Source organism: Labrus bergylta, chromosome 8 (assembly GCF_963930695.1).
Source record: "Labrus bergylta chromosome 8, fLabBer1.1, whole genome shotgun sequence".
NCBI classification, from domain to species: Eukaryota; Metazoa; Chordata; class Actinopteri; order Labriformes; family Labridae; genus Labrus; species Labrus bergylta.
The window spans coordinates 2,256,038-2,400,216 of NC_089202.1; the positions used below are offsets into that span (position 1 = coordinate 2,256,038).

The following is a 144,179-nucleotide window of genomic DNA, read 5'->3' on the forward strand; positions in this document are numbered from 1 at the left end:
TCCTGCAGTGAAAAGAAAAAACCTGGCCTGAGAGTGGTACAGAAGAAAACTCTCTGTGACTGGCATGTTAACATGCTAATGCTAATCTCTTTAAAATGCTTTTTTTACTATTTATCATCCAAGTGTTGAAGAGAAGCATGCAAAAATGTATACAGGTAAAATGTTTCAAAGATTTGAATAGTACAATATGTTAGTGTAATTCTTACAGGCTGGTGAAGCAGAGTAAGTTCAGTGATTGCCCTTGAAGGAACTTTAACATTAAAATAGCAGGTCTGTACTTCATTTCATGTCTATCTTTCCCTTTGGTGGAGTCTTCTCTGGCAAACACGCCAGCATTTCAATACTTTCTTTAATCACTGTAAATATCATTATAATAATAATGATATTTAGTCTTCAGTACAACTGAAGGTTCTCACACCACTAATACAGACTGATATGTGTGTGCGTGTGTGTGTGTGTGTGTGTGCGTGTGCGTGTGCGTGTGCGTGTGCATGCGCGTGCGCGTGCGTGTGCGCGTGCGTGTGCATGTGCATGTGCGTGCGTGCATGCGTGTGTGTGTTAATAACACAGGGTTCATTGCTTTTCCCCCAAATATTTGTCTTGGGTGTATGGCTGGTCAGTGGCTGGGTGTTGGGGTCGTGAGAGAGAGGGTGTGTGTGCAGTCAGCCTTTGAAAAGAAGATCAGAGAGAATTCTGGCCTAATTACCGGCGTGTTTACACCTACACATCTGGGCCTCACTGCCGCCGTCTGCTGAGGGACGGAGAACATGAGAGCACATAATGGGAGCAGGTCAATGCGGACAAATTCATTCAGGCAGCTAAGAAAAAAAAAGAAGAGGTTTAGTGACAGCTGATAAACATTGCGACAGAGAATTTATTTAAAAATAAGAGATTACTTTGAAAAGTGTAATGTTTCAATTTTGAGAAATATTCCAGCTATTTATCTCGGAAATGCCACAGATTTGTTTTGAAAACCTTTCATTCTTGGAGCGGAAGGTGCATGGTCCAAACACTGATTGAATCCATCCCAGTGCAGAGGAAATGTTTAGGAAGTGAGAATATTAACCCCATTTTGGTTCTATCATAACTATATTCTCTGTATGGGGCATGAGTCATAATCGGCGACGTCATAATCGCTGTTATTATGACAAACTTTTATTTACTGGTTTTCTGGTTTTGTTTAATGCACATCTGAAGACACATTTCATAAAACATAAATGAATGTGAAATAATTTCCCAAATGATGTTGCAGAAGAAATGGAGTCCTCTAATGTTTAGTCATGTTTAGTTAGTTAGAATCACAGACTGAAGTGAATATGTTGATGGTTTAATTCAAGTTTGACTTTTTAAGGGTTTCTCAGCAGGGAGCCAAGAAAAATGTCTGCGTCATTGTGTGCGGCGGCACACACACTTCCTGCACAGGCCTGCCTCCATGAAGGACACAAAACCACAAACAGCCATCAGTATTAAGACACAGCTTCCTCTTATCAACACCACCACAGGGAGATGAAAATAGTCTGTTCCCAAAATGCCTCTTACTATTATGCCTTAAATCAGCCATGTCAGGGGGAACAAACACTTGTGTTAATTACAAGCAGCAACAATATTCAACATTTCCGCTAGGATTCATTATTCTTTATGCACGGAAATGCCAAAAACATTTGCTTAAACTAAATCCTTACCAGACATTGTACCACAGCTATTCATAATGTGTGTAAAATACAGCTGCACAACAATCAATGCCGTCAGTGAAAGAAATAAACAATTATTTTTTTCAGCTTTTACAATAAGTGGCTTGTTTTACAGTATCTTAATTCTGACTGGAATGTCATATTGAAAAGATCGGCAGCGAGTCAGTGCCATGAAGACCTCGTCGGCTGCAGGCACCCATTGTTTCCTCCATTGTTCTCCCTGGTGACTTAAATAAAGAGAGTCTCCAAAGCCACACAGCTCTAAATATGTATTTCTGCTGGGCTAATTAGAGGCCGTCTGTCAGGCGGGCACTGAGCCCAGGACGAGGAACAGCTAAATATACCAAAACAAAAACAAACCTTCCAAACGGAAAATTATAAACATTTAGACAGAAAGTCATGGAAAAAATGCAAATACAACTGGAAGAGTGACTTTTTTGTGTGTTTGTTTGAAAGGAGGGGAACACAGCAATAACATGCGTCAGTATAGTTTGGTCACAAGCTTTGAAAATGCAACTGTGTGGCTGTCAGTAATTTTAGAGCTGGGGAGAAAGGTCACACAATCAATGCAAAAAAAGCAATTTAGCAAAATTCGACACAAAAGGAGTTATTCCTGGTACCTCACAGTTGCTACAGTTAGGTGGCTAGTTTCATATTTCAGCCACACTGTAACAATGTGACCCAGCTCCACTTTACATTTGATTTACAAATGTATTAGCATACACATTGAGCAAGCAATACTCAGCAACCTTAGCATTTTATTAACATCAGATTAGTGTTTCTGGTTATCGGATGAATTTCACCATTACATACTCCTCTTCTTTGTCTTTTCTTTCCCCCACCAGCTCCTGGGGGAAATATCTTACCTGTGAGCTGCTAGATGTTCCAATGGCTTGTTGACCTTTTTGCTCTTTGCAGCTAGCGTTAATTAATCCTGACAGTGAGTGACACAAAACAGTGAAATTGAGGATCCTAAATCCAAAAGAGTAACAGAGCAGGTTCGATTCTTTGACTCTTCAAGCCACATACTGAAGTGTCTTTGTGCACAACACTGATCCCAAACTGCTCTTAAATGTGTGCCTTTAGTGTGAGAGCGTGTCCATATTACATACGATCATGATGAGCATATTGGCATAGTATTTATGAATGTGTGTGTACATGCACAAAGAGGTAATCCCTGTGTGGTCGGAGCACTACGGCACTGTAAAAGGGCAGTCTATTATGAAAGACATGAGATCCCTCTGTAGAGCCGGGGGAAACTGCAGACATGTAGATGATAATTATCTGGAGGTTTGTTGCTATGAGCAACACCTTCATATAATACTTAGTCAATAATACATTCAATATAAAACAATTGATTAATGCAGCTTTAGCAGATTTGAGCAACTTACATGGCCTAAAGTAGGGAGGGGGTGAGTTTGAGAAACTGCACAGTGCAAAAGCTTGCATTGGCAATATTTACTTTCCTAGGTGATGGGTTGTTACTTTGGCCACATCATTGTCAGAAAATCAGGAAAAGCAAACAAGGTGACTGAAAATGTTTTCCATATTCAGGCATGTTGATCGGAGACTGATAGCATTGTCAAAGCAGATTTGTTTTCTTACAGAGATTGAGGATGAATAATTGTGAAGGACAGATCGTATTCTGCAATGACAGCGCACACACATATTTTTGATTGCAGACACCGCCAGTCGTTGAAGTGGCAGCCATAACTGTTGCTCAAGGTAGCGTATTTTGTATGTTGGAGTGCGCCAACAGCAGCTTTGACGGGCGAAGGAGGACTTTCTTAGCACAGATGCTAAATGTTGCTTAGCGCTGTGCTCATGGTAGATTTTTGGAATCTCTTTGTAAAAACTGTAATAAAGACTAAGGTCTAGACCTGCTTTTTTTGGAAAGTGTCTTGAGATAATATATGTTCCGAATTGGGCCCTGTACAAAATAAAGGTTGATGATTGATTACCCTTCTTTCTGACCCAATGAAACTAAAGAGATCATATTGCTATGTTTGAGATATTACATAAGAAAATGATGAGGCTAAGTGTGAAATTCCTTTCTGCTGGAGGTATCCCTGCAAACCAGTTCCAGATTGAAATTCATATGACAAGCTTCTGAAGAAAGTTGGCACAGTATGATAAAGACAAAATTTGAAGAGGCATACTAGAATTGGTCTGGAAGTCCTTAAATCTGATTCAACCAAAGGACAAACTAACAAATGCTTCAAGGGAAACTTTTTATATCAGGACAAAAATCAAGTTTGTTACGAAAATAACATGAAGATGACTTTGTAACAAAAAAAGCAGCTATTTTTGGATGTCCCTGCGAAACCCCAAATCCTCCATAAATCCTGGCACCACAGACGGCAAAGGCATGTGCATTTATACTAAAGTCTCCAGTTTTTCTCCTGCAGAATCTTGCTCCTCTCTGTGAGTTGTACCAGAGGGGTAATTACTCGTTAAGTCTTCCAGTGCAATCTTAGCTGTGACACGGGGCAGTCGATTTTCATCAATTTCACCGTCATTTCACCGGCTCCTTTCTCCCCTGCCTCTCTCCTGCTCAGAGAGAAGTGCTCTGACTCAGCCTCCAGGAAGGTGAAATGTTTTACTGTTCACACATTACCCCTTCGCTGACCTCAGATGACTCCGCTCTTCCCTCCCTGCAAAATAGCGTTCCTTGAGATCCTTCAGCACCGCCGCGCAACGGCACATCTGACACATCTGGGAACCAAGAGTGGATTAAGTGCTCTGTGTCTACAAGTGTTTCTGAAAATTGAGAGTGCGTCAAGGGCTGAAGAATGGAAGCCATGCCACAAGCCCCGACTGGCATGTTCAAACCATGGAAATATGTGATAACATAATTTTCATTTGCATAACAGCACATTTCTGAGCTTGAGGGGAAGAGTTTTGTTGACATCAAGCTGTGTTAGGGATTAGTGAAATTGACATTGCAAGCTACTGATTTCTCAACAATTATAACAAAATGTTTGTATTTTTAATATGTTTTTGTAGAGATGAGTGCTTGGTGTTGTTTAAATAACTTAGAGAGTGCAGTAGTAACACAAAGAAAGTTTAAATCCTAATGTCAAACATTCTCCTCTTTTAGACATGTTTGAACTGTTTAACTTTACAATAAGGAATTAATTTGTTTCTCAGAGGAAACTTTTTATCTTCTTCTCCTTATCTACTCTAAGAACAAAAATGATGCAGCTTGTTAATCTGCAAACATAAATCATGGAGATGTAAGTGAAGTCTAAACAGCACTTTGTAGAGCGATATACCAGTAGTTTACATTGGTCCTTTGCAGCGTGAGCTTTCCACAGATGCACATCAAAGTGTTGGATGAAGATGAAGCATATGGGATCCAGTTGGGATCCATTCTTCTATTTATCTTGAACTCTCCGCCGACCAGCTGCTGAGCATAGTCAGCACTTGATGACCACACATGGATGATAGTATACTTAATACTTGAAAAAAAAAGTACTTAAAACCTGGCAGAACTTTACTCACTGACACAACATTCATTTGTTAACCTATAACTCCAGACCCAAACTCCAGCCATGTGCATTAAAGTTCACACACAAAGGGACACTCCCACTCTATCATTTCACTGAGTTCAGATCATCAATCACCCGAGGGAGAAGCTGTGTAAACTTCTTCTCTATATGTTCTGGTTGACACATCATGCATCCAATAAAAATGTGGAAAAAACCAACAGGGAAGGTTTGAAGGAATGAAGGAAAAACTGATTAATACTGAATCGAATATAACGCCACACATAAGTAGTACTTGTTTCTTTAGGTTTGAAGGAATGTGCTCTGAATTTTAGTACCATGTTCCTAATGTAATATCAAACAAAGGCCATTCAAATGATTTTAAAGTTTTTAAATCACAGAAAGGTAGGCAGGGTTGGGCATTTTCTGCAGAAACACTTTTTAAGATTTTGATTGAAATGGTCTTTAGGTCCTGACAGAAATTATGAATTCATGATCTCATGAAATGGAACAAAGAAAATCCATCATCTGTAGCAGCTGTAAGCCTGTAAAAACTTCGACCAATGTCTGCCACGAGGTATCAATCTGATGAACCAATCAGACGCCTCCCTGTCTCCCTGCTCGTTCTCTACCCCTCTCTACGTCACACCAAGCGCGTCACCAATGACAAAGTTTATACTGCGAGTTTGTCCTTGGCTGTTGTGAGTAGTAAAATAGTCACCATGTATTATGATAAAGTTTAGTGTTTACTTACCGCTGAATGAGACATGAGACAACGTAGTTTCTACACAATGCAAACGATGATCTGAGGTGCAACGGCACTCGTGCATGTAAGTGAGGGGGCGTGGCTTTTGAGGGAGCACAGAGGGGAGGGGGTGGGTGTAGACAGAGCACTAAGGGAATGCTACTTTAAAAATCATCCTAGTTTTCTGCCTTTAAGAACAGATTTGTGCGTATGCACTGTTTGTGAATGATGCCCATTGTGAGTTGCCATGTTGAGGACAAAGAAACTTCAGTGTTTAGCCAGCTCTGCTCTTTCTTGATGACTTTTCTCTGCTCAGACTCAAGAGAACTGGAAGGCTTGTGTGTCAATGTTTCCATTATTTAATCAAATAAAAGCAATAGCACTGGGAAATTTAAAACACATTTCAACAAAAGATACTTTGCTTCAGAAATACTTTATACAAGAAGCAAACAGCACATACTTGGTTTCTTTGTGAGCACTGCCCTGAAAGCAACTTCTGGTAACTCATCAAACAGACCCAAAGATCCCAGCTTTTAACCATAACCAAAACTTTTTTCATTGCAATCAAAATTGAAAAAATCTCATCATTAACAAATATGTTCTCTTCTACAACAGAGTCTAAAAGAGTCAACTGTGAGCTGGAGCTTTACAAACATCATGTTTTCTTCACAGTCAGACTTACACAGCTGTTTACCATGAAGGGTGTAAACGTGTGAACCTAACATGCAGAGTGCCCACAATCAGAGCTGGAAATGATTTTGTGGCCACACAGACTAGCAGAGCTTACATCAGGTTAGACTGACCCACAATGTGTCAGTATAAACACCCCCTCAAACTGACAGTAAGGCTTGACCACAAGTGTTTTTATCTCTTCTGCCTTAGCAACCATTTGCTTTCCCCAACATCTCAAATTAAAACAGAGTATTGCATTAATATTTTTTTTAACAGATAAAGCTGATTATAAGCAAGAGAGAAACCTTAATTACAGTCTTACTTGTGTGTGTGAGGTGTGATGGTTTGAGAGCCAGACAGGTAGATTCACATGTGTTTTGTTTTTATACAACAGTCTTGAAGAGGCAGCGGACCAAAGCATGGAAACCCAAACAGTATACACAGTGCATTGGACTCTTTAATCTGATGGCATCAATGAACTAATGTACAGTGCATGCTTAATGATTCTGAGTGTATGTGTGTGTGGGTGTGTGTGTCCTGAGCGCTGACTGTTTGCAGGTAAATGTTTGATAGGGTAATGAAGCTTTGGATAAACGGAACAAAACAGATGGCGTTCTCCATCCGTCCTTTGCGTTTCTAGGCAAATATTGAAGCCTGTGTTTCAAGTTAAAAACACATTACATAAGAGCAATATGTCGGCAATACATTAAAGGTATGGCTCAGGTTTCAAAAGAAAGGCTTTGAATGTTTGGAGAGATTTTAACCCTGCCCCCTGGGGTAGGATTTGTGTGAGTAACCCAACTTAATCTTTTCTATAAAACACAATGTGAAGAATTGACCACAAAACAAGTTACTGAACTCTGAAGCCTCTTTCTTAGTCGAACAAAGGCTTAGTTTCATGTTTCCCCAGCATAAGGAATCAATAAACATTCTGTTTAGCATTAGCATATATTCACTCAGTGTTCCCTGAAGCTCTGAATGAAGTTTTCCCGTTCAGATCTGACCTAGATGTTGGGAAACCAGACATGCTGATCCCTACTCTGGCTTTCAAAAAACGCCCATCAAAGTGGCAGCGGGATTAAAAATGAAGCCTGTGCTGAAGTGTAATAAAGTGCAGTTAATCAACTGTCCACTTAAGAGAGACTCACACACACATCCATTCTCAAATGCCCATTTTGACAGTAGAATTAAACATGTTTACAGCCTAATAGTGCGCTCTTTATTGGCGCACACACAGCCTCAGCTCCACCTTTTTGCCTGTTAGGCTGAGCGTGTGTTAAGTTGAGGAGGACTTTTAACATGCCAATGTTGGGCTTCAGACCCCTCAGGAACCAATGGGTGAAGTCACTGAGACTATGTCCATGTTTTTTACGATGCACCTTCACAGTGGTATTTTAAATTCTTATGGTCATGTACAACTAGTGGAGGTGTAGACATGTTGTCCATCTTTATATATTCAGCCAATGAACCAGAGTCTCTACTCTCAAAATTCGTAATTGCTCGAGGTCAAATGTTAATTTAGAGTAAACAAACTATGCGGACGATGAGCAGAAAGAATTGATGATTTAGGTTGTGTAGAAATATCAGTTTTTTTTCTCACACTAGCTAACCCTCACTACTAACAGCTAGCCCACTGCAAGGGGATATTCACTGAACATGCGCTTACAACACATGAACCTATTCTGAACTGTCTTAAAAACTAACATGTTTTATAACCGGTTTCAGGGTTGGGAATCAGAGGGTCGCTGGTTCAAATCCCAGCACGGACCAAGTCCAGAAATTGGCCTGGTAGCTAGAGAGGTGCCAGTCCACTTCCTGAGCACTGCCGAGGTGCCCTTGAGCAAGGCACCTAACCCCCCCACCAGCTCAGGAGCGCTCGCTGTGGGCAGCCCCCTCACTCTGAGACCTCTCCATTAGTGTGTGTCCATAGGATCCTGTTTGTGCATGTGTGTGTATTTCAGCCTATGTTTGTGTAGCATGTTAACTAGACAGAGTGTAAAAACAAATTTCCCCTCGCGGGATCAATAAAGTATACATTATTATTACACACAAACTGATGAGTAATTTAGCAAGGTTAATTTAGCCATGAGCAACGACAAAGACTTTAACTACTCGGCTTATTGATTCTGTGTGGATGATAAGAACAGAATCAATAAGATGATCAAATAGGCTGGCTCTGTGATCGGCATTACCCCACACTCTTATCCAAAGTAACTTGAGGTTACTTTGGATAAGAGAATGAGGACCAACCTAAAAACTGTTTTGATCTTTGAAGTCAATCCTCTTCATGCTGTTTTTTTTTTTTTTTAAGATTTATTTTTGGGCTTTTTCTGCCTTTAATGGAGAGATAGGACAGTGGATAGAGCTGGAAATCAGCAAGAGAGAGAGAGAAGGGAATGAATTGCATGAAAGGAGCCACAGGTGGGATTTGAACCTGGGCCGCCCACTTGGAGGATCATAGCCTCCATACATGGGGCACTCACACTAACCACTGTGCCACCAGCACCCCTCTTCGCGCTGTTTTTAATGGACTCCGAAGCTCCTCCAATGAGTGACTAGCGTTGAGTGTTCATTGAACGGGTCAGGAGCTCCTTTGTTCCAGCAGCAGTCTGGAACAAAGGCAAATGTTTAATGAACATTTTTAGTTGTGGCTCTGACTCATGGCTGTACATGATGTCTCAATTGGTTTCATTTGTGTTTGTTGTTTATTTACTTGTTGTGTACTGTCGATGATGTTTGTTGTGTGTATGAATTGACCAGTTTGATAACGAGTTTGGGAATGAATAAAGTTTTCTAATCTAATCTAATCTAATGACACTTGTGCGACCAAAATGTCGTTTGAGGTCGAGGACTTTTCTCCTCCAGAGTCTCCTGTCGGCCATGACCACGGCGGGCCACCTGTAAGAAAGCTGACATTTTGATATGGTTATCTCTAATTTGCTGTTATGCCATCCTCGTCTTCTTATCAGTCAAAATGACCACGTATTTCAGGACAAGACCCCTCTCTAATGCTGAGCTGAAATGATCCGATGCCAATGATTTGTCATCATCATTTTCAACTTCAGCCAGGACACACTAACCCAGGGTTTGTATATTATAATTATCCAACAAATTCAAATATCAAATGGCAGTGAGATGAATTCAATGGTAGCAGTCCAATGATTTTTGTAATGACGCTGTAAAACATGCCCCGACAACCATTAAAATTCACAACAGGCCATATTACAGGATGAGCGGTTCTATAATCATCAGTAATTTCTGGTTGTTCACTTTGACATGCACCAGAGAATCCTCGCTCCCCCGCAGCCTCACGATGTGACCTGCCACCCTGGGTTTCTGCGTTTCATGTAAATATAGTGTGTAATGATACACTGTCAGAGCATAGATGCTATTATGGCCTTCCTACCAAGCAGAGGTCATCTTTGCCACCCCGCCCTAAAGAGGGGGCGCCTCACCGCCGTGGTTAAGGCCCTGCTTTCACCCAGACCAAAATGACAGACAGGATTTCATCTTAACATTTCGAGCTGGGTTTGTGGTAGAGAGCGCTGAGAATCCTATTGAAAACTTTACAAGGATTTAGCAGATACTCGATGATTAGTGGAATCATTTCAAATTTATTTTGACTAAATCTAGGCTCTTTTTTTCACTTGATCGCTGATTCTGGGTCCTACGTCCTGCAAAGCGACCAAACATTATGACAGTTCTTACACAAACAAGGTGAGCAGGAGTCAAACACACAATTATGCACGCAGACACGCGTACATTCCAGCATAGAAGACATTAACATATGTCTCCCTTTGAAAGTTCAGATCATTGTAGCCTGTGTATGCTCTGCAGAAAGGGGTCTGGTCGTTATTACAGTGATACACCGCAGTGCACTTCTATCAAAGCCATTCCAAATGCATTTATTTTGACATGCCACAACACACTGTGTGAAGTGGTTTTATTTAGACGCAGAGTGTATCACTTAGATACCTGAAAAACATCAACGGTGCAGTTTTCTTCTACAGCACAGAGAGGCTCTCCAAACACTTTCATATTTGTTTACAAAGTGACATATTGAAAGCATTTTATAGCTCACATTTTGATCTGTATACTTTTAAACATATTTTCTTTTTTTTAAACACCACAAAGACATCGAAAGAAGTACATATGGTTACTGTATCTGATTTTCCAAAAGACTATTACAATCAAAACTATGGACTCTTAGATGTCCGGTTAAAATTCAAGCCATCCTTTGAAGATGTTTTCTCTGTAGTGCAGTAATATACAAATAGAGCCCTGGGGAAAAGATCACTCCGTTTATTGATTTGTCACACTTTGAAGTCATTCTCTCCTTTCTCCTGAACTCCACACTGATGGCTCAAGTTCAGCACTCATCACACAAATGAAAAGCAAAGGCCTGGAGGCGTGGGGGCAATCTGCTCCAGCGGGTCTGCCTTATGCCTCCACTGTAAACGTTTCATTAGCAAGCTGATTATTCTTCCCCTACAGGCTGAAAACTGCATGAGGAGTGAATGACCATAAGGCAGCAATGCTGTACACAATGAGGCCCTGAAATACTGAGCTGTCTCCAAAGAACATACACAAAGAGCTGCAGGCTGGTTTGTGGATTGTCAACCAAACATATTGGAAATAACATGAACACATGAAGCAAATATACAGTTCTATACCATGACTTGTAAACATAAAAAGGACTTTTTTTATTCCATGACAGAGAGAAAAAAAACAGTGTCCACATGTTTGTGTGTTCCTGTACGGTTGAAAAAGTGCAAGAGACCAAAAGAACAACAAAGCAGCAGTTCTGTTTGGTTATATGTACTACGTCTTCACATATTCTTTAAATAAGATGAACAGGCACAAATAGAAAAACAGACTATAGACTGAAGTCTCCGTCAGTACCTGAAGGTTTGTGTCCACATAAAAGTCCAGGGGGAAAATGCTAAAGAGGTTAACTAGTTGTGACAAATAGCTCATAAGCTGATTAATTCAATATCATGAGGATACAAAGAGCACATTTTGAGCTATTTGAGGGGAAATCCAGCTGGAAATACCAATGATTGGTTCTAACATAGTACAGCTATATTCCATTCAGTCAACTTGGAATGTCTCCTGAAGCTTGGAAAAACGTTGCAGTCATGATTGTATAAAAAGAGAAATGCAGCTGCTCCACAGACAGTGAATAATTGAACACTGGATGGAAATCCCAGTGCCCCCAAGGATTTTCTGATTCACAGATTTAACAATCACATAAAACACATTTGGATGCAAGATACATTTGATGTGAATCAATCCTTCAAAATATACAATAGATCAAAAGACAACGTGTGATATGAGAAGGGTTCAAATCATAACCAACCATTCCCCTCAGCTTGTTTTTTTCTAAGCATCTTTAAGCTCATTGTTTTGTTTTTAATTTCCCCTAACTACAATTTTCTTAGTTCACTTTCACCATTACTATTTCCAGAAGAAGCAAGCCAATTTTTTGAAATAAAAGCCTCTGATTATGGGCGCCGGTAGCCTAATGGTTAGTGCGCGCCGCCCCATGTCAGAAGCTAGCTCTCCAAGTGGGCGTCCTGGGTTCGAATCTGATCATTAGCATCTTTCCCGCAATTCCTAAAATAAAAGCATAAAGAGCCACAAAAAAAAAAAAAAAAAAAGAAGCTATTAAAAAAGCCCCAAATGTTAGACAGAGAAAGTGAGAAACTATCCAGGAAATCTCTCTCTTATTGACACATCGTGTAATGGAGTGTGAAACTACAAATTAGTGTTTGTGTTGGTTTGAATCTGCTTAATGTGAAATATTGCAACAGCTTATATTACCTATTACAAAATGTTCAACCCTAACACCTGAAAACAATATTGATGTTTACTTGTTTAGTGCACAAAAGTGGTGAAAATGATAAAAACATTCTGGTCAAAGGGATTCTCATGATAAAATGAAATAAAATGACTGAATGTAAATAAAAAAAACAAGCTTTACAAAGCTTTTAGCCACTTAGCTCATTGTTTAATGCTTTTCTCAAACACTTGTTCAGAACACATATACTGTGGTTGGATTCAATTATATTTTTGGGTATATACCATTTTCATGTTTGTAGAAAGCGATGACGTATTTTGTTGGTGGCAGAAAGTTATTCTTGTGATGTCATTCTGATGAAAAACTTTTCATTTTACCACCTTGAATACAACGACTGTTCATTTATAATCAATCTCTCTAACTCTGTCACCATATTACACTTAAACCTGTGGAGGTTAGCATGTTTGACAAGTTCCCTTTTCATTTTCTCATATTTTTCTAGTGGAGGCATGTCCAGAACAGCCACTTCTGCAGTTTTATTAAGGCAACAGTAACCCTGTTGAAAAGGACACAGGATTCAAACAATAGTCGTGATTGCTTCTATGACTCTTCTCACAAAACAAGTGTGATTGTAAGAGATCGAAAATACAATGTTTTTCGAGGAGAGACAATTTTCTACCTATTAAAATGGAAAAACTCTCATTCAAGCACAAGCTTCCCACAGTGGACATGAAGTAAGATCTCTGGATGTTTGACTGGCAACATTTCTGTAAATGACTTCATGATAACCATGAAGGACAACTTGTTTATGTTTAGCTGCCAAAAGGATACCATGAAATTCTAACAGATCCAACGGAAAGCCAATCACCAAACCATGTGTTTTCACCAATTCTGATTACTTTATTTTCAATAAAAACCACAGATCCATTATATTATTACAATAAGGGTGAGTTTGTGTCAAACTAAATAAAGATTAGAGCAGAGCTGAACACATTCAAAGTAACAGCACAAAGAAGCAGACAGTCGCAAAATTCAACCTACTAATCCCCACAGAACCCCACTCCTATTAAAGAGAAAATAAATCATGTTATGTGAATGCATAAGTAGAGTTCTACCAAACAGAGTGAATCAACGCTGTTTTTGTCTTGCAAAAGAATGAGGTTCTCTGATCCAGAGGTTCTGTAACAGTCCATTCACGGGCAGACTTTGAGGGACATGGCTCTCATCTGGATGCTACTTCCTGATACGATGGTCAACAAAGTGTCTTTTCCTGGCTGCTTCCCACTGATTGGATGAATGTAGAGGAAAAGAAGAGTGTTTGGAGTTCACGGTGACCCGAAGTTGGCCCTGGAAGAGGAGAGAGGTTCAATAAGTAAAACTTGGTGATCCACAGCAGACGGCAGATGAGGAGGAAAAGTCGAGCTGCATGGAGAAAGTTAGAATTAAAGGGAGGTTTTTGGATTAGATTGAATACTTTGTCGATTCTACCTCTACGTCATTATTGAAAGAGCCAACACAATTCTAGATTACAAATTTGTTTTAAAAAATTCTCCATTACAAATTGGAAACCCCACCCAGCACCCTTCGGTGAGGTTTCAAGGGCACCTGAGTGATGTCCCCTACACAGAACAAACTGAGTCTAAATTCTACAGAAGACATTCTAGAGAGGTTTGTCAAACCAAACCTGATTCAGTAAGTGAATCTGTGTCCGTCAGGGCTATGAGACTCAGCAGTGGAGGACTCCAGAGCCCTCGAACCCTGAAAGGCACAGAGCAGACTAGGGCTGGGCGATATGGCCTAAAAATAAAATCACCAATTTTTTTTAAACCACACCTAATTTACGATTTTAATCAATTTTTTTCTCAAACGACCTACGAAACACAGAACAAGAAATTTATCAAATACCATTTGTTTTCATTTCAACAATACTTTACCAAACTTTTCTTTTAATAAAATGTGCCTCTTGTAAACAAAATGAAATATTGTATTTGCATGGCATGCACAATAGCCTATGTATTAATCAAACATTAGGTGCTTGTAAATAATGTCTTTCAAAGTGTTTTTACAAGTTTTTAGTGAAGAACACAAGCCTGTCCACTGCCTGTGGCATGTTACAATTGAGGTTGGCGGGGAATCATGGGAGTTCTCTCTGCTACTCTCTCTCTCTCCCGTTACAAAATTGACTTATTTCTCTGATAACTGTTGGAAATATTTGAGGTAATGTAAATACTCAACAAAGAAATATATAAATAAGTCCAATTTTAATTAATTTCAATATTGTAACGTAAATATTGTAATTAAATTCTTCATATTGTACGTTTAATGTCATATTTTAACATTTAATTCTCTGTGATTGTTAATGGTGTTTTAATGACTTTTAATGGGTTCAATGGGTCTTAAATGTTGAGAACTGGCAGAAACTATACGTGGACAGCCCGCCTAGCATTACATGCTAACACGACATCGCTAGATCACATGCTTCCTATGTTGCAAAAAAAAAAAAAAAAACTCTGTTTCTGATTGGCTAGTACTGTTGGTTATGTTGAGACCGAGAGCTGCGTGATTGGCATATCATTGATAAGTGAACTCCATTCCCTCAAACTTCATAAACTGCATGTACAACAAATTCCCATGCGTAAAAATGTTTTATTTGTATTTTTCCCAACAGCCTCACGCCGGCACAGTTCTGGAAAACTTTACGCCCTGTGTATATTGTTGCTGATGTATTATTTTCATTAGGTTGTTGTTCATTTTGAAAAATATGACAGCACCGTTACTAAAACAGGTTCTATAAAAAATGTTACTCTGGGGTCAGTAACGCATGTCAAATGAACCAAAGCCTAAACATCCTCCTCTAAATCAAGTGTCAAATGTTTGGAATGTATGTTCATCAATTCAAGTCATACAGAAACCAAAACAGAGTTTTCTGTGTAGTTTGAACTTTTTTACAATTTATTTCTTCAAACTCAGTTTTTAGCTTTATGACCAAATGTGTATTTTCTTCTTTTTAGAAGTTAAGCTGTTAACATGTTAGCTAGCAAATAAAACACAGTCTCACTTGGATAGTAGGAATACAGATCAGATATACATAATACAACATCTGAATGGGTCCCTGGAATGTGCAATGTCTGGATGATCATAAACGATATGTCTAGAACAAGATAAGTTAAACATTGTGTGGGGAAATAAAACACTGAATGCAATTACACCGTCTCTCCAAGGATGTATGGGTAATAATTTCTGATGGCACGTCATGGTTTCCTTGACTTCAAATAAACGTTACAGGAAAACATAGAGCAGATTATAGGGCAATTGTTGACAGGTCTTAATATACAATAAGTGTTTGAAAATGACATAATCTCTCTTGAACAAATGTACTTAAAGAGAGCTTTCAGATCTTTCCCACCTGAAGGAATTCAGTACTTCATCATCCTCTTGATCGCGTCAAAGCACTTCCACTTGTCCGGGATGTAGAAAGGCTCAAAGATGTGGGGGAAAGGGGTGTCGTAACCACAGACCCTACTGATGGGAGCCTCCAGGTTAAGGAAACACTCCTCCTGCAAGAGAAAAAAACTTCTCACTATGGGCTGAATACTGTCAGTCCTTAAACATCATTCAATAAGACAAGAGAAACAATTTAACATGTTCAGGCTGCAACAGCTCTTAACCTCAAGTGCCTGATTCTTTCAGTTAAACCTGACAGAAATATTCATAAAGGCTTCATAACAGCTGTTGGATGAAACCACAGTGTTCAGTCAAAACATAGGTTTCATTTATCTCTTTTCGATGCTGAGGCATATCCCAAGACAGAATATATGGCATTGATTTGAAAAACAAGTCAAATGGATATGTTGAATGTTGTCAAACCACTTGATGTCTAAATTTGATTCTAATTGCTGTATTAGATTTATATGATACAAGCTTAAACCATTCATTCAGGCTCCTCAGAGCAGGCAAGTGCAGGCAATTTGGCCAGAGTGCAAAACAAACCATGACTCGTGTCTCTATTTTGGCTCTTGACCTCTTCCCATGGAGACAAAACAGAATGAAGTTGGTCAAAACACTCCAAATGGGACAAACCCCCTGATGAGTTACTGGGACCAGGCACGCAGATTTGCAGGAAGAGACCTGAAGTACCCTCTTTCAGTCTAAACCGACCTGCAAGCAACTCAAGCAATCCAAACAAAAGCATACTACTCCACTTGGAGGAAGTGTCACAGCATCCTGTTTGTGTGTTTGAGGAAGCGCAGTGTGTCATTGGCAAAGACACAGAACAGATTGTCACCTGTTTTCACAGTCCCCTCCATGTTATCCCCAAGTACCAATCCGCCAACTATCTTCAGTGGAGCCATTTTTGAAGACTTTAAGACTTGTGTGTTGTGTTTCACACTAGTCATTTTCTTTTTAAATTATCAGGAGATGAAAGCAGCTTTTGATGCACTGTCTGCTTGAAGAACTGTTAGTAAGAGTTTTCCTGCTGACCGGTCTTGGTTTAAAAACTCAAAATTTTGCAGGGAGGGAAGCTGAGTCTAGAATGACGCAGTTTTAACGAGAGGATGGAATACTATTTAAAATCCTGTCAAGGCTGTTTCTAGGCACAGTAACACTCTGATCCGAATGCTTTCATGCTCTGGTCTTACATTAGCATTATAACATGCTCACAATGACAGTGTTGGCAGGTTACCATTCGCAAATGAGCTAAAACATTAAACTGTGGATCATGGGAAAGTCATTAGCTATCCTTATACAACATACAAGGCAGAGGTGGATAAATAAAATATATAATGATGTAAAACTGTCCAATAGCTTTGAGATGATTCATCTGGATCAATGGTTAACTGACAGATCAATAGATGCTGATGCCTCCAGAGCCATGTTGTGAGCATAAAAAATATGGATTTCTTTCTGAGATGAAGACTTATTAATATATTAGAATGTTAGATGGCTGAAGGGGCTGGTTGTGTCTTGTACTGTACATGTGGTTGCATTAGCTGGGGATCAAACCCCCAATCTCCCAGTTGAGGGATGACCAACTCTACCACTGAGCTGCCCAAATGACCAATAAAACAAACATGCAGAAATGTGTAACACAAAAAGTTACACGTACACATTTCCTGCAAAGGATCATTAATGGGGTAAAAGACAGATGGAAATACAAAGAATTTTTTTAAACGTTCCTTGTCCTTGATGAATATCCCTTCAGTGGAGCAGCAGCTTTAGTTGACAGGATGATACAAACTAAACAGTGTCCTTTTTTGCCAATGATTAACCTAATAAAATGTGGCTCATATCAATCATCAGATTTGGATTTGTCTGAACAAAAACCATGAAAGAGGGGCAAGTTAGGTGTCTCTAAATTTACTGCCATGAGAATGAAAAACAAAGAACAGGGACGAGCTCCACTTACTCTTTTGTACAGGGGTCGGTGCTGCTTGTACTGTTAGAAGCTAGACTTCTGCACTGTGGGATTTGCAGTCTGCTCCACCCAGCTAATGAATAGTGATTAGATCAAATGAATGTACGCTGAACTAAGACAACAAGATTTACAAACATCATTTTCCACTTCACTGCTCTGTTTCTGCCTTCTTTGTGAGACTGAGAAACGACCTCTGAGTGATCCAATGAAACAGGCTGTGGCAAATCCTGACAACATCCACTGTTCAAGCGGTGAGGCAAAAGCCTAATCTTTCCAATACTTTCTCTGTTCATGTGCTGACAGATGTTCATAGCCTTAGGCTTCACACAGTGCATTCAAAGTCGAGTTTTACATTGAAAAAGTATGCATGCAGGGGGGAAAAAAGTCAGCGGTTGTGGATTGCGTAAAGATCTTATCTTATTCAAGGCCTAGAATGAAGACTGTTTATCTTCTGCTTATCGGTTTCTTTGGGTCGAGATCTTCAGAAGTGGATATTAATTAAAAAACTGGTTCTGTACCCACAAGCTCACCAAAACAGTTAGAGTAAATCATGTTTAAAAGATACTTTAAATACATGCTGGCAGAGATTTCTCAAAGGTTACATGTGCTGTCACTCAGCCAAAGTTCATCTAATGATAACAGAAACTTTGGCATGCTGAAGCTGAACAGGAACATACCTGAACAGAGTGGGCCTTGAGCAAGGCTTGCTATGGATGTCATCCTCTTTGAATCAACAGGCAGGTTGGAGGCCCACACAATATTCAAATCATGAGGTTTGGTCTTGTTCCACACATTTGCTTACATGCAGGCTTGACTGCAAATTATTTTTACAGTATTAATTGAAAGCCGGATTTGCTGTGATGAAGTCATTGTCCAAGTGGTTTTTTTTTTAAACAGTGAATATTTCTGCATTTTAACTCTAACAGCTCATACTGATGAAACTGACAATGTGATCATCTGTGTCCATCCAAATTCCAAACCCAAGAGCTCTCACCAAACTACAGACAACCAGTCAGACAGTATGGAGGGAGTTTGCCCTTTTGTCTAGGTCACATCTGTAATCTCCTCTAAATACATTTACTGGAAGTGGGAGCAAAGTACAGTAGTCTGACTGACTGCCACCACAGCTGGACAGAGAATGGCCACACCACTCAGATTTCATTCAAATCAGTGTTTATCTTTTGAGAAGTGCATCATTATATGTAATAAACTTAAATGTCAGAATAAAAATATGTCAAAATGGCAGTAACAAATGCTTGAATCCTGCAGTGGCGCAGGATTTAAAAATACTTCAAAGTGGGAGTTGCAGTGATGATATTGTGACTACGCTCACCAAAATCAGAGTTTGTCAGAAACACCAACAGATTGGGGGTTATGGTAAGACTAGGGTAGGAAAGGGCCTATGTAAATCAGCCAGGCCTTAAAAGCAGCTTGAGTTGACGTGAAAAATGGCTTCAACTACTTAACATCATTCAGGAAGCATTAGAAACATATTAAAGAAAGGTTTAAGTGTAAACCTATGGTAAAGCATCTGTACTCGATTGCCTTGGAAAAGGTCAAGTAATACATATCTGCATCTAGAAAATACCTAGACCTATAAAAGAGCTCAACCGGACCAGCTCAGTGTACATTATCCAAAAATCTACCATTGTACAATAAAACATGCAGAGAGAATAATTTATATCTTATCAATTTTGAGACAAAACCTAAAATGGACCTACTTCAGCAGGAACGGTAAAGCCAGGTAAGGTGTCTCTTCAAACATCAAATCCAGACTCATATTTCTCATCTTTAATATGAAACATCCAGTCAGTCAAAAGACTTTAGTGAGGGAAGTTGACATTTAACTTTAATAATAGACTCACAGAGACTTTGCACAAAGATGAGTTTAGTTGACAAGTTAAGAAATATGTCTTAAGTTACAGAGCAACTAAGAGGAAAGAGCAGCAGTAGAGCACCATTAAATAATCTCCATATAAACACTTAGCCAACATGGTGGTATCTGTATCCAATTCCCCAGTCTTATAAAGACGCCCTCTTGTATAAACACTGTCCTTTGAAGCGAGTTTCATGGACCCCTTGGTGGACATGTGGAGGGACTACCATGACTTTTACAGTAATGTCTGATGCCCCGGGCCTCAGGCCTCATGCTTCTCATTCAGACTAGCCTGAAAGGCAACTTGTAGACTGGTTCTGATTCAAAGGGCAGAAACCATCTGAAGCCAACACCAACCGGCCAGGGTGGAGTCAGTAGTCTTTGAACTTTGTCCCAAATCAGAACCATGACTCAGGGTAATAGGTTGGATGTTGGGAATTAGACAGACATAATGGAAAGCACTACCAGTGGAACTAAAACCACGCAATCCAAGGGCCCCATGGATAAGAACCCTGAGTGATAAAGCTATATAACTCAGTTCAATATATCATTAGGAAGAGATAAACTGCAGCTAAAAACTACAATTAACACTTCAATGCAATCAAATCCTCCTGTAAAACACAGTGGTGATGATTAAAAAACAGTCCAGTTCATTTCTTTTCACAAGATGAGATGAGGAAGTGTGTACTTAATGGTTTCTGTCTGTTGGTGTTAGCAGGTTAAGGAAAGAAAGGGGATACACTATTTCACTCCCTGTATCCATGAGGTCCATGAAAGCATTGTATATAGCAACCTGTTATTCTGCCTGACTCCTATCTAGTAATCAACCGACACTATGCTACAGGACAGCCAATGCCATTAAATGAAATTATAAGGGCTGAAACCAAAGCCTGAAAGAAAACCTGCAAATGCCCACCAAACTCCTCTCAGTTGTATTTTTACACACAACAGAAAACTGAATCCATGAATTCATTTCAATCAATCAATTCAATCAATACATTTTTATTTGTATAGCGTCAACTCATAACAAGTGTTATCTTGAAACACTTTACAAAAAGCAGGTAAAATACCTTACTCTTTGTCTGTTGACTTTACAAAAGAGCAGGTAAAAAGACCTTACTCATTGTTATGTTACAAAGATTTGAATGCAAATGCCTGAGGTGGATAGGTCGTAGTTGAAATCAGTATCTTCAGAGATAATAGACCTGATAGGGAAAAAACATGATCAAGAAATCTGGCGACCTAAAGTTCATTTTACCATAATCCCAGTTTTATGTTGAGGCGGGAAGTTAAGATAATAAAAGAGCCCAAACCCCCCATGAGTATTGACTAATAACCTACGGTATTCATGAGAGAATGTTTTTTTTTTTTGATTCATCTTGGCCACTGCTGGCTTTGGTGTCTGCAGTTTTCCTGAATCAAGTCAGCTACATTCCTCACTATCCAAAATTCATTATGTTCATCCATATGCTTGATATCTTTGTATTTTTCAATGAATGGGGTTAGTTAATAATGATGGGCACTTTATTCTGCCATCAGTGTGTGAATGTGGTGTGAATTGGTGAATGTGACATGTAGTGTAAAAGTGCATTCAGTAGACAAGAGTCAAGAAAAGCACTATACAAGTCCAGGTCCATTTACCAAGTCCATCTACATGAGTTCAACTGTCAGCTTGGATTTCTGCTCTTTCTGTGCTTGTGTAGAAAATGACTTGTCAGAGCAGCAACCCAGAATCTGGGTGCACAGGATGATTTGGACGAGAAGGCGGCACACATTGGGATTTAATCCTTCAATTAATTTACTATCAACACTGATTGATAATCCATATAAACTGTGAGAAGAATTCCCTTTCAGGGGATCTGTAATATGTAACACAGCATTAAACAATGTTACTGTCTCATGTTGTTCAATCTGAGTCTTTGAACAAACAAAACGACTAACCAAACCAGCTTAAGGTTTTCTGTCCAACGAGTGAATCATACTGCTGAGCCTTGTGAAAAATGTAGATCAATGCAATCAGTGAACAGACCAACAACTTACATCACCCGTACACAATGTGAGAACATGGAAACATGAAAATTAAGGGGATGACTCATCAGCCATACAAGCTCTGACTGTCAGGGGGAGAGCAGTCAGGAGAACAGCTTACTGAAAGGAAATAAGGAGAGGATCCATTGATTTCACTGCTTTAGCTGAACAGTTCATGCAGATTAACAAAAACACAGCATAGGGTGGACACTGTTTCGTTTATAATCATAATACCTGCACATTTTGAGGAGGGTGGTACAAAGGGAAGATTTGTTTTGCTGAGTAATGCTCACTGTTTAGAGCCCAGCAGTGAGAAAACACTCAACATACCTAGAATTATCATATCACCATGCAAACATTGATGTAATAAGGGTGATGTGAGGGGGATGACTTTTCATTTACCCATGTCCCACCTAGTTAAGATTTCATCATGAGTTGTCTCTTGTATGTCTTGTTTTCATTGTTGAGGTCTTTTGAATTGCCAGCAGGAAGCAATATTTCATGAAGCATATATAGGAGGTTAGAGCTAACGTATCAACAATCTCAGATGAGTAACATGAACTTACTAAACACTCTGAAGCTGCTGCCTGCTGGGATCTTTCACTAACCTCTTTTTTCTGTAGTTTTCACTGTCAGCTTTGGGCACTGTTTTAAGGCCTATGCTTGTTGTTATTTTGGACATTTGCACCATGGTAGATACTGTTTACTTCGAAGTCACGCTGAAACAATCAGTGGAGCTTTTGATACAAATAGCACTGGAGTCTATAAGATATGTAAATATTGGAAATAATAAATTATTGTGCTTTAGTCAACGATACATCAGGTGTTGTCGGTGATCTCAATTCAAAAATAATTTAAAAAACAGACCCAGATTCAACAAAAATGTGTTTGTATTGTTTACATTATAAAAATTAATAAGTTGTACTTTTTAGATCCCCAACTTTAGAAAATCTATAATAAATAATTTATCATTGGTCTCTTGCTCATCTAGGGACCCCAAAGTGAGTGTCCTCAATCCAAACTATGAAACCATGGTGCCCATTTAAGATCAAGGTGGCTGCAAGGCACAAGAAAAACAGTTTTCATTCATGTTTTTTGTAACTGCTAATCTTATTCTTAGTCTTACCTCCAGTGCAGATTGGAGGAATATCAGATTCCAAGTTGGAGCAGATAGAAAAAGCTCCGGTGATGTTTGGGGGATGTGAAGAGGAAGTGTATTGTTTACATGGAGTCAGTAAAGAGGTTAGGGGCTACAGCTTCTCTCCCTATTTCTTACCAGCAAATAGAGTTACTTAATTTCTCTAACACTGGAATTTTACATTTCATCTTATGCTTCACCTTTACCACACATCTCCCTTGAACTCTTCTGCATCCTCATATGGAGGCATGCCTCTGGTTTTAAACTCACTGCTCTGGGGCATTCAGTGAAAGGCACTTCTAACTTTAATACCAAGTTGGTCTTTTATTGAGAAAGCCATTGCAACCTATTAGGTCCAATACCTTTGAAGATCTCCTTCTGCCCCTGAGAGCTACAGATCCCCATAAAAGGTAATTAAATAGAGTATGTTCCTTTACACTGAAAGCACACACTTACTTGTACTGAAGAGCTGATTTCAGCAGCAAAGCCTCCGGTTATTGGTGCCTCATGACTGATGAGCAGACGTCCAGTTTTCACTACAGACTGTAAAAATAGAAGAAAAAACACATTATTATTAAAAAGGGCTTTATTGATCCTCTTTAGAATGATTTCAAGCAAGCAATGATCCTTATTGACATGGTTGCAGTTATCAACAATATCAGATATTTACTGGATGCTATTTATTTGCAATGTGATGTTGGAGCAACCTGGCACCAGAATTTCCAACTGGAGTAATCAAGTTTTATCTTATCTTAAAACTTGTTGGCCAATTCATGCACATCAGATTTCATAATTATGGAAATATTAATGGGAAAGGTATAAAAGATTCCACCAAGAAGCAAAATGCTGTGGCTGAAGAAAGCTACCAAGCAGTGACTTTTGCTTGGACATAAAGGCGTGCAGAGCTAAGGCTGTAACAGCTGGAGGTGTCATGTTTAGGCTGTGCCAGGAGATGGGTGTTACCAAAGAAGTTTGGTTTAAAAACTGCCTGCTGTGGTTTTCTATGTCTGATACTATTCTCTGGCTGCATGTGTGTGTAGCTGTGTCCCTGTATAAAATGGATATGACACAATTGTATGAGCTGTAGAGGGCTGATTTAGACTGGTACACAGGGCCAATGGGACAATCATGGACATTAGAGGTCTGTGACTCCAGAGGCATTTGCATTTGGGTTTTCTGTAACCTGACATTACTGCAGAAGGATGCCTCTGCTCCACCCGTTATCTACCACAGCACTAAACCGATACTATACTATAATCTCATCCACTGGCCACAGGTCCAGACCAAAGCTATGTCTGTTCTTTGCAACTTCAGCAAAGCCCTCCTTTTCACTACAAAGTTGTTGCATTTCTGTTTTTCTTCTAAAAGTGGAATCCTGATGTGTTAATTTTCCACTCAAACATCAGCACTGAACTATAAAGTCTTAATTTAACTACCTGGGGGTAAATATTAGATACCTCTACCTCAAAATAACAAACCAAGTCGAACAGCCACCATCATTAAACCATAATTCAGCTAAAATTAAGATTGATATGTCCCCATGGCACAGTAAATCATGTCAGCCATTTTCCCTTCAAACAGGGCCACACAGTATCAAACAAAGGGACATTCTAAGGCTCCACGGTGATGCCAAACAGGCTAATGTTTACATTTCGATGTCCTGGGTTTGGCTGTGAAGTACTAAATAACTGTGGCAAACTGTACCACTATCACACACTAATATTGGGAGCTAACTGAATCTGCAATGTCACTCCTGGACACGAAAGCTCTCCTTCCACTCAGCAGTGCAGTACAGTACACTTTTATTGGCGTTTCAGCAGTCAAAACTTGGGAATAGTACCAAAATAACCAGTTCATACCGTCCTACTTCGTTGCTACCCTTCTGTTGGGTGTCAAGCTTATTGATAGGACCCTAAACGCTTGAGCTGGACACACTGCAGTCCATTGATTGTTCAAAATAATAGTCACTTCCAGTGCAACAGCGGTAATAAGGGACAAAAACAAAATGCACCATGTTTGATTATCTAATGGATGAGACTAATTTCAACGCTTTTTTTTTTTCTTTTTTTTTGGCCAATATCAGTATGTAGAAATGTCCCATGGATGACCTGGGAGGTGCAGACCTCTTCTTCTTTATTTACTGTGTCAAGTTAGTCTTCATTTAATTTTTTTGGCAGGCTACACCGTGTCGCTATGTAGCTGACATCCGGCCTCCCCGCGCTTACCAAGTAAGGATACAATTGGCTGTGGAACGCAAGCAAGATCAGAGTTTACCATACTTAACCATATCGAACTGTACTGTACCAAACCATACAGCTTACGGCTCAACTGAAGATCTACCAAAATGCATCTTCCTGGTGGGGCACACTTTAATATTTTGAGCTATCTAGCAGCTGAGATGCAAGATTAATGAATCTAACCTTGATATAGAAAATCTAAATTCAATGCTCATTTTACTTCACAGAGGATACATATCAAGCAATGCTAATCCTGTTGAGGGGAATGAGTTCAGAGTGAAAAAAATCACTGGTTATATGACACTTTGTTCAGGAATGTGGGAGATAATAGCAACACTGGAGGACAATAACAACAGTTGGCAATCTGCACAGTTAGGACGAATCAAATGAGGGGTTGAGAGGAGGGCGATGTCTTGATATGACATGTTGCTGTGAGGTTCGCCTTAGCGTGATGACTCATACAGGTGTGGTGCTGTCCAATCTTCTGCCCCGCCCTGATTCTGAACCCATTCCTCATCTTACACACATGCTCTACAAACTATGAATGTGTGAACATAACTTTGAATGAACATTGTGACACTAGCATCACCCTAATATCCCTGCTGCTCAGTTCCCAGAGGGGACACTCGTCATAGCACTCGCTGCGTCAGGAATGCATTACTCAGATACTTTTGACACAAAAGAATCCTGCCACTGTCTTACAATATCCTGGGATAGAATTTCAGACTCTGAGGCCATGGGAAGAATTCTGACCCATTTAATAGACTTGTCCCAAAACCCTGTAGAGTAAACATAAGTGACGGTCACTGGCTGCTATTAACTGGTTTAGAAAGCTATTCCAGAAGAATAGCTACATACCAGTGCATAAACTGACAAAGTGCTTAAAAGATGTCAAAATGCTGTGATGTTTGGGACAGCAAAGTGGCACCTCATGCACTGGTAAAGTAGGTTATGCAGTCCATTTGTGGAAAAGGGGAATGACAAAGTATATAAATGTTTTGTTAAACCATGACATTTTCTCACTGCACCACTACTTTGAACATATTGTTTGAACTTAGTAGGGTTCCTGCATGTTTAATACATCCCCTGACAATGCTGCACTTGCTAGACAGAATTATTATTATTTTTAAAGATGATGTTTCTGGCCCCCGCCCTTCATTTGATAAGACAGCTGAAAAAAAACAGACAGGAAATGTGGTGAGAGAGAGAGCAGCATCCACCAAATGGTGTCAGGATCAAGATAAAGCTGCAAGGGCTGTAGCCTCTGCACAGGGGGCGCTAGTCCTACCAACTGAGCCAAATCTGCACCATGCTAGACAGAAATTGTATGTCTAGTTCAAACAAAGTATGAATTGTTTAAAGTAGTTTATAGTCTCAAACAACATTTGACATTTGTCTGATTAGGATACAATTTGCTTCAATAATATTTGATATATGAGTATTCTTGATGTAAAGGTTTGCCTCTGTGAGAGAAGATAACTGAGGCAACACCGAAAACTGACTACAGAGTATATACAATGCCTTGTATAGAATAAATGCTTCATGCAAGAGTTCAAAAGTGGCTGATGAGTCTCCAGCCATGCTAGTGGCGTTGTGAAGCTGTACTAGGGAAAAGTGTCGTCGTGATCAAGTCAAACAAAAGAACTCCAAATCAGGGCTGATCGATATATCATAAAAGTCGCAATTGCGATGCGCACATTGCAATAGCCTTAACGCAGGACATGCAATATCAATAATGTGACCTGAAGCACGTCATGCTGCCATTTTTTGGTTGTTTGATGCAAACAAAAAACCGCCAGTTTCCTCGTTTGAACACGTTATCTACAATACAAGTCTGTCTGATATCACCTTTAGTGGAAACAGAACAGACCACTGTGCATGCATAGTCTGTGTTTCCCCCTGCATGGGAAATGTAGAAGTGAAGCTGCTGCCGTTACAGATACACTTTCATGACGCTCGAGGCAGATTTTAAATCCATAAAGTCCCCTATCAGGTATCGGCCTGTTAACACTGTGGCCACATATACGGATGTGCAACTGATTGTTGACTTTCAGCAGCTACACCTGCAAGCCCGTGAGGTTTAGTGAGTGACTGGCAGCCCAAGACGGTGAGCTTTTTGTGTAATCAGAAGTGACTATCACTTGGCTGGTCATGCAAACTAAACATAACTTTGAAGATCATTAGAAAGGGATGAGGACATACAAGCAACACTGAAGTAGAAACAAAGTTTATTTATAAAGTTTATGAAGAAGAAAAGTGCTGCTCCCATTTTCTTTCCACATGTCGTCTTTACATCTGTGTGTGTGTGTGTGTCAGAGTTACTGTCAGAGGGCTGGATCCAGTCTGTGATGCAAGTAGGACGCAGCATTGAATTGATGTACATAGAGACGTTTTTTTTCCCCGTTATATTTTTTCAATATTAATGGACTCAAGCTTGTAAAGTGCTTTTCTAGTCTTTTGACTATTCAGTTCTTTCACAGTCACACCTACCTCTTCACACACTGATAGCAGAGGCTGCTATGTAAAGAGACCATCAGAAGTAACTAACCCCATTCATACACTTGCACACACCAAGGACTCATCGGACATGTTGCTGCAGGAGCTGGTATTTTTATTCGACTGGAGCAAAAGGTTAAAGGTCAGTTGGATATCCATTACTCCATTGGCTTCAACGTAAGTATATTAAGCCCCATTTTCACCGAGCAGTTCAGTTCGGTAAGTCGCGCATTCTGTGGCGTTTCCACTATCAAAAGTCGGGAAAGGTCCCAAATTACCGTCCCGTACCGTCCTACTTTTTGCTCCCCTTTTGTTGGGGTGCCAAGTCTACTGATTCGACCCTAAAAGGTGGAGCTAAATACTGCAGTCCGTTGATTGGTCGAAAGGATCGTCACTTCCTGTGCGACAGCGGACGGCTGTATTTTTCCTCGTCTGAAACAAAGCTTCATTGTGTTTTGTAACAAATAACCACAAGCCGATGAGAAAGACCAGGACCTGCTGGATGTCCTCCATTGTTGCTCTTTGTTTACTGTGTCGCGTTCTTCTTCTTCGTCGAATTTATTAGCAGGGTATACTGTGTCACGCTGCTATGATGTCACGCTATTATGTAGCTGACGCGGCTATCGGCATCCGGCTTACACGCCGCCTACCAAAAAAGAGTACGGTAACTACAGCTGGCAGTTTTAACGCAAACAGGTTCAGGCTTTACCGAACCAAACCGTACCAAACTGTACTGATCCATACCGGACCGCTCGGTGGAAACGAGTTTCTATTGTCAGATTGTAACCCACATATCTGCATACTAAGACCATCAAATGACAGATTTTTCAACTCATCCACCATCCGAGGTGCAATGACGCAGTAAAAAAAAAAAAAAAGAAAAAGAAAAGTGCCCGCACAGAGTCGTTTTTACATCTCTGACTGTGACAGCGCTCAGAAGTCTACATAGCAATTGTGGCTGTACTCTCCAACCCAACAGCTTCCGGCTGCTGGATTGGTTTTCAGGAGACAGAACTGTTCACTCTCATGCGTGGTTTGACCGTTTTCTCTAAAGTCATCCAGTCAGTCTTAGTTGCCAGTGACAACTACCTTTAAAATTGGTACAATTAGGACATGGAGTGGAGGCAAAGCGGTTCCTTTAAGGACAGCAGTGGAGGACAGTCAATCTATGACACTGTAAGGAGATGACCAGTGAGATGTATCGAAGAAAGTAAATTAGAAGCCATTTGCAAGCTTAGAACAGTTAAAGATGTCATGAATCTTTCAGCACAACCTCTTAAACCCTGCCATAGCACTGAAACTGCTCTTTTAAGAATTTTTAACAATCTGACTTTAACTGTCGACTCTGGGGATTCTGCCATTTTAGTACTTTTAGACTTATCAGCTGCTTTTGACACCATAGACCACACAATTCTTTTATCACGTTTAGAAAACTGCGTAGGAATAAAAAACACAGCATTCAAGTGGTTTCAGTCATACCTGTCAGATAGGACCTTCTCTGTCCACCTAGGGGACTATTCGTCAGAGACAGCCCCACTTACGTGTGGTGTCCCACAAGGGTCTGTGTTAGGCCCAATCCTGTTCTCATTATATATGCTACTACCACTGGAATCAATTTTTGCAAAATACAATATATCTTTTCACTTTTTTGCTGACGATGTACAGGTCTACATGCCTTTGAAATGCAAGGGTTCACCGCAACCCTTACTCGACTGCCTTAAAGACATTGAAATCTGGATGACCCTAAACTTCCTCAAACTCAATCCCAGTAAGACAGAGGCCACTGTGTTTGGATAACCTGGTGCTGTAGAAACGTTTGGTCCTCTTGCTGTTAATATGAAAAAATCTGAAAAGAGTCTTGGTGTGCACTTTGATCATGTTTTTAAATTTGGCAAACAGATATCCACTGTTGTGAGATCTAGTTTTTACTAGTTTTCTCGCCTGGACTACTGCAACTCACTATATGTGGGCTTGGACCAGTCATACATCCAACGCCTGCAGCTTGTCCAAAATGTGGCTGCTCGCCTCCTAACAGGCACAAAAAAGAGGGACCACATAACCCCTGTGCTCCATTCTCTCCACTGGCTTCCTGTTCGCTACAGGATTGATTTTAAAATTTTACTTCTGGCTTTTAAATCATTAAATGGCTCAACACCTCATTACTTAAGTGAACTACTACATGTTCATGCTCCATCCAGAGCACTAAGGTCCTCCAACCAGCTGCTCCTGGATGTGCCCAAAACAAGGCTCAAAACTAGGGGCGATCAAGCCTTTTCTGTTGCAGCTCCGACACTTTGGAATAGATTACCATAATATAAGATCTGCTGCCAAAACTGAACAGTTCAAGTAATTTTTAAAAACCCATTTCTTTTCCTTGGCTTATACCTCTAGTTGAGTGTTTTACCCCAGCAGCAGTGTCTACTAGAACTTTTACTATTGTTTTGTGTTTTAATTTACTCTTAATTTTTGTTTTTACGTGTCTTTATGATGTTTTGGATGTAATGTATTTTGCCTAATTTACTGTACAGCACTTTGGTCCGCCTCGGCTGTTATAAATGTGCTATATAAATAAAGTTGACTTGACTTGACTTGACTTAAAGAAATACAAAGACATCCACCTGCAGGCCCGTCTTTCTCACACCGGGTCATCCCTGATGAGTTTATTACTAAGTGGCTGTGATTAAAACCTCCTCCTCTTATCAAAAGAAGAGCTATGAGAGGAGGTTGTCTGGAGCAAACAGCAGACACAACACCAACTTTAAGGAGGAAAGCGACAGAGGAACAGAGTTGACATTGCAAAAAGAGACATCAGTGGAAGTTAAGGATAGTGTGGACTTTGAGGCTAAACAAGCTCTGAATGTGTCTCAAGTTTTAAATAGATGTTGTGCTGCTACCAAGGCGGAACCAGGGTATAAACCTTCAAACAACATCTTTGGTGGTTAAGATGGTTAATGATTTACTGATGATATGAGTGAGAAAATGGAGAATATGGTTGGTTGATGTATAGTGAAAAGCCAGGGAAAAGGGAACTGTTTAGTATCGTCATAATATCTACTATTTAAATATTTCATCTTAGTTAAATATTGTCACACTTTTATTCGCAGATTCATTTGATGTTGTACTACATACTATTAGTGGATATTTGTTTAAAGTCAAGCATCACTTTTGAAAGTTTCCAAACAGTTAAGCATCTGAGAAAAGACTCTCCAAGAAAGTCAGGCTATAAATTAGTCAACTTCTCATTTACTGCCTAAATTTTCCCAGACAATAATTATATGACAAAACAAGAATACACCCCAGGGCTGTACTCCATTTAAGTGCCAGCTAGGACACTGTGGCATCACCTCAACGCCACCAGTTTCATTCCAGTGGAGGGTGGACACCTGCCAATGTAAATCTGAGAAGATAGGGTTGTAATTGCTCTGAGCTGCAGCACACTTCTAGATATATATTATGTTAGAAAACCAACTTGCAACTCAGAAAAAACGGACACTAAGTTTGCTAGAATGCACATGAGCATTTGATTGCACTATTTTCCTACATGGTGGAATACTGATCTGTATTTATCAAATCAGTTTGCTTCTGCATTAAAACGCTGCCCGAGCTCTGGCTCAGAGTGAAAACAAGGCTCCTGGTTGGTGGCTGCTGGTGGTAGTTGGGCTGGGCAACAGCTCTAGTGGCTGTAGCTTTACTACTCATTGTGCTGCAGGGCTGTCATTAGATGCCGGAGTCGTTCCACTGGCTGCAAGAGAAATGTCATGATTACTGCCATTCCCATACACACCCAAACCTAATGAGCAGCATGGAGCTCGTCCACCTGCATTCGTCCCATTCCTTCAAACTTTAATCTTTTTTTCCCCTCCATCAGGATTCCTTCCTTCCTGACTCCATCGTTACACCATCTTGTGGTTTGTACCTTACTTTTTCTCATCGCTTCTCTCTCCATCCATTCCATAAATCATCAATTTATCCTTCTCTGCTTTTACGAAGCCTGCGCTTTCAGTCCTTCAGTCCCCGCTATGCGGCCTCACCACTTCAGTGGCGAGCGGCCAATGACCTGGCATGGCCTCAGAGACTAAGGTCAGGGCTGTCACTCTCCCATGGCATATAAACTCAAGACAGACACGCACGCACGCACGCACGCACGCACAAACTGCCTTTCATACATTGACCTTGACTGCTCTTGGGGTATTTTGGAATCAAAGTCTCCAACAGCAAATGTATTAAAAACTAAATTAATTAGTTTAATTTCTAACTCTTTCTAAATAGACATTGTATACAACAGTGGATACCTGGTGCATCTGGTGCAGAATCACATAATATGACTTCAAGGTTATCCAAACACAAATCTTTCCACAAGATTTGCCGGCTAAATTTATTGAGAATTATTTTAAAATAGTTGATAAAAGTTGATAAATGATAAAAAACTAAATCTCTCATGCCTCTCCACGCCTCCCAAATATATAATGCCTCCTCTTCCCTCAGACATCCATCATAATGCGACAGGAAGAGAAAGTTTAGTTCTGTGCCGCCACCGAGACGTCGTCCTTGCCACTGGATCCGCTGGCTGTGCTCCCTTCTGTTGACCCTTTAATTGTGCGGCAACCACAGGGTCCTAACTCACGCACCACCATGTGATCTCCATGACAAATGAGAGTCGAGACGAGGCTCAACTACTCGCTGGGGCTTTTAAAGTGGTACTCTGCGATTAGCGGAGAGGGGTGAGTGCTCGGTGAACTGGAGGCCTTGTAAAATCCCAGCGCTGGGGGGGGGGGGGGGGGGGGGGGGGGGGGGGGGCAGGGTGAGAGGAAACACAAACACCCGCTCACTCGTTCTGTGCCATACAATCAAGTAAGAGAGAGAGACAGAGAGAGTAAGAGACATAGCGAGAGTAAGAGAGAGAGAGAGAGAGAGAAAGAGAGAGAGAGAGAGAGAGAGAGAGAGAGAGAGAGAGAGAGAGAGAGAGAGAGAGAGAGAGAGAGAGAGAGAGTAAGAGAGTAAGAGAGAGAGAGTAGAAAGTGTAGAACAGCCTTAGCGCTGGGCAGAGAGCCAAGCCATCCTCTGGAGCAGCCAGGATGCCAGAGGAGACCTCAGACAGAAATAACTCCAAACATCCCATAAAGACCCATTAAAACCAATTCATCTCAATTACTCCCTGACACACACACGCACTCACGCACGCACTCACGCACGCACGCACGCACGCACGCACGCACGCACGCACGCACGCACGCACGCACGCACGCACACAGCACCTTTCTGCCCTGCATTAACACAGTCATGCCGCCCGTACGACAGTGTGTACAAACAGACGCACACACTCTAACTTGATGACAGCTCTTTGTGAGCTTCCCACTGGCTGCTGCATGTGTGAGCGCACAGAGAGGTCGTAAAAATCAATGAATCACTTTTAATGGCTCCATAAAATGGTGTATAACATAACAAAGGGGTGGTTTCTACTTCTTGTAAGGAGGACTTTCGCTCAGCAGGATAACCTGTATAAAGTCAAATTATATAGAATTAAAAAGTTGGTCATCTGGAATCTTCGACTTATGGTAAAAAAAATGTTAAATGCACAAAGCGAGTCACTGACAAAGCACAACCCCAATCTTCTTTGACCTTGGGTCAGGACTAAGAACTGATTATGATTATGAAAGTAAAGCACATGGAGAATGTTTTGTGGGTGAACAGATTAGCACAAACATTTAGGACAAAGTAACAATAGTTACAAGTGACATCGACTCCCGTTACTATCGTACAGTTATTTTTTGTGTTATTGTGTATTTTCTTTATATATGAATAAAACAGCATGGAGAAAACTGTAGGTATATTGGCACATCGTACACAATACAATAAATGAGGGATCGTGTCATTGTGTCAACGTATCACCTTAAAGGTAATGTACTGAGACTGACATAAACATCAATAAATCCAGACTTATAACTTCATTCACAACATTACTGGAGCTGGGTTGAGTTAGGGCTGGGAAATATATCGAGTTTTTAAGATATATGGATATATTTTCAAACAAGATATAGAGTAAGACAATATCTTTAATATGGATATAGTTTATGTTGCATTAAAATAACGTTCTCGAGGTGCCAGGTCACCTTTTTCTCATCTCATTGATGATGACTGACTGTCTGTCCCTCTTAACCCTGCTCCTCCTCTCTCTCTCTCTTATTGTATTTAAGGAACATTTTTATTTTATTATATTACTTTTTAAATTCACAAACAGGTACTTTATTTCCCATGTGTTTTCACTGTTAATAAAATACATATCGATATATATCGAGTATCACCATTCAGCTAAACAATATTAGGATATGAGTTTTGGTCCATATCACCCAGCCCTAGGTTGAGTTAAATTATACCTAATTAAATTAAATGGGCAAAGAAGTCAGATTTATAGAGAACTAGGCAGAATGAACACAGACGGTCAATTCACTGATGTTTACAGCTGAGGACTAACAAAAACCATCGGCCACAATTTACTGTGATTTGGTGTCTGCTTTGGTGACGCTTAGTTCCGTGATTGGTTCTAAAGAAGGAGTCAGTTTCATATTATCGCTGCTGTGGGGTTTTTGGAAGTTCAAAGTTATTTTTATTAACTGTTTTTTGTTTTTTTTTAGTTTCTGGAGGTCTGTCAATTTTTTCTGGAAAGTAAGACTTCTTCAGAAAAGGGTTGCCCAGATACTGTAAGGTAAGTGTGTGTGTGTAAATGCAGTTTTTTGTATTTCTTTTCTTTTTCAAACTGTTTTTTTTAAAGAATATAAAAAAATCTATAAGTGAATTTTCTTTGATTAAGAGAAATTTGAAATTTGATAGCAGTACACGCTGAGAGAACCTGAGGAAGCTACAGACGAAGTGCGTTGTTCCGTCACAATAAAGCGACTGTAAAGTCAGTTTATTGTTTGTTTTCATTGATAGCAGTACTATCTGACAGTGCTGTGGGACAAGTTATCTTTCAATTGTATAATTTGTATGTCATTGCCTCATGAATACAACAAAAAAGCAAATGCTGTTGTCACAACATCAAATTATGAATCCAACTTTCCCAGGATAATAATCATAAGATATTAATAATAATAATAATAATAATAATAATAATAATAAGTTAGAAACTAAATGTCTCCTGAGAACACAATAATAACAAAGTGTTGAATTATGAAAATACAAAAAACGTGTTGAAGTTTTCTGGATGTAAAGACAACAATAAAAATGAAAAACAACTGCTATAGTGGCTTCCAATAGGGATGCATTAAGGCAGTAGTAACATCATATCTAGAACACCAGAATGTCATTAAAGTCACCACAAGACACAAAACTGTATGAGGAAGCTATGAAGAAGAAAACTAACAGAAACCCCCCCGCTACAGCACAGGAAACGCGTTTCATGTGTCCCAGTATCACAGGATTCCTACAGGAGCACAGAGCGACAGAGCTGGCTCTCATCAGACAGACCAAGATGAAATAAAATACTTTTAATCAAAGTTCATGCTGTGCATAATATGAGGGGGCTTCATATGAATGTATAAGGAGTTTATTTTGACTACCATCATCATATGTACTTTTTTGTATGTGCCTCAAAGACTGCCAGGGACCTGCAGTTTTTCAGATATGCATTTCTCATAGTTTCATTTTCTAAGGCTAAATCTGAGACTTCATCACTGAGTAATACAGAACAATAAGTTAAACTGATCCATAAAAGCTTTCTAAATCCAAGGTCAGTTTGCTCATTGCCGTGAAAATACAGTGAGTGGTTTCACTAGCAGCAACAGAGATTTGTTTGACAATGCAACTCTTGTGAAGGGATCGGTGAAATCTATTTATATTTGTCTCATCTGTGAAACAAACACCCATTACTTTACTCTGACTATGTGCCTTTCTTTCTTTTTGTTGTGATTCACATCATTGTGAAAGAAATCATCAAAGCTGAAAAAGGGTCAGCTATTGGTCCACCAAATTCAGTGTGCAGGGGCTGCAGTCAGCTCCAGTGTGCAGGAGCTGCAGTCAGCTCCAGTGTGCAGGAGCTGCAGTCAGCTCCAGTGTGCAGGAGCTGCAGTCAGCTCCAGTGTGCAGGGGCTCTAGAAGCACCACTAGTCCACCACTAATGATGACAGCATAGATCTAACAATGGCAATGCTAGCAATACATTTTTTTTTAATTAGTCACAAGGCAACGTTTACAGCAATCAATCCATATGAATGGTTGTATGTAGTTTGTGCTTTACCAATTTATCAGAAGTGCATTAAAAAAGAAAACAAAAGGAAAGAGCTAAATGACAGGTCAAGAAATTGTATTATGGAAGAAACTAATTTTCAAATTAATTCATGAAAGGTAATGATAACACATTAGTGAATGTGTTATCAGAGCAAGAGAGTTTTTTTTATTTCTTTTGTTTCAGCTTATGTAACTGACTTCATGATTTATGACTAATTTTAAAAGGACCTGGCGAATCCCGGGGCAGCAGATTATCTGCTGGTGTGTGTTATGTCTGAGCAGACCTCTTGGATGTCTCTGTGCCCTTGTGACTCTCAGCCTTTTCCACTCCTCTCCAGAGCTGCTATCGGCAGACCTCGATGATCTCAATCTGCCCACACCTCTGGCCAAAGATACTTAACCAAGCAGTCCTCTCTCCAGTGGAAAACTGACGACCCGGTCCAGATAAGCTTTAACTGATCCAATCTTAAGGGCCTTTTGCTTTTACAGGGTTGTTACATAATAACAAAAGAAGTCTTACTGCTATCATTTTTATCATGGTCATGGTATGGTATTAAAATGAGGCCATGCTTTATACGATATAAACTATTTCTTAACATCCATCAGAGCTGGGGGCTGATATGATTTTTTTAATGTAGTAACAAAGGGTCTGGGCGGAAAAGAAGTCAGTAGCAGACAGTCTGGGTGGGGGGGGAGACACCAACTTGGAGAGACTACTGTACATTAACAACTTCTTGAAAACAACAAACGGGTGCAATCAAAAAGATTATTGTGTGACATTCACGTCTAATCCATTTTAATTACTTGAAGGCTGGCGACTCTTTCCAAGGATTACATTTGAGCAGTTTTGCATTACACCATATTTTTCACAAACGATACCAGGAGAGAGAGAAAGAGAAGCTAGATCAATTGACAAAAAAACAACCATGAGTCATTTTCCACTGATTTTGTCCCAGCATGACATGACCCTCCCCCCCTTCAATGTAATCCCCCCCCATAATGGACTCCCAATCTTTATGCGTCTCTCTCTTGCCCCACATATTTCCTCTAGTTCTGTCCGAAGAGCGCAGTGTTAACATGGTAATTACAGACGGGGGCTACAATAATAAGAATGTGGTGATTGGGGTCCAAACCTCTGGCCACTTTCTTCCTGTGCCATTTTGTTCTTCTTTGATTGTTTCCAGTATGTGTATGTGTGACAGACAGCTGGCCAAAGAAACAAGGATTGATGTGGTGGGCAAGTTAGCAGATCCTGCCAAGGACCCCTCAACCAAAAGGGAAACCCAAGCATGAGCCCAGTCCGTCGCTAGCAGGCTGCCTGACCCATCCCTGGCCTGGCTCCAGACCGCAGATTCAGATAAAGGCTGAGTCTGCTCAACACTGCACTGGTGGGTGTCAGATCTGCTCAGGTCTCACCAAGGCAGAGGCCAAAATGTGCTCCTTTCATTCTTTTGACTTCAGAGGTTTTCAGCAAGACATGTCAGAAACGAAAAAAACTAAGTCTGATCTAGTAAATATGTAGGCACATGACTTTCTAGTTTCAATCCATTTTGGAATGTCCTTCAATTTGACAAAACAAAACAAAAGGGACTAAATGTACAGCCAATTCATCAGATGCCTTACATCTGCTTTTCTCAACACCCAGTATGTGGTATGTTCATGCTGGGAACTATCGTCCTAGCAAAAAGGAGGATGATGAATATCCAACCAACGTGCTCCGATAAATACTGCTCTTTATGAGGAACTGTCATGTGTTGATTTTTAAAACGTTTGATACGTTTACGGCTAGCTTTAAGAACTACTATTTGATGCATTGGCCTCATTGCAAAATGCAAATGTGTGCCATGAGATCCTAAACGACAAAGAAGCAGTTCCATGGTCTAAATTCCCATCTTATACACTCTGCAGTAACACACGTGAAAGCACTTTGCTTGGCACAGGAGGAATCATATGTTTTACAAAAAGAAGTGCATTATTACTTCATAAATAACATACATGATATCATTGGAAAAAATCGGCACCACTGGTCAATTTCCAGTGAACCACATAGTGACAGAGCACAATTAAGTCAGGGGTAAAGATTCACCCTGCACCTTTCCAAAACACCCCACTCTCTCCTCCCAACATTTCCTCTCTCTCTTTAGCGATCCTATCTAATAAAGTAAAAAAAATGGCCCCAAAAATAAACTAAATAAAAAAGAAAATTAATGACAAAGGATCTTCATTATGGTGCTGTTGTGGGGCCATATGATTTCCATGATGCAGAAAACATGGACAGAATCATGGAATTTGTGAATGAAAATGGAATCAACTGTACAATGCAAAAAATCTTTGAATTTTCCCAAATGTGGGCGTGGTTTATACAAACATTTATGTTTTTTCCTACTAATCTAAAATATGTTTTCAGTGCTGGAACTTCTTTCTCCTGCTCCTCTGCTGTCTGGATGTTGGCGCACATTAGACACACACCAATATCCACTCCTTTGCACACACACAAAGAACAACAGCCATGATGCCACTTGAGTCTTATTGGTTGGGGATGCACATGATCCAGTCAAATGGTCGTTTCAACTTTCCTCCATGTCTGCATTTATCAACAATCAGTAACTTAACGTTAGTAACGTTATCCCACAGCCTGCTGTCGTCTGTGAGATGAATTTTTGTTTTGAGTTTGTAATGTTGTTCCAGATGGTAGCAGGAATGGCCTGGGTGCTACTAACTTAAAAAAAAAAAAAAAAAAAAAATGAAACAAAGGGAATAGGGCATCATTTCTACTGTATGTTTCCTACTTGGCTTTCATGGAAGCGCAGAGCTGCAGCTGGAACTAGGATGAGTAGCAGTGATGTCGGGAGGTCCAGACGCTGCCATATGCAACAGGCAAAATAGGATCAAGCAAGCATGCTCTGCAGCAGCCTCTGCCAGCAGACTTGTTTCAACACATTTCCATGCAGCCGTTCAAAAGACCTGGCTTCATTGGACATGCCTCAAACATTTTCAAAACTCAACATGAACACAAGGATAATGAGGCTGCTCTGAGTGGAAGATGTCAAAGCAGAACTTTTCATTGGTGGGATGATAAAAGCGTCCAGTCCTTGTAAAATGTTAATTTGTCACTTTTCTCTGGCTTCTGCATAATTTCAATGTTTAAAAAGTCTGCTGATTTTTTTCCAATGGCCATCTGACAAGAATAAATGCTTCAAGCTTTGGTATAGTCATAAGCTGACATCGTCATCCTCATCTACTCTGTTCACAAGCGACCCACAGCTACAGAGTAAACGTCTTGATGTTTGTTACGACGTTACAAAAAAGCCCTCCTGCCAGATGTAGCAGATCAATCCTGTCAAAACAGAGGAAACGTAAAAAGCCCTGGCAGATTCTTGCCTGAAGGAAAAACATGATCATGAAATTGAAAGCCTATCTAACCACAATAATTCCAACAGTCAAACCTTATAAATTAGATCAAATTTTCCAAAACATGTTCAGAGGAGGTTGAGAGGACTGAAGCGAGGCCTTAAAACTCAGAGCATAGATATCCGTTGTTTGTTTTTTCCCCCACTGAAATCAACAGGCAGACTACTTCTTCAGTCATAACTACTTATCTAATTATTTAAATGAAAGAAACTGGTTCCATCCAAGTCAGGCAAAATCAGCTCTGCACAAATACAGAGAATTAAATGTATCTCAAGGATCATCCCTTTAATGATTATATTCAATATATTTTCTGGTTGTATTTTTTTTTCCATCACTCATTTGTGAACTGTTCTGCTCAAGTCTCTGCATGGCAACTTCAAATGAGGGATCATTCACTCTGTATAATTAAGGTAGGTGGCATTTAAAACTATAACCACTGCAGCTGTCAAGACCAGACCAGCATGTTGAACTTGACACTGAGCAGAAAACGCCGGTGACTCAAATGGAGTCCATTTGCTTTCGAGTCTTCTTCCACCTCAATGGAAGTCAGACAAACATATGTGAGCGTCCTGTGTCCTGCCTGACTGCTGCTGCTTCACTGCACTGTAGTTACCTGGCTGTGGACACACATTACAGCCGAACCATTAAGAGGGAGAGAGTGAATGTGTATGTGTGTTGGGAGGGGGGGGGGCTTGATAAGGATTTTTCATCTGTACCGTAAGTCAACAGATGCAGGAGCTATCAGATATTTCAGACATTGCCACCTGCATCAATTCCAAGAAACAGAATAGATGTTGCTGCACATTATTCCTTAACCCCCCCTTCCGACATCTTCTCCTTTTCTATCAACAATCTGTTTAACGCTGCCTGTGTTCCCAACTTCAGAACTGTATTCTTAAGCTGGAAGATACTGGTGCACTTGAGCATTGCATGTCCTTAAATGACTCATCCTGCATGTGTTTTTTTAGAGGGTTGAGCAGGTTCAGCCAAATTGGTTGCATCACTACACGGGCTGAGATCCAGGCATCACAGAGACTTCAGCGGGACCAGAGACAATATCAAGAGAAGACAATGTGCTAAAGATAAACTGTTACCAGGCACACCAGGGACCTACAGGACACCTCGTGTCCAGGGAGAACAGCTTTAAGACGGTTTGGTTTGCCATTTCAAGACATCCTATCAGCATAAGGGATAGGATGTCTTGAAATGCACATCTGCACACACTCACGTTATAAGCTACAATAGTTAAACTTAGTTAGTGTTGCATGTGTAACTGAGCTTTAAGGGAGTGCCTAACTGAAGAGACTTAGTAAGAAAATAAAAAGTGGTACACAAAGGTGTAACCTCTCCAGCTACCGCTTCATTTTATTCAACATACACACAGCAGACGCAGCGAGCTGGATTAAAGCAACAAAAACTGCTTTACGGCAGCTATAGTAACTCTCTAGGGACACATTATGATATATATTATACGATAACTTGCATAATATAGATATTGTTAATTTGGCCTGTTGATGTTACCAGAATTCTTTATAGAAAAGCAGATATAACTACACAGCTATTTTAACACATAGATCGAGGTACGTCGTCAACACAAAGTGTCTTTCTTACTGTCTTCATGCTGCTAGGCACACAAGAATTGAAGCCTGAGTTTTTGCATCCACATTTCAAGCCCACAGGGGTCGAGTCTTTCATACACCAAAGACAGATTTTTGATGAATTACGACTTTTATGGGAGCAGATGGGCCTCACAGGCTAGCACAGACCTGCAATGAAGACATGCCCAAACTTTCTCCCTGGGCTTGAAATGAACAAAAATCTAAGGGACAAATCCAAAAATATTATACAAGTGAGAGAGGCAGAAAGTAATATGGAAACAAGATGAGAAAATGACAAAGGGGTCATGGGCTCAGTGAGTAGCTAAAACCAAACCCAACAGAAGCTGTAAAATCACTCGAGTTTCCCACTCTTTACAGTGACAGCATGTCGGCTGCATCTCATGCAGTTACCTTTTCCTAGATTATTAGTGGTGTAAAAGTCATTATTTTAATACACCAATCAGAGACGATGAAGGGTCATTAGACCTTTTCAGACTGCTCTTTTAACAAAGCTTGTCCGTCATCAAGTTTTTAGACATTCATAATGGTTCTGTGACGGCGTTATATTAGTGTCGCAGTCTGTGAATTCACATTGCGTTTTTGGCGTTGTGAAAGCACGGCACAACGGGGGCTCCACAGACACATTCAGACATGCACACACACAAAAAGCGCTGCACTCCCCCTACTGGCTCTGCTGATACCGTCTCGCCTCTTTTACTACCTCTGAAGATGGTACTAAGGGGAAAGGATCCCTTCGTCCCTCTATTACGCCTCATAGACATTTATAATGAAGGTGAAAGGTCACAGGGGTGTAAATATCCCAGATTGAAATGGTGATATGAATAGGACTATTGACTCTCTGCTGTAAGGTTGATGCACAGTAACAGAGAAATGCTGTTATATTGCATTATTAATTAAAGTTGGCAAAACTAATGCAGTCACTTTTCATCAGAAATTCATAGTTGTTTTCTTTAAAAAAAAATATTGGAACTGTAACAACCTATTTGAATTCAAAATGTACAGTCAATTAGCCCAACAAGACAGTTTAAAGTAGATATTCCCTCCAGAGAATCAAACACTTATACTGTATAATCTGTATAATCCCCCTGCACAGGTTCTTCTACACTGATCCTTGAAATAAGGATGAAGTTGATAGGTGGTGGATATGTTAGAACTTGATGTAATGTTTGAATTAGTTCAACTTAAAGGCTTTGAAGAAGTTTAAATTATCATTTGTTGATAATGGTGATACATCTTGGGTAAAACACAAAATGGGAATGCATCATTTTTCACTACATTGTTTACTTTCGTTTGTATTAAGCACATCGACTCTGGAGCCGTTTTGTGGGGCTTTACTAAGTTCTGAAAATGCATCTTTTAACATCAGCCGACTGGTTTTCCAAAGCCCAACCTGCTTTCATCAAAGAGAACCTTAAGAGGTCCTCAATGTCTCTCTGGTGCAAGAGCTGCTGCCCAACCACACAGGCACCACGTGTGATGCTGTGAGAAGTGGTTTAAGAAACAATTACTGTTTCAAGGACTGGTCTTGGTGAGCCACTCTGATTTGTGCCAGGCCAGATCCAAAAACTTGAGAATGAGGGCTGAATCAGCAGTTACGGACTAACAGAATAATGGGAGTCAAATGGCAAAGTCACAGCCATCGAAAACAAATGTAGATTGATAAAAGACTGGACAGGATGGATTGCTGACTGCTGGCTTTTATATGTGTTCAGAAGCCCAAACAACAGGGGGTGAAAGCAGACCACTTAATGAGGAATCAAAAAAGCTCTTTTGCAGCTTGTGCTCCCTAAATGAGCATCTTACACAACAACATCTCCACATGTGTTCTGACCATTGCACAACTTCCCACAGCATATCATCTCATTCGTTGGTCTGGCAGAGGTAAACCAGCCATTTTGTTTATCCCTTAAAGATCAACTGTTACATTTACTGGACCGCTGTAGACAGCAGGATAAAACAAAATACACATATTCTCTATATTCAGGGCAATTTCCACCCATGATTTCCTTTGTCAAAGACACTGTTGAATACATTTAGATCCAAGTATAGCTGGTGGCTGCCAGAAGAGATCCCTCAGGAAACAGAAGATGGCATGTTCTTCCAGGACACTGCCTTAATAATCGCTCATGCTTAAATGCACATCATTCCACATATATTATATACATCTTCATTCAAAAACAACATGCAGGCTGCATATAAATGTGCTAGCCACATAACACACACACACACACACACACACACGTGTGCACAACCTTGTATGAAAGATACGCACGGTAAAGGTGACTCACAAGAATTTTAATTGGCTGCCAGCAGCCGGATGTGTGTCTGGAGCCTATCTCTTTGTCTGCACACTCACCGCATCTGATGGCCAGTTAATAAGCGGTACAAAAGGCCGGCTTTACTGAGGTGTGTGTGTGTCTGTGTGTGTGTGTGTGTGTGTGTGTGTGTGTGTGTGTGTGTGTGTGTGTGTGTGTGACAGCAGGTGAACAATCTTTTGAGTTAAGAAGCTGACATAGGGTCTGGGCTACTCCCTCTCTTTGGCTAAGAATAGAACTGGTCCAAAGAATGTATTCATAAGAAGATAAGGTATTTTAAAGGCTTTATTGTTTCTCTATGAAGAGGAAACATGTCAGCTATATTGAGGTTTTTGAATCACAACATCTCTCAGAGCTAATGAAAGATCTTATTGAATGACAAAATTAAAATCTAGGTTCTGGATATTACGTTATTTTCTGGTATCCTCAGTTTTTGTTATTTATGCATAATTGTGTAAAGCTTAAAGGGATTCTTCACCCATTTGCATTAATCTTTGTATCATTAGAAACCTGGTAGTATTTTTGAATGGTCGTGCATCCCGCCCTCATTTTCCCCTGAGATGTGAAATCTTTGTATTTCTAAGTCTGTAAAGGGGCTTCTAGTGACGCAAGAATTGTCATATTGCGTCACTGGAAGCTGTTGTGGTTAGCGGGGTGAAACTACAACGCTAGTTCCTCATATTTTCGACCACTGAAGCTACAGACCAATCACAGATCAGTGGGTGGGACCTCACTCCCAGAATCTAAACATAACGTCCGCCATATTGCTTGGAAGCTATGCTAACAGGCTCTATGGAGAAAGCTGACAATGGTGGAAAAATATAAATACAGCGATGAGATGGCTGCTGCAGACAGGCCGGTCTTGTGTCTTGGCTGCTGTGGCCACCGCCGGCCGCTGCCAGCTCAGCAGCTGAGACATAAGACCGGCCTGTCTGCAGCAGTGAGGACGAGGAGCCGGGGCCGGCTCGAGCTGGGGCGGACTGGTGGTGTCGGTGCTCTCACTGTTTGCCTATGGACACAGACATAGAGTCTGTTTTCTGACAGGAATTTCCAAGATGACAATTCCTTCGGGAAGAAATCTCTGAATCAGTTGAGGAAATGGCCTTGTGTGTGGAAGTAAATATGTCTGTAAATGTTTTTATTAATATATTTCTACTGCTATATTGTATATTTTGGAGAAACTGTATCGATTGAATTTCCCTCTGGCATTAATAAAGTATTTCTGATTCTGATTCTGAAATAGAGGACCTTAGTGGGAGTGGCCTGCGGTGCTGTGCATTCTGGGATTTGGTGTCTTTCATCCACATGAGCCAAAAAGACACTTTCTGCCTTTTCTCGGGCAAGAAGGCACCAACTTCAAAATGTATTTCACATTTCTATTACATATATGACCCAATGTCAATACAGATCCATGTTTCAACAGGTCAAGTATCCCTTTAAGTGAAAAGTCTGTGTAAAGAGAAATCGGGGCATGGTCTGTAAACACACTAAATATGTTGGATATAAGTTGCTGTAAACGTGAAAAAACAGAGAACTATGTTTCCCTGAATTAGCATCTAGACTGTTAAATTGTTTTGCATCTTTAAGGTGGGCGGGGCCAAGTGGGTGGCTTGATATTGCACTGGGGGGACCTAAGCACAATCGAGCCCCCTTTAGCATCTTTGCTTCTCCCTCCATATCACAAGTTACTTTAAGTTCCAACAGAACTTTATAAATAAGAATAAAAGGCTGCTGAGTAAACACGGCCGTCTTTCAAATCAGTCATGTGGGGATGTTTCGGTTTCAGCATTGAGTATAATGACAAGGGAAAAACAACGGTAAACAAAAAAAGGCAAACATCGTTGTATGCGTGTCGGCTGCTCAAATGGAAACACAGTGTGACTAAAAGTTGACAGCAACAGACTACAGCAGGCTGTCATGTACGCAGGCTGTCACGCAGTCACGCAGCCACTAGCTGATTCCTGCGTGATGCGGACGGTGGAAAGAGTGAACGGAGAAGAAGCGTTTGAAATAAAGCTACCATACACAATGTTTCTGTATCGTCTTTATCTTGAATTTACCTCAAGATCAATAAAGTATCTATCGATCGATCTATTAAAGTCAGCGAAAAATATCTAAAAAACATATTTTTAAATCCTGAAATATCTTCCTATTTCAACATTTATACATGGAACTATTTTTATAATATAAAAAAGAATGCAAATCAAAGCTGTCTACTGCAAGTTGAAATACTTCTGAACTATTGATTGATGCTAAAGAGGAAGCAGAAACAGAGACGTTCATGCCAAGAGTTTCAGATGAACATTGCAAACTCCTCCAGAGGTCATCACAGCGGTATTTTAAAATGTGTAATGCATAAAGGAAACACAGATACTGTATTGATGCTGAGTGTTAGCAGAGGTGTGAACATTACAAACCAGTACTGATTAAAAAGCTTGAACTAGTACTGTTGACATGTCTGAACACTGTAAGACCAGAATAACCTTTGATTCAGACTGATGCATGAATTGGATTAATTAAAATGTACAATAAAATGACATTTATTAATAGCTTTATTAAAAAGCGACGTTAGCAGAACATGTCAGAATAAAGGGGGGGCAATGTCAGAAAATTAATACTGTAGGGTACCAGTGTATCAGTTTAATGCCTCAATGACTTTACTGCTGAATTTGAAATATGAAAGGAACAGGATGTGTGTGTGTTTATGTATGGGTTGATCGTTCTTTATAAATGTACAGAAATACAAGAAATGACCAGGAGAGATGTTGATATCAAGCCTGAAGTCTGCAAAGTCTCAGTGTTGGCATCAGGTCCACCAAGAAGTGTAAAAACACGATTAAGTTTCCCTGTAGTTGTTTTGATGGGGCAATTATTTAGCAAAAAACAAAGAGTCACGTGAGAAGTCCCCTCTTTGATCGAAGAGTTACTGACTTCAGCTCAACTGGAGTTGTGAGTCCTTCAGCGGTTGCACATTACTTCAGTCTATGCCATCAGTTCCAATTGACTTCCTATTAAATTACTACCCTCATACCACAGTTTTGTCCCATGACTCAACTGTTGGTTCAAAGATTTGCTTGGCAGCAGGAGACGTGTGGTGCTTGCTGACAAAGTTAAATATCTTACCAGAGAAGCATTAAAAAAAAGGACAATAAATGTGTCAAATTAAAAATGCATTTGGCTATCCTGCAACAAAAAAAACAAGACAAAGTTCAGACAAGAAGACAGAACTTGTTTTTTTTTTTTTTTTGCAAGGGCCATTGAAAAACATGGAGGATGCACATACATCATTCAATCTACTGATACTTGCCAGTGGTCACCAGGACAGACTCTTTGCACTGCACTACTTCCCAAACCGTTCCTTGCGTGATCCTTCTCCCGTTTCAAAACAAATAAATATGGAGTACCCACTGCAAAGGATTTCCTTTCTCAGAGCTGTTCCAAACACATATTACATTTTGGAGAGCACTGTAGCCTACATGAGGCTGAGGCAAAAACAAATTATGTATCAAGCCTTACCAGTTGTGGAAGGAATTGTGTTTATCCAGCACCAAAGAAACCCACAGTGCAGAGAGGCACATTTTCTCTCAACAACAATAAACACAATCACAGCAGGATTAGGTGTGATCACAGTGTAAAAGAGTTCTTCAATGGTGAAATCAATAACGCTAAATTATTAACTGAAGATTTTTTTATTCTGGAAATGCAAAAATGGCCATGAACTCTGCCACCAAAGATAAAATAAGACATTAAAAAAACGTATTCAGCAGGACTTTACATGCGCATCAGAAAGAAGTAGCATGCGTATGAGTGGGAGAGTTTTTCATTTCTTTGGATGTAGTGTGTCTCTGTTACCTTACAAACGGTTTCCACATCCCAGGGTAGGATGGTCTGCAGATCGATGAGCTCGCAGGACACTCCCAGTTTCTCTTGAGCCATATTGGCCACCTCCCTCATCACATGGACCTAAAGAGACAGATAGATATATCAGTAAAAATGAAAAAGAAAATGAAAAATGACTTTAAATCATGAGCTCTTGAAATGTAAAGAGTGCTAGAATGCAATACCTAATATAACAGTCATTCTTTCCTACATACTGCATGTTGTGCATTATATGTATTTTCATTCTGGGAAACTTACACAACAAGTTCTGAGGTGATCAACAATAAAAAACATGAATTGTCATATCACTTGCAGACACTCAGTAACTGCCACTGGTAATAATTGTCAGAAAAACAAGCCATCTAGTTCTGGCCAAAGACTTCAGATGTGTTGTGTATCACCCACCCCTGAATCTGAATCATCACAACATGAAGTCAGATTGGAGGTTAGAATGTGACGGGCCTTAGCCCCCAGCATCTATGATAGATTGATGTTCCCATTTAAAAAAAAAAAAAAAAAAAAAAAAAAAAAAAAAAAGAGAGTGGGGGTTACCTCTGAGGAAGGAAAACATACAAGGTACCGTTAAGTCTGAATGGATGTTTAGGAAGTGAAAACTGGGCATTATTTATTTTTCTTTACTCTTATCTCTTGAAATAAATGCTATGGAGGTAAAATGTGAGGGAATGAGGGAAAGATATTTGGTGTAAAAAGATTTCTAGTTGGCATTTGCAGTACCTGTAGACTTTACCAATCACATTTTAAGCTTTGTTTGTTTGCAGCACAACTGTCTGAAGACGGCTGTGATAAGCAAAGGAGGTGGAATGCTTCTCCAAAAAAATATCCCTCAACCCATTCCAAATCATCAGACAATTACTTTTCTTTTTGTTTATGTTGCTGTTTGTTTAATCTACATCTGTGAGAGTGCAGATAAAAAGCCAGTTTTAGATAATGTCTCTCAACTCTAACACACCTCTCAGTCTGATTATCTCACTATACACTTTGAGTTTTGTGGACTGATAGCTGAAGCCCCAAAATATGAGACGTTGTAATCTGTTTGAGATTGCATAGAGCAGAGTAGGGCAGAAATAAACCTGCAGTTTGAAAGGGAGAGATCCATTTTCCCCAAATTCACTGGCTCCTCTGTCCACCCTTCAAGAGTAATACTGGCCTTAATGGAGCCGTTTTTCCATCAAGACCCTCAGACCCCCCTCCAGTGCTGCAGGTACATTATGGCCTAGATAAGCCTGTTAAAGTGGCTGTGTACAATCAAAGCTGGGGATGACTCCTGGTGAGTTACATGCACTTTGATACTGAGCTGCAGAAAATAAAATCTCACGGATGAATAGAGAGGCAACAATGGAAAGTGTGCAGCAGATATTTAGTGTTAACACATGGAGAGCCGAGAGCAGCCTGGATGTTGTGGAGATGTCTGAGCAGATAGAGACACAGGCTGCCGGCTGAGCGACCCTGCTGGGACCAAAGGGGGCTTGTGTCAGATTTAAAGTTAATCCACTGCTTGCGTCTGTGGCTTTAAACGTCATTTAGTGGAGAGGACTTTTTTTTTTTTCCTGTGGCCATGGAAAATGATCCAAACATAGATGAGGACTGCTCAGGTCGCCCACTAAGAGTCTGTTAATGATTCACTGGATCACCTACCTGTGTCCCCCAGGCAACCAGTGTGACATCACTTCCTTCCTGTAGGACCTCAGCCTGCGAGAGAGGGACGGTGTAGGACTCCACAGGAACCTGCTCCACTGAGGAAACACAAAAAATATCAACAACACATTATAAACAACTCCCTCGGTGCTTTGCATGCAAACACATTACATGCAAGCTCACACAAAGTAAACAGAAAGTAAACGAGTGTCTCAATCATATCACCATGCACCCTGAGGTTTCTTTAACTGACCAGAGCTCGAAATGAAAGACTCGATGACAAGCTGTTGAAAAGACTGAATGTCAAAGAATACAAACTGGAACTTTTGGACATTTTATCTGGTCTATCTTTCATACTTCTTGTTCTTTCCAGAACCTCATCTTTCACAGAGAGTATTATCAGCATAACCTGATGTATGACCTCATGATATCCTCTGCCAGCTACAAGCCCAGAGCCCTGATTAAAGTTGACAACAACACATTGGTGGGATGGGATATGAATCAGGAAGGGGCCACATAAACAGGACATCTGTCCAAAAAGAAGATCCTAGCAGCCAGCGTTTCTTTGAAACAAAGTCCAAAGCAAAGTGCTTTCAAGTATATGGTTTGAATAATAGTTAATAATGTCTTTGGAAAACTGAAGACCAGTCATGGAAACCATTATAATGCAAAAGCTTATCATAAACTACAACTGCCATCACTTTAAAACATGCTGCTTATTAGCAATAATTTTACTGCCACGATAAAACATGTAATCATTAAATGTATTATTTTTTACTTTCTTTGAATCTTATTTGCCATCATGGCTTTGGATGTAATACACACAGATCACAGGATGGTTTACATGCGAGGGGAACTCAGGGGTAGCCAAAGTGCTAACTGCATTCCCACATGGCTGAGAGAGAAGTCAAAATTACAATTAGGCAGTAATTATACTCTGGGGAGACGCTGGGTTTGAGACCTTTATGGAAACCTTGAATGATTCCCATAATCCTTTCAAGCCACTAAGGAAAGACAAACTACCCATCCTGACGACTCACTTCGTTAAAACAACACGACGGGTGAATCATATGCAACTTACAGACCAGACCAAAAATAGGCCGCTTGAGTGGAATAATAGCATTTTACAGAATGTTAAAATTGAATTATGAAAACAAGGTTATGGTTTAATAAGTGGAATCTCAGGTCCCACAAAACAGTACGGACTCAATGAGACATATGTGTGGTTTCCATCAAAAGACAGGCCGCTGCAATTAAAGACATGACTTCATCATCCAGGCAGAGATCATTAGATGCATGTGGAGCTGGCACGAGGGCTGGTTGGCTCTGTCACCCGAGGATCTCAAATAGCTGTACAAGTACCCCTAGGGGTGTTGTGGAGGACTGCAGGGATTGCATATTGGTTAAACAACTTCAGCAATTACCGTAACTACTCCTAAATTAATAATTAATTAAAATTAAGAATTAATAAAAAAAACTTTAGGTCAATAATTGTATGTTTCATAATCGTCTTTCTGCCACCTTTGGCAAAAAAACGCACAATAATAATGTCTATGTAGAATGAAGACATAGCAGCATTACAACTGAAATCCTGCAGATGGAAACAAAAATAGAAGCAAAACAAAGCAGTAAAACATCTAGTGGTATCACCACTGATAAGGTCCCAATTTCATTCAATTCAATACGATATCCATTCATTTAGGGATATCTAAAGCAGTAACATGATTGTACTTCTAAAGCCACAAGGATATGAATCACAAGGCATTTGAATTAGCCTAGCCTGTGAAACATGTGACGCGAGTCCCCACTCATTGTCCACATAATGAGAACAGTCAGGTATGAACCTGTTGATCTGGATGTCCAGCTGTCACATGTTAGGGTGACACACTCTCTCACTCTCACTCTCTCTTTCAATGCTGTGTTTCACCTCTGCATACAGTCGTGATGGCCACTTCACCCAAATGTTTTCATGCTGGTTACACGTAGCGTGGCTCAAGTATATTAATATATTAACCCTTTGAGGTTGACACCGTCATAAACAACTAACAGAATATTGTCTTTACGTGATTATTTAAAAGAAATACAATCGTACGATGTAGAAGCTTACTGTTTACTCCACTTGCTTTGTCAAGTTAGTGGCTTTCCAATGATAAACTCAGAGGCTTTTCTATCCAACTGAGAATATCAGTGTTTATTCAGTGACTGTCCTCATCCAATCCTCGTAAAAGTTAATGTAAACCACTGTGATTCATTTATGTAGAAAATATAGTTTAACTTCAGTTAGCTCGCTCGGCTAAGACAGAAGCAGTCTCTTATTTTACTCTTGTTTTGGTCTGTCGTCCAATCAGAGGCCGAATATACGATCAGTTGACATGTAAGGGCCAATGAGAATCCACTACAGCCTGCTCACAGATTTACCAAATACAAACTGATTTCAATGGATGGGGGGGAAAGGGAATATAGTCTATTAAAAGATCTATCTTTTATGAATCGATATCAGAACATTAATATGAGAATTGATTTTAATCAGAAAATCCATCTTTTTAAACCCAGTTCTAGTAAAATGTCCTCATTATTACCAAATTTCATTAGAACCGTCAGTTTCCACATGATGCCTGTTTGCCACGCACTCCAGAGCCGATCGCGCCCTCTCTGGTCAATGCTTCATAATAAAACAGTGTTTCTCACACAGACGTTACCGGGGCGGGAGGATATTTCTGACTTGTTTTTATTTCTTTTTTTTTTTTTTAAACTGCGAGAGTGAGAACGAGAGAGAGAGAGAGAGAGAGAGAGAGAGAGAGAGAGAGAGAGAGAGAGAGAGAGGAGTAGAGAGCGCGAGTGAGTGCATGCGCCAGCAAAACTCCTGTCTCGACTCCTGCGGAGACGGGAGAGATTCTGCTGAGATACAGCTGATGATTCTGTGCTGAACTCCTAAATAACAGAATATTGAGTGGAACTTTTCAAAACACGAGGCGTACTCCTGGTGTTTGTGTCGCTGCGCGTGTGTGGATAAATTTAACAGATTCAAGTTGTTCAGTGTTTCCCCTACCATTTTTTTTAAATTTAAGATTTCTTTTTGGGCTTTTTGTTCCTTTATTGAAGGGATATGATAGTGGATAGAGTCGGAAATCAGGGAAAGAAGTCATTTAAGAATACCTTTCCGATAGAAAAGGACAGCTGTCATTAAAAGTAACACATCAAAGATTCCTTGGTGTTCATAGGTTACCTTAAACCTTGTCGGCGTGTCGGCATGTCTCCTCTTACAAACATGTCTCAGCATAAATACTCACTCGATTGACTGACTCCTATCTTATCACAGGTTTAAGAAAAGGTAATTATTACATTTGCCATCATCAGTCTATCTGGGAAACTTCAAATCACATAGCAAGGAAAACCTCTAATATAAAACAGGACATGATGCACTCAACATATCTCATCACTCCCAAAGATGTTCATAAACCAAGATTCATATGAACTTAGTAACAATGAAAACAAAAACCCTGCCAAGAACTAACATGCCTGCTCTAAGCCGTCCTGTTGAACCACATCAATCAAAGGCTTCATTTTTGTACGATACCAACATAGCTAATCATTTGCTCTGACACAGTGACTATACATTTACACACCAACACACACATGGTCACAATTACAGTGATCACAGTAGATTCACAACCACTAAACACAAGAATGCTCTGACAAAGAATGAAGCTGACTGCAGGGTTATTAAAGATGGAGTAGTACAAAGAAAGAATTTAAGACTCTTTTCCACAACAAATGAACCTGCAATGGCAGAGAAGCTCAACTACCTTTCTCTTCTCCTCTCAATGACTAGCTGGCTAGCTTTAACTTACGGGAGAATGCACAAGGAGTGAACATGGCAGGTAAGCCATCCAGCCATGACAGTCTTAAAACAGGTCTGGCATTCCCCGTTACTTGACCCGTTGAAACATGAATCTGTATAGACATTGGGTCATATATGTCATAGAAATGTGAAATACATTTTGAAGTTGGTGCCTTCTTGACCGAGAAAAGGCAGAAAGTGTCTTTTTGGCTCGTGTGGATGAAAGACACCAAATCCCAGAATGCACAGTGGGTCTGGTGCCTCGGCTGCTGCGGCTCCTGTTCATCCATCAGCCTCAACTGCTTGTCGCTACATTGCTGCTCATAGAGACCTTCAAAATCCCCTTCATCCATATCAGTTTGAAGCTGAAACATACTTTTAAAGGAATATATTGAATTTAGGTTTGAAACTTGTTTTGTCCACTAACGCTGTTGCAGCAACGTTAACACAGCTGTGACAAAGTCTACCGGATTGGTCACACCAGCACTTAAAAAGCAGGAGTAAATCTGTGCAACTTCTTGTATTCAGTTAAGCAATGAAAGCTATTATAGTGTATCAGCTATGTCGAGTGGTTCAATTAGATTTAACCACCTCTGGAGGTCTAAAACGTCCTGCTCAGAGTAGAAATGAATTGCAGACAGTTTAAAAACATCTTCACTATATGAATGTGTTATCCTGTTAGAAAGCCAACTCATGTACTAACAAAGTGATTTATTGATATCTTTATTTCAAACAGATAAAACTAACTAGAACATCAAAAGAAAACATGAAAAGTGAATGTCGTAGATTTTGACTGCCATCTTCAACTCAAAGCATTAAATACATTTTACTTATTACTACCTCTTAACTACTTTTCAAGAACTATAACACAAATATGCTGACATCATCAAGAAGTTGGCTGGCTGGTAAATTTGTCATATTTGTCCGTTATGAATTAAATCCACTTTGACCATATGTTCAAGTTTTTTTTTGTTACCCTTCAAAGAAAAAGACTTCATAAGATATGAGGAATGGAGGACCTCCCTTAGTGCCAATGACTGGTTTTAATATCAGACGGAACTGCAACATGAGAAACGTACTGGACAGTGATCACTAACGTAGAGCCATAATGGAAACATTCTTAGCGCTAATATTTCACAATCTCATCTGGCTCTTATCAAAGCTGGAAACTAACAAACCTTGTGAAAATCCAAGGCACGGCCGGGTAGTACCAAATCTGTTAACGGTCTGTCTTTCATTCCTTTAATGAGCCTCAACATCGTATTCAAACTTCCAACTCCATTTTCATCATGGACATTATTTTATGTAGCTAAGGCAGAACTGTTCTGCAACAGCCGCCAACATATGTTGGAGCGTTTATTTACAACAAGGTTTGACACCTTGGCAAAGCAGCCTGCACAAAGCCATGCCAGCATGGAGTGTAATCAAGCTTCCCCACACACCAACCCTGCCTCTGCACAGTGAGGGGAAGGAGAGAGGATTCAGATCAGCACTGTGTCAACACTTCACAGCCCATTCAGAAGGTCCTGCTGATCACATCTTGTTGTGAGGAACATTGTTTGTTTGTTTTGCACGACTTCTCCAAAGGGAGAACATTTGCTTCCAATAAAGAAAGCAGGCGACCAGAATGAGAGCCAGCGAGGCGAGATGTTGGAGGAGGTTGAACATCAGAGGGTGACTGAAAAATCAGGAGATGATGATAGGTCTACTAAATAGTTATAATCAAACCTGATTGGTCAGATTTCGCCTATAGTCGACTGACAGTTACTGATCCATATTCTCATTGAAGTTTAACCACATCATTAAACTATTTGTCTTCTAGGCTTTGAATAATAATTGATTTTATGATAGGACTTGATCTATCCTTTTTTTCTCACTCAATAAGTCCGCATTAATGTGACCTTATAACGATGTCCAATACAGACTGACGGCCCGGTGTGGGCGGGTCAGACCACCAACAAGCAGCGTCTTTTGACTTACCGTTTGAAGATTTACTGAACTCTCCTGATCATAACAATCCACCAAAAAGGGTCCCCCACGATAAATACCATTTTTAATCCACTATGATCCACTATTCTGACGACCTTTTAATGACACTTCATAACATCCAATGAGAGCCTTTGTTGAAGGAGGTGCATCTCCCTGTTCTGACGGACAATTGCACTCGACTGTGCCGATGACTGGCATCTCTTGTAGCCAATGAAGGCTGAGGCTCTGACAAACGAGTCGTCACCCTAACGATCAGTTACAAACAGACTTCAGATGTATTTAGAATCCAGCTCACCTGCTGCTCGGTACAGGATCTTGGGTTCGAAGAATATGCAGGGGTTTGGGTCTGCAATGCAGGAGAGGAGCAGTCCCTTAGCCTGTACTGGACTACGAGGTACCACAACCTGAGGAAAACATGACACACCTTATGAGACCCAGTCACGATGATGTTTGAACAACCTTCATTTGATTATTGCTTAAAGGACTGGAATCATGTTTAATTACACATTCCTCAACATATCATGTTTCATCCTTGTGTCATAGTAAGGGATCAAACCGACCAGCATGCCTTAAACTGGATCCTATTCCTTTTACATGTATGTTTACATGTACAGTTAAGTCAAACTAGAACTACAGGTAGAGATCGATTAGGCTGTTTAAAAGGACTCCTGCCCTTGTTCCAGTATAAAAGCACCAGGGGAGAATGGTCATTGATGGAAATATGTCTGACTCTGCTAAGGTAGGTGGCAATATGCTCCCATTTAGCCTCTTACTATTGGACCCTCTTCCACTTGACCTACTGTATTACTGTATGTCTTATGCCAATTTGTCAAATTCCTGTACTTCCATATGTTTAACTCCTTGAGCTGAAACAACAAAACTTTGTCCCCGTGTCTGTTCATAATGCAGGGTTCTTGTTCCAGCACTCGCTTCCTTCGTCTTGTTTTCTGCCCGGCTTTCTTCTACACATTTGTGCTTTTTTGACTTCTGGGTCAAAGATGGCTTTCAGAGCTGTGGAGCGGTTCTTTTGCCAGCCCCCTAGGATTTTTACTGCAGCAGGATACAATCAAGAGAATTCACCTCAAGTAAATGGTATAGGGTGGTGACGTTCGTATCATGTGACTGGAGTCAGTGTGTAGACTGTGCGCATGCAACCGCTACGATCTCTGAAATGATCTAGACATTTTCAGGAGTGCATTATGTGAAAACAGCTTAAGCGCGACTATGAGAAATTAGACTTTTTGCTATTTCAGTTGGACTAATGTTTAAATGTAGTTCAAAAGTATAGTTTTAGTCCCTCTTACACAATAAACAGACTTTTCTAACATCATGTAAATGTACTGACTGTTTGCAAAGACTGAACAACAGACTCGTTTTGTCTTCAGGCTTAATAAAAGTACTGAGAAACTCTGCATTTGAACTTGACTGCAATGCATTGACAATTCATTTTGTGAAGTTCTTCTTTTTAATGTACACTTTTAGATTTATACATACATGATAGTGGTGCACAAACAGAAACAGACCCCATCTACTTTTTTTTTGTTTTGTATGGCATTTCTATTTTGTCATCTTTACCGGGGTAATCTCTTTGATTCAGGTCAGAACTAGGGTATCATGATAACACTGGGGCAAACCTGAATGCAGCCACTCAGGCTGTGAGTCTGTACTGACCCTCAGATGGAGCTTACAGCGAACGCTGATAGTTTACACAAACATTAACATTTATCAGCCTGACCTTTGCTCAGCCTGTTTATTGCTGTAAGCTGTAGCTGTAGCCTCACATCACAGTGATTCCCAGTCTGTGGGGTGTGAGTAACCGTTGATGAAGATGATGATTGTATGTTGGGAGGTTAAGTCTTTACTTTTTAACATAGGCTTGTTTATGTTGAGCACATGCTGTTAAATCCATGTCAGTGGTCTTAAAGAATCATTTTCTCCTTTCATGCCCTTTTCACACATACGGACTAAAAGTAGCAAGCTCTCCGCTGCATTTTTACAAGCCTGAAGCTTGTGTGTTTATCGTTAAGCATGACTTTTATATACCACTCCATTTGTATGACTCAACAGTTGTCACTGCACTGACGCAGAATAAAACAGTGTCTTATAGTGAGTTAAGCTAGTCTCTGTTAAATCATGCTCAATGCAGCGACACAACCAGAGCAGCATTTCTTTACATTCTGGTTCATTTAAGCCTCGATGTTACACAAGAATACACACTTCCTCTCTCATGTCATCTTTCCAACATCTCACCTTTTAGTCCTCTTTAGTTAATATTCAGAAGTATGGCATTCTTCTGGATTACTGCCCCATTCCGTGTGTGTTTGGGGACTATGCATGCACACAAAAATGTAAATTGGCTAGAAGCTAAATCTGGTACAAAGCACTTCCTCTCAACGTTCAGCTATGGAAAAAATAAATAGGAGACCCCTGCAAAATTATGTTTTTCTCTGGTTCAACGTTTGTGTTTGAGTCTAATGAACATTTGTTGTATTGTAGAATAACATTTTTCTCAACATCCAAATAAAATATTTTAATAATTTTTAATTAAAACGTTCATGTAGCTTGTCATGCTCTCCATCAGTCTTTCACATGACTGTGGGTGACATTATGACAATATTTTATCTGGAAGTTGCATGAAAAGTTGGTTACATTAAAACAATAAATGTTAATTTTATTCTAGACAAACCTTTAAATAGTAGAGCAAGAGAAAAACATGTTTGCAGTGGTATATTAATTGAGTTTGGAGGTTGATTTTGTACATGGTCTCATGTACAATCATATCAAAAAGTATTTAAACTAATAATGGTTGGTGCAGGTTGTATTTAAGTTGCTTCAAACGGGTTAGGGTTAGGGTTGGGTGTCCATTCTGAAATTATAAACTTGAAAAGTCTTTTTCTGAATTGTTTTATAGTAACTGCTGCAGAGGAGATAATAAAAGAGATGTAATGATGTACCTGGAGTCTTGTGATAAATATAATCAATCACACTTTAAAAGCGGCAGCCCCCGCTATGATTCAATAAAGCCCTTCATACGTCCTGTAATAAACCCCACTCCTGACCTTGATGCCAGGGCAGTGGGCGAAGAAGGCCTCGGGGCTTTGAGAGTGGTAAAGTGATCCATGGCCGACACACCCCCACGGAGCTCGAATGGTGAGGTTGCCACAGTCGAACAGGTTGCCAGAACGGTAGCGGTACTTTGCTGCTTCATTGACTATCTGGAAAGAGACGAAAGAGACATTTCAAGATTAGCACAGCAAGAAGTTATCAGTCATCTTGATGACAGTTGTTGAAAACATTTTATGGTTTCAATGTGTGTTCTGGTTTAATAAAAAAAGATTTTAATAAAGCCAAAAAGAATCCTTGAAAACAGAGTACTTTCTTTTGTTTCCTGGATTAAGACCACACCAGCCGATTTTGGATTTCGGCTTCATGAGAGACACCACTCTCTTTCTGCTTTTCCTCCTGATGCTTTTAAAAACACTACTTTATTTTTAACGAGCACATTCACCGCAAGTGTTTGGTTTCTTTAACTTCTTCTACAGTTTTCTCAGAGTGGGCTTCCTCCAGAAAGGTGTCCCAAGTTTTCCTCCCCGACACTCAGGTGGGCAGTTAATTCAGCTTTAATGTCTCTCTAAGGTCAGTTTGGACAGCATTACTTTAAGTGAGAGCACAGACGGAGAGAGATGAGCCGACTCAAGGCTCAGAACAGATTGAATAAACTGTTTTTTTAGCGCCACAACAGGAGCCTCTAAGAAACTGTTTCCATTGTCACATGTTGTGTTTGACATTACCTTGACAAAGAGAGGACCCCCATTCATCATACGGAGGGCGAAAGTACACAAACTGACACTAATGTTAACATGTATGCATGCTAACACAGCAGCACTGCCCACTTCCCAGTCTGTTCCACTTCTTGACTTTGTTTGGTTTAATCTATTTTTTACCAAGCTAGATTGTGGAATATGATTAAATGGACAATTGGAGGTCTGTTTGTTAAACACCTGCATGAAACGAGGAATACGCTGCACAAATAAACCAGAACACAAGTCAGACAAATAAATAACTTCACAAACATTTGTTGCTGCCAGGCTAGCAAAAGAAAATAACAGATTTTCCTTCCTTTTGTCTGGAGGGTTCCTGTGCATAGTGAATCTTATGTGACACCACTTCAACTCTAATAAAAACTGTATAACAAATGCAGTTTGTCAGAACTGATACATGTGAAGATTCACATGGATACAAAACTCTTACATAAATATGGTAGAGATGCCCCAATTGCAATTTTTTTTAGTTTTACCTGGTCTGACCTGCAGACAGATTTTTGGCTGATACTGATTTTCTTTCTTTAAAGTGTCATAATAACTGTAAGCACAACACTGACTGTTAAGTTCTTTAAAATCCAGGCTATAAATTGCACCGGTATGTAAGACGCAGTCTATTTTGGGGAGTTTCCATGAAAAGGAAAAATGGTTTCAACTGTCTATTGTGTTCAGCAAAGTTGTCACTCGTCAACATTAATACTCTTTCAATCAATGGAATCACAAGGTTTATTCCCTATGTATCCCGGCACCACTTGCAATCAGCTTGCAAAACATAATGAAGGGGGATGAATTTTGTTGCGTCAAGTTTGGTCAGGTCGTGTGCAGTGTGTGATGGTGGAGGCTGCACTCGTGGCAATGACGATGCACGTTTCAGCATTTCATAGTGGTTTACAACAGCCTGTCCTAACAGCACGCAACGTGAGTGAGTGTCAGCAACAAAAACACCCTGAACCTATTGCTTCCTATTGGAGTGTCCTTACTGCCCGCAATGACGCAGTGCAAAGCGTTTTTACCCTGACGCCCCATTTCTTCTTTCCTCTCTGTCACTTGCATAGATGGACGAAGAACAACTCGCTTTTTGTCACTCAACAGAGCTTGTTAGCTTTTTGTACAACGCAAAGATATCAGTGAATTACGATGGAGGATTAGGGCCATGTAAAAAATAAATTAAATGAAATTTTGAGATTAAAGTCGTAAATTTTACGAGATTAAAGTTGTACATTTACAAGATAAAAGTTGTAAATTTACAAGAATAAACTAAAAAAAAAAGAATTAAAGCGAGTTCGAGACCAGCCTGCGTGAAAATGATGAAAGTAGAACTCTTAAAGAATAAAGTGGTTATTTTAGTCTATATCAGAAGAGCAGCAGCATCCTGTTCTCACATGACAAACATGGAGCATCTTGTCCTATATGGAAGCGATTAGTGATCAAAATGATAAAGCTAATTTGAAAATTCAAATGCATTAACAGAAATGCTTTTTAAGTTTCAGAATATGAGTGTATTATTTGACTCTAAAATTATGATTAATTAATCTAATTTGAATTTTAGTTTTCAACTTCAAAAATGCACATTCTTTGACTAAATTAAAATGAGGAAGAAAATGACATTTTCCATAGAGTAAAAGTATAAAGCAAACTGGATGACTGAATATTCATTTTAAATGTAGGTCAAATAATGCACCTATACTCTGAAAATTAAAAAGTGTTTCTGTTACTGTATTTTCATTTTAAAATTAGCTTTTTCATTTGAATTATCATACAGATTTAGCGGGGCATTTTTTGAAAATGATAAAGCAAATGTCATTTTCTTCCTCATTTTAATTTAGTCAAAGAATGTGCATTTTTGAAGTTGAAAACTAAAATTCAAATTAGATTAATTAATCAAAATTTAATTTTTGAGTCAAATAATACACTCATATTCTGAAAATTAAAAAGCATTTCTATTAATGCATTTGAATTTTCAAATTAGCTTTATCATTTTAATTTTGATCACTAATCGCTTCCATAGTCCTAAATGTTTCACTAATAAGGAAATAGGCTACTTCCTTGTGTAGTCGGTAAAAACAGTTCAAGAGAAGTTTTCACATCAACTTGTAAGATCTTGTTTATCTGTAAAATGATGAACAGGACACAAACTGTCTCTGCACATGAGACACTTTTACAACGCAGACCGATAACAGACACTAATAGTTGTGTTGGGGCTTTACTTATGCAGATGTTAAACTACACATAAACCACACTGACTGGGAGGAAGCTGTCTGCAGAGGAAAATACTTTGAGAGTTCTACTTTCATCATTTTGCGCAGGCTGGTCTCGAACTCGTTAATTTACGAGATTATTCTCGTAAATTTACGAGTTTAGTCTCGTAAATTTAGGAATTTAATCTCGAAATTAAATTTTTTTTTTTTTAACATGGCCCTCCCATGGCCCTCCCATCCTCCGTCGTAATGAATTAATAATATCCACATCCATGATTAAAATTTTGAGCTTTTACTTGTGGAAAAGACACCAGAGAAACAATTTTTGGGGCTCACGGTAAGCCGTTTATTGACGAACCTCTGTATTTTTATTTGAGTCAACAGCTCCTAAATACAAAGCACCACACTTCAGTTTGTACCCAATACAAAAGCACTAGATGTCATATTGTTTTCTCGTTGAATTTTGGTTTCCTTTTGCAAAGAATTATATATTAAACGGATGCAGTGTGGACAGGCAGCGTGCGATCGTGTGCGATGTGACGCGATACATATGACCCCTGCGTGCTGTACTCAATGAAGGACGCAGCACACTTTTCCAATAGATATCAAAAGTGCATTTATTACAGTCAAGTGTGTCAAACCTTTTGTTACCTGAATTCTGTTTTATTTTTACGCAATAATTAACGGTGGAAGTGTCTTTTGATACGTAAAGTATAGCAAAAATGGTGTTAAATAATCTTTAAAAGAATACATGAATCACATTCTCTGCATTCTATTTTCACATTCTAGAAAGATTCAAACAGTCATTAGCAAGACTCCTCAGCCCGATGACTAAAATGTAACAGGGATTGAATGTAAAAGGGTTTTAAAAGGGTAATTCCATGTTTTCTTCTTTACATTTAATTTATGACAGATTGATTTTTAACGATACATGCTTTTGGTGATGCAGAAGAAAAGGTTTGCATTTGATGGTTCCGAGAGAAACTTGAAGCCTTCAGGAGCACCTTTGAAAAGAAGTTCCTCCTTGAGCTTTAAGAAAAACAGCTATCACTGGCTATAATAAGATACTGTGTGATGTCTATGCGTTCTGGGGTTATGACAGTGAAGGAAGGATTTTTGATGCAAAAAGCAGATTTGAAGAGTTACGTCAATGAACTCTAATTCAACTATTGTCTCTTCAACCATACACCCACAGAGTGCCAGTGGAAATGATATAGCTCTTAAAGGAAGGTTCCTCCTGAAACACACATTAACATTGAAACTGTAAATTACTTTCGATTTCCCATTTTTCATATTTAGGAACTTTTGGTCTCCACAGCGTCAACACTCATGGTTCTGTGAGGCTGTTTTAGTTAGACCAAGAGTATAGACCCTAAAGCTGCAGCGACCAGTCAATTATCTGATCAGCCATGCGACAGAACCTTCAACTAGTTTATTGGCTGAATTGAGCCTCTTTTTTAAGAAGAAGAAAAAAAAATTGTTGGCTGATTCAAGCTTCCCTAATAAAAGTATTTGAGTGTTGCTGTTAAAAACTATTTTCAGCCCCACACAAGTAAACTGAATGTCTTTGGATTTGGGAATATTTGGTCCTAGAAAATTCAACATTTAAATCATCATGCAATCATGGTTACCGCTCTTATTAACATATACAGGGAGGTTTATGACTGCAATGTCAAAGAACTAGTGGCGTCGAAAGCCGCCTGTGGCGTCGCCTCATGTCTTTGCCAAAAAGTTGCACTAGAATGCGAGGCAAAGACTACAGCCAACGGCTCGTTGTTATGATACGAGAAGACCATTTTCACACCGCTGTTGCTCACCACTCTTTTTATAGGTAGCTTACTAATCAAGAATAATGTCTTCAATAGGTTGAAAATGGCGCTGGTGTCAGCCCTTGGTCTTCTGGAGGAAAAAGAAGAGGCAGAGTCGACAAATAAGGAGAAACAGCAATAATGTGTGTAAGCATGGATACTTCAACGGCATGCTCTGCTCAAGGGGCTTTGTCGAACTTGTGTCGAGAGCTGGAGATAAATGAACCACCGAACAGCCAATCAGAGAGATTCCTCTCACCGACCGCCGATTGAACATGTCGAATGGGCCAAAAAATGGCCAACAGGGGCAAATGGGTAGTGACAGAGCCGGACACACCGCAAAAACTAGGGCAACGATCGCTCACCGACGGTCCAACTAGGACCGACGATCTCCTTGGTGTGCCTTTACTCACCTCATTCTCCCCCCTGACCCAGGATGCTAGACTCCCAGCCCACCACCTGTTCTCTAGACCTAATACCATCAAGCCTCCTACAGAACATTTTCTCTACACTTGCACTGCAGTTATGCATATCATCAACTCCTTGAATATTTGTTTAACCATTGCTCATTACATCGTCATCACAATGTTCTTTTACATTACCACGTAGTGAATGCCTAGCTGCTGCCTTTCTTACCTGGTCAAATGCAGGATAGATGTAGTCAGCAAATTGGATCTCGGCAATGGCTGTGGCACCAGCAACAGCTACACCAATACCAAATCCCACAATCCCCTGCTCACACAGAGGAGTGTTGAAGACTCTGTCCTTGCCTGGGAAGAGAGCAGAAGAGAGGAGAGAAAGTATAAGAAACCAAAGTACCATTAGAGGGCACAAAAAGAAGCTACTGGGAGATGCAGCTCACTTTTAATTAAGTTTCACAAAAATCAAAGTTCACAACGACTTTTACAGTCTCCAACTTTGCAGCAACTATCATAGCATGGATCACTGAACAGCTCAGTGTATATCATTATTTAATTAAGACCACTGACCACAATTGTAGAGGGTGTCATGTGAATAACAGAGTGATCTGATAACAGAGTAAAGCCCAAATACTACACTTGAGTGATGAGACTGCAAAGAATCCTCTCTCTTAAAATGCCATGCAGGCCAGAAATAAATGAAGTGACAAGCTGATGACTCCTCCTCAGCTGTCGCTAACCAAACCAGTGGTGCTTACACATCCCCGAAGACTAAAAACTGAAGATCTTTTTTTTTTTTCTTTTTCCACACTCCACCCTGTAATTTGAAAGCGAGCTGCCAAAGTGGGACTCTATATTTGGGTTGAGTGTGTTATTTTTGCTCTCATCTTGTGTATTTGCCAATCCAGTCTTTTTCTTTTATGCTGGGAAATGCGCATCTCTGAAATTAAAGTATGCCCTTATGTGCCCTTCTGCATGCTCACAAAGTTCAAGAAGCCAACGTAGCCCTACAACCCCTTCGGGAAATGAACAATAAGTGATCAAAATGTAGTGCTTTGCCGCTATGAGTGAAGCAGACTTCAAACACGCAGCTTCATGAGAAAGTGACATGTGTGACAAATAACAGTTTAGGGCGTACGTCAGTGTGTTTTCAAAGCAATGAGTAGTTGGTGAAGTTGTGACAGGAAAACTACAACGAAGTTGTTTCACATGGACATGAAGTGAATATATGATGCATGCTTGTGTTGTTCCTCAGTAACACACACACACACACACACACACACACACACACACACACACACACACACACACACACACACACACACACACACACACACACACACACACACACACACACACACACACACACACACACACACACACACACACACACACACACAGTGAGTCTACCCTGCATTAACCTCTGTTCTGTGTGATAACAGAAGGTGGCAGAGGTGTGCAGCATCCTTTCAGTAGTGAGAGGGCTACAAACAGCTTAGCAATCATCACTGTACAAAAGGATGAGATGGAAAATAATGATCCCTCTCCAAAAGGTCAACACTTCTGACGTCAATGAAAACACAAAAACAAAAGCTGGCTTCTGCAGGTTTGATTTCAGACTCCTTGCTTGGAAATGTACAAGACCAACTAAAATGAACTTAAAAAACAAACATACAATCACTATTAATATACAATTGACGTATTTTTACGTATGTATTATATACAATGATAAAAACGAAATACAACACACACACACATTAATGCTGTCCCTGCATGCTTCTGTAATGCATCAAGACTTTTCACAGGACCTGAATTTATCTGGAGACACATTGGGCTTTATTTCCTTCAAACCACAAACATATCAATACAGCATCAATCTCAGATGAAAAACAGTTCCTGCTATTGCCATGTTTTTTATTCTATCTGCTCTCATTGTGATTCATGTTTATTGTCTGGCTGTCAACTACAGAATCAAAGTGGACCTTCCAGCTTCTTCTAAAGGCCAAATCCTCGCTGACTAATACCACAACAAGTTTAAATGACTAAAGTAATAAACAGCAGATGCATTGTTCTCTGCGGGTTCAAACTTCAAACCGTGTTGCTGAAGAAGCTAAACACCCATAAGTTTCCTTTTATGGAAGAATTTTTGAGTGAGGCTGCACTATTTTGGCAAAATTATCATTTTCTTTTTTGAATCAACATTGAGATCGTGATTACGAATCACAATACCTTATTAATTTCAGTCAGAGATCTTTGTATTGTTTATTATATTGTAAAACATATATATCCTGCATGACACCTATTGCCAGGGCTGGACTGGACTGGGACAAAAAAAAAATCCCACTGGTCGTTAAAAATTGTCCCAACATGACACAGCAGCGGCACCCTATGCATCAACTGATACACAATATTCATACTTCAGTCAAAGTATTGAAGAATATGTCAAAGAAGAAGATCTACTGTTCATTATTCATCCTTGTTTATTAAACAGTACTTAATATTTTGGCTTAATACGGCTGCTTTTGTGAGCAACTCAGTTAAGGCTAATGAAAATCTTTCTAACTGGTCTTTGCAGTGCTTTTATTTTGTCTTTTTTTAATCATCTTAAGCTGAGGCTTCTTTATTTCCTGTTTGGATTCAAAATCTGACTTTGATTTTGAAGGATTTAAATGAACTCTCGTTTGATGTGACTCATGACAGTTACTTAACTATGACAGAAGAAATAAAAAAAAAGGAAATGTTTGATTGTCACACCTGTTGAATTATTTGGATGACTTTTTAAAATCACTGCTGATAAATGTATCAAAAGAGCCGAGCCAAACAGGTGAAGGGATAAAGTCGGATTCAAGTCGTGAATATAAGAGAATATACATAAAGAACAATTATATATAACCAAACATAATTTTTGAATATGGTCATGTCTTTTTTTAAATATTTTTTTCTTCTGAAGCAGGCGACAATAATCGTCAATCTTGATTCTTTGATAATGGGAAGGCCAAAATCATGATCGCCATTTAAATTCAATGAATTGTTCAGCCCTGCACATTCCATTAGAAACCACTAGAAAAAGCTCCAGTTAGATACAATGAAAGATGGTTGAATTCCATTTAGCTGCTTCAGATTGGAGGTGCTGGTATTGTGTATTCTGGCACACTGTCACATAATGAAAGCTTAATGGGCCGTGCTCTCCTACAATGGAGAGATGAAATGTCTGCTGTGGATCAGTATCTGTTAAAAGCTAATACCTGATTTTAATGCTTCCTGATGGACCAATAAAATGCTTTAAGAACAGAGCAGTATACGTTTCTGTCATATGTAATGAAGAGCCAATTTACTTCCAGTCATAAACACATTGTAAGCATATTTGACTGGCCCTGATATGTGATTTTAAAAACATCAGTGTGATAAATTCTCAGAAACAAAAATGTAATCAAACATCACAAAGATGCTTTATTATAACCAAATCAAAACAGTAGACTCTGAAGTAAACTGACAGATGATATCAGCTCTAAGGCTACTCTGACACAACAGATCCTTCTGGTCCTCTGGGTGAACAGTGAACACAAATATGACATTGTAAAAAAGGCAATTGAAAATATTCTTTACAGTCATGTGCTGCCATCTAGTGGCAGAATTGTGCTTGTCATAAGAAGAGCAATATACTGACACCTTTTCTTGATAAACAGCAAATTCAGCAGGAGAGGCTGTTAATTAAAGAGAATCAAAAGGGGGAGGAGCTTACCATATTTGTCTCTCAGGCCGACCGTGCATCGAAATACTCCACCAAAGGCAACGTCTTCCCCAAAGATCACTGCATATAAAGACACAAAATAGTCAGTGGTAATAAGATATCATTATTTAACTTTCTACTTTTTCAAGGAAAGTTAAAAAGACTGTACCCATCTCGAACCTTTTCTACAGAGGCATGATTGTCTTAGACTAAGACAAATCCTGTAACATTACTAGTAGTTACATTTCTACTCCTCATATAGTTCTCTGAGACAGAGTTTAGTTTAGAGTTTTGGAATGATTGATCAATATGCAACCATGTCTCACCAATCCAAAGGAGGACTCAGGATAAGGGTTTTGGTTGGCACCATATGTTGAGCCCACTGGTAACGTGAGAGATCTACAGATCTAATCTTAAAGAGCCCATATTTTGCCCTTTTTGGGGTTTCCTATATTTAATCTATGTACCTACTTTTGTACGTTCACAATAGCTAAAGTTCTAAAAAAGTGTCTGTTTTCATGTACTGCGCCTCCTTGTTGTGGCAAGCCAATGGGCTTAGATCAGTGACCTCACACTGACAATGACGTTGGACTGACAAATTTTTATCGAGGGGGGCTAGAACCGAGCGTTACATGCAGCTAATGCTACAGCTAACAGGAGGAGGTAGGAGAAGCCGCGTTTACGCAGACTTTGAATTTTTGCACATAGATGTGCCTAAACATGCACAGGACACTTGGAAAACACAATAAAGGGCATATAAAACCAGAAAAAGCAGAATATGGGACCTTTAAGAAACATGACTTCCCAACTGGCTGATTCAAACTCCCTTATACTATCTTACAACAAGTCCCTCTTTGTGACATCTATTCTCTAAATATTTCCAGGGTGAAATATTATTCTTAACTTTTAAAGCCAATGGACTCTTTGAAAAACGTATATGATGATGAAGATTTTTTTAAAAGGTGACCTGTTCACAGAGATCTAATAAAAAAAGATATACATTTCCATTTCCTGTTACCTACCTGCTGTTGGATCACTGGCCAGGGTGTTATCCAAGGCACTTGTTACTGACTGGAACAGGTTCATCTTCTGGGTAGGACCTGAAAGGTTTTATGATTAGAAAAAATGTTTTGAAAAAAGAAGACGAGCAAGACATGTTTAGCCAGCAGCATAAAGTACAATGCAATGGTGCACGTAATTGTAATTGTAATTGATAACATGCTGCCTAATGGTAGGGTGAGAGATAGTAGAAGACTATAACTAGAAGACAAAGTATTTGAGGTCATCAGTAATGGCCATATCAACATTTTAAAACAGATTTTGGTTTGAGCTGGAGTTAACCATGATGTGTCACATTGGAATGATCTCGTCCTCCTGCACTGTTTACTTTGGTTGTTTGTACTTTTAATAATGAAGTTATAGTTGTTCACATACAGTATAAGCTCTATTTCAGCGTTGATCTGCTTCAGGGTGAAGTTGTAAACTGAAATCACACAACAACAACAACAACATGTCGCAGACGATTTCAGTGACAACACAACTAGTTTGGAACTTCATTATTCAGTCCCGAGCACCGACCTCTGAGCGAGGACCCTTTTGGAATGAGAGGAATTATTCTTTCTTTCCGCCTAAATGATCGCATTGTTGGGGACCTGAGCACACCTGAAAACTCACCAAATAAGGCATGTGCAGCAGGTCTGGTGAAAATATGATATCATGCTGGTTTTGTGGATTCATTTTAAGAAGTGGCTGACTAGCGACCCTATGAAATTTTCAAAAAAGACCAGGAGTCTTATTTATTAAACAGTGCATAGAATCCATGCTGAAAGTGGTGTGTGGCCAAAACTCTGAAAAGGCGTGCGCCAAAAATAATTCAGATTTATAAAACCGTTCGTACACACATCTGCATGCAATGCTCCCTTTATAGATCACCATCCATAACATAAATGTGCACACGTGGGTCACCCCCCCCCCCCCCCATAATCTACCCTCTATACGCCCACATTCCACCATAACCGGTCAATGCAAAAAAATGTAAACAAACGAGCATGCAGATCAAAAGGTTCCCAGTGCTGGATCACAGCAACAACCAGAAGATAGAAGAAGAAAATAAACTTTCTGACCCAGAGATGGAGGTGCCTGTGAAAGCAGTGGAAGTGAGAGAATCCATATTGTTTGTTTGCTACAGCTGGAGGGTCACAAACGAAAGAAAAGTCAGAGAGTGTCACTGGCTGTGTTGTTGCTGCATTCACACACATTAAGATGGATCAACAACAGTAACTTTTACTTGTTGGTCACATTTTGTTGTGGCAAACTCTGTCTGCACTGTGACTTATTTAGAAGATATTTAGGCCTCATGATCGTTTGGAAGATGGCCCCACTTCACTTATTTAACCATTAAATAAGTGCAGGCGATGAAGATATTCAGCTCTGTGCGCTCTGTGAGTCCTACAGCCAAGTCCTCTTTATTAAAACTAAAAATCACACTTGATAATAAATGCACAATATAGAAAGATATTAATAAAAACTAAGATTGTCTAACCATGAAAGAGGACTTTGTGATAGCCCCACACAATTTTTATATATAATATTTTTCAAGGTTAGTTTGAGTCCATGTCTGAACACGTGAGCATGCCAATACTCTGAACCTGTAAGATTTCATCAGAGGGTTGTGGCGTCACAGCAAATTCTGATTTTGACAGTGACGTTATGACTGAGCTGTAAAACATCTATCTGATCTATATTGTGTAGTGTGTGTACTTGATTGAAGTGTGTGTCTGAACCACAGGCTGCTGTAACATTTTTATCTAAGTCACAGCGCCTCCTACTGGCAACATCAAGTAGTGTTGCTAAATTATTGCCTATGATACCTACAAAGTGAAGGATATCCTGCTTATTTTTTTCAGTTTGTGGTCACAGATTGGTGGTGATCATTTTAGTGAAGCTGAATAGGTTTTGTCTAAAGCTGCGTCCATGATGATGCATTTCTTGCCATGAAACAGGAAGTTTTTTGAAACTGCTGTACATTCACCAAACTTGGTAGACATGAGGTCAATGGAGAGATTAAACAATTGGTTTGTGTTTTGTCAGTGGGCATAGCTCAATGCCTCAGAGGTGCCCCCAATAACATTTAAAAAATTCAGCCCCACGTTGACCTAGGGCTGGGTAATATGGACCAAAACTCATATCCTAATATTGTTTAGCTGAATGGTGATACTCGATATATATCGATATGTATTTTATTAACAGTGAAAACACATGGGAAATAAAGTACCTGTTTGTGAATTTAAAAAGTAATATAATAAAATAAAAATGTTCCTTAAATACAATAAGAGAGAGAGAGAGGAGGAGCAGGGTTAAGAGGGACAGACAGTCAGTCATCATCAATGAGATGAGAAAAAGGTGACCGCGCACCTCGAGAACGTTATTTTAATGCAACATAAACTATATCCATATTAAAGATATTGTCTTACTCTATATCTTGTTTGAAAATATATCCATATATCTTAAAAACTCGATATATTTCCCAGCCCTACGTTGAACCTAGGAGTTTCAAATTTGGTAGGCATATGAAACAGGACCTCCAAAAGACCTCTTGGACCCATATTGTAAAACCAACAGGAAGTACAGCAATTTAGAATTGACCTTAAAAATTTGGAAAATTGGCTATTTCCCTGCGTTTTCTGGGATTAACTCCTCGGACTGAATTATTCATGTCAAGGACATTTCCCCACAGGGACAATATATCTGCCATGTCTAATTGAAGGAAAGTTAGTCTACAAATCTCAAAAAATGTGGCTGTGACAGTTTGTCAAAGTTTGCTGTCTTGCCATATACAGTAAGTTTTTGTAACTAAAACAAGCAGGGGTCCATAGGGCCTCAAACTGTACGCGTTGGATTAGAGACCACTTCTGATCACATTTAGTCTGTTAACATGACATACAGATACATGGTCTGTCTAAAAGGCTTCAAGGTTCACAGTTCTGTCTCATGCAGACATCACTGTAGCAGAAAGAGGGCCCACAAGTCCTCTAGCACTGGTTCCATTATGTAACTTGACACAGGTGTGATGTGGAAACTGTATCCTCAAATGCACATAGAGATGACTTTCAAAGAGGTGGGAGGCGTCCACTTTCTAATCATCGAATAGTTTACTCAAAAAACAAATAAAATCAGTGTCCTTATGACGTCATTTGTATGCTAAGATGAATGTCTACACAGCAGGTTGACATATTCATTTGAAACGCGTTCACCCTTAACACTGGTGTTGAATGACAAACCTTGGGAAAAAAATAATTAACAGAGATCATTCAAAACGTCCCATGCCTCCTCACTAGGCCAGTTCGTGATGGTGACAAAAACCCGTCGCATTGAAAGCTAATCTATGTTAACTTTCCAGTGTTTCGTGTGAAGTTCGTTAAGGTTAGCCGGCTAACTCACCGTATTGTGTCGGGACGGGGTCAGCTTGGAAGGTAAAGTGCGCCGCATGTCTTCGTTGTGTTTTTGTACGGGAGCTGCAGTCCGGCGAAGTCTTGAGCAATGTGGCCCCAAAAGAGCTCTGAGCCCCGGTGCCAACATGGGAGATTGAAAGTTTGGAGTGTGCACCTCGGATGAAAAACCGTGCAACCGCCGCCATCACTGTTGTTATGGCTGACAGGAAGGGCAAGATGAATCAAAGTTAGAAGATCGTCTATTAAAACGAAAACATCACCACTCAGTGGAAAGACACGGACGGGATCATATACTGATAGCTATGCGATGTGAAGCCCGACATCTGGGTTACATTTATGTTTTATTTGGCTTTTTTTCAGTACATTTTGAGCCTTAGAAGAATCGATACAAGTGTTTTATTAAGTATTATACGATGTATTCTTTGCGGCACTGGTTGTAATATTTTACAACGGGGAAGATAAATCAGTGTAACGTTATAGTATGTCTTCGTGTTTTAAATTCTAAGAATTAAAACAATTTATTTAAAAAAATAAAAATAAACGTTTTCATCAGGTGAGAAAGCCTATGTATCTTGATAGAGACTGTAGAAAAGGGAAGCAGGAAGGGAAATGAACACTGGCTTTCTGTGGTACCGAAAAACGTGTCGGAGTGGGAACTCTCGGTTTTCCCTATTCATGCCAGCCTTTCGGTGCAGATAAGGATGTGATTGGTCAAAAAGGAGGGCGGTGTGCGTGATACTCAGTCAGAGCTCACAATGCAAGTATTTACAGTCTACGCTTTCAACATGCTTATATGAAAGAAAATGAGTATTGCACCAGACCCTTCCATTACATTTCTGGTGATGTGCAGTGTTTAGGCTGCAGTATGATATTCACAATGACCTAAAAGTTCTTAGATTTAGAGTTTAACATCTTATCAACACACACTGGTAGGTTATTTGTAAAAATGTTGCTAGATGTCTAATAAAAGTGAAAAAACACCTGACTGCTGGCAAACTTCTTTTTCTTTTCTTTTTTACAGCAGAAATAAACAAAAAAACTAAAATCTACTGATGCCAGTGTCAATTTCACTTAGATGCAAGTTGAGCCACTCATCATTCAGTAAACAGACCGTTAGGGTGGCATTAGATTACAGATGTGATTTATTTCCACAGGCAATACGCAAGCATTCATGATAGGCTAATTTGAATCCATTTATTGTTGGTAGTTTGTATTGGCATTCTACTTAATTGTTATAGGCTATGATATTTGGGATATATTTTTCCCGTAAATACTATCATGAAAGCATCGTTCAAATCCAACATGATAACTTGACTTTGTCTTGTTTAGGCTTTGTGTCATGTTTGCCTCAAGATAATTTCACAAGACTAACATATAAAATATAATCTTTATTATCAGTCTTATCTTTGTTTATTTAATGTCTTGTGTTCATTGGTTGTTGCTCTTGCTCATCAGGCTTGATGAGCTTATAGGTGTCCATCAGGTGTCTAAGTTCTATGTCTTTAGAACATATGATGATTCATTTGAGAGCTTGCATTTGTCTGTTTTTGTCTCCCAGCTCACATCTTTAAATGAGACAGATGAAAGACATGTTAAAGGACTTTGACTGTGTCACACTTGTCTTAGCTAAGATCTGGGATTAAGACGCCTGCTCAAAGAACTTGAACTGTGAGACTGGACCTTTACATGGAGACACAGCTGAGAGATAACAACAGTCTCTTCTTTTTCTTTTAGCTAAGATCTTGGAATGAGGTCATAGTAAGAAATATTAGAGATGTCATTCAGGGAAGGCTCACAGTGAGACTTTATTTCTGAGGAATGTCTTCTAGACAAATGGACAACATTTTTTATTTTTTTTGACGTGACCTTAAGGACACAAAGGTAAGACTTAAATAAGATTCTTATCCAAATGTTTGTTGATAAATGGACTTGGACTTGTTTAGCCCTTTTCTAGACTTCTGACTACTCAAAGGACTTTTTCAACACATTCACACTCTGGTGGCAGAGGCTGCTTTGTGAAGTGCCAAAACAACCGACATTACTTGTTTATATTTCACATCACTCGCAGAGAAAACTAAAAAGAAACTTTCAAAAAGTGTAACTTTTCTGTAACCGGCCCTTTAAAGCAACTTGTATAACAACTTTGACAAATAAATCAACAACGCCCAAGGATACAGGATGTTTGACTAGCCTACATTTATTATTAGATGGTATATGTTACAATAAGGCAATATAAAGACAGTGGTTTCAAGGAAGCAAAGGTAAAAATAAAGATATTTTAGAACTACAACTTAAAGAAAGAAAATACAGTTACTGAATGGAAGTGTATTAAAGGGGTCCAAAAAGTAAAGGGCAAAAGAACATCCTAAAAAAACAGTTTTCCAGGATTGTTAGTTTGACTTTGCACACTCAGCCACATCCAACTTCCTGCCACTGCTGCACATCTTTGCCAGATTCTGTGAAAGACATAAAGTAAAGTTTATTAGCTGATAAACTTGTGAATGGAGAAAGAGTTTTATCATCAGATCTTGTACACTTACATTGGCAGCTCTGACGATGCTGCCTGGAGACTGAAGGGCTGCGAGGTCTGTCAGGATCCTCTGGAGATCACTATTACATTGAGGTTCTGAAACAGGTGAATTGTGTACATGTCAGAGGTGCAGGGGGAACAGAGGTGGCCTCAGGCTACACAGACTTGGTATCTATAAACATGTGTTTGTGTTGTATACCTGACTCAGGTGATGGCTGAGGCTTGAGCTGCAGGTACGGATGCTCCAGCAGCTCAGTGATGGAGATTCTCTCTCTGGGGTTTCTTACCAAGCACCTCTGGAACAACAAAATCATCAAAAACATTTTACGTTAAGTCTCTTTCATAAATCTGCAGTCGTAAATTCATCGCAGTTTGAGTCAAATCAAAACCCTCTCTGTAATAAATATTATAGCTTCAGTTTACGTTGAATCATGACTGCATTGTCAACAATTAAGCACAAAACTCAGCAGGAGCACTGGCTTCAGTTTCCTGTATGTTTTTTTTATTAAATATATTTTTGTGTCATTTTGCCATTATTAGATAGGACAGCTGAAGAAAGACAGGAAGTGTTGGGAGGAGAGGGCGGGGCATGACATGCAGCACAGGGCCATGGCCGGTTGTGCACACCCACGACTTCAGCCTCTGAACAGCTAATCACTAGAGCTGACCATCTGGTGGCCTGTATCCTGTATATTTCCAAACACAGTTATTATATAAACTATTGTTTCTATTCAAATATTTTTATTTTGTTAATCAGTTTTAAAATAATTTGCCAACACTTAAAAAAGAGAAGCATATTGCAAGATAAATCCAACTGTTGAAAAAATCTGCATGTTTTGACTTCAAATATGATTCTCTTCATGTCCGTTCATTGTGTCTTAATGTGTGCTATTTACATACAGACTGTAATAATTCCCCGGTATTAAAAGGAAACAAAAATGTAATGTCTGGAATGTCCATCTCTTCCTAAACATTTTATTAAGCGATAAAAAAATATGCAAGCTCTTAAAAAGTTGTGAAATTCAATACAACAAGTGACTGATTAAGCTATTATTTGAAAAAAAAAAAGTGTTCCTGTCAAACTAAGAGTTTAGTCATGGCCTCTCACCTTCAACACATCCAGCAGATCCTTCTCTGAGATGTCAGGAAATTCAATCATATGAGATGTGTCGATGATGGCGTGCAGCTTTGCAATCTGATTGGTGATGCTCTGGAACGGAGTTTTCCTGTAAGTCATGCAGTACAGGATACATCCAAGGGACCACACGTCCCCTTTAGGGCTGATCTTTGGAGTGAAAAAAAAAACAAGTAAGATTTTTACCTTATAGCTTAATTGAAAAATTATTGTTTTGCTATTTGAATTGACTTGCACCAAATACCTTTGAGCGTGCCTTCCCATGCTGGGATGAGGTGTCTTTGATGGCTTCAGGGGGCATATAGTTCAAGGTTCCAACCTGTGTTCAACAAACAACCATGTATAAACACAAGGACAGCACTCTATCATCTGATCAAACCATTTGTGTGCAGCAAAATCTTTTTAGTCCCTCCACAGAGTTCCATTTCTAATGATGCACATCACTGAGCATGATGAAAGGAGAAGTTAAATTCAGTCCGATAACAATGGGTGCAAGCTAACACTCCTCACATGAAATACTCAAAGTGTTCATTCACTGAAAGAAAGTAAATCACACAAATCTTACTTGTGAATCCTTCATGATGCTCGTTACATCTGGTTGGATTCTGTTCGCGATGCCAAAGTCGATCAACTTGAGCGAAGCATTCACTATGACAAAGTTTGCTGGCTTCAAGTCGCTGTGGATGATTCCTGATGAGACGATTAAAGAATGTGTATACATGTTTTTATAATGGGGACACTTTCAGATGGTTTTATTATGCCATTTAGAAAACAACACATGGACTCTTGAGAGGACAGTAGTGAGAGATCACCATGCTTGTGGATGGTCTGGACGGCTTCCAGCATGTTCTTCCAGTAGAACTTCCTCTCCAGCGGATTCACAACTTTGCGGTTTCGCAACCAAGTGTTCAGATCCAAGTTTCCACACTCCATCAGCATGTAGATGTAGCTGTTTGTTATTTCACTGAAAACACATAGATACAACCATCACTGTGTATCCTGTTGATTCTGCATGACGCGTTGAACGACAGGCACACTACTTACTAGTCATAGAGCTTAATTATTTGATCGCTGTACTGCTGCAAGTGGTTCAGATGTTCAATCTCGTTTTTGTAACTCTCTATTGTTTGAGAATCAGCTTCCAAGAGGTCGACATATTTCACAGCAAACAGCTGCTTTTTGTGGTCCAGGACCTGGTAGACCTTAAAGACACAGAAAACAAAATCAGAAGGAATAGGTGGAATGACAAATGACGAAAGCACAAAATGCTGGATCATACTTTACCTTGCTGGATCCACCTCGTCCAATCATCTTAAGTATGAAGAACTGCTTGCCCTTGATGGTAATGGATTCATTTGACAACCCAGAAAAAGAAGCCTACGAGGAGATTAAAGAAATGTTTGGCATGAGTTGAAAATGATTCCTTGTGAAGGTCATTAAAAAAAAGATGCCTTTGAGCATCTTATACCACAATAGAAGTTAAATTCTAAATGTCCAGTAATATAATATATTCATCTCTGCTCAAATCAGCTGATCTCCCACACAGTAGGACACAGGAGACCCAGCATTGTTCTTAGTGTGTGACTGAGTTTCAGTGAACTATTTCAGCAGCTGTAACTTATCAGTGCTCTTGTGGACATAAGAATATTTACTTCACCTGGTGATGTGCTGTATGGACACTCTTATATCAATAAGCTACTTCCTGACTTTACTTAACACTGTTATGGAATTGTTTCTTCTAAGTAACACCAGCTTTATTACATAAACCCAGATTTGGGTTTATTACAAACTACATTACACATGTAATATGTAGAAGGGGTCTTAAGATGTTTATAAGATTGCAGAAAAAAAAACTGCTTAAATGTGCTGTACCTGTGGAGTGTGAAAAGAAGCAGATTGGTTTAGTGGTGTACATGGCTGCTGGACGGGTCCAGCTCTGTGAGCTGCCACTGCAGAGGAAGACACTTCAGGGCCTCTCTTCACAACAGGAGTAACAAAGCTGGAGGGGAAAGATGAAGTCAGAGTGAATGATGATAAATAAATGAGGATTCTGTTCCAGACCAGCATAGTCCAAAGTCAAGAGAATACCTGTTAGCAGGTTGATCTCTGTAGCTGTTGGGTGTCTGACAGACTGTTGGAGGGTTCAGTCTGGATGGGAGATGGTAGGACGGAGTACGGAGAGACTCCAGCACACAGGGAACAGCTCTAGGGTCAGGAGGTGAGGTGCGTTTATCCTAGAAAGGAATTGTTAAGGATTGTTAAGGTTTTGCAACTAAAGCTGAAACTTGTTCAAATACGAGATTATCAGAGATGTGATTGGCAACGGACAAAAAGCAGGAAAAACCTCTCACACATTCAGCACATATGCCTTTTGGCATTGCATTTATATAAATTGGATGTTATTTAGAAGATGATATCTGCGCTAAACCACTCACTGATGTAAATGTAAAAACAAGTTGAGCTCAATCCGAAGCTTGATCAAAAGGCACAGGGACTGGTTGAAGACCTTGAAGAAATTTCACTAGTCCAGATGCCTTTGGATCAAGCTTTGAATTTTCACCATGACCTGGATTACTAAGAACCTACCTACACAAGCTTAGTTCAAGCTCAACAGGATGGATGATTGGAAATGTACAGTATCATTAAACATTTAACCCTTTAGATGTTGGGACATTCTCCTTTTTCACTAAACAGCTTACTATCTCCCTTTAACACGAGTTATTACAGATATATAGAATTCACAAGGGTCACTTATTAAGGTCAGATCAACTGAAATTCCTGATCTGGTGGAATTAAAACCCTGAATTATTTTAATACATACAGTAATAATCTTTAAGAATCAATATAAAATCAGAAAAAGGGGGCGAAGCAGCAAACATAAGGGCACACTCACACTATGTAAAGTTGTCTTGTACTGTGCGGCCGGCCGGCCGCCGCCACACCCCCCCACCCCACTCCGGGATTTCTCGATAATGAAAGCTGTCCAGGTTGTGTACCCGTGCTCATTTCAGGACATTTTAAAACAGGTACTCTTAATGCATTGCAAAGATTAACAGCAGATTAAAAAGTGCCAGCAGACCTCTGGAGAAACATGCCGGTTGACGAGTGCTGGCTTCTTCCACTCTCTTACAGGCTCCTTGCTGACAGGTTTCAGCTTTTCACCTGATTGGCTCAAAGGAACCCGAGCAGGAAGCTGAGGTTCCTGGTGTCTCACACAAGTGGACAAACTTCCAGGAACATATGTTTGCAAATCTGAATAAAAAACACAAAACACATGTCATTGACCATGCCCTAGTGTGTGCTTCATGAAGGACTCTTTGATGACTACTGCGTACCTGTGGAGTGTTCTTCTTCTCTGGCAGGAACAAGCTGTTTTAAACCAGCCTTTAGGTTTCGTATGGCCATCTCCAGGAGCTCTGCTGGCCTGGCATTCAATGCCTGAGCTTTGTGCAGAATGGAAGTGGCTTTGATCACATTACCTTATTAGAGAAAGAAAGGGAAACACTATTCAGAACATAGTCGACACAATTACTGAACAAACGTTAGAGTTGTAAGAAAAGTAGGACATGAACGTATATGGGGCGGCAGTAGCTCAGTCTGTAGGGACTTGGGTTGGGAATTGGAGGGTCGCCGGCTCAAGTTCAAGTCAAGCTGGCTGGAGAGGTGCCAGTCCACTTACTGAGCACTGCCGAGGTGCCCTTGAGCAAGGCACCTAACCCCCCCCCCCCCCCCCACCAGCTCAGGAGCCGTCACTCTGAGACCTCTCCATCAGTCATGTCCATAGGATCCTGTTTGTGCATGTGTGTAGCATGTTTACTAGACACAGTGTAAAAACGAATTTCCCCTCGCGGAATTAATAAAGTATAAATTATTATTATTTTATATGAATTACATGTTTGCATTTGGTATGTGTCAGCCTATTCCATATATAATGATATAAAATAATAACAAACAAAGCCATACCTTGGGACACCTCAAACTGGGCATGTGCTATGTGGACGAAGGCAAAACCTTTACAGTTTGATCTGGCGACTATAAAATGGTCTTGTGCTTCATCACAGTCTTCAATCCTTCAAAAGAAAAAGAAAGAAATTAGGGTACACCTTGAATTTTTTTTAACAAATACTGAGCTGAACATTCTGACACCTAGTCTTTTTTATGTTATCGAAGAGCTGTATGCAAAGAATTCAAATGTATGGAACAAGAAAAGGCAGACACAAACTTTAGACATGAAAGGAGTTCATTATTCACCCCTTCATGATTCACTCTACAGAGATAACATTCACATTGATGTATAATGGTTCACTTTGTCAATGATAAAAAAGTTGGATTACCCTCCTTAACAAATCAACTCAATACTCAAACTCAATACTAATAAAACTGAATATAGTAACATAAAACACAGAAAGTAAACAGAGGCATTTTTTGCTTGTCGTCTTTTTATGAAGATGCATCAGAGTACATTTCAGTCTATTTCATAAACTGCTCACAGTAGTTTTTCATGTGTTTAACATCTAATTCATCTTTTTAGGAAACATCATCGATCACACATCGATTAAGATGATCCTCTAAAAGTAATTGCAAAAGTACTTTCAGACAAGGCCCTCCTTTAACCATGGATGCCACTGGATAGGCAGTTTAACACAAACACCACACAGTCCCAAAACTGTAATGCAGACACACTCACCCTTTGAGTTCTGCATATCTGACTAGTATTCTGGCATAGGTGGCGTTTTTGCTGAACTGCCTTATTGGAAGCCTGGAGAAGATTTTGGAATAACAGTCCTTGAGTTTATTAAGAAGGTTGATGTCTGTGTGAGGGTTTCCTCTTTTCTCCAGGTTCATCAGATATGTCCAAAATGACTCGGGGGAGTTTGTATTTACCACCTGGTCAAAGCTGTACGTAACATCTGCTTGAAAAAAGAAATAAAAACAAGGACATCACAACAGTTAACTCGGCTCAAAAGTCGTATTGGCTATTTAACAAAGTGCAGGTATTCAGTGGAGCATTGTTTCAAGGTTTAAGAGTACCTTCCATTTTCAAGGTGTTCTTTGTGTCATGTGAGTGAAGAAGTGTGGTGGTGGAGTCCACAGCTGCCTGGTCCTCCCAAGAGCAATGTTCTGGGCTGATAACGTGTGGCTAAGAACACAGAAGAGAAAGATGTTACACTGATAATAAAAACAAGAGCGTTTCTGTATAATACCCAACAACAGAAGCGTATTCATACTCACTTGGAAAGCTCTATGGACGACATTTTTCTTTGTGGACGACAGCCCAAATACTGAGTTCATGCTTGAACCTGATGTTTGCCTGAAACAAAATAAAACACAAGCAAATTATAAAAACCCTTCTCATATATCATTATTCAATTCATTGAAATGTATATTCTACGACGATGTCACCAATCACAAAATTCACACATTACGGGGCTTTACTAAGTAATAGAAATAAAAACCAAACTGTTGGGAAAAAGTGAGCTTAGGCAGAGCTAAGGAGGTGAAAACACCATAACACATATCACTTCACAGTGAACTTCAATTATACACTAAAGAAAAAAACTATGGCCCTAAATATAAACATGGAAAGAAGTACTGAATCCACATACCAGAAGGTGGGCGGACTCAGTACTTCTTTCTATCTTTGATGTTTTTTGGTCCAGCATTTTAACCTTCTCGGATGTGCGTGCCGATTTGAATTGTTTTCCTTAAATAAAAGCAAACACTGTAACACAATAGAAACACTACTCTTAGGGACATACTTCACCGATAAGCTGCGCTGCATGGCCTAGCGGTTATGTTGCATGCCCCTTGTACAGAGGCTATAGTCCTCATCGCAGCGACCGAAGGTCCGCAGCATTTAGCTTCATGTCATCCCCATCTTTCTCCCCCAACATTTCCTGTCTCTCTTCAGCTGTCCTATCTAATAAAAGGCAACAGTGGCCCAAAAATATCTATATATTTTTTAAAAGAGTCACACATTACTCCAGTATCATGATTCTATATATGCCCTGTAGTTTCTCAGCAGAAAAATGTCATGAGAAAACAAAACAAAATAAAAACAGCAGCGCTCCAAAATACATTTCAAAAGGGGGGACACTATCTTAGCATTAAAAACACAGCACTGTATGATTATCAAAACTCTTTTGCAAATTGTTTGATTAATATCATAAATAAAGCTAACCACGTGTGTCTTCAGTACTGTTAAACTGTTTCACACATGCACAAAAATCCTGAAAATTTACTTTTTTTTCAGGTGAACTTCATTGGTGAATGCAATCAGCTCAATTGTTCACCCTAACTTTACCTAGACATTTTCCTGCCAGCTCGCTAGTCAAACTTCTGCGTGAAGTCAGTGTGAGACGATGTGTGAACACAGCAGGATGTATCAAGGAAAATTCCCCTCAGACTGAGCCTTTGGGGGCGACAACATAAGCTTATATCATGTGCCACCAGTGCTTGGACTTTAATGAAGCAGTAATCTCTTCGTTTCCAGTGTGTTCTTTTCCACCCATTCGTTGATACTGGTAATATGTGTAATTACACGTAGCATTGATATAAAGGCAAAAACTGTCAGTATTGTGTTGAACTCTGTTGCTTTGCCAACATATTGGATTCCTGCAGAATCTTTTTCACATCACATCCTGCCTCCTGAGTCCACCGCTCCCTCCCATCCAACAGGGACAACCACACAGTGTGAGAAACATGATGTGTGAATAAACTACTCAGGAAGATTTCAGGGTTGGGCTGTCCTCAAATTTTTAGGGATACGTGTGTGAAAACCGCTTTTCAACTCTTTCCAACATGACAATGGAATATTTAAACAACAAAGTTTACAAACATTTGGCCTCAAAACACACTGAAACTAGTTTGAGGACAGAATGTTACCTCGATAAACTGCTGTGAACTGAAGCATCACTTTTCGTTGAGGACCTCTCATGAATGTAGTCTTCATCATCATCCTTTTCCGGGATAGAGAAAGGCACTATAGGAACTCTCACTGGCTGGAACCCAAAAGATCAGAAAGAAACTTTATAGCCCAAAACATTATTTTATACAAATTTTATTCGATTTTGTTTTGGAGGAAAAACGTATCCCTCACCATGCCCACTGCTCTCTTTCGTTGGGACCCAGATCTCCAGCATGGTAGCTGGTCATCTGATGATCCAACAGAGGGCTCAGTCCTGCAGGGATCAACATAGTTTGTTCAATTCCTCAAATCAAACAGAGGCCTTCTTATGCACGAAAAAAGTTGTTCTTTCTTACCCTGAAGCAAAAACGCTAGAAAGCTGAAGCTCGCCGGTCCCGTCAGATATTCTGCTAACTTTTTGTGACTCTGAGCCTTTTCTGACAGAACTGTGCACATAACTGTTTGAAAAATCTGAGAGTGAAAGAGTGAAAACAGGAAACATTAAACAAGAAAAAGCCACAACACTATATTTTAGGATGGGACAGTAACAATAAATTCTTCTTGTTTTTTTTTGTTTACATCAGTCAAGAATTTACCCTAAAAATTCAACAAAAACACAAACTCACGTGATATGTTTTCCTTATCCTCTAAACAGACAAGCTGTGTTTTTCCTGTCTGCATGCTTTGCAAAGCCGCCTCTAGCAGTTCCTTTGGTCTGGCCCCCACTTCAATGGCATTCTGCAATATGTAAATGCCTCTTTTTGTGTTGCCTGGTAAGATGAAAAGCAGACACTTAAATAACCAAGATAACAAATCATGAGAGCTCAGATGTGAAAGAAATACCAAACAGTAAATTTCTGTACCTTGAGAATGTTCAAACTGCGCATGTGCAATGTGAACAAATGCAAAGTTCTGGCTGTGAGATCTTGCAACATTGAAGTTGGATTCTGCCTCATTCACATCTTGGATTCTAAAACAAAAATCAGAATAAAAACCACCCATGATTCAATTTGGCATGCACATGAAAAGTATTTGATATTGAAGTGATAAGTCTGGTGACTTACGCATTTAGCTCTGCAAATCTGACCAACATCCTGGCATAGCTCTCATTCTGACAATGATTCCCCAGTGGCATATTGGAGAACACCCTGGTATAGAAGTCAACGAGTCTGGTGAGGTGGTTACGATCCAGCTGAGGGTCCCCTTTCTTTTCCAGGTCCATCAAATATGAATGACATGATTCAGGTGAGTTGGAGCCAATAACCTGGTTGATATTGTCTGTGTCATCTGAAAAGAAGTCCGATGTCATTATAGTGTCATGAAGCATGGGTATATAGACTTTGACTTACATTGATCTAATAGTGACGTGACTTCTGACATGCAATTACCTTCATTAAAATACTTTTTAATTTTGTTGAGCTTTTGATGAAGCATGGCCAGCTGCTGCTTTCTGTCTGTATGCTCCTCTTCCTCCATCTGAAATTGAAGGGCAGATGCATCAAATCAAGATGAGGTTGTGCGTGATCTCTTGAAAGGATGTATAAACAAAGATCGCCAATGCATCGAAAGAAAGACAACGTGCATCAGTATGTAAGAAGTAATGTGGAAACGAGCTTACAGCAAAGATGTGGTAAACACAGAGACTGTACTATTTACTTATTACACGTATAAACTGTCTTTAATCATTGGGTAATGTAAACCTGCTATGGAGATAAACTGAGCATATTTTTCATAAATGAATTGTACTTCGCTAAAGTATTTGCACCTTCGTGTTTACAATCAGTGTTAGCTTAGCTTACTTAGCTAGCTGACAAGAAAGCGTACCCTGCTGTTCAGGATAACTAATTTGACAAAGTTGTTCCCCCGTGGTAACGCATACTCGTTTGTGGTTACATCAACATAGAGGCGTATTCAATAAATAAATTCACAAGCTCTCACCATTTTCCGATGTTATTAATCCCTTTTCTTGAATACGACAGAATAAAAGGCTCGACTTCAACTGCCAGATTTCAAATATCCCACTTCCGTCCTAGTCGTTTTCTGATTGGCTAGTTTGTGATGACGACAAGGCTCGTATTACACTTAGCGCAGACACGTAAATGTGAAACTACTGGTTTTAAAGTAATTCAGTGCGTTATTTCCAATTTTGCATTGTTTTTACCTAGTTTAAAATTTTTAATATCGACAAACAACAATGTTTTTTAATGTAATCCAAAGACTAGGTGTACCGTTGAGTTTTTCTTTGTGAGTTAACCTCGCCTCTTATTGCGTCTTCCACTACCATTCTCATTTATGCAATTTTATCACTGCACTATGTTTTCCCACACCTATATAGAGTATAATATTTCAGCATTTTTACGAGGGTAAAAAATGTCAGGATAAAGGACATCCATCAGGGTGACCTTAAAAAATGCACCAAGCCTGTTGTTTTTGATGCACATTCCCACTTGCATGTCTTGAAGTAGTTAATTCATAGCGTGGATTTCACAGAAATACATAGCTATGACATATGTGTTCAACAAGGAGGAATTAGTTTATGGAAGTAGCTGCCTCAATTTCCCACGGTACCTGAATGCATCAGTACCACGCTTTACTTCCCTGTTCCTGCTCCTCCCAGTTCAAAGATGGCAGCCATGGGACAGAGATGAGAGACGACACAAATTAAGGAGTTTGGTCATGAAACCTCATCGGGATGAACAGCTGTTACATGCTTGGTTTTGACATGACAACGATATATTTTGTAGCTGCACATGTGTTGTCCTGGCCATACATTTAAGGGTTTCAGATATATCATGATTTCCTGTGAGCTAAGCTAGCAAGGAACGGTTAGCCAATAAATGAACCTCTCTCTTCTGGATACTAGAAGACAGCAGCTGCTTTGCATACGGTCTATTGACATACTGCAAGGTGAGAATCTCTTTCTGTAATAACTAGGATGCAAATTTCCATAATTAAAGACGCGTTTCTTTAATTTACAATTAGTAATGGTTGTGTTTTACCTTAGCTTGATGTTTTTGTTCCATGGTGAAAATTGCGACGAATCTACCAATAGAATAAAATCATCGCTGTTTAGTTATAATATTTGCACCACATGTCAACACTGGCAAACACTATACACGTCCAAAATAGCATTACAATGGTGATGGTTTGACTGGACTTGTTTCACATCCTCTTTAGTAGAACAAGAGCCACTCTTACATCACTGTAAACCCTAATACTAATATGTTCTCCTTTCTTTCCCAATAGCCCAAAATCATCATGGCCATCACTCAGTTCCGTCTTTTCAAGATCTGCACATGTCTAGCCAGCTTGCTCTCTTTCTTTAAAAGGTTGATATGCAGGTGAGTCTGAAGGCCAAGTAACACTAATACACACTATTGTCTTTATTAACAGTATTGTCGATGCAACATTACTAACAAACACATGACAAAAGGACGGGATGCACGTAACATCACTAAATAGCTGTTATTACTTATAAAGAATTATGTTGATTCCTGTTTAAAGGCAGTTTTGTGGAACTGCCTTTAAACAGGGCTCCCGGAAAGTGGAGTTATTTTTTTTTTTTTTTAACCTTACTGGCTATAATGCTACAAGGAAATGTATTTACTAACGATGGATCAATCTCCCTACATAAAAGATACATGACCTTAGTGTCTGATAACAGTGTTCTGTAAGTTGCTGCTTTCTACAACATAGATCCTTTTGACATGTTCTGATCTTACTTGGTAGGACTGGAAGGGGCCGCAAGCTCAGCGGTGATCAAATTACTCTCCCAACAACAGTGGATTTTTCATCATCAGTACCAAAACAGGTCAGTATTGCCCCCATTAACATCATTTTAGGGTATGTCTTTAAAAGAAAAAAACTGTTGTAATAATTATTTTAAACTTGCATGTAGTAGCTACTGTTGTTGTATTCACAAGCTGTTCTATCACATGTAAATTGTATTTAATTTTGTTATCTGCACAGCCAGAGATTGAGGAATGGAGCTCTTGGGATGAAGATGCTCCTACAAGTATTAAGATCGAAGGTGGAAACGGAAATGTTTCCCCTTCACCCAACGAGGAAGATGACGAACCGGACTACTTCAAAGACATGGCTCCCACCATCAGGAAAACACAGAAGGTATGTTTGCAGACAGTACAGCTGATTTAGCATCACCATGGAGATGCACAATTCATGAAATATAAAACATCTGGGACATATCATTTTATTACATGTCACATATCTGGCACTGTTTAATAGTTTAAAAATGTCCTTTGTTTATTAAACATGTCCTCAGACATGAGGTAAATGTTAGATAGATAAATGTTAAGTGTGCAGTCTTTTTCCATAATGTCCATTTCATCCCTCCACATGTCCACATCAATAAAACATAACTTCCTCATGTGTATGCTCAAGCTTATCAAATATGTGCTAAAATATATAACAGTTCCGGTTTTCTACCAGGGAATATTTAAGCTATGGTGACTCCGATTTTGAGACATGTCATCAGTCCATCATCAATTTTGTTGCCCCAGATACTTTGTGAGCTAATCCAAGCTTTTGGTCAAGGAATGCTGCAGTGCACAAGTCCACTGCTTCACAAAATCTAACGTCATGGTTTCTGTTTCTAGACATGAAACAGTAAATACAGTCATACATGCATAGCTGATGTAAATGTAAGCGCTTGTTGTTTTTTCAGGCGTCTTTGACAGACCCTGGCCAGCATTGTCCTTCTGCTTGTACAACATGTTTGTACAAAAGTAGACACAGCTTGTTATGCTATGTTAAGGTGTACACACAAAGATGTAATATATTTCTCATGTATGTCTAGATTAAAAAAAAAAAAATGGCAGATGACAGTTTAGCAAAATAAAGAAAAGTAGTTGGTAAACTTGAATTACCTGCTATGATGTACAGCAGGTATCACCATATATTAGGGGTGCAGAAATGCAAATTTTTCTCTAATCGATTACTCTTGCCATTGTTAAAGCGAGTACTCGAGTAATCGTTTTGTAGTTCTTTTTTTTCTGTGATTCTTTTCCCCCACGGGAGGCCCCGCCCCCAACTATGACGCGATGCCGACTGTATCTATTGATTCATTTGAATCTTCGGGATTTTAATAATTGTTAGTAATAAGCCTTTGTATTAACATTCAAATATAACATTTCTTACATCAACAGACAGCAAACCTCAAATAAAAATTCACACAGACGTGTTTTGACCGTTTTAACACTGTATTATAATTAGAGCAGCGAGTGTGGTGAGCGGACGTGCAGACATCAATGCGCACTCATGGCACGTTGAAGCTGTTTTGACAGCAACATTGTGTTAACAAAGACTCCAGTCTGCAGTGTAGAGCACACTTTACTCTGGTAAATGAAGTTACAATAGAACAGGTGAACTGTTTCATCTTTCTCCTCTGTGCGTAATGACACACTCGCTCAATCTCACTCGTCCGTCTGCTATGAGCTCTGTCTCCCTATAAGGTTGTTCCTTTTTGTAGTTATTAAAAGAATAATCATCTAAAATTCCAAAATATAGGAAAACATCTAGTTATGCTGCTCTGTCCTGGATGATCAAACGTCATTGGTTTAGCGGAGTAAAGCGGTAATCGCGAAGTGAAAGTCCTTCTTTTTCTGTGGATTAAAAAGACAATTTGAACTGAGCTTTCGTAGATCATGTTGCATATTTTGTTTGTTTGGGACTTTTTGTTCATTGTGTTCATAGGGGGTTAATTAAAGGGATATTTTTGTCAGGGTAGCAGCGTATGGATCAACAACGGACGCATTTCAGCACAGAGCCTTTATCAGGGCTTTGTTTGTCATCTATTTTCTTTTGCGCTCATGCTCCTTTTCTTCTGTTTTGAATTAGGCCGATCCTAGAACCCACAATGCAACAAGAAACATTCATAAAAATGTGGACTACAAAACAATTATCGATTACATTTTTTCTGTAACCGATTATTATTTAATGAATGAATGAATTTAATTAATTAATTTAAATGCACCCCTACCAAATATTCTGTTCATTAAAGATTGATTTGAATGTGATGTAGAATGAATAAAAGGTCAGCCAACAGAATCTTCAGACTAGTGTTTAAAGAAATTGAGGTGACTGACTGAGTTTTTTCTATGTTCACTGTGTAAATAATTCTAATCTTAACGCAGGAGAGCATGACAGTGCACAAAATAGTGTTCCTACATAATAACTAACACAACGTTTCTCTTGCATTCTGTCCAGTTATACATTTATATCAAGACTGGTATTGTAATGCTTTACAAAGTGACTTAGTTAAACACAATCTGTGGTTTCCGTGTTGCAGATAGTGCTGAAGAAGAGGGAGCCTTTGAACTACCCGGTGGCTGATGGGTCGGCAGGTTTCTCCAGCAGATTGGCCGCCTCTCAGGATATGATGACCTTCAGTCCACCTTCAGTAAGTCTGAACTTTTATACCACCTGAAGCATCCGGCAGGTTCTCTGTTTCTCACACATCCAGAATCTTTATCAGTTTTGTCTGAGTTTTCTTCTGGACAGTAGTGCCCAATGTAATGCAGCTTTATTAAAATACAGTGCAATACATTAACCTGATTAATGTCAATGATAGACATATTTAATAGAAAAATCTAATTGGATACCCTTAAAGCGAGGGCAGTAACAGTCGATACCAGAGGTGTGGACTCGAGTCACATGACTTTGAGTTTTTTATAAAATATATGAGGAGTTTTACGCACGTTTGGTGTACCTGCAGCTTCTTGCTGCTGCTCCTCATCTGTGTGTGTGTTTGTGTCAGCTCGCGCCTGCAACACACACACACACACACACACACACACACACACACACACACACACACACACACACACACACACACACACACACACACACACACACACCGGAACGCCAGCCATCGCACGCACCTATTTACTTTTAGCGCAACACAGTCCGTGATCTGTATGGACCTTGATAGCTACGGTCAATATGGACCAAGTCTTTATGCTCGGGAAGGTACATAATCCGGTCAAACGGCTGTTTGGACTTTTCCCCGTTCTCTCTCAGCTTGTTTGCATACTGTATTTATCAACAATCAGCACATTAAAATTGGTAGGCTGTTATCTCACAGCCTGCTGTAGTCTGGGAGCGTCTTCACACACACTGTAAAAAAAGGGGGAGCAAGGGTGGCCTGGGCACTAGGCATACTACCTTTTAGAAAATAAATAAAGGCAAGTTAATTTATATTTAAAAATGTCTCAATTTCCTGACATGATCTGATAAAATGACCCAAATCAGTGATCTGATCTCATGGAACACACCATCAAACACAGAATTCAGTCAAATAAAAATGGAAAAAACTGAATTTAGGAAAAATAAACAAAACAGAGTCAGTCACACTGGTGCTGTTATTTTAGAAGTAGGCTGAATAAAATCATATAATCAATCGTGATTTATGTAACTGTAGCAAATTATTACTCTGTTAAAATGGCATTTCATTTGGTGAAGAGTGCTAATGACTTGTTTAGGACTCGAAATTCAAAGGTTAGGACTTTTGACTCGACTTGGGACTTGAGACCAAAGACTTGAGACTTACTTGTGACTTGCAAAGCAATGACTTTGTCCCACCTCTGGTTGATACAGACGATTAGTACGGATCCCTGTGTTGTGTATGTTCACTGTATAAAGAATGTACACTCTCAATAAGTAAAACTAATTAGCCTTGTGATTATTATTGTTGTCATGGATACTTGTCGGGCCAATGTATCTGACAATTTACTTAAAACAAAAGGTTATCTACAAATTTAAGCGACCAGAGAAATGTGGAAATCCTGGTATTCCACACAGATGATACAATCAGACTTAATGAGGCTTAGAAAAAAGCTAGACATAAACATTTTCCAGGAAACATGCAATCAATTATTCCTTATACACAAAGTCTCTGCTATTAAAGCCCTCCATTATGCTGGCATTGGACACTGAGCTTTACAATGAAGGTGTTGCTTGCTTTTCCCAGTGTGTGATGATAGTTACGATTAACACTATCCAAGAGTAAAGATGAATGATGTGTAAACTCCTCGTCTGTCCTTGGACTGTCTTTCCTTAGCGCTTCCAGGAATGTTTTAATACCTTTTCATACAGAATGAACATTTGCGAACTGACTGTCTGAATGACCTTTTAACCTTTATTTTAGATAGACATGCTGATAGATATTTGAAAGAGAGAGAGAGTATAACTTTATTAAATCCCGGGAGGGAAATTGTGTTGTTGTAGCAGCAAAAACTAGACATTACATTAAAGGAAGTTGCACACAAAACACACTAAAGGCTAAAAGATACTAAACAACTGAGGTCAGTAAGTTGCAGAAAGTACATAAATTGAAATAAACAAGATTGCAGAGTAAGAGTAGAAATGGTAAGGATAATATTAAGACACATACTAGGTAACTATACGTGTAATGTTTCAAAACATGAGGGTGGGAGACTTTGTCCATTATTGAGAACAGTTTAGCCAGTATTCTGGCCTCAACCATCTTATCCAACCTGACATGCAGACTCAGCCTTCTTGATCAATGTGTTTACATATTTTACTTTGGTGCCCAGGGCCCACTGACCAGTACACAACAGCAAAGATGTACAAGACTAAAAGTATCTTGGCACATTAACTGACAACAAACTGACATGCAACGCCAACACAAATGCAAGGTATGCAAAGGCTCAACAGCGCCTCTATTTTTTGAGGAAACTTGACAGCAATATGCTGAAACTATTTTACAAGACTTTTATTGAAAGTGTGCTGACCTTTTGTATTTAGTGTTGGGGAGGAGCATTGTCCTTACAAAATTAGAACAAACTGGACAATGTTGTTAAACTAGGCAGCAAGATAACTGGGAATCAAATGTACAGCATTTCTTTCCTGACAGACCGGTCAGATCACAGCTGACCCTCTGCACCCCCTTTGGTCAGAGTATGAACTGTTGAATTCAGGGCACAGGTACAGAATGTCCACGATGAGGACTAAAAGAGGCATTACATCCATTGTTCCACACAGTATTCAGCTGCTTAATAAGAACTGATTATACAGGACGAACTCGGCACTCTGCACTTTATTTAACTTGCTGAAATACCTCATTTAATCAGGTGATACTTTAGTGTGTTTTTATGTGCTGTCCTGTACATTGTTTGTATTGTGTTTTTTATGCTCTGTGCAAGTCAAATTCCCCTAGGGGCAATAAAGGTTTCATTCATGATGCTCACAACAACAGACTGATCGTGTAAGTTTAGGTGGACCAATCCAGCTTGTCATCCAGTTTTACACCTACAAGTCAGTCCCACTAATGCAGACAGGGAAAGGAGAGGATTTATTCCTTTTTAGGTCTACCACAGTCTCCTTTGTCTTGTTCACAATCAGCTGTTGGTGATTCTCCCCACACACCCTCATGGACCTCTCCACCAGGCCCTGAGACTCCTCCTTCTGTCCATCTTCAATACACCCAACGATAGCAGTTTCATCAGAGTATATTTTAAGATGACATGAGTTGGAGTTGTATTTGAAGTCAGGTCTGCAGATGGTAAAGAGGAAAGGAGGTAGGACTGTTCCATGCGGGACTCCAACATTACTCACCAGATAGTCAGACACCCAGCGCTGTAGCCTCACAAACTGTGGCTTGCCTGTGAGGTATTCTATGACCCAAGAGACAAAGGGGGCTTGCACCAGCATGTCCTCCAGCTTCTCTCTCACTAGCATGGGCTTGATGGTGTTAAAGACGCTCGAGAAGTCAAAGAACATGATCCACACTGATGTGTTGGCTCTATCCAGGGAGGAGTATGCTCTCTGCAGCAGCTACAGTGGGTACGGAAAGTATTGAGACCCCTTTAAATTTTTCACTCTGTTTCATTGCAGCCATTTGCTAAAATCAAGAAAGTTCATTTTATTTCTCATTAATGTACACTCAGCACCCCATCTTGACAGAAAAAAAACAGAAATGTAGAAATTTTTCCAAATTTATTAAAACAGAAAAACTGAAATATCACATGGTCATAAGTATTCAGACCCTTTGCTCAGTATTGAGTAGAAGCACCCTTTTGAGCTAGTACAGCCATGAGTCTTCTTGGGAATGATGCAACAAGTTTTTCACACCTGGATTTGGAAATCCTCTGCCATTCTTCCTTGCAGATCCTCTCCAGTTCTGTCAGGTCGGATGATGAACGTTGGTGGACAGCCATTTTCAGGTCTCTCCAGAGATGCTCAATTGGGTTTAGGTCAGGGCTCTGGCTGGGCCAGTCAAGAATGGTCACTGAGTTGTTCCGAAGCCACTCCTTTGTTATTTTAGCTGTGTGCTTAGGGTCATTGTCTTGTTGGAAGGTGAACCTTCGGCCCAGTCTGAGGTCCTGAGCACTCTGGAAGAGGTTTTCTTCCAGGATATCTCTGTACTTGGCCGCATTCATCTTTCCTTCAATTGCAACCAGTCGTCCTGTCCCTGCAGCTGAAAAACACCCCCATAGCATGACGCTGCCACCACCATGTTCCACTGTTGGGATTGTATTGGGCAGGTGATGAGCAGTGCCTGGTTTTCTCCACACATACCGCTTAGAATTAAAGCCAAAAAGTTCAATCTTGGTCTCATCAGTCCAGAGAATCTTCTCTCTCATAGTCTGGGAGTCCTTCATGTGTTTTTTGGCAAACTCTATGCAGGCTTTCATATGTCTTGCACTGAGGAGAGGCTTCCGTCGGGCCACTCTGCCATAAATCCCCGACTGGTGGAGGGCTGCAGTGATAGTTGACTTTGTGGAACTTTCTCCCATCTCCCTACTGCATCTCTGGACCTCAGCCACAGTGATCTTTGGGTTCTTCTTTACCTCTCTCACCAAGGCTCTTCTCCCACGATTGCTCAGTTTGGCTGGACGGCCAGGTCTAGGAAGAGTTCTGGTCGTCCCAAACTTCTTCCATTTAAGGATTATGGAGGCCACTGTGCTCTTAGGAACCTTGAGTGCTGCAGAAATTCTTTTGTAAACTTGGCCAGATCTGTGCCTTGCCACAATTCTGTCTCTGAGCTCCTTGGGCAGTTCCTTCGACCTCATGATTCTCATTTGCTCTGACATGCACTGTGAGCTGTAAGGTCTTATATAGACAGGTGTGTGCCTTTCCTAATCAAGTCCAATCAGTTTAATTAAACACAGCTGGACTCCAATGAAGGAGCAGAACCATCTCAAGGAGGATCAGAAGAAATGGACAGCATGTGAGTTAAATATGAGTGTCTTTCCGTACCCACTGTATATGAAGGTGTCATCCACACCCACGTGCGGTCGAAATGCAAACTGCAGAGAGGAGCATACAGCTGGCCTGAGGTGTGTTAAGACCAGCCTCTACATAACCTTTATCAGATGAGAGGTTAGTTATCCATGTTGCAGAAGGGCCTTAAGATGCTACACAGCTGGTAAGCAAAGACTAAGTCATGTTTGCGCATTAGATTGTGTAATCACTTCAGCCTTTGCAGTGAAGGGATAATTTACTAAAAGAGTGATTGGTAAAGGGGTGCAAATAGCAATCCTTAGTTTTAACCCAAATTCTAAAATTAAAGCACTTGCAATAGAAATGCTGTAATCATAGTCCTTCCTTCTGAATTGTAAACGCTCTCATTGTACAGGCTGAGCTGGGAGAAATGGACACCTGGCAGGAGGACGCAAACGCCTGGGAGGACGAGTCTGATGCTGCCTGGGAGGCGGAGGGGATGCTCAGGTAACGTTTCAAAGATTGCTTCAATGCCTTATTACATGAATTAGATTAGCTTCTGTACCAGTTTGGTGAATTATTAGTGATGAATATAGAACTGAAAAATCCTGTCAACCAGTTATAGAACTGTTATGGGAACGTGCGTGCGTGTCATAAATCACTGTCCAAACAGGCAGCATAATTAGTTATCTAACATAATTTTAACACCCACAATCTCAGATCTGCTCTTGTTCCAATGGAAGGCATGTTATAGGCTCACTGTGTATGAGATGAATACTGCAAGTGAATTTTTTTCCATGTGAGGAGTGTATGTTCAAAAATTGACCAGCAGGTGGCAGTGTAAGCCATGAAATAAATACACAAGAGAAAGGAATAGGATTTTTTTGTTTTCCCCACACCCTGCTGTCCTAGCTTCCATTGATGTGCACTGTAATGACATGCCTTGTTTTCCCATGTTTGTCTTGCCTTCATTTACCAGACAACAGAAGATGGCTGAAAGAGAAAAGCGGTCCATGGAGCAGCAAAGGAAGAAGATGGAGAAAGAGGTTCAGAGGATGATGAAGAAGGAACAAAAAATTGCAGTCAAGCTCTCGTAACACTTTAGAAATGCTCAGTGTTGAGCAGAAGAGATGAAGGGGAGGGGGGCAGAGACTTTAAATAATTTGTTATTCTGTCTTTTAAGTTATCAAAACGACCAGGATGACCACCGGCACTACTCATCTGTAAGCAAACTCTCCTGTTTCTCCATCCTTTTTCCACCAGCAGCCACATTCATGTGTTTTCTAGCTGCAGCAGTGTAACGTGCATCATTCTAAAGAGGAGATAATATCGGTTCATGTTGCTGGGTAATTCTTGTCATCAGGGGAAAACTGTATTCATATTATCTGGTTCATCTTAGCTGCAGCATTTAAAGACGCCATGTGGATTCAAACTGTACGGTTACGACGGAAAATGATCTACTTTGTTTTTTTGTTTTCCCCCAGTAACATCTGTAAATAAACAGGTACCTGTGCTACCTTTTCAGACACAATTTGGGCAAACAATTCCTTGTCTTTGTCTTATTTATGAACTTTAATGACAAAGGAGTGTAACTCATTGTAAGCATCAATGTATGCCAGGGATGTCTTGGTTTGCTTAATTGTTTTGATTTGATTTTTATGTCTTGCATTGTCTAAAATCTTTATTCTTTTTCTAATCAATGTTGCGTAATATTTCATGATCTCCCTGTACGGTGCAGCCTGTTGTACACTGGAAAATAGCATTAAAATGAAGGCAGGAGATGTTCAATCTTAGTATGTATTAGTGACCACAGATTCGAGTGTTGAGCATCTATAAATGCTTGCTGTGGGTTCCTATGGTAATCACATGGCCACAGATATGCCATTACATCTTTTTCTTTGTCTGCTTCTGATATAGAAAGAAACTATCCAGAACCCACCAATGACTTCTTTTTATTCCATGGGCACGGTTACTTTGCTCTTAAATAACTGATACACTCACTGAACAGGCGCAGTCCTTATAAAATATGAATCATGATCGCAATGTAGTCTCAGACAGGGTGCCTAAGCTGATACAGAGATGAAAATGAAATTCTTGCTTCTTTCTCATCTCTGTAAACACAAGGCTAACGGCTGAAGTTAATGGTTTTGAAAGAACATTCTGTTATGCATTATTTTACTGATATTACCAGCCACTGTTGGAGGATTAGGTGACATTGGGAATAGGCAAGCTGTTGTCATGGAAACATTGTCAAGTGAAGAAAAGTCCTTGTAAATTAAAATGAACAGAAATGATACAGTATGGTGTCAGGTCTATGGTGTCTGGTTCATGACTTGGGTGGAGATGGGGGAGACATTTCTAATCTTTTTTCTGATTTGTTCATTGATGATTCTAAAGAAATACTGGATTTAATACCAAATCAAATGATTCATTTTCACTGACGTGCTGATTCTCTTTAAACTTATTTTCTTTAAACTTGATACGCGCATGATCAAGTTAAAGACTTAATGAATGAAGGAGTTGGCAAAAAATGGATTAGTGTATTCTTTACAAAGGCACTCATCCCACCCTCTTCATTGAGATAAACTGCATGTTCTGTTCTGTCATTTTATCAAGTTCCCCAAAAATGAATTACAGATAACCTCTTCATCATTGAGAGTTAGATTTCAGTGAATTGGAACTGTCTTAGTCTAATCCAAAAAGTCCAGAAGCTCAAGAACACACAAGGTTTGAAAGATTGTTTTCCTGTATAAGTCCTGCAGGTTTTTTATAAACTTGTTTAAATCACACATGTAGAGGTGAATAACTTTAGGTCTAGGGTCACCTGCCGGATGAGAAACTTTAAACACTGAGGATTTCTGGTACAGGAATAATTCCTGACAGATAATTAGATATTTTAACTTTGTGGTTGGTACAACTGATGAGTCTAAACTATCTATGGTGGGTGGTGTTTCTCTAGGGATGACAGTAGTGGTTGGTCAATGAATACTGTTTTTCAAGACAGAAACCTCAATTTGTATAAAATGTGGTTCAAATGTTCATGGTGCCCAGAGAATGAACTTTGTGTAAATTGTGTTTACCTGACTTCCTTATCCCCCACATCAAAGTCATATTTTTCTTTGAATTATGTTTAGAGCTTAAAAACAGATTGCCTTGGGATTTGTGTACATCGAGTTACGTTCCCCTCATCCTGACTTTTTTCTCTAGGGTTAAAATGTTCCTTGTCCAATACTTGATCAATGATCAACCACCTTCAAACCTTTGACATTCCTGTTGGCTTTAGCTATGAAGCTTTTTATTAATTATTAGCATACCATGCTAACATGCACAATTTTGATTGTGAACAGGGCAAAATGTATTTTTTAATCTCCAGCATGTTAGCCATTAGCTAAAAGCAATGTTTTACTTACAGAACAGCCTGCATGCATGCTCACTCGTCTTGTTGTTATCCTAACATTCTAATGTTCTGGTGGCATTTAACCTGGACTGACAATGGGCTATGATAACTCGTCTGACACCATCTACAATGTCACCTCAATCTGTCAGGGGACACTGCCTGCCTGCCACAGCCTCCCAGAGACTGGCCCACTTTCAAAAAGGGAAAATGTACGTCATTAGGCTTCAGAAAGGGAACAAGCTGTGAGGGCGAATAACTGGCCTGAAGGGATTCACAATCTACTACTGATTGCGCAAGACTCTTGTGTTTGCAGCTGTTTGACTTCCATCCATTGCTGCCCACTCATTTAATCCAGCATCCAAAGACTAGTGTGGGGATTAGAGCATGTGATGAATCATTAGTCTGTTGCCTTCTAAAGCGAGAGGTCATAGTTATGCAATTGACACTTCAACAGATGGTAACCGAAGTAGAGAAGTTAGAGTGTGAGTTAAGTGCATTTTTCTTACATTTCCTTTGAATATGGGTGCTAATCATGTACCGACTAAAGAAAATATTAATAGTTTTCATGGGTAGACAAACATTTGCTCTGGCATTCACCCAGTTTTTTTTTTTTCTTGTGTAAGGATGCTGACTGCACTTTACAGCTTCTGTGAGATCCCAGTAAAGTGAATCTAATGCACTTTCCGCTGTCAGTCCCACAACCCAAGGGACGCCTGAAAATACAGCCCAAGAAAGCTTTACGTAACACAAGCTGTCAAGAGAACACTGCTCGGTTGCACTTGCATTCATATTTTCCCCTCTTAATAATTTATGTGAACATCTTGTGCAAATGAATAAACCCGGTCCCGCCCTGTCTTTCCTAGTAAGTTCACAGAAGCCAAACTTTTTTTTTTAACCTACTCTTCCAGTTCAGCCATTTGTTTCCCCTGTAACTAACCAAAGACCAGAGGTACAGATTTTTTTATCATGCTTTATTAGTAAAGATACAAGGACATTTGATGTAAACCAACAGTATTGCACATAGCTCAGGCACATAACAAGTGTCGCGTCAACTTATTTCTATGAACAAATACACAGGCTTTAATGAATAAAGCTCTACTCCTGGGGAGGAACAAAAATATATATGTATATATATACACACTTTTTCACAAAACAAGAAACAGTGAACTCACATTAAAGCTTTGGCTGAAGGTTTAAAGTTTCCTTTTGAACAATAACTCAAAAACAGTTGAATTCTCAGAACCCATCAAACAGTAACTAACATTCAATCTTTCTCCACCAACAAATCTCATTCTAACATAAACACCTAGCTTTCCAAACACAGGGACAACTAGGGACACCACAGGACGATGATATCACTTAACCATCTACCCAGATGATTAGCTTATACATGGAAATGATAAATAAATAAATAAATAAATAACCCCTTAAAAATAATCCCTTTCATGTCACCATTTCGCTTCAACACATGGTGAGTGTACAGTGCAAAGAAACAGTGTTGGAACCAAAAATAACTGCATCAAGTGTTCAACAAAAAAACCAACAAATCTCGCAAATACTCTCGAGAAAATGCGTAAGTGCTTTCAGTTCAAAGTTAGGCGTGTGCATGCGTGGTTGAAGCCTTTACACATCCGGCCTGTGAGAGACTTGACGAAGAGAATGCAATCCCATGATGCAACAGCCCCTGATAAGCGCAGCAATGTTGTACACCGGAGCGCTTCCGTCCACGCCGTGCCGCGAGTAAAGCCAGGCCACAGTTGGCAGAACCGGGGCTGCCACGGTAACCAGATCCACAAAAAAGCTGTTGCTCCAGTAACGCTTTCCGACCACATCCAGACCTGGTGACAGAAGAGGTTCTTCCTCGCCCACAACAAAGTCCAGCTCCTCCATGAAGCGGCGGCTCTCTGCAGGTTCAGAGCAGCACATGCCGGAGTCGGTGGAGGTGTCAGGGCTTTCTGGGGGGGTAGGTGTTGGCATGCTGGGTGCCAGAGGTGTGGATTCGGGGAAATTGGCAGTGGAAGAAGAAGAGGAGGCGGGTAGGTTTGGGATGCCCAGAAGGTTGGTGGAGGCTGACAGAGCTGTGTCCCCGGCTGTTCCGTGAAACTTGAGCAGCTGGAGGAGCAGAGCCTGCAGGTCTGAAGATATTGGCATTATTTCAGTCTGGATTTCTTTATCTTCTGTGTACTGCTGGGAAGGTGCGCTTGAGGTGACCGCAGTGGAAACTGTATTTGGTAGATCTGGTGGCGGTGCAGCAGACTCATCAATCAACTGTCCCTCTTCTGTTATGGCAGACACCCCAGGTCCAGACTCTGGCATCAGTGTAATACTCGAGTCCTGACTGAAATCCACTGCAGTGGACATGAGGACCTGCTCCAAAATGTCCTCTCTGTTGGCCATCTCATCGTTCACCAGCAGCCCACTGTCTGCCATCGCCTCTGCCCCTTGTTCCCCGAGCTCCAGTCCGACCTCCTCCTCCTCCTCCATCTTCTTCCCACCACTATCAGGGCTGTCGCACATGAAGTCTAAGGTGTTGTCATCTTGGAGGGTGGAACCACTTTGGGCGAGCTCCATGTTTTGCAACAGGGACTCCAACTTCCTGTTTTGGATGTTGATGTCAATGAAGTACTTCTGGATACCTTTGTCTTTCTCCATCAGGCTGCTCTTCATGGTTTCCACCACCTGACGCAGCTGCTTGATCTCTTTGCGAGCCTCTTTGAGGGACAGCTGAGCTTCCACACGGTGACACTCCTCTTCAATCCAGTCTTCCCTCATTCTGCAGAGCTGGGACTTGAGCTCATCGATCTCGGTCTCCCTAACATAGATAAAATAAAGTGTTCAGTTACTTAAGGAATGCTGTCAGATTTTGAAAAATACACTAATTCTGGTGAGTTATACACTGTATACTGATATTAAAAATATTACCATTCCTTTCTCAGAGATAAATAAAAAGCATCTACCTTATTTCAAGGACCTTTAAATAATAATACAGGAAGCAGGGGAGTTATAGCGACTGAAACATTGAAAAAATGCTGTGGAGACCACAAGCGAGCTTGTAACTGACTCGTTTGCTCAAAAATCATAATAACCCTAACACTAAGTAATGCCAAAATAATCCAATGCAAAAGGCAAAAAATAACAACCTCAAAATCAGTGATGATGAAAACGATGACACAATGCAGTCACCCTCTTTGTTTTGACACTTACATAAATAATCAACCCATTTAAGACCTATTATATCTCTTACAGAAGTAGTGACAATACTAAGCTGGAGTTAGAATCATGCTCGTGAAAGTTATGACAAAAAAGTCTTAAATATAATGCCCATGAATCTACAGGAATGTTGTTTGTGCGCTGGCCTTGCACATACAAACCCTACACAACCCCCCTTAAGCTTACAATGCTTTTATGCACTCAAATATCAGTTACTGAGTAACCTACAACCATCAAGCCTCTGATGATGATGATGATGATGATGATGATATACATATAACAGAGCAATTACAATTGTAGACAGGAAGCCTATAAGGTTTCATCATTGTCATGTTTTTAAAAAGTTAAATGTTTTGATATTTCATCCTACCCCAGCATTATACAATGTTTTTTTTTAATCTAGATTTGTGATGGGAGAGTGGGTAGAGTAGGAAACCAGGAAGTGACAGTGGATCATGGGCCTCCCACTTGGAGGGCTATAGTCTCTGTACATGGGGCAAGACCTAACAGCTAGGTCACCTGCACCCCTGAATATAATCTATTCTAAAAATTTAATCTAAAAATAATGATTTACATAATCCAAAACCATTTAGTGTACTTGTTCAAGTAAATGAAGCAGAGCAGATCAAGTACATGTTTCAAATGAATTACTGTGATTGTAGAGTACATATTTCTGTAGTTTTAACAAGCATCTTATGTAATAGTCATTTTCCAGTGGTTTCTCACTTCACAGGAGGATGTTAACGGTTGAGCAGAGCTGCAGTAGGCATTATGTCACACTATGATTTTACTTTTCCCCCTGATACAACCACTATTATTCTGCCTTAAAAAAAAAGAAAAAAAAAGCAGACCAACAGATACAATTTGAGGAGCGACTGTGCTGCCTAACTGACCTGTCATGAACTCTGTTATCAGACTCCATCAGTTTGGTCTTCAGGTGTCTGATGGCCACCTCCTTCTGCTGTAGCGGAGTGAGATACTGCTCGGGGTTTGGGGGTCTGATGCCATGGTTGTCTCCACAGGAGTGGTATCGACCCAGGTTCGCTCTTCTGCTGACCACAGAGACAGGCATGTTGGTGAAAGGCAACTTTGACCCCCCCCTTTCCCTTAAAAACCAACATTATCAATCAGTTCCCAACTAGACATATTGAAGCCACAGCAGAAAACAAACCAATTTGACTTTTAAACATAGAATGGCTCCATGCAGACAGCAATTTGTCAGACTAAGAGTGCTGTTAGGGCAGATGCTCTCTGAAGCCTGGAATTACTGTCTGACACAGGATTACTGGCATGTTGACTAGAGGGGAAAAAACCTCAGAAAAAAGGCTGGTTATCTAAATACAAGCAGAGTCAACAAAAGAAATCACCTTACCAGATAACCCCTTAATCTAGAAGCTAATTGCATTAGCATTTAAACGACCCCTGCATGTCCTATGATCAGTGTTTTATCATGCTCAAAGAGAACTGATAAAAGGATTTGTGGGGTTTTTTTTCTATAGAGGATGAGTGGGTGGATTTGGACAATATGCAAAGCAGCATGTAAGCCCCTCTCTTTCCTGAGCCCAATATCCTAGCAACCTCACATGCTTGAAGCTTTGATGCAAGCACTCTGCATCCCAGCCAGAAATAGAAACAGCCCAGGAGAAGGTACCATGTGAGAGGGAAAGATGTCACATGACACTTAGCCACGCAGAGGAAATGTCTTAAAGTGACAAGAGTGAAATTTCATGGGGGCTGTAAATGTGAGATAAAAGAGGAGAGATTCTGCCGCTGCACAAAACTTGAAATGCTAGTGCTAGTCGTTTATTCGTCTGAGAGAAGATTTTTTTGGTTAAATATTAAGCAGACCTAAGTTGCCAACAAATATAAAGCCGAAGAAGTAAACCTCTCTCAAGATATAGCCTGGAGCACCGTATCAGCAATTCACAGTGGTCCCAAGCACTGTTGCACCTTCAGGCTATACAATTCATACATTCATTTTGCAAATCTGACATTTGTTTGACCCTGCAGCGCCACAAATCCAAGGCGAAATAATATAATCCAGTTACAATTTGGCTGCAACAGGTAGGGTCACTGTCTGGGCATCAGACATTTGCTTTTTTCCCCCCAAAGAAATCCACATTAATCCTAACCACAGCCAAATCATGACCGGTATAATCCTAGACTGGTGCGAGAGAGGAAATGATAAAACAGCCTGAGCTTAATCCAGCCCACCCCTATAGTCATCATTATACTGCACATTGCCTGAACCACAAAACAAATCTCTCAAGTCTTTGAAATCCTCTTGTTTCTCCGACCAAAGGGTGGATTTGTAATGAATCCTCAAGGATAGAGGTTTACTTTATACCTACGGTCTTTACTCTGTGGTTTTGAATAATTAATCACTTTAAAGTCTTGTTTAGTACCTGGATGTGGGGCTGGAGTTGCAGCTGCTGCTGTTGGTTGAAGAGTCCACTCTGGGAGGGGTCCTGCAGGGAGCATAGAGTTCTGCATCCCGGTTTGCCGTAGGGCTCCCCGCTGGTTTGAACACTGGGAGAGGTCTTATGTGGGCCCCACGACTTTATAAAGGAATGCACAAAATAAGGATTAATGGTTACATGATGAACACTTCAGTTCTACTTAAGATAGAAGTTTCTTAGTCTCGGCAAACAGTAATGAAACACATATTCATACCTGCGTGTTGGCGCTTTCTTTCCAGCTGATCTAAAATTGAGGCTCTCCTTGGCCTTCAGGCTGCCTGTGCTGCTGGACGAGCTGAAGTCTGCCTCACTACCTAAAGGAAGAACCATCAATGTGTTTAGAGTATAGCAAACTCACTATAAAACTTGTAAAAGGCTATATAAAATAAAATAAAAATATCATTAAATGTAGACAAACTATGAGGAAACATAATACATATTATTCAATTCAGTACACCAAGAGTTTTGAAGATAAACCCTGTTTTTAGTTTTGAACAGAACTGGTAGTTTCTGCATGCTAATGTTAGCAAACATTAGCTTAAAGCTAGCTAACTTTGTATAATGTTGTCTTTTAGACAACTTAATATCTTTAACTTTGCTTCTTGTACAATATATTTAAACAATTCATCGTTAAAAATGTCACAAAGCAACCAAACCATAAGTAAAAATACTGAACCTCAGAAAGAAAAAAAAAATTTTCCCCTCTCACCTAGTCTCTGGTGGCTTCACACAAAATGCTAGTCCACTTTTGGTAACTTCTAGCCCATAACATCAACATTTAGGCTATCATTTAGGTTTTTGAACTGTCTTCTATAGTAGTCTATCACTTTGTTAAGACTGTCTATGTAGACTATAGGCCTGTTAGAATCAAGTGAAATCAAGAAACTTCTACTAACATTAATCTCTGATCACCAGAGAGCAGTGCCTTTAACAAATACTCAGCTTCTCTCGTGTCTCCCCCACAATCTAAATCATTGTTAGGCTAATGTGCATTTGAAGATAAACCACTTTATGTAATCCCAAATGCCATTAACACTCCACTGTGGTCATGACCCCCTGTCATGAGATGTATCTGCACACTACATCGCTTACTGAACATAAACACAATACTATAGGCGAACTTAAATCATTTCAAAATAACTACCTCTGTGTTGGTTTTCAATTCAAAGCCATAGGCCTACCTGAGAGGCATCTCTTGCTGCCAAACAAAACCATTGTGCTGTGTCCAGTGATGACTGTGACAAATAAAATACTTGAGAACTAAGTGATCCTCCTCAACTTGGTGAGTCAAATGAGGGTCAGTGCACATTCAATCAGTGTAGTAACCTCCTGCTAATCAGTCTAATTGGCTTAGCTGCTGGAACTGCTTTTCCACCACCAATCAGCTTTCTTCATTTTGACTCATCATCAGGCAGTTCTTCCTGCTTCTTCAGAATAAAATGTTTTTTTTTATTTATTTCAGGAAGAAGACTGGAGTGGACTGCTGATTGTATTAAAATTCCAAAGTAGGCCTACTTGGCAGCTGCATGGCTGAAGCTTCTTATTTAGCTTTTAGATATTAGAGTGATATTGATCTTATACAAGTGAAACTCTCAGCAGGAATGTGTGTAAGGAGAGAACCATTTACTCCGGTTATTATTCTGCTCTAAGATAAGCAGCTGCTTCCCAACTAGTGTTTGTTGTTCAAGTCAACATACCAGGGAATGTGCTAGCTGCTGACATATGACAAAAATACAGTTATTGTACTTTAGTCTGTACGGAGTCACTGGCATGCAGAAGTATATGCAGTTTGCTACAAGCCTGTGCATGTACTGTAACATAAAAGTCACTGTAAAAAATACAGAACCTTTTCATACAGTATAGGATTTGATAATATCAGTGCAGCCCTAAGGTGAAGATTTAAAATTGTCCTTTATCTTCATTTTGAATTTTCTGAGAAAAACAAAACAAAAACAAAACAATTTCTTCATCTTTCTATTATGTTTGTATCCATCTTTACCTCTGGCTTTCATGGCCGATCTCATCTCCCTCTTGTGTCTCTGGGTGCTCCTTGGTTCGCCGCTTCCCTCGGCCATCACCCTCACCCGCTTCACTTTGGTCTTGCGCTCCGGCAGTTTGGGAGAGGTGCGGTCACTCTGCTCTGAGCCTGACGGGGTTTTGGAGGGGGACACAGACTGACTAGTGGGGCAGCCGGTGTCATCTATTGTAAACAGGCACACAGACAGTAATAGCCTAAACAGACAGTGCGGGGCAGGCACCGGTCCTTATCTGTCTGATAGCACAACAGCTTTCACCACACACACACACACACACTCACACACACACACACACACACACACACACACACACACACACACACACACACACACACACACACACGTATACATGTATACATGTACACACAGACAGTTCTTGGCATGCAGTTTTTCATTTGCTCTGTTTGTTAAGTAGGCCAATTTGAGTGAACATTAAATATACATAATTGAATCTTATTTTGTATTTGTATAATCCTGCATGTTTACTGCAATAATGTAAGAGAGCTACTTTTAATTTAATTGAGTATTTCCACATCCCTGCAACTTTGTTTACTAATCCACTACAGCTAAATGTTGTGCTTCTTATTTGTATTCGATTGCCTGAATTACTTTGTTTGTGCTCCACATAGTGCAGACACTGCAAAAATCTGAACCCCAACAAGTTATGTGTGTCATTAACTGAATTGAATCAAGCCAATAAATCTGCAATATGTAGAGCTGAATAAGAGTTTTCTCAATTTTAAGAAAGCATATGACATTCTTCTTACTTTGAACATATAACCCATTTTCATACATCTTATTTCTTAACATTCTTGCACTGTGGCAATATTTTGGAAACAGACTGAAACAAACCATCAAGACTGTGAGATTATATTTATTTATTTTAAGATATGATTAAAAAATGATCATCATGTAGAATCATTCAAATAACTTCACCTTGGAAACATGCAATGTGCTCAAATGTAAGCCACATTTAAATGCAAAAGTAAGACAATGTTAGATGTTTGAAACAGAGAGGTTAGTACTCTTGATTTATTTCAATACTATTTAAATATTTATGTATTTTTTTCAAAATAAGAATCTTTAAATTAAAAAAAGTATTTAATTGTAATATTTCAGTTTTACACTATGAACTTTTACTGATAGTTCTGAATACTTCTGCCACCTCTGCTCTCATCACACATACAGATAAGGTTTTATTTGTTTCCAAATATTAAAGAGATACCGCAGCACAATCGTGCACCTTACTGCCCGTGTGGATCAAAGTGATTTCTTTTCAGGTATAGGCTATGAACTCAGCTGTCCTCAGACTGACACTGAAACTCTTACCTGAACAAAAGCTGTTGGTGCTGATGGTCCTTTTGGAGTGGTCGGAGCTCATGTCACACTCCTTTCCCTCCTCCTCTGAAAAAGGTGAATCAGATAAAGGCGAGCCTTTGTCTTTTGGTCTGTTGGGATGGAGGACCAAGCGTGGGATGCGGCTGCGAGGACTTCCTTTTTCTGGTGACTTCTTCTCCTGTTTAAAGCAATATCTGTCAGTGCTGAGGCGGGGTTGTAGCAACTCATCTTTCCATACATTTTTGTTCAGATTTTTTTTTTTTTATATTTCAAGTTCATAAACAACCAAAATTGATCTTATTTAAGCTGTTTTCCTTCTAAAGATCGCATGCAATTAACCTTATTTTTTCCAGTTAATGCTTTTAAAAAAACATTCTGGAAAGTACACATTCACAACATGCAGAATGCCATTACCCAAAGCATTGACACTAACCTCATATTCTTGGAATGGTCCCATTGTGCTTCACGTACTGTTCTCTCCTGGTGAGCGAAAAATAGGAGAAAAATCAGGTGAGTAATTTTTCTGTGGACTGTGAATGTGGCAGCATCTTGATGTGGAGCTCAAACTGTTCCCAACAAGGGCCTTCTGTCTGAAGGCTGTTACATCACTAATTCAACCCCCCCCCCCCACACACACACACACACACACACACACACACACACACACATCCTGCCTGGTACAGATGGCACAAGAAGCCCAGAGCCAGCCACTTTTAAACGTCATCGCTAAAAATATACAGACAAGTACCTTTTCAAATCAGAACAGATATTTAACTTATTTTTGGCACGACAAGAAATGGTGCCGGTTTAACAAAGTCGGTAAATCATCCTCTGGGGAACATGAATGTTTATACATAAATTCATCCATTGAGCAGCTGTTAAAATGTTCAGGTCAGGACCAGAGTAGTGGACCAACTTACAGTCCCTTATTGCCATATAGCTGTGCTGCTAGCATGGCTAAAAAAACTAACATTTATGAAGCAATTTCATTTGAGAAAAACTCAATGAACACGGCTAATATGTTTTCAAAAGGACAGAGATTTCACAGACTACAAAGACACAAGAAATGCCTGATCTTTTTTTCTTCCATCGAATCCATTTTGGATGAAGTTAATTAAATAAAACACAGTAAAAGATGAAAGGTGTCCTACTTCAGTACCTTCCTCTGTTAAGATAAACTTCAGTAACTCTCCTTATCAGCTTCCGGAGCAGGAACTGTTGGGCTGCTGCCAAAAGTGCTTCTTTCACTGAGATATTACAGATGATTGAGCAATATTACATACACAAGTAGAGACCAAAGTAGAACTAAACTCTTATCTAACACTGAACACACACACATTAAAACAAGGAAGTAACATATTTTATTGATGCTTTTCTGCTAAATAATGCAGATTTTCTGTCACGCTTGAATCAACTTCATACAATCACTTCACTTCCCTCCACGTCTATTTTTTTCTCCTCGAAAAAGTTGCTGCCTGAGGGGGTTAGTTGCGTAAGCGCATTCGTGTTTCCCCCTCTTTTTTGCATCTGATGATGTAATTGACCCCAAGGTCTCTGTGTTGCTGACGCATCAGTGAATCTGAACCTGTCTTCTTCTTCCTTCCTCTTTTTCTCCCCTCTACAGATACAAGTGTTGTCCTGATTTCAACTCATCTCCCCCCCAAAAAAACAACATCATTAAAAAAGTGATATCACCTCTTAATGCCCTACTTAAGCCACATTTCCTGTATGAGCAGCCAAAGACAAATACCTACAAATTATTTTTTTCTAACCATCAAGGCCCAAAGCGGATTGCAAAAGTAGAGCAGAGAGCCGTGGGAATCAAGCTCATCCTCCTTTAATCAGCCTCAAAAATAGATTGTGTTCTGGGTGGCCTGCAGTTTCACTTTCAGATTTCGGTATCCACAGCTTCACCATACTGCAGCAGGGCCCAGCCTGCCTGGCACACTGGCACAGCAGAATTAGATTATTGGCATCAAGCAGGGCCAAGCAGCCAGAGTCATGCCCTAGCAACAGTCTTAGCAACTGAGCTGCATGAATGTCTCAGGCTAGATGGGACCAATTATGAGTAAATGTGTAGAGAGTGAAGGCTTCTGCCGCTCATCCTGATACGCTGTCCTTCACTGAGAGAATATATCTGGAGTGTGCTGAGGTGATGTGTGGGTGTTCACCATTCAGCTGTGCACTGTTTTTCTCTGGCTGAATGAACAGTCTGTCTTTTGGTCTTTAAGTCTGAGCTCAGGGAACTTCGGTATAAACTCAACAAGCTCTACTGACTTACATTTCAACTGTTATGCAAATGACATTTTAGAAACCATTTGAGAAACTTTGCTTTTCAACAGGTTTTCTTATGATGAGTGCCAAAGATAATTTTCATGAAATCTTACAGAGAGAAAGCAAGCCAATGTTGGATGGCTGGATGGATGGATGGATGGATGGATGGATGGATGGATGGATGGATGGCTATGGATGGAGCAATGGATGGATGGATGATGGATGATGGATGATGGATGGATGATGATAGATGATGATGGATGGATGATGATAGATGATGATGGATGGATGGATGGATGGATGATGGATGGATGGATGGATGATGGATAGATGGATGATGGATGATGGATGATGGATGGATGGATGGTTTTTAAATATTTCCAACATGAAATCTGTTTGATAATTTAAAATGGTGAGGAGTTGGAAACAAAACAAAAAGATTTGATGAATAAGGGGATAAATATTTCAATAGAAATGTTTCTTGATCAGGAATTGAAGTTATGAAATACGTTTAAAAATGAATGCAACTAAAAGCAAATATAACATTTTCCGGGAGCTGGTAACAAAAATAACAAAAAGTCATAGATAAGTTGTCAAGAGCTAAACTAGTCAAACTATGTTTTAGAAGCACCTCATGCTATTTGTCCCATGTGCGTTCTTTCTTTGCAAAAAATCCCTGAATGAATAGATACTTGATCAATTTGAGATGATACAGTGGCATACATATACTTGAACACTGTGATGTCTGTCTTAAAATTGAACTTTTCCACCTCCACTGTGATGGTACTAAATAAACATTATGCATTCACTCCTCTGATCCATCTCTGATAGTCTGCTTGACTCCAGACAATGTTGATTGGCTACCTGCTGAGGGACAGGCTAAGTTTTACCTTAAGTTGTAAACACAGGATTTTCAGCTCTCTTTGAAATGACCAGCAACCAAACTATCTGCGTCATGACACACTCCCTGCTCATACAAACACATGAAAAGTGTCCTGATCTCATTTTAACAGATGTTTCAGGAAAAAAATGACGACTGGATGGAAGCTGTCAGTCATGTGTACATGACTGGTAAACAAGTCTTTAAGCCTGCATTTAGGCTTTTTCCCTCATCCAGATGGTCTGCAGCATGGAGTGGGCGTAAATAATAATAAAGTCCTTAATCCTTCCTCATCTATGTGCTCTCTAATGTGAAGCTGTTTATTGCAATTTGAAACAAGCACAACAATAAACTCTGTTTATTCTGAAGATATGATGATGAATGAATAGGCAATTCGTTTTTTTTCAGAGATGAAGACATCTGAGTCACAAATATGAACTCCTCAAGTGACAAACATTTTATGATATGACAGGAAAGGACGCAACACGACCCAACATGACAAGTCATGATGATATGACCCAATAAGATATGATACATTTTTTTGTCCCTATATGACAACCACAAATCCACAATCCATATAAAACACAACAATGACAGCAAAATAAGTCAAACATATTAACATGATGAAGCTCAAAAGATAAAAGCCATAAGCTTAAAGCAGCAACTCTTCCTTTTTTTTAATCACATAGTAATGTATTGGAAAATGTTTCTTAGATTTAAATTAGAGAGCATAGATTTCATTCTCTTCTAAGCAGGATCTTATTCAAAGCACTTGCTCTGTAGTTCAACAGCTTTTGCATCATCACTCTCCCTGCATGATGTCATCACTGATGATCACTTTTGCAGCCAGTATTCTTCCAGAGAACATAAAGTCGGTATGACACCAACACATAAATTCATTACGTGTATTTCTGTCCATCACTGAAGGGTTATTAGGCATCTGCCATATAGAAAAACACATGGAGCTTTGTGAAGCCCTGGTAGAAGTGATTCCATATCCGTTTTAATACTTACTCTAAACTAAATGTAACATCTTCGGCAACAACCGCCCTTCAAATAAGCCCCTGGTCCAAACAATGAACCCTTGAAAGTGTCTCCCATGTGGTCGCATGTTTACATGCCTCTCTTTGTTTTCCCCATTTGACACCAACGCCAGTGTTTTTTTTTTAATGCAAATTTAGACACCTTCATGTCCCAGTATCACCTGACAGTGATAGCATCTTCTTCCACAATGCCTTTTTGTTTTACATTTTATTATATTGTTTCCAGCGGGGGGTTTGTTTTGTTTCATGCAGCGCCCCCACAGAAACTGGATGTTTTTCTCAGGCGCCGAGATGCCACCGCCTCGAATAAAGGCTACGACTCAGGAATTCAACAATGATGACATACGAACTCAACTTCAGCCAGGCATAATCTTACCACATTTCATAGAAAAGCAACGTTAACTGTTAAAAAACACGTCAGAATTTATATAATTTGACAAATGACTCGATCCTGAACTTGTAAACATCTCCTCCTGACCTCACCTGCTCCCATCCTCTCGATTGTTCATCGATTGTTTTTTCTTTCTTCTTCCATGAAGGTAAATTAAAAAAAAAAAAACAAGGCTCACCTGGATGTCTGGTGATGATTTTCCTTAGAATAGTGCGCATCAGTCGGTGAAGCACAAAGGGTCGTTCCTTTGCTGGTGCTCCGGCGGTGGCAGCCTGCGTTCTGCTGCTGCTGGGTGGAGAGAGTGCTGACTGAGGACACGCACGATTGGACAATAAGAGAGACCACTGACTGTGCACGCGCAATATGACGACCATCCCAAGTGAGTTACATAATGCATTCAAGGCATTACTTAACCACTGAATCCCCTCCAGTCCAACCATACGCTTAATAGGTTATATGTTCTGACACGTTTATTCTGCACATGCGTAAATCTAGAACAGGGTCAAACAGCATGTGGGCCAAAATATACAGACCATATCGTTTTTATCAGAGAGGGTTTAATATGTCCTCATTGATATTATTCATAAACATGACGTTTTCCTAGACCCGGAAGATGTGCTCATCATTGACGCTTAATGGTGATTGATGGTTTGATTATCTTTCATTTAGTTTCTGACAGTTTCGCGTTATTACAAAGCCGGTTTGAAGCACAACATGACATAGCCTACAGGCCAAGTATGTGTTGAACACCGGCAGGAGGTCTGTGTGTACTGTGTTGAACTACCTCTCAGTGTACTAGCCAGTTTGCTCTCCATGGTGCTGAAATCAGGAATGAAGCAGTTTCTTATGTCCTCATTTTTTCATATAAATGATGTCATGTAAAAATCATTATGGCAACAGCCTGAAAACTGCGCCATGAATCAAACAAAAAATTAAGAAAAAAAAACCCGACTGATAGTCAGTGTAGTCCAGATGAATCAAATATTTTAATGTGACTGGTGAAATACCCAAACATAAACGTGCCTGGTCTCGCATTCGCAGCCGTTTATCAAATTGGCTTGTGAAGACGCTCTGGGCACTCGGTGGTGCTGAATCATATGTCAACATGCGATCTGTCAGCAGCTGCTTCTCTTCTTATCACTGAGGCCCTCTGCTGGATGATGACGGACTTAACGGCTTAACAATAATATCCCAATATGACCTGAATCCCTATTTTGTGTCCTAAATGCTTGGGCTGCACTCGCACGTTTCTTAAGGTAATCATTTAATCAAAGAGTGACAGGCCGAATTAGGCCAAAACAAGTGCAAAATGTATGCTGCTGCAAGAAATTCACCTGAAATAGCGCCCCTAACGTTTTTCTCGAAAATAATGACAAAAAACCTTGCAAAACAAATACCATGCAAAAGGTTATAGATAAAGGTGGTAACACTTTATAATAACAATCATCTATAAAGGGTAAATAAGGGTAAATAGATAGTAAATTAACCATGAGTTAATAGTTATTTACTGTTAACAAACAATGAAATGATAGTTAATAATGTTTGCAAATGATTTGTAATACTATCATTTATGTTATGTTAACAGTTTATTGATGCACACATTATAACATTTCATACACTTTACACAAGTGTTTGTTAATGATGACCAAATTATTTATAAATCTTTAAGAGATGGTTTATAAAACATCTATAAACATTACAGAGATACATGGACCAGATATTTGTTCATGGTTTGTAAATATTTTATAAAGTGTCTATTAACATTATTAAGATGGTTATTATAAAGTTGGAACTGAAGATTATAATCCCTTACTGATACTTTGTAAAGCATCTACAAATATTTTTTCGATAGATAATTAATACTTTATCAATGATTAATAATTGGTTTATAAACCATCTATAATTATTATCTGGATGGTTATTGTAAAGTTGGAACTGAAGATTATAATACTCTGTAAATGGTTCATAAATAATGTGTAGAGCATCTATTAACATTATTTGGATGGTTATTATAAAGTTGGAATTGATGTTTATAAAACGTTAACAATTGCTTTATACATGGTTTATAAACCATTCATAAACAATATGTGAATGACTAGTTGCAACTAATGCTTGTAATATTTATAATTAATGAAATATTAAGTGGTTTATAAAACATCAAGTAACACACATTTATAACTTTATTTTAATGCAAACATGTTTTCCCCAATTCTTGCAACAGCAAAGTTAACAAACAGCATATGAGGACAGAGAGACACAAACAATCAATAAATTGACAAAGTCAGATACTGCTGCTGCTACTTCAATGTTTCAGTGCTTCGACCTCTACAATTGTCGCTTGCAGCTATATTTGATTTGTATCTATTTGCTTCTGTAGCCCTTCTTAAAGTTTAGTAATGGTCTAAACAGTTTTAGAATTTGATCTTATATGTTGTCATCAATGTGAATGTGGACCAATATCAAAAGAAACTAGATTGTTAAGAGCCAGAGAATTTGAATATCAATAAAAAGAATTTCCACACCAGAATGAAAGTTTGAACCTGTATATTAAATACACAAAATATGGTTCATACATACATAGATAAACAGATGTGACAGATGTGAAAAATAACAAACTAAAATATTCAAGTGCGCACAAAAAGAAAACCCTTTTTGTCCCTTATGAATGTGTGTCAGTGTTTGTCATATCACACGATGAACAAGGAAGGGAAAATCCTTCTAAAGTAAAAGTTACAGTCATGATCCGGCTCCCCACCCAGCCAACAGGACTGGGAATCTGTGCAATCTGGAAACACTGGAATCTGTGAATATCTGGATCTGAGGACAATCTGAAATCCGTATTGCTCTGTGGAATGGACCTCGGGCTGTCCGAAGATTTCCAACCCGTCACCAAAACCTGACCTATAAATAAGGCCAGATAATTTCTCTCAATTATCATTCTGTAATCAAATCAATTGCTACAGGCTGCTGTTAAAATAGAATGAGTTTAATATTTCAGTAAACCCATAAGGCAAATCAAAATCTCAGTTTAGTTGTTCAACAATTCTTCTCAGATATCAAAACTGTAAATACGTTAATAGACAAATTTTTTTAAAAATAAATGTCTAATCCAAGTTACACAGAAGCTGAGTTACATTAGTAACTATCATAAATAAAATGGCATAAATTGCATAGTGCAAGTTAACATTCATCAACATGAATTATTTCCTTACAGGACTTTAACTATAGTTATGTAACTTCGAGGCATTAAGACGTTTACATGCTTAAATATCCCTCCCTGTACTGGTAACAGTGGAGAGAATGAACTAAAAATAGGCCCCTTTAATCACTACAAACATATAAAACACAATTAAATTTAACAGATATGTCATCATTCAATTAAAGAGATTCTTCACCTATTTGCATTAATCTTTGTATTATTAGAAACCTGGTAGTATTTTTGAATGGTCGTGCATCCCGCCCTCATTTTCCCCTGAGATGTGAAATCTTTGTATTTCTAAGTCTGTAAAGGAGCTTCCAGTGACGCAAAAATCGTCATTTTGCGTCACTGGAAGCTGTTGCAGTTAGCAGGGTGAAACTACAACGCTAGTTCCTCATATTTTCAACCACTGAAGCTACAGACCAATCACAGATCAGTGGGTGGGACCTCACTCCCAGAATCGAAACTTAACGTCTGCCATATTGCTTGGAAGCTATGCTAACAGGCTCTATGGAGAGAGCTGACAATGGCGAAAAAATATAAATGTAGTGGCGAGACGGCTGCTGCAGACAGGCCGGTCTTGTGTTTTATTTGTGTTTTTGGCCGCTGCCCGCTGCCCGGGGGCACCTGGGGGCCTCTGAGTGTTATCTCCCTAAGATAACACTCAGAGGTTTTTAAGACTATTCACTTTTTATCACAAACAAATATGAAAACATGTAATAAATAAATATTAAAACATAATAATGTTAGCAGCTGCTTCTGTCGTGATCTTTATAAAAACTAAATGATTTTCTGTCACACCTTTAACTGCTTTAAAACTCAAATAGTCTATTTCATTTGTATTGTGTTGAGAAAGAAACAGTGAAAATTGTTTGGTTCAGGATCTTTAGGTTTGATCCTGAATGAATCTATGTGAGTGTAAACTTTAATAACACATTAAACCAACAATATATAGATATTAAAAAAAGACTTTCTACTGTAAATACTCATAGAAATGAGACTTTTAATCATTTCATGAATAATTATTGATTGTTGGTCATAACTTTATAGTGTGAGGATGTTAGGACTTTATTTTTTAGAAAGAATATTCTTCAATTTATCAGAGGTTTACATTTTGGGATTGTTTCTGTCTTTTAGATGAACCAGCGATTCAGGATGGCCTACACCCTCGTCCAGGACCCAGACTGGTCCAGCCCGAGGGTGATCCTGAGGAGGATCCCGTCTTCAGCCGGCTCTTCAGGAGGTTCATCACCGAGGTCCCCGCCTGGAACTCCTCCTCGCTCTCCTTCGTCTCCTGCAGAGGTAATTATTCACTTGTTTCCTTTGAACTCAACAGTTGGTTTGTATTTCATCTCAAGAATGATTGAAATCTTTTTTTAAACCCTAAAGTAAATCACTGAATGTTGAAATGTTGGTTTGTTTCTGTCTTCAGTGCTCCCACTGGACTGTCCACGACCCGGATCAGACCAGTCTGAGGGTCCCTGCAGCAGCCGGCTCTCCAGAACAGTCGCCACCCAGGTCCCCTTCTGTGTCTCCTCCTGCCTGTCCCTCTAACTGCTTGATCCTTGACCTTCAAGTGAGCTCCTCCTCTTCTTCCTCATCTTCCTCCCCCCCTCCCTCCTCTTCCTCCTTCTCTCCCTCCTCTTCCTCCTTCCCCCTCCTCCCCTCCTCCCCTGTCTTCTCTTTCTCCTTCTCTTGCTTCTCCTCTCCCTCCTCTCCCTCCTGTCCCTCCTCTCCCTCCTTCTCTCCCTCCTTCTCTCCCTCCTTCTCTCCCTCCTCCCCTCCCTCCTCTCCCTCCTCTCCCTCCTTCTCTCTCACCTCTCCCTCCTCCCCCTCCCCCCCTCCTCCCCTTCCTCCTCCCCTGCCTCCTCTTTCTCCTTCTCTCTCTCCTCTTGTTACTCCCTCCTCCACTCCGTCCTTCTCTCCCTCTTTCTCTCCCTCATCTCCCTCCTCTCCCTCCTCTCCCTCCTCTACCTCTTCTTGCTCCTTCTCTCCCTTCTCTCCCTTCTCTCCCTTTTCTCCCATCTCTCCCTCCTTCTCTCCCTCCTCTCCCTCCTTCTGTCCCTCGTCTTCTTGCTCCTCCTCTTCCTCCTCTACCTCCTTCTCTCCCTCCTCTCCCTCCTCCTCCCCCCCTCTTCTCGCTCCTCCTCTGTTAGGTATCATCAGAAGAAACCGGCTGCACGGGTGGAAGGAGAGCCTCCACGGAAGCGTCCTCACTAGAGATAAGCTCCCGTGTTGAGTAGAATATGATAAGATAGAATAAGATAAGTTAAGTTTAGATAAGTTCAGATAAGTTAAGTTCAGATAAGTTAAGTTTAGAAAAGTTAAGTTTAGATAAGTTTAGATAAGTTAAGTTCAGATAAGATATTCTTGCAGACTAAGGTTGTGATGTGTGATGTAGTGTTCTTTCTTTAGCTCTTTGGCATTTGATAACATCTTGCTCCTCTTTAGCTCCACCCTCTCCTCCAAATATAGTCACAGAAGAAAAAGTTGAATTTCAAAAATATATTTCAGCATTATAATAAGCATCTCCAGCATACGTCATGGTTCTCATATAGCGCTCCTCCTCAGCTCCTCCCTCTCCTCAAAACATGGTCACCTGTGTCTCCAGGTAACAAAAGGCTTAAAAAGGCAACAAACCAAAGTTTACATCACAGTGGCTACATCCATTTTAACGCTCTATGGTTGTGATGTGCTGTGATGTTATAACTCTTCTATAATGTGAAGAAAACTAGCTGTTTTAGCAGCTAATGAATTAATTAGAGGTCCCGACTTTTTTTCTAACTTCTTCCTCAATAACTCCTCACCAGCTCCTCCTCTCCTCCAAAAATCACAAAAATGTGAAAATGAAAGACCCAGGATTTCATTGAATTATTTAAACACTGTGCTCATGGTATCATGGTATCACTAAATAAGCATTTGCTAACCTCTGCTCCTCTTCAGCTCCTCCTCCAGCATTATATTGAACATCTCCTGCACAAAGTTGTTCTCATGTAGCACTCCTCCTCAGCTCCACCCTCTCCTCAAGTCACCTGTGGCTCCAGGTAACAAACGCTTCCAAAAGGCAACAAAAGAGAGGGTTATATCTCAGTGTTTACGTCAATGTTACAGTCTATGGTTGTGATGTGTTTGTGATGTTATCACCTTCTATCACTTAATGCAGAAACTCATTCTGGAAACTAGCTGTTTGAGCAGCTAATAAATTGATAAGGAGTAAGGACTTTTGGTCTAATAACTTGACATTTGCTAACTTCCTGCTCCTCTTAAGCTCCTCCTCCTCATGTCCAAAAATGGTCGCATCAGAAATAACTTGAAATTAAACAAAAACCTGAATATGAAGTATGATAGAAACACAAGCTAAATGTACCTGGCTTGTTACATTGTTTGAATTGTAATGGCTCTTGCATGGTTATCAGGATTGTGTGATGAGAAACCTGTTACTTTTAGTTCCTGGTACCTGACATTCTCCTGCTGCTCTAACCTTTGAAATGAATGCGGGTAAGGGGCAAGTCTGCTGTTTTATGAACTCTTGCATCTTAGATAACTTCAGTCTCATACTACATTAATGTCATGAACATTGTGCTTACTAGCTATTTGTCCAGACTGTTTGGTTATCTGGTCTTTTCTTGTATTGGCATTTGGTTCTAATGCACCTGTGTCTCCAGGTGTCTCCACGAGCTTTAAAAAGGCAACAAACCAATGAGTTATATCACAGTGACAGCATCTATTCATGTTATTATGAACTTCTGGTTGCTCTCACTGTATGCACATATCGGTGTGTTTACTCACTGAACATGAATCTTGTTTAGTGTTTGTAATTTATTGTTGCAGCTCTTGTTTGAGATTCAGGTTTGTTGTTGACTTATTCTGTCAGAAAGCTCCCTCACCAGCTCATCAACTAACAACGGGCTCAGACTGTCTGCTAACTTTTTGATATGTTTCTGTTGGTAACCTCTTGCTCCTCTTCGACTCCTCCTCTCATCTAAATACAGTAAACTCTGGCTCTTAAGACCTTAACAATAGAAAACTGGAAACTTGAAAACATAGTCAGGGGATATTAATGTGATAATGTAATTTTTTCAGATTTTATGATGTTGTGTTATTGTGTAAATATGTAATGTTGTGTTATATTACGTCATGTGTTGTCTTGGTTTTTTTTGTGTTGTTGTTTGATTTTTTCAGATATTATGTTTCAGTATTATATTGTGTTTATGTGTTATGTGGTGTTGTCTTGTTTTGTTGTGCAGTGTTATGTCTTGTTGTGTCTTTGTGTGTTACGTTGTGTTGTGATGTGTTGTCTCGTCATGTGATCTGATCTGATGTGATGATTAATGATGTCACATAATATCAGGTCATGTGATGTGAGCTACATTTTGTTTCATCAAAATGAACTTTTTGGTTCGTTGAATGTCCCAGCGAGGTGAGTTTGATTCCTACACAATGTTTGTTTTCAGCATGGGATCCTTTTTGATTATTATTATTTTTTTTTTTTCTTTAGGAACAGGAGGTGAAATCTAAAGAAGAGCCCTGAACAACAGAACAGAGGAGACAGGAAGCAGCACAGAGGACACAGACAGGATGAGGCTGAATGAACAGACAGACAACGAGAGAGAAGAAGAAAAGACGAGAGACAAGTGTCAATGGTAACTTCATGAAAACTGCTCTGAATATATTCTTAAGAAAACATGGCTCACTTTGAGGAACATTTCTCTGACATTAGATGAACTTCATTTGATTTGTGATGTATGTCCACTAAACCATTGTATTGTTTGTTTGTTTCAGCTGAGACCTCAAAGCAAACAGAGGAGTCCATTTAAAGAGGAGACGGACGAGTTTGGAGACAACAAGAGGTCGGCACAACATTTAGAATCAGCTGCAAAAACAGAGTTTGCAAATCAAATCTGAATAAATATAGAACCATGAATAATCTCTTCTGTCAACTGTTGGTATTTTCTCTTTATTTTGATGTAGGGGTCATTTATATATCCTTAGTAATATCAACTTATTAAGGAAAAAAATGGTATTCTCAAACATGTTTAATATCCTGACTCTGAATTATTTAATTTGAAGTTTATGTTTTGCTGCTGTTATCATACCCAATATGATGCAATCCTGAAATCCAACAGAGGAGTTGATCAAATTTCCAATTTCAAGTACATATTTGACAAAATATCTGTTGAAAGACATTTATATTTTCTTTTGGAGAAAGATCCACAGTGGAGAGTAATTGTGTCTGTATTGTGTCAAACGATATCAAAACATGGAAGAAAGAAGAAACTCTTTCCAGTGTTACAACCCGGCTCTTAGGCTGCAACAAAAACAGGAGTCGAAGACAAGCTCTACCAAAATAACACCACATTTATTTACAATGCTCAAATGTGAGAACAAGGTGAGAGAGAGAGCGTCTGTCCTGAGAAGAGGATTATATAGATGAGGACTACACCGGGCCAAGGTGCAGCTCATCCCCTGATTACGACCCCGCCTTGACCTGAACCTGTAACAGAGAAAAAACAAGCAGCACGGTGTGCAGGGCTCGTCACACCAGAGTCACACATTTATTTTGTCTTTCAGCACTGCTCCTTCAATACAACATTTTTAATAATGACAAATCATTTGAGCTGTTGTAAAAATGTTCTCCATATAATGAGAAATCCCTGCACGTTAATTACCAAGGTGTTGTACAAATGATCTTTGACTTGATGAAAGTTGACATTTCTCCAGGATAATGTTTCACAAATCGTTTCAAATCAAACTGAGACCTGGGAACTTTTCATATAGCATATAACACACTTAAAGACACAGGTCGTTTATAACATCCTTAAATCTATCTTTGGATCCAATGCAATGAAACTGTCATGATTCACATCATGGCAGCCCTTCCTTCCCCTTTTCTGGTGTTGTTTGTCATTCCCTAATCCTCATGTGTCTCTCTCCTGTCTGTGTGAGTTTGGTGGGTGGGGCTCATGTTCTCAGGTGGCACCAGGTGCAACTAGTTGGTCATCAGGATCTCGACTACAAAGACTTCCTTCTGCTTCACCTCGGCGCCAGATTGTTTCACCTGCTCGCATGGTATTGTACTCTCTTGGCTTCTCTGGATTCTAGTGCTCATTGTGATAGCTTGTGTAGCGAACCCCGTTTTCTTCTCTACCTTGCGCCAGATTGCTGTTCGTGTTTTTTGCTTCACCTCACCTGTGCTTTTTGGACACCACTCTGGGATCACGGACACTACCACTGGGAACCTCGCACTACCCCTCCTCCTTGCACCTTTTGAGTCACTTTTGGAAATAAACCTTTATGTTATCAACTTGATCCTGCCTACCTGAGTCGTGCTTTTGGGTCCAGAATTTGTACTAACCGTAACAGAAACAAAGTGTTTTTAATGACAGGTTGAGAATATTTGCTGCAAAAAAAGGTCTATTCTATCTTCAGGAACTCTTTTTAACAAAAAAGTCAAAGAAATTATTACTCGTGTATTATTCCTAGTTTCTTTCCAACACACACAGATGTTCTTTGTGTTCAAAACAAATAAACTTATGTAACAAGAATTAATAACTGATTAACAAGAAAAAAGATTGTGCAAGTCCAGGACTTTACAGACCAATTGCCTTAAAATGTGCAAAATAATGGAGAAAATGATCGTTTACATGGCAAATAAAGGATACATGTGTAAATGTGGTTTAAGGAGAGGATCCAGCTTTGGGACATGATATTAGGACAGTGCATGTAAGCAGTAGATTGAAACTAGGACACTAGGACAATGGGAAAACATAACATGGTCGGCCTAAAGAAAGTTCAAATTACGAGGAAAAAGTCATGTTGGCCAAAGTCAAAATAGTGTGATTTAAAAAAAGTAATTGAGAGAGTCAGATTTATGTCATAATGTAAGACAACAACCATCATTCTGAAATGTAAAAAAAGTCCATTGCATGTCTATGACAGTGTCACAATATTAACTCACTACGGGGAAACATTTTCATCTTAAGCAGGGTCCTGTGTTTTGTAGACATATGCTGAATTTTCAAGAAAAAGCTACAGTAGTTCAAATGGAATAAAAAGGTCCATATCTTAAAAGTTTGCCCATGCAGGCAGGACTAAGCCTTGCACACATGGGCAAGAAACTGTCAGGAAGTGGAAAACAAGGAACTGGACCCAATTGCAGGTATGGAAGTAAAATATTTAATTAAACAAAAAGATTTTAAAAAAACAAAACAAAAAAAAAACAAAATCTGAAAAAGGGAAACAAGGAGCCACTAGGCAAACACTGGAAGTCACTCAGAAGCATGGTAAGTATTTTTTTTATTTTTTATTATTAGATGCAATAGCGTGACAAACTGGGGACAAATACATGACAAGCAGACAAGGTCAGGACAGCTACAACAAAATACAATCAAAAAAATAAAGACAGCAAAATACTGAGACATGCATGAGTTGCATATGAAAATATATAAATCAGTATGAGCATCTATAAAGAGCTATATGTTGATGTTTTGAGCCGTGGTGACTGGTGGTCTTCTATATTCTGAAAAGTATCTTAAGAGATATAGGTTTTATCTTTGCTATCATGAATTACATGAACTACATACCTCACTGTGATTTCAGTGAGGATTGGCTCACTTACAAACTCATCAAATCACTCAAAGACAACAACAGAAAGTTGCTCTAACTATCTTTCAATAACTTTATATTTTGAGTTACACCTCCACTACATATATGTTCATTTCAAAATAAAGGAATGTGTCATAGTTAAACCTGGGCTACACTTAACAATATCATCAAGCAGGCGTCCTAAAGAAACATTGTATTGTTTTTTACCCAGCCATTTATTCCACTCTTTCACAATCAGGTGATCTCTTAGCAGGTCCTCTGTGCGATTCCCAGAGTCTTCCTTCTAGTCAACATTAACTTAAAGGTTTGTAAAATATAGTGTTTTCAATACTGTTATTGGTGTGCAAATAAATAATCTTCTATAGGTCATCTATGTAGCATTTAATGAGGCGCACAAACATGGTGTGGATCATGATTGTAGATGGTTTATAAACCAATTATTAATCATTGATAAAATATTCATTATCCATCTGAAACATATTTGTAGATGCTTTACAAAGTATCAGTAAGGGATTATAATCTTCAGTTCCAACTTTATAATAACATCCAAATAATGTTAATAGACGCTTTATAAAATATTTACAAACCATGAACAAATATCTGGTCCATATGTCTCTGTAATGTTTATAGATGTTTTATAAACCATCTCTTAAAGGTTTATAAATCATTTGGTCATCATTAACAAACACTTTATAAAGTGTATGAAATGTTATAATGTGTGCATCAATAAACTGTTAACATAACATAAATGATAGCATTACAAATCATTAGCTAACATTATTAACTATCATTTCATTGTTTGTTCACAGTAATTAACTATTAACTAATGGTTAATTAACCCTTATTTACCCTTTATAGATGATGGTTATTATAAAGTGTTACCATAAAGGTTGTATGTGGTAGGCTACTGTATTAGGACTTCTTTGATATGACAGGGTTCAGTTAGGCAATTTACCAGGATATTTCACAGTTTGGAATTTAAAGGTGCACCATGGAGTTTTGGTCGAAAAATGTGAAAGTTGGATAAATTTACAGATTCTGTGGTATATGTTCATAACTATATACAAACTGTCCTCAGAAAAATATTTGGTCCCTGGAACAATGTTTGAAAGCAAGAAGTTGTGGTCGTGGGCCGCAACAGTGAAACCATAACCGTCTCCTGGTAGTGTTTTAGCTCCAAAACAGAGTTCCAGGGACCCCTTTTGTCCTTTGAATAAGGTGTTTGTATTTAGTTCAGAAAATATAGCATGGAACAGTTTTACTTCTCAAACTTTCAAATTTCACTACCAAATCTACATAGTGCACCTTTAAATTAGATTAAACAATCAATCAATTTACAAATCTCTCCTCTTCCGATCTGTTGGTGGATTTTGCTCCAGGAAAGTCCTGTGATGCATACGGATGCCAGGTAACAGATTATGTTTATTATTTATTTATGTTTTTATATACTTTTAAATGTGTTGATGGCACTAGGAAATACAACCTGCAAGTTCAATGCCCTAATGTGCATGCTTACTACAATGTTTGATAGTTCTACACTTTGCTCTCAATAAAAAAGACGATATTTAATTGAATGTTTGGAAGCTGATTAGGACTGATAAAGGATATTTAAATTGCAGATTTTCCAAGGGGACATGAACGCAGCATTTGTCGTCTCTGTATCTTCCGTACACTCCTGCACATGGGAAACATCAGCTTGCAATAAGTAGCAATGGCCGCTAGAGGTCAGTAGTGTCGTTTCAAAGTTTTTGATGTAGTTTGATTAGGTCGACACCAGTTGCTGAATATTTTGAGATGAATGTGAGCGAGCCTCAAGGTTTTATTTAAATGCACGACACGCCTGTGCTCAGTGTATGTAAGTATGTTTCTATGTATTTATGTTTAGATCAATCCTTCTCCCTCCCTTCTTCCAGCAAACTGTCTTATCCCACTAATACGTTAATAGAATTAATAATCGAGCACTAAAAAGTGTCAAATTCAGTTTTGAATTATGTTTCTTTCAAAGATGCAATTGCTTTATGAGTACCTGATGCAAAACGACGACTTCAGCCTATCTGTGCGTACAATCTAATCTAATCAGATCTGACATGTCCTTCAAAGCGGCAGTGCTCCAAATACTAGTGATAAGCAGGACAATAACTTTGTTTCTGTTAAAAAACAAGTGGATTTACATATTTTTTCCACCATAAATTTATTGATAATCTAAAGACACCCATGCTGCTCAGACATGTGTGGCTTCATTTATTTCTAAGACAAGAGTCAGCATAATTAGCCATGATTTCATTTTAATGTAATTTAGTCAAACAATTAAAATGACGTAAAGTCAGAGCTGGCACGTAAAATACAGTTAACACAACATATCTATGGACAGCATTCAGCATTTGCCTGCTAAACCACAATTACTTTTCCAATGGCGGTACTTTGGCTTTTTTATGCGCGTCCGTTTTGTGGTCTGTGACATGAAATCGTTTGGGAAGCCCTGCACTGAGCGACCATGTGGGCGTGTTTCCCTCGGCCCAACAGTCTCCGCTCTTGTGTTGAGTCCAGAGCGCAAAACGCATTTCTTCTGGTGGGATAGGGGAGCGCAAAAGCAGCAGCTCTCCGACCCTGACGCGCACACCATCTCCAACTCCGGCGGCCCCCTGAATCCAACTTCACTGAGCGGGAAATAAAGAGCTTCTTAACATCTCCCGGTGACTCCTCCAGCCATGGACGCATCTCGACTCGTGACGCTATATCTGGGCCTGCTGCTTGTTTTCCTTGGGAATATACCGTGTTTCCAATCTGCTGCTATCATCTCTCCCTCTGCGCCGAGGAGAAACAGGGGAGCCAGGATCTCTCATCAGGACGGACAAAGGTCATCCAAATACCTGAAAGACATCTTTACGTCTTCGCATCCTATCGTTGGCCATCACAAAGAAGACCTGAAGGACGCTATTGTGCCACATGAATACATGCTCTCCATATACAGGACATACTCGGCTGCAGAGAAACTCGGACTAAACGCAAGCTTTTTCCGCTCTTCTAAATCTGCCAACACCATAACAAGTTTTGTGGACAGAGGAACAGGTTGGTTTCAGTCTGCTGCAAACTCCATCGACTCACTCTTGCATAATTCTGTGGCACAGTTTGTCCTCGGCTGACATGTCTTATATTCTCCTTTTGTGAAGAAAATGTTACTAAAAACTAGTTAATCAAAATTAAGGAAAAGCAAATGCACGGCGGAAACTTTTACGCATGTTGCGGAACAGGTCAAATGATGTGTTAATGTAGTTTTACGCGCACAAAATACTCTTTAATCACAATATTTGTTAAAAGAGTCTTAAGAGCTGCAAAGTTACATGTTGATGATTAACAACTTTTTCATTATAGACGGATCTTTAAGCTGCACAGCTGCCATTCCCGTAACCTTTTCCGAGTATTAAGTTATATTACGCTTAAATTAACCTCCGGGTAACACGACAGTAAAACACTAATTAAGGCGCTCACTAAATGAAGGCTGTAAATCACTGTCAGTGCAAACTGCAGCATAACTACTCCGCTCCCAACCACCACGTGAATACGTGAAACTTTTCATTGCTATAAGACCCTATTGTTCTTCTTTCATTTTCGATTTTTTTTCATGTAGCCTATACGTCCAAACACAAACCTTGAGCACAAGCCTGAACATTAAAAAATACAAACTCCATAAATCCAGAACATTGGAAAAAGTTCAATTTGCTGCCATTATGGAGCTCAGTTTGGCCCACTTGTGCTGACAAAGGGAGTTGGGGGCCATGGCAGAGCGGCTCGGTGTGAGAAGCAGGTGTTTGGGTCAGTTAACATGTGTTACCAAGCGACTTGACCAACCCGCATGGACAAACACTAACTGATAAACACTAACACATCCACCACACATCCAGGAACATAAGCCGAGTTAATCTTTGCTGGAGAAATAAAAGCTATCTATGTTTGCATTCCCTTCTGTCTGTCTCAAATACTGCCAGTCCCAGAATGCGCGCTGCAAAAAAACATCCATCACCACGAGATTTACACTACAGAGAGGGATGCTTAAATCACATTATCTTCCGTTTGGGCTGCAATTAATTCTTTGCATTGTACGTTTCTTTTCAATTAAAGTTATATTAAATAATAAAATCATAGATCAAAGGATACTACGTTTTCTCTAAATCAGCCAGACTCCATTTAAAACAATAGCGTCTTTATCCCACCCTAACTTCTTTTTTTTTTGACCAAAAAGAAGTTTTTTAAGAATTAAGTTAAAACTAAAAGGCTCCTCACTGTTGCCATTTCTTGCAGTGTGAACTGATTTGATAGGAGAAACGCCTCACTTTCTCCTGTGATTTTGATGTGATGTGTCACTGGCTCTGACCCCGAGCTGTACCCTCTGAGAGCTGCTTGGCATCGAACGGCTGGTTGGAGTATTTGAACTCGGTGATCCAATTGAGTGTTCATGTCATAACATATCAAACACTGTCTATTCTCCCATATAATGACCCAGCTCGGCCACGATGGGCACATCACCAAAAAAACAACGAGAGGAAAAAAAAAATGGAAGAGCATTTTCTGCGCTGTGAAGTGGTTCGTATTTATTTTCCCTGCGGAACCTCCCTTTGCGACCGCCACTTTAATTACGGAAAATTATTTTTCTTCCCGTTCTTTCAGCTCAAGCGTATTTGGTTTCTTTTGGGATTCCTCCCAGCATCCCCAATGTGTTGCATTGCATTAACCTGCTGAATGAACCTCAGCTGAGAAGTTTCATTATTCAAAACCATCAGGAAAAAAGACTCATGAGGCAGCTTTGTCACCCGTAAAGTAACAGCTTTTGCGTCTTTTACGCATGAATTATCCATGCAGGTTTTACCGTGTGCGCACCTATGATCTACAGGTGCTTTGGCTTCCACACTTTTGTAGGTAAATGAAGTTGGCTTATAAAACTAGGCAGGGTATTTCCTGGAGGTCACAAAGGCAAGATCAGAAAAGAATAACTCGAATCTGAAAATTACTTTTGGCACTTGGGGTAACTCATTAAAGCGCAGATGGTGCAGTCCGGCCTCTCTCTCTCTCTCTCTCTCTCTCCCTCTCCCTCTCCCCTACTCCATCTCTCTCTCTCTCTCCTTCTCTCCAACAGAGGCATAGATGACAAAAACATGTTTTTCATTTGTCAAAATACAAGATACAAGGTCATACAAAAGTGCGCCGGGTGCAGTTTTAACCACAAAGTTAAATTCATCGAATTCCTCCCCAATTATCCACCGGCAGGCATCTTATGCGTTAAGGGAAAACGCGTTTTAAACATAGTAATGAAATTAAGACAACTTTGTACATTTTTAACTGTCAACACGAATATCTCTCAGTGGTCCAAACAGTCAGTCAGTCAGTCAGTTAGTCCGTGCAGGCGCGTTTGAAGCGGAATGTTGTCGTTGGCAGGATGGGATGAAATATAAGAGGGGAAGTGCTTTAATGAGGAAGTTGGGAATTCAGAACTGTTAATTATTTGGTGAACTTGTATTCGATTTGTTTGAGGTCTTATTAAAAAAAAGAAAAAAGAAACCTAATTCAGACCATACGGCACAAATCCCTGAAACGAGCACAAGGTTTCAATCTGCTTTTACTGCTGGACTCGGCACTCGGCAGGGCTCACGGAGGGAAAATGACAACTAGACTCAAATACCTCCTTGGAACAAAGTTTTATAAATGATAACACAGGGATACAGAAATGCCACTGCTATTTTGGTTAAACAGCCTTGAGATAGAAAAGAAGGGAATCACACGCTTTGATTTGATTAAAGTAACACTTTTGGATTTAAATTTAAATTGTATTAAATAGGTTAACATTTGTGCATATATATTTTCACATACCTAAGCGTAAATCATTGGGCCCTTTTCATTTGATGAATTCTTCTTCTGATTCTGCATTGAAGCAAACTGCTGACAATTTTAGCAAAAACATCCCAACAAAAGGTTAAATGTTGGAACTAAGATCATTATATCACTCCCAATTGCCATTTTTTTATCCCCTAAAAAAACATGGAACAATACAAGGACTTTGTTTAAGTGGAATTTAATCAAACCAAGTAGAAAATATATGCCCCAGGTTGCAGCTTGATCAAATATGCTGACTATAATTGACACTAATACAAAACTTTGCTTTTAAACACAGTAGAAAGTGCATTTCACATTTTATTTTAGATTTAAAAAAATGCGTTTAGTGAACGTTGCCGCCTTTTCATGCATTGTTCCACCCTGTTAGATTCCAGTCTCATTGGATCGCCTCGGTGGAATATTTTTGCAGGCCTCCTGGGTCTGCAGCAGAGAATAATGCATTAATTGTGTATTGTTTCTTTGAGTGTACAGTATGTCGCCTTTTGGTCCGTTGTGTCTGGCAGCACCCAGGGCCCTTCACATCACTAGGCCCCTTGTTTTGTTTTCTATTCTTTTTTTTCCTTTTGCCTCACAACTCTGCAAGAGTTCCCCAAAAAGAAAACATGTCTGAAGTTCTGATTTAAGAGCTTTAGAGACTGCAGAGAGGGAAAAGTTCACTTCCACCCCTGTCAAGGAGCTGGAAATTAATAATTAATCTGTCATCAAGTGAAACGAAGGCAGAATATGTTCCATTAAAACATGCTGGCTTTAATTAAAAGCGGCATTGCGTTTCATTTTGATTCGATTATTGTCATTGCAACGAATTTTTGCCTTAGCGAATATGCTATATGCCTATCACATTTATGTATGCGAGGACGAACGATTCGGATCTCATCGTTATGACATGAAAGTTGTATGCTCTGAATAACAATAGGTTATAATTCCCATTAGTCGTTATGCCAATAAGGTGCAAATAAAAAATAAGGAAGGTTAGAAACTACAGTTTACGGTCGAATCATTTAACACTTTTTGGGTTCTTCAGATGCAAATAATTTTGTTATACTGAGAAATGTTAGCATTAAATCGAATCAAAGAAACTGAAGAGAAATTGCAGTCTTAATTGGTTTAAGGATGTAATAATACAAAGATTTTTAGGACGGTACAAAAGTTTGATCAATAACAAACATGATGTTAACTGTAAGCTTTTCACTTGTCAGTTACAGTTTGTTGAAAAACAAGACAACTGAGAGAGGGGGGAGAGAGAGGGAGAGAGAGAGAGAGAGAGAGAGAGAGAGAGAGAGAGAGAGAAGGCCTCTGTGGAAGAAAATGAGTCCCCCTCCCATCCTCCCCCCTCCCTCTGAACACTGTACACCCTAAGTGAATCTGACTGCAATTATTTTCTTCTTTTATCCTTGCAGACGATCTTTTGCACTCTCCTCTGCGAAGACAAAAGTATCTGTTTGATGTCTCAACCCTTTCAGACAAAGAGGAGCTGGTCGGGGCGGAATTAAGGATATTTAGGAGAGCGCGCGGGGATTTGAAGAGTCCCCTGCAGACCCCAGGTCTGTACGACATCCAGCTCTACCCCTGTCGCTCCGACAGACTGCTGGACTCCAGGTCCCTTGACCCGCTGGACTCCACCAAGGCCGGCTGGGAGGTTATGGATGTGTGGGAAATGTTTAAAGCACACCAGCATCATCACCATCATCACACCCATCAGCAGGGGAACCAACTCTGCTTCCAGCTCCGCGTCACTCTCGGTAAATCAGACACCGAGGTGGACCTGAGGCAGCTGGGGCTGGACCGGAGCGGCCGGTCCCAGCGGGAGAAGGCCATCCTGGTGGCCTACACGCGCTCCAAGAAGAGAGAGAACCTGTTCAACGAGATGAAGGAGAAGATCAAATCTCGGAGGTCGGTGGGCGACAAGGAGGAGGAGGTGGTGGTGGTGAAGGCGGCAGCGGAGGAGGGGGTGTCGCTGAGGGGAGTGAAAGGAGAGGGGCCCCGGCGGCGGCGAAGGACGGCGCTGAGTAACCGGCACGGAAAGAGGCACGGGAAGAAGTCTAAATCCAGGTGCAGCAAAAAGGCGCTGCACGTGAACTTCAAAGAGCTGGGCTGGGACGACTGGATCATCGCGCCCCTGGATTACGAGGCGTACCACTGCGAGGGTGTGTGTGACTTCCCCCTCAGGTCGCACCTCGAGCCGACCAACCACGCCATCATACAGACGCTCATGAACTCCATGGACCCCAACAGCACCCCGCCCAGCTGCTGCGTCCCCACCAAACTCAGCCCCATCAGCATCCTGTACATAGACTCAGGGAACAACGTGGTGTACAAACAGTATGAGGACATGGTGGTGGAGCAGTGCGGGTGCAGGTAGCGGCCCTTCAGTTCATAAAAAAACTTTAAAAGACTTCACATCAAATATGAGTCTTGATGGGTCCCTGCAGAGAGCTGAAGCCCTCAACGGTCTGAAATGCTTTGACGCGAAGGTGATTTCTGCTATTTATTCAGACTCAGCACAGTCACAATAATTCACACTCTTTGCCTTAAAGTGTTACGCCTTCATTCCGATCCACTCAACAGGTCAGCGCTCATCAAACAGGCTTTTGTTACCCAGAGTGAGACGTGTCCATATGGCACAGGGACTGGGTACGAGGCGGCATGGGAGCCTGTTGTGATGGGAGCCCGGCTGTGCACCTGTTCGTGCCGAGAGCAGAGGACAGCGCTCTGCCTGTCAGCGCTTTGTTGCAGCTCTGCCGTGTGATCCTGCCTGCCAGGCCGGACTCTTTTGGGTCTGTGCATCCAGGCCGTAATTGCCACCGTCCAGCTGGAGTCATTACAGACCCGAGCAAGTGCTTGTTTCCCCCCCAAAAAGGGGGTGCATATGTCATACCAAACACGCACTCACACACAAACATGGACTGTTCTGAGCAGAGGAGATAAAATGGTGGTGACAGTAATGCCGTCAAGAGATTTTTTTGCCTTACTGGAGACCAGTGGACAGAAAGGACACACAGAAAGACTCGTGCCTGACTGGGCTCCCGTTGTTTAAAAAAAATAAGCACATAACTGAGGCGAACTTTTTGCTCAAAAGTCAGCATCTTTACGAAATGCACTTCCACAACTGACTGCGCGAAGGACACGCAGATCAGGCAGAGAGTCCATCTTTCTGTTGACGAAAATATAAGAGAAAGACTTGCGAACGAGACGATATTTAAATGCACATTAGCTTTGAATGCACTGCTGTTCATTATTTTTTTGAGTTGTAAATATTTGTACAGGAATACTTTACAAAGTGCAACGAATAGAGAAATGAGAAAACGGCATTTCTTTGTAAATATACAAAATGCACTCAAATCGGTATAATTTCTATTCTATAATTATTTTATTATTTGTGATGTACAGAGTTTCATGATAATCATATATTTCGTACATTGATAAGAGTAATTTAAGGTGTATTCAGTTTTTTTTCGCAGAGGGTGGAAATAACATTATTAATGTCTACCTCATAATTGCATATCGGATCTGAGTTTTGAGGTGCATTCAGTTAGAGTGTAAAGAGCTTTTTCAATGATATATAAGATCATTTATTTACATATATTACTGGATAATATTCCACACCATTACTGTACAAATAAAATTCAAAACAAAGTCTGGTACTTCTGATGATTAATGCAACTCTTTTTGGCCTCATTTCATTTGTTGGAAGTGTTGGTTAGAGCCTCCAACTACAGGAAAAACACAGACAATTACAAAAATCGCTGGCCACTCAAGGTATACGAGGCCAATACATTTTTCAGATTCAATTTTTGGATTAATCACATGAAAAGAAAATCACATTATTATTTTTTACTCTCTGAAATCCTTTATTTCTGGTTAACATTCTATTGTGTGACTATCAAGCATATATCCAATCAGGCTAAGAACAAAACACATATTTCTTATTCCTAGAGAATACATTTACATAAAGTTAAACACTGTATTCTTATGAGACCTGTTGGGAAATAAATACTATCATGGCTTTATAGGCTATCTAAAATGAAAGTTTTATAGCAGTAGGATCCAACAATGCAGAGCATATGGAGCACTTATAGTCTACCTTTGCCTTCAGGTATGCTAATCTATTCTTCCCCTCTGTAAACAGTCGCTCATCATAGACAACAAATGTCATTACTTAGGGACTGTCTGCTTCAGGATGGTGCCCCACAGAACATATATCTAAACATATGGTGACCATCCAAGCAGAAGGAAATCCACTGACTGACTGTCACTGATATGGCACTGAATGCACAAACCACAACTATTTCCCAATGAATTAGCCTGCCTGGGTCAAGTTTACTTAACACTTTAATGTTTCTCAATCTGTGGATGAAAAAAGTTTGAAAGAAGGGATTGCTTCCATATAGGCTATCGACCTTGGCCTGGAAACAATTAGGAAATTGCTTTGAAATGTTATATGTTGTCCAGGCTCTTGTACAGTATCATGTCACTCCCCACATGTTTGCTACGGGGAAACAGAGGATGCTAAGTGCACTCTTTAGCGGTCGCTGCAAATGACTGACACAACAAGCATTCCCCTGAGTATAACCAAATGGCCCTCCAGGCTAAACGTCTGGAACACCATCGCTGGGGTGCTGCTGTCAGCCACGCTATCCCCGCTGCACAAGTGCACCATGGGAGATACCGTGCAGCGGTGAGGCTGTGCAGCTGATCGTGGATTAGAAACAGTGTAATGTTTCACAATCCAGTGTACATTTCTGAACAACGTTCATGGTATCCTGTGGGATAAACGTTTACTTTTTGATTTATATTTATTTGACAAGTTCCCCGGTCTGGTGGGCACAGGCCTGGAGGTGAGACTGAATGTGAGGGGAACAGTTAAACGGTGATGAAAGGGAAAGGAATGCTTTGTTTACCCGCTTCAATCCCTCACTCTCAAGTTAAATGTTCCTATAAAGTTCTTCATCACAACTGGCTTATTGTCCCTAAGCTGCACACTGAAGCAGAGAGAGCCGAAAAAAAAGAGTGGTGTTTATTTGAGACTCGGTCCTAATATATTAGTCCAAGCAGTCTGAAACCGGCACAGAGACGGGTCCTTTTCATCTAGAGCACAAATAGCCTTGACACCCCACATCTGTGCACAGAGGCTCCTCTTTAGAAATCTGTAAAACTGCATGAAGGAAGATCTACTAGGTGTTTCTGTGAGTGAAAAGCCCGGGAGCCTATCCAAGATATAAAAAAAAGAAAATAGTCTTGGCCCGTACGAAGACATAAATGTTGCTCATACTTAACCTCTGCGTTATCAGTGATGTCCTCATCAGCGACAGGAAAGACATAAATCATGCTGATCTCCCAGACAGCAGGGACCTCTTAGCAAGCAGATATTGTCTAATGGGCATTACGGTGCATTACAAACTTGATCGGGAGGGCTTAGATCTTGTGTTTTGATTTGTTGAAAGGATACAATTCAAATGTAGAGAGGCGAATCAACAAGAGGGGACAGGTTTTTAAACTGCTACTAGCTGTTTTCTTTCCTTTATCTTTGTTGCATCACATTTTCTACTTTCTTCTAGTTTGCACAATTTTGGTTTGCAGATACTATAGTTCTTCTGTAATAAAGACTGACACCTTTCTCTGGCCAAGAAGCCAAGCCAAAGCAAAGTGCTGTTTCTCTGCAGTAAACAGACGCAGCATAAAAAAATAATCTGACATGTCTGCAGTGTTTGTGCATTTACACGCAACATTAAGGATTTGGTTGTCTGTATGCAGTTGTTTCTGTGAGTGGACAGAAGGGTCACAGCGTACACAGATGGACAGATGAGCAGTGCAGGAAAGCAGCAGATGCCTGATGTGACCCTTACTGCGCCTTCCATTGAACCACTGGCTTCAACACAAAGGCAGGGTCGGCCCCAAACATTAAATACACTTGCTTGTGCCTTAATGCCAGAGGTCACTATCCCTTTTCTACTGTGATCCACTTAGACTTATTTTGACAGAACAAAAATATGCTTTGTTGATTTTTTTCTCCTCACTTTCCAGGAACTTAAACTCTAAAAAATGTGCTGTTTAAAAGAGGACGTAGTTGCACTTGGCAGCTGCTGTTTAAGCAGAGACAGATAATAAACCCCACAGAGAGCAGCTTAAGTGTAACAAAAGACCAGGGTGTTTCCTATAAGGGGGCAGCTGCCTGTCTCTTCCTCCACCTCTTCTTCTGTGGTCCTGCAGAAAGCTGTCCCCTCCCTCCTGTCAGACCATACGGTAAGAGGAAGAGAGCAGACACCTCCACTTCAACAAAGATAACCTGCTAATTGCATTAAATACACTCCCAACTGGGCTCTTGAAACATGAGGATGGAGCTAATGTAGCTTATTTCCACTGCAGTGAAAACTTTGCTTTCATTTGAATTCATGGGAAACAAAATATGTATATTGGACAAAAATGTCTAAAAACAACTCACAAAAAAAACAAACCTTAAGTCAGTTTGATAGATCTCCTTGGAATACCTGTCCTGGGAAACTCACTTTTGTTCTGTTTATTTTCGAAAGGAATGTCTGAGGCTGCCCTTTCACCCCTCTTCATCCATTTACTGCCCCTGGTCTATGTTACACATGATGACCCTGGTCCTCGCCATCCCTGATTAACAAGTACACCTTCTGATTCTCCTGCAAAGAAGACTGCCTTTTTGTGTACTCAGAGTTCTTTTTTTTTTTTTTGTGTTCAGTGTCTGTGTGTGTTTGTGTGAGGGTTCTGAATGAGCTGGAGTCCAAAGTAAATTTACTCAGTTAACTCTGACAATGCTTATGTTTGGGGAGCAAGGCAAGGACATGACCTCGCTGCCAATTCACATCTGCGGAGGAGAGGGAGGGTCGTTGACCAACAGGGGCCGGACAAAGACATTCACTGGTCTGAACGCTGGCCAAGGAGGACAACTCAGGCCTAAAATTAACGCTTTGACTTGCAATTTTGGAGGGGTAAAAAATCATTTAAAAACAAAGCAGCTCTAATGTAGCCTTGAAAATTATTTCATGCGAAAAAGTAAGGAAAAAACCCAGGATCTGAAGTTTTTCTGATCCACTCTCAATCAATACCCATAAACTTTGTCTCTGAAATACATGAAACACTCCCACATTTAAAAAGGGACCTGGGTGGTAAACAGAGCTTTTGGTTCTGCATTGTAAAACGAGACTTGTAGGCAAACAAACATGGGTCAGGGGCAATGAGGCAGCAAGACAAGGATCTGCCTTTGGGAGGGGAGATGTTGGTGGGGTGGAGGGTAGTGGGCTGCAGGAAGGCTTGATGGACAACTCCACAACTCGGCAGAGGCAGAGCTTTCACTTAAAAATGGGGCCTGGCCTATCTCAAAAGGTCAGAGCCCAGAACACTAACGCACTACATTAATCATGAGAGGCTGCGGCTTACCTGTCTAACGTTTCAGCTGTGCCGTACAGTTAACCTCAATTATGCTTGATTACGAGGTGTGGAAGATGCAAGAGCCCAGGCTGGGCCGACCGCCCAAAGATCAGGCATCAATAATGCAATTTCAGATCAGATGAGCCGGCCTGTCACTGTGCAGAATGACTAAAGTGGTTCCTTCAGGTTCAGGGTCAATACACGGCTGAAAGTGAAAGTTGTTGCCTCTTTTATGATCCTTAAATATTGATCCTACTACAGACCTCAGCGTCACCATGTGTACACACATATATGCATATGAGACACAAACGCATACACCCAAGTGCTGTGTGGTGAACCAAAGAGAGCTAAAGGCTTCATGCTGTCCCAGCCCCCTTCTTGGTAATTGCCCCATTATGTGTTGGTGGCGGATGGAGCCATTACAGATGTTTTATGACGGGGCCATTTTCATTTTGTCTTCCCAATGAGGGACAGATTTATGGTGGGAGGCAGTCTTCCATTCATTGGTAAAAAACCCCTCACCACTGCATTCCCTAATACAGAAACATAGAAATGCATATATATGATATTGTCACAAGCATGAGCCTGACCTGTCCTATGCCCTCCAAGCTCGCTGCAACAGCCTGTGAGATGAACAAAATGTTTAATGGCCCCGTGGAACGAGGCACACGTCCAAGCCAGTCGTCAGTCAGGTCCTCAAGAGCGGGGTGGGCAGGGTGGGGTTGGATGGAGGTTGGTGAGGGAAGATCTCCTCAACTTGTCCAAGGTCTGTGGGAAGCAACAGGCCTCGAGCAAAACCAAGAGTGACACTTTCTCACCAAATGTTATCCTTCCAAGAGGAACCATCATAAAGGGTATAAAGTAAACACCAGTTCACTTTTCAGAATTAATCTCTGCTCATTCGCAGGAAGTGTTTGAAGTGCTGAAGACTCTTTGGTTGTGTGGTTTCTTTCCAGAGGCTGTTTTGGTGTGGTTCACCCCCAAGTTCCCATTTGGAAATCAAATCTTTAGCTCGGTAGATTTTATGCCAAGAAAAATATTGGTCATAAATTGGTGCCTGAATAGGCAGTGTAATTACAGGGCTGTGGTCTGAAAATGTACCCTGCAACTCATGGCTTCAATTATTAAGGTTAACAATAGGGACACTGGGGTAGAGATCGCAGAGCTTCAAAGAGCTCATTTATTCTTTGACTCGTTAAATCAGCCGAAGGACACATTTAGAGATCTGAGTAGGTCAATGTCTGTGTCAGAAACAGTTTGCCTTTCGTGCACATACTTTGGAAAGTTGTCAGGTGCAAGTCTTTTAACAAACAAGGTCAGCAGTGGATCACTCATTATAAATCATTTACCCGAGCAGCACAAAGAGCTGGAGGGACTAGATAGCCCCGAGGACCCAGAGGCTGTGACTAAAACACGGCCTCATCGTGTTACACACACCGGCCACTGTGACATTTCTGACACCTTGCTCCTATCAGCCCTACCCGCATGTCCATGATTGATTTACTCATTGTTGTGGTCATCTCAAACAAGGCACCCTTATCCCTTTCGTTCCTGATCATTTCTGCATTCAACTTCACTGAAAACCTGAACAATGTTGCTCCAAACAGAAACATTTTCAACTGCAGCTGTTTGAGCTGCGTCAGAAAATCTAACCTGGCTGGAAATCTCTGTGCGAGGATGTGGAGCTGAATGAATGATGTATGGCTGAGCATGTCCGATGCTAGTTTCTGTCAATTCTCCCAAATACCGCTCTTTATTCACTACAACATAAATTCTCCCGCTCTGGCATGAGGAATGGAGTGAGGTTTGTTTGACCAGATGTAACTTTATCAGGGACTCTCTCTCTCCCCTGCTATTCTTGTGTCTCTCACATCTCTGAGCTCAGGCACAAAAAAAGTGAGCTCTCACACAATATTTCTGTTTGCAGTTGTCTGACCTCTTTGTGAACTGCGGTAAAGTGAAAGACACTTTCAGTCGAGGGGAATCGGATGGCAGTAACCATATGCCTTTCAAGTGATACAAAGGTGGGAAAGGGGGAGGCCAGGGTGTGTGTGTGTGTGTGTGTGTGTGTGTGTGTGTGTGTGTGTGTGTGTGTGTGTGTGTGTTCAGTAGGGTGTGTGTTGGTGGTTGTGTGTGGGGGGGTTTGCATGCTAGGGTGAAAAGGAAAGTGCCGTGCTGCATCTTTTTGTGTTGGTAAAGTGGTGACGGTTTAGGGTTAGGGGGTTTGGGGGGAAGAAAGGAGGGGTAGTTGGCTGGATGTGGTGCTGAACTCAAGACAACGTCCGGCTGACTGACTGTTGAGATGGAGCCCTCTTATGGATGAGTGCAATGAGTAAACAGCATTCCTTTCTCTCTGTCTGACCTCCTATTTTTGTCTCTCTTTCTCGTCTTTTTTAAAGTCTGTCTATCTAGCCAAAACAGTTCACCTCCCAGTTTGTATCTGCTGTTTGGTGTCCACTAGAACTCATCTTCATCTCAACATCGTCACCCTTTTTAAAACATATAAAACTATTTCCTTTGTTGACATGATGAATGACATGAATTGAAACAAGGTTTTGTGGTGGATTTTTGTTTGCACTTAATATTAATGAGATGTGGCCAACAATTTAATGAGTAAAAACATCTTTGATGACAAAAGCTGCTCTTGAAGTTCACAAGTCACTTACACGAAAGTAATCTAAAATGTGATGAATCAACCAACACATTGACATTTTTTTGACCCCATGCTTAATCAACAGTACAAACTAGAACAATAGCTGACTGACTTTTTTAATTAGGTAAGTGACTGATTACTTTATCATCACCTAGTGGTGTTTTCACACATGCACAAAACTACAGAAGTTTTCCAGAATTTTTTAGGTTGAGCTGCATGTGTGCATGCAAAACGGCCAAATTCTTTACCCAAACTTTACCCAGGATTTTTCCTGACAGCCCTACTAGTAAAGTTTCCGAGCAAAGTCGAGCATGGACTTTGAGTGTGTAAGTGTGATGTCACATGACTGGTGTAATTGTTGTGCACGTAATAAAGCTGCTTCATACTATTTCTGCTCGCCAGTTATATTCCACTCGTTCAATGATACTGTGAATGCATTCAATTATATGTTAAAGGAAAAACTGTTATTATAGTGTTGGAATCTGTTGTTTTGTATGCCATGTTTTTTTTGTTTTTTTTTACATTAAGACCCCCCATGGGTGCATGTGTGAAAACAGCTCGATTCAAACAGAACCAATGTGAGTGAATGGTAGCTTTTGCACAACACACAGGCATCGTCTGTCCTCTGCTGGACCAACATTGACTCTGTGGCTACAAATCCCAGTCCTACCTCTGGTCAATGCGGTATAAACTTGCAAATTTGGGACATCCTCAATCGCCTGTTGATGGTTTGTTGGTATTTTAACACCCCTCTGTGGTTAAAATGCCTTGATTTGTGCTGTCAGTGCTTAATAGAAGTGTCTGTTGCAACAGGCCTTTGCGTAACTCTTTGTTCTTTCTCTCACTTCATAAAAAAAATACAGTGCAATGTATGACAAAAAGGAAAAATAATGTTTGAGATCATTTGCATGCTTTGTTCCAAAAATCTAATCTGGTCCTGCCAGGAATTCAACGAATTGTACAAAGACGTTTAGCACACCTAAGAATGATGGGGGGATAAGTATTGAAGTGTGGCTGTCTGTCTGGTGCATATAACTTAAAGAGTCACTCTGCAGATTTTTCAAATTGAAAACATTTTTTTCTTTTTCATTATTTCTCCAGCATGTGTCATTATGTGTCTGGTGTGCCCTGGTGTATGCAGTAAACATCTATTTGTGTCCTCCATTGTCTATACATTAACTTTCTGTCCAATAATATCTGCTTGTGCACTCTTAACAGTCAGACTCCCAAGTCCTTAACATAATTAATAATAATAATTAATAATAATAATAATAATAATAATAATAATAATAATAATAATAATAATAATAATAATAATAATTGAATAATAATTTTTCCTTTATTAATCCCGTAAGGGGAAATTCAGTTTTACACTCTGTCTAATGAACATGCTGCACAAACATAGGCTGAAATACACACACATGCACAAACAGGATCCTATGGACATGCATTAATGGAGAGGTCTCAGAGTGAGGGGGCTGCCCACAGTGAGCGCTCCAGAGCAGTTTTGGGGTTTGGTGCCTTGCTCAAGGGCACCTCGGCAGTGCTCAGGAAGTGGACTGGCACTTGTATGGAGTTAGAATAATAAACTGAAACTAAAAAGGGAACTCCTGAAAGAAACCTTGTTACAGGATTTGAATTTATTTAATTTATTTGAATTTTCCCTTTTTGTCAATTTAGTAGGTCTGGTACTGTGTAAAATGAGTAGGTCATATATTTAGTAAAGACACACTGATACATTTCGGTACAATACTCATACAAAGAGAATGAATAATAACTCATGCTAATGAATGCATGTGTGATATTTACATTACATTGTGATGCAATAAAATTCAGTATAATAAACACGTGTACCTCCCCTTAGTAGGATGACATACAAATGTATGTAGTCACATGCCTTTCCTATTTAGTTTGCAAAACATTTATCAATTATGGTAAATGTAGTTTACATAATGGGATACAGAGGCAATATTTAAAGTATTAAATGAACAACAAATGCCTTATCAGTTGGAAATCCTGGCTAGTATGATGTCAATACACACACACATCTTTAAATGATTTGCTGGCTTGTTACTATATAGTCAGTAATCTCTGTGTATGGTTACAGTGGATATAGGGAGCCAATGTGTTTAGTAGGAAAGGAGGACAGACAGGAAGAAGGTTTGTTACAGAAGCGACATTAATCTATTCCTCTCGGCGCTCTTTGAAGAGCAGCAGCAGCTATGACAGGCTAAATGTTTCCAGATATGTCACATTTCCACAAAATCTGAAAGGGCTCTTGCGAGCACTCATCCTTTCATGTTTGATTGTGTGTTAGAGATCCTATGATAAACAGACGAGGGTGGTGGTTGGAGGGGAAAGGGGGTTGGGTGGAGAGGGGTTTTGGATGGAAGAGTACTCCAGTGCTCGGCCTGCCCTGCCACCGGATCCAGATGCTTTTTGCAAATTACCTCTTTGTCTACATAAGAGGGGTTCCAAATGCAAGTCAGAACTGAGATCCGGTTCAGACTTCTAGGATTGTGCAGGGTTATTGCACTGAATCTGATTAATCTGGAGCGAACTATTCCATCCACCCCTGTCACTCGTACACTTATTGGCCCTAAAAATGCATATCCACCCTCAGACAGACATTGAACAGATGCTGCAAGGCTGCTGTGAACCATTAAACATGTGAGATGTAGCTCATCAACTTCAACTCAGAGCACAACTGGGCAGAGCAGGTACATTTAACATCATATGTCCTGTGGAAGCCAAACTTCCTGTGAGATTTGGAAATGACTTAATGTAAGTAGAAATGCTAAGTCATTACACTGAAATATGTTGGCCACATAAATACAAGCACATACGCAAAAACACACTCACGCACACACACACACACACACACACACACACACACACACACACACACACACACACACACACACACACACACACACACACACACACACACACACTCACTCTCTCTCTCTCTCTCTCTGTCTCCATCTCTCTCCTCCTCATTCCTCCGAGGCTTTGTGTCCCCGTTTGTCAGTGCCGTCTCATCGTCTTTTTTTGTGCTGCTTCAGTTTTCTGTGTCTCAACACTCTGTCAGAGAGTCATAAAATTCTTGTGGAGAAAACAGAGCACTTCCAGCTGAACTCTGGAGAAGAGGCAGTAAAGAGAATGTAAACTGAAGGAAAGGAAAACCAAACGGAAAGGGAGGAAAAAAGTGATGTTCTCATAAAAATAAAATAATAAAAATACCAGAGCAGTAGTGAAACATCTTTTCAGCATATTTTAATAAAACCTCTTAACAAGAGTGAGCATTGATGGATACAGTTTCATGACAGAGTGCTGTTTAAATTGCAACTGAGCCTCCCTTAGGCTTAATTTCTGAAGTTTATGAATGAAAACTACAGAAGTGATGTGAAATATGAATAACATAAACAACTATCTTGTATCTTTCTGTTTGCAAACCAAAAACATCGGGGCTCCCTGCATGAACATTCAACCTCCAGGGACATTAGACTGTCTCCCTTTACATCCAGCTCATGGAGAAACAAAGAAAACAGATGCAAAGCATTTGTGCTCATGATCCTCCACCTCTGGGGAAGCTGGTGGCAGTCTTCTCATGGTGCGGTCACAGATCTCCTGGTGTGTTTGGTATGAGCCATTAGGAAGGGAAGGAGGAGGAGGAGGGAGGCGGAGGAGAAGGAGGAGGAGGGTAAGAAGGGCATTCCTGATTTCCAGCCAGGCTGATCGGCAAAAGCCGGCTCCTCACCTGTCCCACAGAGGCAGTGCTCGGTGCAGCCAGCAGGGTGTCCTGTGACTGGCACATCTCGTTAGTACAGGGAGGAGGGGATGAGCAAGGACGAAATTGAGAAAATTAGTCTGGAAAAAGCAGAGTCGGTTTGTTCTCAAGCCTGGAGCCTGTTATAGCGTTAGTTAAAAATGAGGGGAGGAGTTGCAGAAATGCATCATTTCAATACATGTAATACAACAAAATGACTTAGGAACCATAACTCATTAAGAAAAGCCATGTGAGAGCCATTCCTTCCTTCATTGCAGAGCAATTTGAGACATTAAAGGACTCTCTTCCGGGGGAAAAACCTTAACCCATAATTCATGGCATGTTTAACCCATAACATACAGTGCTTCCTGTTGCTGGGTGGGATCACTGCTGGATCACACAAGTCTGAAAGGGGTTAGACAAGACTGGTACCTTCACATACATTTGAAATAAAAGTGTATTATGTTTCATGAGGGATTGCCATGTACTACTATATTTGTTTAAATACTATTCACGTTTTTCCATTTAAATATCCAGACTTTTATTTTCCTTGGACCTTATTGAAACACAATAAATAAATCCTACTGATTAGTTTCCTTTGTGACAAACTGATTCTTTAATAAATGTGACAAAATGCACACAAAACACTCCTGATAGTGGAAATATGTTTTTTTTTTAAATACATTTAAAATATATTTAAATATACCTTTAGGCCATGTTTGCCTTTATTAGATATGATAGCTCAAGAGAGACAGGACATTTTAGGAGGAGAGAGTGGGGATGAGATGCAGGAAAGGGGCGAGGATGGATTTGAACCCATGGCTGCTTTGCCAAGGACTTCAGCCTCTGCGAGATAACTGCTAGGCAACCGGCGACTAATGGAAAAAAGTATGTATTATACTGTTTATGTACACTACTTAAAGGGTCAGATATGTTCAAATGTTATTTAGATAAAAAAATGCTATTGCCAAAAGAACAGGTCACATGGTCTTATAGGATCAGAATCCAAATTTTGGGACAAACCAGCTATGCTGTCATACAAAATGTGTTCAACATCGACAAAGAATTATACATCTTGTTCTTGTATGATGTAGCAGTTTATGCACAAAGTGTAATAAAATAATAATAACTTAATATTGATAGACTAATTTGGGATGTGGAGGGTTAGTGCCCCTGAAATGCAAAGCAACTACATGATACAAAATGGGGTTTTATGTTCACCTGCATCCATCTAAACTGTTGGAACAAGCTGGATCACCTGCAGGAAACCCCCTCAAACCCAGACATCACATGCAGACTGCACACAGAAAGCAATGCATTTCAATCTGTCCCTTCCAAAATATCCTCTCCTCTGCAGAATGTAATGGTTTGTCCTTGTCTGAAGAAGAGAGCCCCCTGATAGTCATAATACACACTCAGCCATGACTCTTTGGCTTCAGTTCCTGGACTCAAACTGAACTTGAGCGCATCTGTGCACAGTAAACTTTCATGTTTTCTGTTTAGTCTGGCCGCTAAATTCTACTAAAAGATTTTGAAACTTAATTCTTTTGTAAAGAAAAAAGAGCACTTCCTTTAGACTGGGAACCCCACCCAATCTGTGTCCAATTGGGTGCAGAGAAAAGTAGAGAATAAAATAGCAGAGGAAGGTATTGCATCTATTAATTTGTGTCAATAAATGCATGAATTTATAGACATGTCAATTTTATGAGCCTCTGTCCAGAGTGCCAACACTTTCCACTTACAGCGAGTTGGCCAAATAAAATGGCTCGACTGTTTATGATTGACTGCTCAGGAACAACAGTTAAAGTTTGGCATACTGCGTCTCCCTACCTAAAGCAATTTTTATGTGTATATGTGTGTGTGTTAATACTATTTGAACATCTGCTTAGAAAGGTACCAACACAGATGTTTTTTTTAATTAAGTTTAAGTTTCCCAACATAATTCAGATTTCACTTCTCATTAAAAACAACAAAACAAAACAGAAAGCTATCATTTAGTTCTGAGATCTTGTAAAGAAAATTACATGAGCTAGTTGAAATTGATAACAGAGCCCCCCTGCCCCTCCCCCCGCCCCCGTGCAGAAATGAGCGGGACTGTTATGGTTGCCTGTTTGCTGATTTATTGCGCTTATATACTACCGTGTGTACTTAACTTGCCTCAGAAAACATGTGGATAGAAGTTACAGCGCCTTTTTTTTCCACTCACACAGACCACATTGTGCTCTTCACCAATCATATCGCAGGTCTCACAATGTCATTTGAGGTTGGGAACCCTGTGTAAGGGGGGTGGGGGTGGAGTTGAGTTGGGTGGGGAGTGTAGGAGTTAGTTCTTAGCCAGGCACTAGGCTGAATAAATAAACCCGGAAACATTAAAAGCCCTTTTCCCCTTCACCTTTGAACTTGTGCATTAGATTGTGTAAACATACATCGAGACGTTTAGACACAGCTTGTCCTGACACTGTGCTACACACTGCCATGGCCCTTCATCCGCTCAACTGCACATCTAGCCTCAGTGTGGGAGAGGAAAGAAGCAGGAATAAACGCAGTATAGTGAGCATTTATGGAGGGAGGGTTGTTGTACATGAGTTTCAAGAACTCCTGTCAAAGTGAATTCGTCAAATTCTCTTTATAATAAAATGGCATTACACTCGAGAGAAGCCACATCCATCTGACATGTCCATAAAAATCTCTAGTTTCAAGATATTGCAAAAAAAAGTGAAACATTTTTTATTATTTCATTTCTTGAAATCAGATGTAGTGTCTTCTCTCATTCCTATATTTGATCAGCTTCTTTAGGCCTTGAAGATGTAAAATAATCCATGAGAACACAAAGGTTAGCTTAAATTCACATTTCTCCTTTTATGCTGCAAAATTCTACTCTTAATTCAAGTCTTAAAAGAGTAAAACATGTTGACTTCTTATGACACTCAAATAAGAATAGTAAAAACTGTGTCCACTTAGAATATATATTTATTTAAAGCTATTCTATTGGAAATAAAACTAAAGATCAATAAGTGTATGTTTTGGTTCAGGTGAACACACTCATGTTGTTTTATTACAGAAGGTGGTAAAAATGATTGCAAAAGTAAACAGTCAGGTTGATTCAGATAAGTCAAAGAACTGTATACATTTGCTATATCATTTACTTCAAATCCCTCATGTAGATAGGAAAACTGAACACAGCATGGAGTTTGTACTAAAAGCTGCATTTTTTTGCTTTGTACACAAATATTTTTGCACTTGTTAGGTGTTAATACTATCTGATGATATTTTTCTGAATTTAAGTTAACTCAATGAACACAGGCATTTCAACAGTACCATACAAGTAGAGGATAGCGTTACTGTTGTGTACTTCTGAAGAACTACCTGGGTGGGCAGAGAGGACATGGGCAGTCAGACACACGCACGCACGCACGCACGCACGCACGCACGCACGCACGCACGCACGCACGCACGCACGCACGCACGCACGCACGCACGCACGCACGCACGCACGCACGCACGCACGCACACACACACACAGACACACATACACAGAGTGAAGAAGAAGAATGGGAACAAGAAGCAGATCTGAGGTAAGACTAAATGTTTCAGCTTTACAGGTCTTGCTTGCTGGGATCATGTTTTTTGTCCCCTCTTGGAAACGAGTCTCTGTAATGTGACTTAATTTGAACACAGTCCCCGCAATATCCTTAAAACAAGTATATACACACCCAGTAAACAAAATTAAGGTTTTTTTTTGCACCAGAGGATCACAAGACATTTAATTTGATAATCTTTACACAACAACATCAGTCCAAATGCAAAGCACATAATGTTTTTCTCTTACAAATGAATCAATAAACTAGACATTACACTTTAAAACAGTACCTGCACATGCCACTCAAACCTCCAAAATCTCATTTTGTCATTTGTTTGTCCTCAGC

General features: G+C 39.9%; 5 protein-coding genes across 9 annotated transcripts; 2 read left to right on the plus strand and 3 right to left on the minus strand.

Moving 5' to 3' along the window:
• Window positions 1-13,273: 13,273 nt before the first annotated feature.
• Window positions 13,274-71,166, minus strand: bckdhb (branched chain keto acid dehydrogenase E1 subunit beta). 2 transcript variants are annotated; one of them, XM_020635092.3, is made up of 11 exons: window positions 70,937-71,166; window positions 67,519-67,596; window positions 66,509-66,577; window positions 62,984-63,117; window positions 57,580-57,735; window positions 54,816-54,924; window positions 48,691-48,788; window positions 47,008-47,118; window positions 23,311-23,397; window positions 15,803-15,953; window positions 13,274-13,743 (listed from the first exon to the last, which is right to left on the minus strand). In XM_020635092.3, the coding sequence occupies exons 1-10, from the start codon at window positions 71,130-71,132 to the stop codon at window positions 15,813-15,815; spliced, it is 1,179 nt and encodes a 392-aa protein (XP_020490748.1). In that variant the 5' UTR covers window positions 71,133-71,166; the 3' UTR covers window positions 13,274-13,743; window positions 15,803-15,812. The 2 variants fall into 2 exon arrangements, with proteins under 2 accessions (XP_020490748.1, XP_065814061.1); XM_065957989.1 differs by having other exon boundaries at window positions 13,274-13,818.
• A 1,953-nt stretch (window positions 71,167-73,119) lies between these two features.
• ttk (ttk protein kinase) lies at window positions 73,120-83,587 on the minus strand. 2 transcript variants are annotated; one of them, XM_029277389.2, is made up of 25 exons: window positions 83,458-83,587; window positions 82,908-82,995; window positions 82,584-82,806; window positions 82,383-82,489; window positions 82,146-82,289; window positions 81,876-81,990; window positions 81,712-81,793; window positions 81,498-81,613; window positions 79,845-79,923; window positions 79,644-79,752; window positions 79,300-79,522; window positions 78,576-78,682; window positions 77,948-78,091; window positions 77,692-77,864; window positions 76,701-76,846; window positions 76,485-76,611; window positions 75,897-75,989; window positions 75,657-75,814; window positions 75,425-75,576; window positions 75,178-75,302; window positions 74,857-74,931; window positions 74,586-74,762; window positions 73,677-73,773; window positions 73,488-73,573; window positions 73,120-73,403 (listed from the first exon to the last, which is right to left on the minus strand). In XM_029277389.2, the coding sequence occupies exons 1-25, from the start codon at window positions 83,458-83,460 to the stop codon at window positions 73,338-73,340; spliced, it is 3,015 nt and encodes a 1,004-aa protein (XP_029133222.2). In that variant the 5' UTR covers window positions 83,461-83,587; the 3' UTR covers window positions 73,120-73,337. The 2 variants fall into 2 exon arrangements, with proteins under 2 accessions (XP_029133222.2, XP_065814045.1); XM_065957973.1 differs by having other exon boundaries at window positions 79,300-79,525.
• A 534-nt stretch (window positions 83,588-84,121) lies between these two features.
• On the plus strand, window positions 84,122-95,015 carry ebag9 (estrogen receptor binding site associated antigen 9). The gene is made up of 7 exons (XM_020635144.3): window positions 84,122-84,426; window positions 84,766-84,860; window positions 85,249-85,330; window positions 85,489-85,644; window positions 87,827-87,937; window positions 93,137-93,228; window positions 93,701-95,015. The coding sequence occupies exons 2-7, from the start codon at window positions 84,778-84,780 to the stop codon at window positions 93,816-93,818; spliced, it is 642 nt and encodes a 213-aa protein (XP_020490800.1). The 5' UTR covers window positions 84,122-84,426; window positions 84,766-84,777; the 3' UTR covers window positions 93,819-95,015.
• A 2,055-nt stretch (window positions 95,016-97,070) lies between these two features.
• Window positions 97,071-110,064, minus strand: sybu (syntabulin (syntaxin-interacting)). 3 transcript variants are annotated; one of them, XM_020634258.3, is made up of 8 exons: window positions 109,928-110,064; window positions 105,595-105,641; window positions 105,153-105,339; window positions 103,787-103,933; window positions 102,002-102,101; window positions 101,734-101,886; window positions 100,222-100,380; window positions 97,071-98,930 (listed from the first exon to the last, which is right to left on the minus strand). In XM_020634258.3, the coding sequence occupies exons 2-8, from the start codon at window positions 105,616-105,618 to the stop codon at window positions 97,742-97,744; spliced, it is 1,959 nt and encodes a 652-aa protein (XP_020489914.2). In that variant the 5' UTR covers window positions 105,619-105,641; window positions 109,928-110,064; the 3' UTR covers window positions 97,071-97,741. The 3 variants fall into 3 exon arrangements, with proteins under 3 accessions (XP_020489914.2, XP_020489905.2, XP_020489897.2); XM_020634249.3 differs by having other exon boundaries at window positions 100,222-100,377; window positions 103,787-103,987; XM_020634241.3 differs by having other exon boundaries at window positions 103,787-103,987.
• Window positions 110,065-122,898: 12,834 nt separating this feature from the next.
• On the plus strand, window positions 122,899-130,099 carry gdf6a (growth differentiation factor 6a). Its single transcript, XM_020633792.3, has 2 exons — window positions 122,899-123,622; window positions 127,837-130,099. Exons 1-2 carry the CDS (start codon window positions 123,262-123,264, stop codon window positions 128,796-128,798), a joined length of 1,323 nt encoding a protein of 440 aa, XP_020489448.1. The 5' UTR covers window positions 122,899-123,261; the 3' UTR covers window positions 128,799-130,099.
• The last annotated feature ends 14,080 nt before the right edge of the window (window positions 130,100-144,179 follow it).

Excerpts from the sequence above, each read along its gene's own strand:
- sybu (XM_020634241.3), bottom strand. The coding sequence starts at position 105,618 with ATGGGACCATTCCAAGAATATGAG. Across the intron at positions 103,988-105,152 it reads CACCAACAGCTTTTGTTCAG|ATGACACCGGCTGCCCCACT; the intron begins GTAAGAGTTTCA and ends TGTTTACAATAG. Across the intron at positions 98,931-100,221 it reads GATAACAGAGTTCATGACAG|GGAGACCGAGATCGATGAGC; the intron begins GTCAGTTAGGCA and ends TATCTATGTTAG.
- ebag9 (XM_020635144.3), top strand. The coding sequence starts at position 84,778 with ATGGCCATCACTCAGTTCCGTCTTTTCAAGATCTGCACATGTCTAGCC. Across the intron at positions 85,331-85,488 it reads CATCATCAGTACCAAAACAG|CCAGAGATTGAGGAATGGAG; the intron begins GTCAGTATTGCC and ends TTATCTGCACAG. Across the intron at positions 85,645-87,826 it reads CCATCAGGAAAACACAGAAG|ATAGTGCTGAAGAAGAGGGA; the intron begins GTATGTTTGCAG and ends TCCGTGTTGCAG.
- bckdhb (XM_020635092.3), bottom strand. The coding sequence starts at position 71,132 with ATGGCGGCGGTTGCACGGTTTTTCATCCGAGGTGCACACTCCAAACTT. Across the intron at positions 63,118-66,508 it reads CGGCCTGAGAGACAAATATG|GCAAGGACAGAGTCTTCAAC; the intron begins GTAAGCTCCTCC and ends CTCTCTTCCCAG. Across the intron at positions 54,925-57,579 it reads CCCACTGCCCTGGCATCAAG|GTTGTGGTACCTCGTAGTCC; the intron begins GTCAGGAGTGGG and ends TGTTTTCCTCAG.
- gdf6a (XM_020633792.3), top strand. The coding sequence starts at position 123,262 with ATGGACGCATCTCGACTCGTGACGCTATATCTGGGCCTGCTGCTTGTT. Across the intron at positions 123,623-127,836 it reads TTTTGTGGACAGAGGAACAG|ACGATCTTTTGCACTCTCCT; the intron begins GTTGGTTTCAGT and ends TTATCCTTGCAG.
- ttk (XM_065957973.1), bottom strand. Across the intron at positions 79,924-81,497 it reads GTTCACAGCAGTTTATCGAG|GCAAACATCAGGTTCAAGCA; the intron begins GTAACATTCTGT and ends ATTTTGTTTCAG. Across the intron at positions 79,753-79,844 it reads TCGTCCATAGAGCTTTCCAA|CCACACGTTATCAGCCCAGA; the intron begins GTGAGTATGAAT and ends CTGTGTTCTTAG.